General features: G+C 40.6%; 6 protein-coding genes and 1 long non-coding RNA gene across 17 annotated transcripts; 4 read left to right on the top strand and 3 right to left on the bottom strand.

Moving 5' to 3' along the window:
* Window positions 1-45,807: 45,807 nt before the first annotated feature.
* On the bottom strand, window positions 45,808-49,613 carry SAT2 (spermidine/spermine N1-acetyltransferase family member 2). The gene is made up of 6 exons (XM_001369536.4): window positions 49,313-49,613; window positions 48,141-48,192; window positions 47,907-47,990; window positions 46,401-46,502; window positions 46,248-46,288; window positions 45,808-46,152 (listed from the first exon to the last, which is right to left on the bottom strand). Exons 1-6 carry the CDS (start codon window positions 49,376-49,378, stop codon window positions 45,985-45,987), a joined length of 513 nt encoding a protein of 170 aa, XP_001369573.2. The 5' UTR covers window positions 49,379-49,613; the 3' UTR covers window positions 45,808-45,984.
* Window positions 49,614-51,544: 1,931 nt separating this feature from the next.
* Window positions 51,545-54,614, top strand: SHBG (sex hormone binding globulin). The gene is made up of 8 exons (XM_001369508.5): window positions 51,545-51,713; window positions 51,999-52,090; window positions 52,269-52,458; window positions 52,613-52,774; window positions 53,034-53,193; window positions 53,475-53,611; window positions 53,967-54,189; window positions 54,450-54,614. Exons 1-8 carry the CDS (start codon window positions 51,615-51,617, stop codon window positions 54,596-54,598), a joined length of 1,212 nt encoding a protein of 403 aa, XP_001369545.2. The 5' UTR covers window positions 51,545-51,614; the 3' UTR covers window positions 54,599-54,614.
* Window positions 54,615-66,229: 11,615 nt separating this feature from the next.
* On the top strand, window positions 66,230-73,283 carry ATP1B2 (ATPase Na+/K+ transporting subunit beta 2). The gene is made up of 7 exons (XM_001369452.3): window positions 66,230-67,115; window positions 69,035-69,163; window positions 69,500-69,604; window positions 69,716-69,921; window positions 70,146-70,202; window positions 71,101-71,199; window positions 71,384-73,283. Exons 1-7 carry the CDS (start codon window positions 67,004-67,006, stop codon window positions 71,546-71,548), a joined length of 873 nt encoding a protein of 290 aa, XP_001369489.1. The 5' UTR covers window positions 66,230-67,003; the 3' UTR covers window positions 71,549-73,283.
* A 1,916-nt stretch (window positions 73,284-75,199) lies between these two features.
* Window positions 75,200-91,626, bottom strand: TP53 (tumor protein p53). Of its 8 annotated transcripts, none has more exons than XM_056817586.1 (14): window positions 91,511-91,580; window positions 90,624-90,689; window positions 90,340-90,493; window positions 82,142-82,245; window positions 81,414-81,479; window positions 80,974-81,004; window positions 80,665-80,868; window positions 79,986-80,172; window positions 79,771-79,883; window positions 79,559-79,668; window positions 78,606-78,742; window positions 78,442-78,515; window positions 76,681-76,787; window positions 75,200-76,204 (listed from the first exon to the last, which is right to left on the bottom strand). In XM_056817586.1, the coding sequence occupies exons 5-14, from the start codon at window positions 81,449-81,451 to the stop codon at window positions 76,120-76,122; spliced, it is 1,086 nt and encodes a 361-aa protein (XP_056673564.1). In that variant the 5' UTR covers window positions 81,452-81,479; window positions 82,142-82,245; window positions 90,340-90,493; window positions 90,624-90,689; window positions 91,511-91,580; the 3' UTR covers window positions 75,200-76,119. The 8 variants fall into 8 exon arrangements, with proteins under 8 accessions (XP_056673564.1, XP_056673570.1, XP_056673566.1 ...); XM_056817592.1 differs by having other exon boundaries at window positions 90,421-90,493; XM_056817588.1 differs by lacking the exon at window positions 90,624-90,689 and having other exon boundaries at window positions 91,556-91,616.
* Window positions 91,627-91,629: 3 nt separating this feature from the next.
* Window positions 91,630-126,283, top strand: WRAP53 (WD repeat containing antisense to TP53). Of its 4 annotated transcripts, none has more exons than XM_056817583.1 (11): window positions 91,630-91,739; window positions 118,691-119,031; window positions 119,217-119,315; window positions 119,567-119,678; window positions 122,023-122,111; window positions 122,338-122,428; window positions 122,583-122,715; window positions 124,425-124,633; window positions 124,782-124,885; window positions 125,047-125,178; window positions 126,026-126,283. In XM_056817583.1, the coding sequence occupies exons 2-11, from the start codon at window positions 119,000-119,002 to the stop codon at window positions 126,267-126,269; spliced, it is 1,245 nt and encodes a 414-aa protein (XP_056673561.1). In that variant the 5' UTR covers window positions 91,630-91,739; window positions 118,691-118,999; the 3' UTR covers window positions 126,270-126,283. The 4 variants fall into 4 exon arrangements, with proteins under 4 accessions (XP_056673561.1, XP_056673560.1, XP_056673563.1 ...); XM_056817582.1 differs by lacking the exon at window positions 91,630-91,739 and adding an exon at window positions 118,171-118,451; XM_056817585.1 differs by lacking the exons at window positions 91,630-91,739; window positions 118,691-119,031 and having other exon boundaries at window positions 119,530-119,678.
* LOC130457290 (uncharacterized) lies at window positions 122,551-133,418 on the bottom strand. Its single transcript, XR_008916479.1, has 3 exons — window positions 133,291-133,418; window positions 131,366-131,488; window positions 122,551-122,682 (listed from the first exon to the last, which is right to left on the bottom strand). It is a non-coding gene; the product is annotated as an uncharacterized LOC130457290 (long non-coding RNA).
* On the top strand, window positions 128,339-134,884 carry EFNB3 (ephrin B3). The gene is made up of 5 exons (XM_003340324.3): window positions 128,339-129,019; window positions 131,242-131,534; window positions 131,765-131,857; window positions 132,001-132,105; window positions 132,543-134,884. Exons 1-5 carry the CDS (start codon window positions 128,901-128,903, stop codon window positions 132,956-132,958), a joined length of 1,026 nt encoding a protein of 341 aa, XP_003340372.2. The 5' UTR covers window positions 128,339-128,900; the 3' UTR covers window positions 132,959-134,884.
* Window positions 134,885-142,454: the final 7,570 nt, after the last annotated feature.

The raw sequence follows: 142,454 nt of genomic DNA, 5'->3' as shown, positions 1-142,454 counted from the left end.
TATCCTACACTATTCACTAAGATAAGATCAAAATGAAATTAGACATAAAAGGAGATATCAGAAACAAATTAGAAAATCAGGAAACAGATTTATTTATGAATAGGAGAGGAATTTATAAGTAAGGAAGAGATAAAAATCATCATGAGACATAAAATGGATAATTTTGAGTATATTAAATTGTAAAGTTTTTTACAAATAAAACAAATGTTACCAAGATTAGAAGGGAAGAAGAAAATTGGGGGGTAATATTCCTAGATAGTTTCTCAGATAAAATTTTGTCAAATTTATAAGAATAAGAGCCAGCCCCTAATTGATAAATGGGCAAAAAACATAAATCAACTGTTTTTGGATGAAGAAATCAAAGCCATATGTAGATATATGAAAAATGCTCTAAATCATTACAGATTACAGAAATGCAAACAAAAATTCATCTCATAGTCCTCAGATTGACTAAAATTGACTAAAAAGGGCAAAATGACAATTTTTGGAGAGGATGTATAAATGTGTGGACACTAATACACTTGGTGGAGCTCTGAACTGATTCAAACATTTTGGAGAACAGTTTAGAATTACATCCAAAGAATTATAAAATCATATACCCCTAGACCCAGTAATATTGGCGGGTCTGTTTCCCAATAAGATAAGGGGGAAATGAAAAGAACCTTGTTCTAAAATACTTATAGAAGCTCTCTTTGTGGTGGTAAAGAACTTAAAATTGAGGGGATACCCATCAATTGGGGAATGACTAAACAAATTGTGGTATATGATTGTGATGGAATACTAGTGTGCTGTAAAAGAATGATGAGCAGCTTAATTTTTTTAAAACTTGGAAAGAACTATATGAGATGATAAAGAATGAAATGAATAAAACCAAGAGAATGTTTTATGCAGCTAGATATTTAAATATTTGAAGAAAAACTTGTAAACGTTCACTTCTAGAGATTGAACTGGAAAATGGAAACATAAAAGACTTAAGTCTATATATATATGTACCTGTTTGTTGAATGATTCTTTCTCTGGCATAGGAAGGGGAGAGAAGGGCTGAGATACCCGGAAATAAGTTCTATTAATAAGAGAAGAAAATAAAATAAAATAGGGAAGGTATGAGTAGGAAAGAGAACTTTCTACCATTTAAATGCTTTCAGGGTTTTTACTTGATAATTCTTCTGACACAGAAAATTATAAGGGGAAAGGGGAAAATATATATATAATCCCCCCCCCCCCCAGTAAAGGATTTTTATCATAAAGAAAGAAGAAAAAAATGTGAAGAAAAACAAAAGCCAGAAATCCTGGGCTTTTCCTCCCCAAATGAAAAAGGTGAATCTCAAAACTCAATGATCTACTTGATATGGTAGTAGTGATGCAAAAATCTTCAGCATTCACAATGTGTCTCCTAATGCAACATGGTGGTGAGAAGGAGGAGTAGCACCAGGAATATGGTGCACACAGTGAAAATGATGACACTTCAATAATAGTCAACAATTCCAAGCTCTGATGGAACTCAAAAAGGAGTTCAAGAACTAAGTAAAACAGATAGAAGAAAAATGGGAAAGTGGGGAAAAGAAATGAAAGTAATGCAAAAAGAAAATAACAGCTTTAAAGGCAAAATTAGTCAAATGGAATGAGAGACACAGAAATCAAATAATATGTAGATTAAAAACCAGAAATGACCTGCTAGAAAAACAGGCAAAGAAGTTCAGTGATAAAAACAGTACCATGAAAAGCAGAATAGACCAAATGGGAAAGGAGGATCAAAAGATCATGAATGAAAATCAGTCTTTAAAGACTAGAATTGGGCAAGTAGAAGCTAATGATTTCATGAGACATCAAGAAATTATAAAACAGAATCAAAAGAATGAAAAAATAGAAGAAAACATAAAATTTCTCACTGGAAAAATAACTGACCTGGAAAATAGATCCAGGAGAGACAATTTGAAAATTTTTGGATTACCTGAAAATCATGATAAAAAAAAAAAAGTCTACATATCCTATTACAAGAAATCATTCAAGAACACTGCCCTGATATTCTTGAACAAGAGGGAAAAATAGATATTTAAAGAATTCACAGATCATCTTCTGCAATAAATCCCCAAATTACAACTCTCAGGAATGTTATAGCCAAATCCAAGAGCTTCCTGGCTAAGGAGAAAATACCACAAGGGACTAGAAAGAAATAATTCAGATAACATAGAGGCCCAGGATACAGGATCTAGCAGCTTCCATACTGAAGGACTGCAAGGCTTAGAATATGATATTCCAGAAGGCAAGAGAACTGGGTCAACAACCAAGAATCACCTATCCATCAAAACTAACTATATACTTTCTGGGGAAAGTATGGGAATTTAATAAAAGAGAAGGTTTCCAAGCATACCTAAGGAAAAGACCAGAATTAAACAGAAATTTTTGATGTCCAAATACAAAATTCAAGAGAACCATAAAAAGGCAAATAAGAAAGAGAAAAAATTTAAGGATTTTGATAAGGTCAAATTGATTATATTCCTATATGGAAAAATGATATCTATAAATCTAAAAATTGTTATAATTATCATAGTAGATAGAAATATACATAGGTAGAGGGTTGGGTATTAAGTTGTTTAGGATAATATGTAAAAAAATAGAGGAAAAAGAAGATTGTACTAAGAGAAATACAAAGGAAGAGGTAAAATGGGGTAAATTATATCACATAAAGAGGTGTATAGGATGGAGGAAGAATCCTATTACAAGAAAGGAAGGGTAAGGGTAGTGACAGGTAACACTTAACCCTTACTCTCAGTGGAATTGGTTCAGAGAGGGAAGAACAGCTAGATTTATTGGGGCATAGAATCCTATTTAACCCTATAGAGGAGAAGAAGGGAAATAAGGAAGGGGGTGTGGGGAAGGAAGGGAAGGGAGGGAAAAGTTGGGAGGAGTGATTAAAAGACCCTAACAAGAAGTAGGAGGGGAACAAGAAGGGAGGTGGTGGGAAGGGTAGTAAAATAAATAAGGGGGGAAAGGTAACTGATTAAAAGCAAAACACTGGCATAGAGGGAAAGAATGAAAGGAGAAAGGACAGTATTAAAAGAGGAAATCAAAATTATGGGGAATACACAGATGATAATCATACTTGTAAATGTGAATGGGATGAACTCATCCATAAAATGAAAGTGGACCAAAAACCAAAATCCCACCACATATTGTTTACAAGAAACACACATGAGGCAGCTAGACAAACACAGGGTAAAGGTAAGAGGCTGTAGCAGAATTTATTTGGCATCCACTGAGAAAAAGAAGACAAGAATAGCAATCAGGATCTCTTACAAAACTAAATCAAAAACAGATCTGATTAAAAGTCATAAGGAAAGTAATTACATCCTGATAAAAGACAGTATAGATAATGAAAAAATAGCAGTACTCAACCCGTATGTACCAAATGATATAGCATCCAGATTTTTTAAAAGAGAAACTATTGAAGCTTAAGGAGAAAATAGATAGTAAAACTATACTAATGGGGGACCTCAACCTTTTCCATCAGATCTAGATAAATCAAACCAAAAAAAAAAAAAGAAAGAAGTAAGAGAAGTGAATGAAATTTTAGAAAAATTAGAGTTAATAGATATCTGGAGAAAAGTGAATAGGGATAAAAAGGAATATACTTTCTTTTCAGCAGCACATGGTACATATACACGGATTGACCATATACTAGGGCATAAAAACATTGCAAACAAATGTAGAAAAAGTAAATGCAACTTTTTCAGATCATAATATGATAAAAATTATAATTAGTAAGAATTCATGGAGAGGCAAATTAAAAATTAATTGGAAATTAAATAATCAAATTCCCTAAAACTGGTGGGTTAAAGAACAAATCATAAAAACAATTACTCATTTCATTGAAGAGAATGGCAACAAGGAGACAGCATATCAAAATTTATGGGATACAGCCAAAGCAGTACTCAGGGGAAAATTTATATCCCTGAGTGCCTATCTCAATAAAAAAGAAAAAGAAGAGAGCAACAAATTAAGCATGCAAATTTTTGCAAATGATATAATGGTATACTTAGAGAATATGAGAAAAATCAACTAAAAAGCTAGTGGAAATAATTATCAACTTTAGCAAAGTTGCACATAAATCATCAGTATTTCTATATATTTCTAACAAAACTGAGCAGCAAGAGTTAGAAAGAGAAACTCCATTTAAAATCACTCTAGACAATATAAAATATTTGAGCATCTATTTGCCAAGATAAACTCAGGAATTATATGAATACAACTACAAAATATTTTTCACACAAATAAAACTAGATCTAAACAATTGGGAAAACATTAATTGCTCATGGGTAGGATGAGCTGATATAATAAAAATGACAATCCTACCTAAATTAATTTACTTATCAGTGCCATACCTATAAAAGTACCAAAACCATTTTTTAAATTAGAAATAATTATAACAAAGTTCATCTGGAAAAACAAATGATCAAGAATATCAAGGTAACTAATGGAAAAAAAATGTGAAGGACGATGGCCTAGCAGCAGCAGATCTTAAACTGTACTATACTTATAACTGTACATAAACTATACTATAATGCAGCAATCATCAAAACAATATGATACTGGCTAAGAGATAGAAGGGTAGATCAGTGGAGTAGATTTGGGGTAAATTACCTCAGCACCTAGTGTTTAGTAAACCCAAAGATCCCAGCTCTTGGGATAAAACCCCACTATTTGACAAAAACTGCTGGGAAAATTGGAAAACAGTATGGGAAAAATTAGATTTAGAACAACATCTCACACTCTATACCAAGATAAATTCAAAATGGGTAAATGACTTAAATATAAAAAGGGAAATTATAAGTAAATTAGGTGAACATAGAATAGAATACCTGTCAGATCGATGGGAAAGGAAAGAATTTAAGACCAAGCAAGAGGCAGAGAAAATTACAAGATGTAAAATAATTTTGATTATAACAAAACCAATGCAACCAAAATTAGAAGGGAAGCAACAAACTAGGGGAAAAATTTTATAACAAAAATCTCTGACAAAGGTCTAATTTCTTAAATTTATAAGGAACTAAATCAAACATACAAGAAATCAAACCATTCCCCAATTGACAAATGGTCAAGGGATATGAATAAGCAGTTTTCAGATGAAAAAATCAAAATGATCAATAATCACATGAAAAAGTGTTCTAAATCCCTCCTGATTAGAGAAATTCAAATCAAAACACCTCTGAGGTATCACCTCATACCTAGTAGATTGGTTAATATGACAGTAAAGGAAAATAGGCTGGAGGGGATGTGGAAAAATGTGGACACTAATGCATTGCTGGTAAAGTTGTGACTTGATTCCACCATTCTGGAAGGCAATTTGGAATTATTCCCAAAGGGCTTTAAAAGAATGCATGCCCTTTGATCCAGCAATATCACTCCTAGGTTTGTATCCCAAAAAGATAATAAAAAAGGATCGTACAAAACTATTCAGAGCCACAATCTTTGTGGTGGCAAAAAATTGGGAAATAAGGGGATGTATCTTGTTTGGGGAATGGCTGAACAAATTGTGGTATATGATGGTGAAGGAATAATATAGTGCTATAAGGAAAGATGAACTGTTTGATTTCTATAAAAACCAGGAAGATCTCCATGAACTGATGTGGAGTGAAATTAGCAGAACCAGAAGAACATTGTACACAGAAACTGAAACATTGTGGAATGATCAAATGTAATTAACTTTGCTACTATAGCAGTGTAATGATGCAGGGATTTATGAAAAAGAAAGCTATCCACATTCAGAGGAAGATCTGTGGGAGTAGAAACACAAAAGAAAAACAATGGCTTGATCATATGAGTCAATGGGATATGATTGGGGTTATAAACCCTAGATGATCACCCTAGTGCAAATTTCAATAATATGGAAATAGGTCTTAACCAATGACACATGTAAAACCCAGTGGAATTGTGCATCGGCTATGGGAGGCAGTTGGGGAGAGGGGAGGAAAAGAACATGATTTTTGTAATCCTGGAAAAATACTCTAAATTAATCAATTAAATAAAATTTAAACAAATCAGAAACTTATCTTCTTTTTTTTTTTTTAAACCCTTACCTTCCGTCTTGGAGTCAATACTGAGTATTGGCTCCAAGGCAGAAGAGCGGTAAGGGCTAGGCAATGGGGGTCAAGTGACTTGCCCAGGGTCACACAGCTAGGAAGTGGCTGAGGCCAGATTTGCACCTAGGACCTCCCGTCTCTAGGACTGGCTCTTAATCCACTGAGCTACCCAGCTGCCCCCAACAAATAAGAAGAAATAAGAAAAAAAAGAATGCTACCCACATCGAAAGAACTGTAGAAGTAGAAACGCAGAAGAAAAACATATGATTAATCACTTTTTTAATATGGATAAGTGATTTGGGCTTTTGTTTTAAAAAGATTACTCTATTACAAAAATGTATAATATGGAAATAAGTACATGTATACATATATAGGTTTGGTAAAGACTACATTATCTTGGCATAAATGGCTCATATTTTGGTGCAATGTTTGATGTTCAAAACAAAATGTTCTGATAATAAACAAAGGCAAACTTTAAAAAAAATGTATACATGCATAACCCAGAGGAATTGCTTGTCAGTTCTTGAAGTGAAGAAGGGAGGAAGAGAACATGAATCATGTAACCATGGGAAAATATTTTTAAATAAATAAATGAAAATTTTAAAAATAGTTGACAATTCCTCATCAGGCATCAGGGTCATCTGTAGTTAAGTGGCTAAAAAGAAATCAGAAGCCTCTTGTATGCAACCTTCCTAAGATAAATTGATACTGAGATTTTCTCCATACTTTTGCCCATTCAGCATTCCCTGGCTCATCTATCACATCGTCCTCCCTAACAGCCATGGCAGGGGAATGCTAGGAAATTTTTGTCTGTTTAGAGTCCTCTGCAGAAAGTCTAACCCCTTCTCTTCTCCCAGGTCTAAATAAGAACTCTCCTTCACCTCCATTCAGGGTTTCCAAGTAAGCTCTGGGATTTCCTTTTATATAAGTAAATAAACAGTCACCATAGTTATATTGTGTCAGTTTCACTTCCCCTAGGCTAGTGATGATGAACCTATGGCATGGGTGCCAAAGATGGCACCCAGAGCACTCTCTGTGGGCATGTGGCAAACAATCCCCCTCCCCAGTTTATTACTGGGCAGAGGAGACTTGGGCAGAACTGCTCCCCTTTCCCTCCCCATCTTGTCTGAAGACATTTTTTCACATCCCCCACCCCTCTGCCCAGCAGGCCAATGGGAATCCTTTCTTCCTTCCCTGTGTGGAGTAAAGGGAGGGCAGGGTGTGTCCAGCAGTCAGTGAGGGAGGGGGGCACATGGTCTGAGGAGTGGGGTGGTGGTGGGGCCTGGCATACCATCTCCTAAAGGTTCACCATCACTGCCTTAGGCAATTAGAAAGCAATGAATTTTTCAACAATACCAAGCCTGGGAAGGAGTTGTCCAAACCACCCCCTGAGAAAAAGGAAGCCTATCCATTGAGGGGCACCTGAGTTATTTCTCCTATACACATGGCACTCTGTGAGGACTTTGAGACTAAGGCATCTCTGCATTGGGGAAGGAATAAAAAAGGACCAGAGTGGACTAGCTGGAACTACATCCAAAAAACAATCCATCTTATCAAGTCAGTCTTCCTGAAGACTAGATTTCAGAAACCTCTATCTTTGAGGGTACTTCCCTTCTTAGGATGTCATTAATTTATCACAGACATAGATTTTGAAAGGCTGGTTGTTAGTTAGGCTCATGATGATGCAACTTTTGATTAGAAAAGGTACACCGTTTGCCCTGAGATGAGAGAGTGCCATTTTGCCATCTGGATATGTGTTGAAGGCCACTTGGTACATGCCCTGACTGAAACTCAGTTGGTCAGATAAAGTTGCCTTAGCCTTAATTAAGGGGATCATATGGTTCTATGACCAACACAACATGGCATTGCTACTCCAATGTCCATAGTGGCAATGGATTACTCCTTTCTTATAATGACTCTAACCTGTTTGTTTAGCATATCAGTGAATTAATCAATATTTATTGTCACCTACAAAGGGGTTAGGGGGAGTCTATCCCTGCCCTCAAGGAGCTTATAAAGCTGAACATTTCAGCCAGAGTGGGAGTAGTGGCAGAATGTCCCATTCTGCCATTAGATGGAGTACCAAAGCTGATCTTATAGGATGTTATTATCCCAGTAATGAGATTCTTGGGACAGGGTTGAGAAGTCAGTGAAAAAAATCTCAAAACAGTAAAAGAATGTCCCCCTCCCACAATGAGAGAAGTCCCAAAGTAGTATTCCCTAACAGCAAAATTTGTCCAAGGCCTAGTTATCATGATTCCTTTTCAAATTTCATCAATTGATGATCCCAGGTTGTTTGATTGTGGAGGGATTTGTATTTTGGAATATAGGGGTCCTATTACTTTTTCTTTAGTTTCTTTTTGATATTAGCCTACTATATTTGATATAACAAGGTCACAGAGTATACAGAGTTTAGTAATTTGGAAGGCACAATTACAAATTGCTTTCCAGAACTGCTATAATTCCAGAATTGCAGGGTTTTATCAACAATGCATTAATACACATTTCCATGAGTCCTTTTACCATTTGTCATTTTCCTATTTTGTAATTTTTTCCAATATAGAGAGAAAGAGGTGGAAATCTAGAGTTAATTTGTATTTCTCTAATTCCTAGTGATTCAGAGCATTTTTTCATATGATTGTTGATGGTTTGGATTTTTTCCTTTGAAAACCACCTGTTTAGGGGCAGCTAGATGTCTTGACGGACAGAGAGCCTGGCCTGAATATGGTAGGGGGAAGTTTCTGGGTTCAAATCTGGGCTCAGACACTTCTTAGCTATGTGATCCTGAACAAGTCACTTAACTCCAAATACCTAGTCCTCACCTCTCTTCTGCTTTAGAGCTAATACTTAGTATTAATTCTAAGACAGAAGGAAAAGGTTTAAAAAAAACCCACTTGTTGATATCTTTTTACTATTTATTAATTGGGGAATAGTTCATTCTTATGAATTTGTATCAGTTTCTTACACATTTTGGATATAAGACTCTTAGAAGAGAAAAATGCTGCAATGATTTTTTTTCCTTAGCTACCTGTTTCCTTTCTAATTTTAGCTGTTTTGTTTGTGCAAGGTTTTTAATTTTATATAATCAAAGTTATTTACTTCATCAACTATATATTTTTTATTCCTTAACTCTTTACCTATCTATAGAAATGAAAGCTATTTCCCCCCTACCTCTCTCATTTGTTTATTATGTCACCCTTTATATCTGTCATGTATCCATTTGAAAATTTTCCTGGAGTATAATGTGAGATATTAGTCTATATCTAGTTTTCACAAGATTGCTTTCTAATTTTCTCAGCAGTTTTTGTTGAATAAGTGAATTCTGAGGTGAATAATGAATAGCTGATTTTTATCAAATACAAAGAAAAAAAGTGTTAATATTGTATTCCATGTTTTAGGCACAAAGATGACAAAACCAATTTTACTTAAACTTAGCATTAATCTAATATCCAGGTCTTTTCTAGTTTAAGAGAGATATATGTCCAAACAAATATAGTGCCCATAGCCCTCAGATATTTTCCTCCACCCTAAAACCAAAGATTTGAGGTAACATAAGAATCTTGAACAAGGAAAATATAATATGTTATCCTACAGATTTAGGTTAACATTCCAGAACAATAGCCTTCATTTACTTCCTTCCTTAAACACTTTCTTCACAGATTAAAAAAGTTTCCTCCTTTAGAGAAGGGCCCGAGACAGAACCTTGGAGGATACCTACAATTAATGGATATGTCACCTATAAAGATCCAGCAAAGGAGACAGAGAAGGAGTGGTCAAAATTTTTAGAGAGAAGAGAATATCAGGGAGAAGAGCATGATCTGTGCCAAAAGCTTCGGACAAGTCAAGAAGCCTGAGGATTAAGGAAAGACCATTAGATTTGACAATTAAGAAAACATTAACAACTTTGGAGACAACAGTATCAGTTGAAACATGAGATCAGATTGAAGAGTTGAGAGTAGAACCAGAAGAAAGGAAGTGGTAGCATGGATTATAGAGAGCTTTTGTAAGGAGTTTAGTCACAAAAGAGAAGAGAGATATAGGATATGATAGCTAGAGAGAGTGGGAATAATAGAGAAAGCAATCTGCTGGAGAAAACAAACCTTGAGGGACTGCTATGGTTAGCAAGTGTGGTCGGAATGAAAGCAAAAGAATAAGAAGGTGCAGTCAGAAAAGCAGGAAGGAGGAGAGAGCAACATCACAAAAATCTAGAGAAAAGAAAATATCAAGGAGAAGAGGGTGATCAATAATGTCAAAAGCTGCAGAGATCACGAAGTTTGAGGACTTTAATATGCAATTCTCTAATTATTAGGGATTGGGAATATTTTTTCATATGATTGTTGATGGTTTGAATTTCTTCTTTTGAAAGTGGTCTGTTCATATTTTTTGACCATTTATCTATTGGAGACTTGACTTTTAGTCTTATAAATTTGAATTAATACCTTATATATCTTGGATCGTGGCTATTTATCAGAGAAACCTGCTACAAAGATTCTTATTCCCAATTATTCTTTCTCTTCTAATTTTAATTGCATTAGATTAGTTTGTGCTAAAACATTTAAATTTATATAACAAAAATTTTAAATTTAAGAAATTTAAATTAAAAAAATTTTTAAATATATCTTCTTTGATACTCTCTATCCTTTGGTCATGGACTCATCCCCAACTGTTAATCTACTAGATAATTTCTTCCTTGCAACTCTAATTTGCTTATGATATCATCTTTTTTTTTAACTTACTTTTTTTTTTTAACTTACTATGTATTGGTTCCAAGGCAGAAGAGCATTAAATGCTAGACAATGGGGATTAAGTGATTTACCCAGGGTCATACAGGAAGTATCTGAGACCATATTTGAATCCAGGTCCTCCCAACTCCAAACCTGATGCTCTATTTAGCTGCCCCTGTACAAATAGTTTTCTGGAAAAAAATTTTTTTTTTAACCCTTGCCTCCCATCTTAGAATAAGTACTATTTATTGGTTCTAAGGCAGAAGAACAGTAAAGGCTAGGCAACTGGGGTTGTGATACCCAGGGTCACACAGCTAGGAAGTGTCTGAGGTTAGATTTGAACCCTGGACTTCTCATGAAGCCTCTCACTGCACCTCCTATCTGCCCCAATGTCACCTTTCATATTTAAGTGATGTATACATTTAGAGTTGATATTGGCATGCAGTGGGAGAATCGTTGTTCCTTGTGAATATCATATTGGATTCTGTTTTCAAATCCATTCTGCTCTCCTTTTTCAATTTATGGATGAGTTCTTACTATTTACATTCACAGTTATGATTGTTAATTATATATTTACTTCCATCCTGACCTCTTGTATTCTCTTTGTTTCCACCATAATTTTTATAAATAAAAAGAATGTGGAAAAATATACTTTGCCTAGTGTGATCTACAAATTAAGTGGCCTGTTTTCATTCTGTTGTCTCTTCTTTTCTCCATGTTTTTCTTCTGATTCCAAGGTTTTATTTTCTTCCTTGCCTCTCTATGCATCCTACTTACCCACATCTTTTTTTTTCCTTTAAAAATCCTTCCCTTCCCTCTTGGAATCAATACTATATATTGGTTAAGTGACTTGCCTAGGGTCACACAGTTAGGAGATATTTGAGATCAGATCTGAACCCAGGATCTCCTCTTTTTCTAGGCCACCTGATTATACCCCCCCACATTACTTTTTAAATCTTATTTCCCCCTTCCCTTGTCTCTGCCCCTTCCTATTTACTTTTTTGAGTTGAATGTATTTCTATTCTATGATCTTCATTTGTATATTTATTTTGTATTTATTCTTCCTTTTTCCAGCTCAGATGAAAGTAGGGTTCCTCTCACTCATTCATCCATATATAAATTTTATTAAATTATTTACCTGTATTATTTGTTTTGATTTTCCCCTCCTTCATCTACCTTTCTACTCCAATATAGTCCTGTTGGCCTTTAATTTTTATGTTTTCCTTAGGCTATCAAAACAGAACTAAACCATCACTTCACTTCTTTTTACCTCAATTTCCTCATCTGTAAAATGGGGGTAATAATAGTACCTATCTCCCAGACTTGTGAGTATATAATGAAATAATATTTATAAAGTATTTTGCCTGTCTTAAAGTGCTCTATAAATGCTAGCTAGGATGCTAGTATTATATAATACTATAATCTGTCAGCTGTACCTTTCTCTATGACCCTTAAAGACATTAAGTTTCTGAGAAGACATTTGTTTCTTAGCATGTAATCAGCTTTATTTACCATTAGCTGCTCTGCTTGGTTTTGATTCCACAAACATTAAGCCTTCACCCCAGGCACACTCTGGCGATCCACTTTTCGTTTATCCCAGTTTATATCTACTTTAGGGTTTCTGCAGGATTCCACCTTCTTCTTCTGCATCTTCTGGGCTGGGTAGAAGAGTCCATGGGTTCACTTTAAGGCTTCAGGTGCAGCTGGAGCATCTCTGATCTCTGCTTCCAGCCTATTTAAATGGGTCACACTGGCTTTTCCAGAGGGGGCCCTTTCCCAGGGCTTACATGTATGCGTCTGGCTACTTTGTTATACTGTCAATCCTGGGATGGCTCAAGCAGCCACTGTAGTTTCTTTTTGGATTTCTTTAGTGTCCTTTGTTCGCCATTCTTTTTAGACCTTTACTGCCATACATACGAGAAAGCTGGGCTCTTCGGTGACCTTTCACGCCTTGACTGGAAGTCTTCCTTCAGTGACTTTTGTGAGGGTTTAAACATTTTCTTTTTCTCCATGTTCCGCTATAGGTAGCCAGGCACCAAACCGTACCATTTTCTCCCTTTAATGTATCACGTTGCAATGTGAGCCTTATTGTTTCCACTGCCGTCACCCCAGCTAGGCTCTCCATCATCCAACACCTAGATTATTGAATTAGCCTCCTGGCCGGTCTCCTTATCTTCAGTCTCTCTCAGCTGCTCTACACTGCTGCCAGATCAATCAGTCATTCAACAGGTATTAATCGAGCAAGTCTTTGGATCATAGATTTAGAGTTGCAAGGAATGTTAGAGGTCACCTAAACCAAATCCCTCATTTTATAGATTAGGAAACCAAGGTTGGGAGAAGTTAAGTGACTTACTCAAGGTTACCAAGATGGTAAATGATAGCCTTGCAATTTGAACCCAGAGCCCAGTCCGACTACAAATCCTTTTCTTTCCATTGTACAATGCTTGTGTTCAGAAATGTATTCAAGTCCTTGCAGAATAAGGGAAGATAACTATATAAAATAGTTCCTACTTTAAACAAGTTTCTAATCTTTATGTAATAACATATTATAATAGAATAACAATACATTATATTAATAGCTAAAATTGCTCAAGAATAATACTGGATTTTATAAAGTAGATGAAAATTTGTCTAAAATAAACTAATGCACTGTGTGTTTAAGGAAAGGAGACTCTGGTTGGTCTAGAGACTTGAGACAGCTTCATGGATATGGTCACACAGGGATTTAAAGTCATTTGGGGGTGTAGACTTTTTTTTTTAACTCTTACCTTCTGTCAGTATCAATTCTAAGAAGAGTAGCAAGAATCAGGCAATTGGGCTTAAGTGACTTACCCAGGGCCACACAGTTAGGAAGTGTCTGAGGTCAGTTTGAACAAAGGTCTTCCCAACTCCAGACCTGATACTCTATGAGGAATAAAGCCACAATAAACGTTTTTCTGAGAATTCTTTTTCTTTTTCTTTTTTAAACCCTTGCCTCCCAATACAGTGTATTGGTTCTAAAGCAGAAGAGCAGTAAGGGCTAGGCAATTGGGCTTAAATGACTTGCCTGGGGTCACATAGTTAGGAAGTACCAGAGATCAAATTTGAACCCAGGACTTCCTGTCTCTAGGTTTGGCTCTCAATCCACTGAGCCACCTAGCTGCCCTCTGGGAATTCTTTAAAAAGCCATATACATCTGAATTTTTACTTTGGTAGTATACTGCCTTTTGTTGGGCAGGTAGGTAGTACAGTGGTTAGAGCATCAGACCTGAAGTCCGGAAGACTCATCTTTCTGGATTCCGATCTGACCTAAGGCACTTACTAGCTGTGTGACCCTAGGCAAGTGATTTAACCCTGTTTGCCTCAGTTCCTCATTTGTAAAATGAGAGGGAGAAAGAAACAACAAAAGAACCTAGCATCTTTGCCCCAAAAAACTCAAATGGGATCACTTCTCAAACAGAAAACCATCACCAACAACATGTTACCACCATATTGTTAGGTAGTCTTTACAAGTATAGAATCATAAAATGTTGTTACTTTGAAGGGAATTTTAGAGATCACTTAGACTAAACTCCTTCATATTCCAGATGAGGAGAAAATGAGGTTCAAAGGAGAAGATGACCACATGGCAAAGCAATGTAAGAGTAATATCTAGGTCTCTTGAGCCCTAGGCTACTGCTTGCCCTTGCCTTGAAACTGAACTTGAGTTCCACCTCTTGAGGGGAGATTTTGGCTTTTAGTTACTAGACTTATTGTCTTTTACTGATGTCTAAATTTTTCACAATCACTCAAGGCAAGAGGTTTCTTGGATATCCTAACCTTGTTTTGGTAAAACTGAGTTCAGGGATCCCAGTACCCTTAATTCTGATTATTTCTCTAATTTCTGGCCACCATCACTGGGATTATTTCTTCTTTCTCTTTTTATTTCTGTTACAACATGCTGTAGACAAGGGTTATTCATAAGGGAAAAGAGTTCTATCTTAAAAAAAAAAAAAAGAAAACAAGAGCTCCATGTTAAACTTAATCAGACCAGAGTCTATCTTTATGGCACTAACATGCTTAAGTCAATCAAGAGAAGGCTCACACTTCACCCAGAGCAACTTAAAAAAATTTTTTTTAATTGCTTAAATTAAAAAAAAAAATCTATCTTCCCAGCTGTGTGACCCTGGGCAAGTCACTTGATCCCCATTGCCTAGCCCTTACCACTCTTCTGCCTTGGAGCCAATACACAGTTTTGACTCCAAGACTGAAGGTAAGGGTTTAAAAAAAAAAAATCTTTTGAGTTCCGAATTCTCTTCTTTCTTCCTGTGTCTCCCACACTCATTGAGAAAACAAGCAATATGGCACCCATTATACATATGAAATCATGCAAAATATTTTATTCATTTTGAAAAAAAAAGCAAGAAAAATAAAGAAGGCTAAGAAAAATTATGCTTCAATTTATACTCAGAGTTCACCAGTTCTTTCTCTGGAAGTGGATTAATTGCATTTTTTTATCACAGGTCCTTTGAAAATGTCTAGAAGGGGTAGCTGGGTGGCTCAGTGGATTGAGAGCCAGGCCTAGAGACGGGAGGTCCTAGGTTCAAATCCGACCTTAGACACTTCCCAGTTGTATGACCCTGGGCAAGTCATTTGACCCCCATTGCCTACCCCTTACCACTCTTCTGCCTTAGAGTCAATACACAGATTCCAAGATGGAAGGTAAGGGTTTAAGAAAAGAAAATGCCTAGAATCATTTTATTGATCAGAATAGCTAAGTCTTATAGTTGATCATTATAACATCATTACTGTTAATCTGCACAATGATCCCCTGGTTCTTCTCACTTTACTTTGCATCAGGTCCTGCCATGTTTTTTCTGAAATGCCCTCCCTTATCATTTCTCATAGCACAATAGTAAACACTATCACAATTACATGCAATAACTTGTTTAGTCATTCCCCAATTGTTCACTATTACCTCAATTTTCAATTCTTTGCCAACACAATAATAGCTGTTCTAAATATTTTTTTACATATAGGTCATTTTCCTTTTTCTTTGATCTCTTTGGGTATAGATCTAGTAGTGTATGCACAGTTTTATAGCCTTTTAAGCATAGTTCCAGATTGTTCTCCAGAATGGTTGAACCAGTTCGCTATACTTTGAACAGTTCATTAACACCTATTTTCCCTCATATCCTCTAGCATTTGTTATTTCTGATCCATAGGTTGCCATGAGGTGCCATAAAAGGGGTACCGATTACTGTAAAATTTCTACATTCAGCATTTGTCATTTCTGAGTTTTTAAATTTATTTTTTTCATTTAAAAAAAATTAATAGAATGTATATATGTCAGGCCCTCCCTCCTCTTCCAACATAATAGAAGGTACCACCCAGAATTCATATATGCACTTATAAATTCTGTCTGTCATGCTCTTATTTTTCAGTTCATTCTCTGGAGGTACAAGTTATTTTTCAAATATTAAATCTTTTGTTGTGTATAATCTCTTGGTTCTACTCTTTTCACTGTTCATTATCCAATGTAGTTTTTTCCAAGTTTTCAAAGAATTAGCCTGTTCATCTTTTCTTTTAGTGTAGCATTATTCCATCACAATCATATACCACAATTTGTTTAGCCATTCCCCAATTGATGGGCATCGCATCAATTTCTATTTTTTTTTCCACCACAAAGAGAATCGATATAAATACTTTGGAACATATAGGTTCCTTTCCTTTTTTCTCTACTGTCTTTAGGAAATAGAATAAGCAATGGGTATTAGTAGGCCCAAGGGTATATATAGTTTTATATCTCTCTGGGTGCTCAGAGTTATTTTAGTTTGCCTTTCTCTAATCGATAGTGATTTAGAGCATGTTTTATATGACTATAGATAGCATTGATTTCTTCTTCTGAAAATTGCCTTTTCATATCCTTTGAATGAACTCACTTTTTAAATTTGTATTTATTTGATTATTTAACATTTCTTTTTTTCCTTCCCACTGAGAAAAACAAAACTCTTATAAAGAATATGTAGTCAAGCAAAACAAATTCCTTTATTGGCCATGTCCAGAAATATTAATTCTGTATATTATGTAATATGTAATGTTATACCTCTATGTGTGAGTGGGATACCTCCTATGCCCTTTTATGATTATGATAGTATTAATCATTATTATTATCTTAATAACATAATCATTAGTTTTAAATGAATAGTCAGAGTGATACAGTTTGCTTTATAAAATTATAGGGATTAGCTAAGAAAGTTACAGTTTAGGATGGTATCAAATCTTGTTTATATATTTTGGCCTTAAGTCTATAACCAAAAGTTACTACCAAGCCCACCATGTCCTGCTTTGGGTGCAAGCTCAAGACCGTCACACAGGAGGAAGGCCACACTTGTTTCTACAAACTACTGACTCCTAATATTGTCAGTAAAAGACACCAATAGTACAAAGGCCTTTAAAAGGTCAGAAATAATGATAGACTTAAGTTATTACCAAAAGTGATCTTCTTTTGCATTCACTAGCTTAATCAGCACGTGGTCACTAATTAAGAATTACCTCTGTGAAAGATATGAGCATCTTTTTCTTATTTTGTATCACTGTCACTGTCATAAGATTTCTCTCTATAAAAAAAGACCATCAGACTTAAACCAACCATTATCAAATTTAGATAAATCAAATCAAAAAATAAATAAGAAAGAGGTAAAAGAAGTGAATGAAATCTTAGAAAAATTAGAATTAATAGACATATGGAGAAAAATAAATAGGGATAAAAAGGAATACACCTTCTTCTCAGCACCACATGGCACATTCACAAAAATTGACCATACATTAGGTCACAGAAACATAGCACACAAATGCAAAAAAGCAGAAATAATGAATGCAGCCTTCTCAGATCACAAGGCAATAAAAATAATGATTAGTAATGGTACATGGAAAACCAAATCTAAAACCAATTGGAAATTAAACAATATGATACTCCAAAACCGTTTAGCTAAAGAAGAAATCATAGAAACAATTAATAATTTCATCAAGGAAAATGACAATGGCGAAACATCCTTTCAAACCTTTTGGGATGCAGCCAAAGCGGTAATCAGAGGCAAATTCATATCCCTGAAAGCTCATATTAACAAACAAGGGAGAGCAGAGATCAATCAATTGGAAATGCAATTGAAAAAACTCGAAAGCGATCAAATTAAAAACCCCCAGCAGAAAACCAAATTAGAAATCCTAAAAATTAAGGGAGAAATTAATAAAATTGAAAGTGATAGAACTATTGATTTAATAAATAAGACAAGAAGCTGGTACTTTGAAAAAACAAACAAAATAGACAAAGTACTGGTCAATCTAATTAAAAAAAGGAAGGAAGAAAAGCAAATTCACAGCATTAAAGATGAAAAGGGGGACAGCACCTCCAATGAGGAGGAAATTAAGGCAATCATTAGAAATTACTTTGCCCAATTATATGGCAATAAATACACCAATTTAGGAGAAATGGATGAATATATACAAAAATACAAACTGCCTAGACTAACAGAAGAGGAAATAGAATTCTTAAATAATCCCATATCAGAAATTGAAATCCATCAAGCCATCAAAGAACTTCCTAAGAAAAAATCCCCAGGGCCTGATGGATTCACCTGTGAATTCTATCAAACATTCAGAGAACAATTAACCCCAATACTATACAAACTATTTGACATAATAAGCAAAGAGGGAGTTCTACCAAACTCCTTTTACGACACAAACATGGTACTGATTCCAAAACCAGGCAGGTCAAAAACAGAGAAAGAAAACTATAGACCAATCTCCCTAATGAATATAGATGCAAAAATTTTAAATAGGATACTAGCAAAAAGACTCCAGCAAGTGATCAGAAGGATCATTCACCATGATCAAGTAGGATTCATACCAGGGATGCAGGGCTGGTTCAACATTAGGAAAACCATCCACATAATTGACCACATCAACAAGCAAACTAGCAAGAACCACATGATTATCTCAATAGATGCAGAAAAAGCCTTTGATAAAATACAACACCCATTCCTATTAAAAACACTAGAAAGCATAGGAATAGAAGGGTCATTCCTAAAAATAATAAACAGTATATATCTAAAACCAACAGCTAATATCATCTGCAATGGGGATAAACTAGATGCATTCCCAATAAGATCAGGAGTGAAACAAGGATGCCCATTATCACCTCTACTATTTGACATTGTACTAGAAACACTAGCAGTAGCAATTAGAGAAGATAAAGAAATTGAAGGCATCAGAATAGGCAAGGAGGAGACCAAGTTATCACTCTTTGCGGATGACATGATGGTCTACTTAAAGAATCCTAGAGATTCAACCAAAAAGCTAATTGAAATAATCAACAACTTTAGCAAAGTTGCAGGATACAAAATAAACCCACATAAATCATCAGCTTTTCTATATATCTCCAACACAGCTCAGCAGCAAGAACTAGAAAGAGAAATCCCATTCAAAATCACCTTAGACAAAATAAAATACCTAGGAATCTATCTCCCAAGACAAACACAGGAACTATATGAACACAACTACAAAACACTCGCCACACAACTAAAACTAGACTTGAACAATTGGAAAAACATTAACTGCTCATGGATAGGACGAGCCAATATAATAAAAATGACCATCCTACCCAAACTTATTTATCTATTTAGTGCCATACCCATTGAACTACCAAAATACTTCTTCACTGATTTAGAAAAAACCATAACAAAGTTCATTTGGAAGAACAAAAGATCAAGGATATCCAGGGAAATAATGAAAAAAAACACATATGATGGGGGCCTTGCAGTCCCAGACCTCAAACTATATTACAAAGCAGCAGTCATCAAAACAATTTGGTACTGGCTAAGAAACAGAAAGGAAGATCAGTGGAATAGACTGGGGGAAAACGACCTCAGCAAGACAGTATACGATAAACCCAAAGATCCCAGCTTTTGGGACAAAAATCCACTATTCGATAAAAACTGCTGGGAAAATTGGAAGACAGTGTGGGAGAGACTAGGAATAGATCAACACCTCACACCCTACACCAAGATAAATTCAAAATGGGTGAGTGACTTAAACATAAAGAAGGAAACCATAAGTAAATTGGGTAAACACAGAATAGTATACATGTCAGACCTTTGGGAGGGGAAAGGCTTTAAAACCAAGCAAGATATAGAAAGAATCACAAAATGTAAAATAAATAATTTTGACTACATCAAACTAAAAAGCTTTTGTACAAACAAAACCAATATAACTAAAATCAGAAGGGAAACAACAAATTGGGAAAAAATCTTCATAGAAACCTCTGACAAAGGTTTAATTACTCATATTTATAATGAGCTAAATCAATTGTACAAAAAATCAAGCCATTCTCCAATTGATAAATGGGCAAGGGAAATGGATAGGCAGTTCTCAGATAAAGAAATCAAAACTATTAACAAGCACATGAAGAAGTGTTCCACATCTCTTATAATCAGAGAGATGCAAATCAAAACAACTCTGAGGTATCACCTCACACCTAGCAGATTGGCTAACATAACAGCAGAGGAAAGTAATGAATGCTGGAGGGGATGTGGCAAAGTAGGGACATTAATTCATTGCTGGTGGAGTTGTGAACTGATCCAACCATTCTGGAGGGCAATTTGGAACTATGCCCAAAGGGCGACAAAAGAATATCTACCCTTTGACCCAGCCATAGCACTGCTGGGTCTGTATCCCAAAGAGATAATGGACACAAAGACTTGTACAAAAATATTCATAGCTGCGCTCTTTGTGGTGGCCCAAAACTGGAAAACGAGGGGATGCCCATCAATTGGGGAATGGCTGAACAAACTGTGGTATATGTTGGTGATGGAATACTATTGTGCTCAAAGGAATAATAAAGTGGAGAAGTTCCATGGAGACTGGAACAACCTCCAGGAAGTGATGCAGAGCGAGAGGAGCAGAACCAGGAGAACATTGTACACAGAGACTAATACACTGTGGTATAATCGAACGTAATGGACTTCTCCATTAAGGGCGGTGTAATGTCCCTGAACAACTTTCAGGGATCCAGGAGAAAAAAAAAACACCATTCATAAGCAAAGGATAAACTATGGGAGTGGAAACACCGAGAAAAAGCAACTGCCTGAATACAGAGGTTGAGGGGACATGACAGAGGATAGACTTTAAATGAACACTCTAATGCAAATACTATCAACAAAGCAATGGGTTCAAATCAAGAAAACATCTAATGCCCAGTGGACTTACGCATCGGCTTTGGGGGGTGGGGGGGAGGAAAAGAAAATGATCTATGTCTTTAACGAATAATGCTTGGAAATGATCAAATAAAATATATTTAAAAAAAAAAAAAAAGACCATCTTCTAAGACTCAGGGTCTCTGGTTCTGATGGGACCAGGATCTGGTTTTATTGTGAGGTGGGCCTCTTCTCAATAAACCTATTATTTAGGGGGCAGCTGGGTGGCTGAGTGGACTGAGAGCCAGGCCTAGAGACAGGAGGTCTCAAATCTGGCCTCAGACACTACCCAGCTGTGTGACCCTGGGCAAGTCACTTAACCCCCATTGCCTAACCCTATTGCTCTTCTGCCTTGGAGCCAGTACACAGTATTGATTCCAATATGGAAGGTAAGAGGGTTTTAAAAAAATAAACCTATTATTTAGCTTGTAGTTCTGAATTGGTGTGATAACTTTTCGCCACAATATAATAAGGTGGGTAACATTCTTCATCGTCAATTCTCTGGAATCAGTCACATTGCCTTGGTCAGAGTTTTTCAATACTGATGTCATGGAAAAAATTGTTCTTCTGGTTCTCTTCAATCTACTCTTCTGCTTTGGAACCAATACACAGTCTTGATTCCAAGACAGAAGGTAAGGGTTTAAAACAAACAAACATTAAAAAATCATTTCCCTACCCATTTTATTTGACTCTCTCCCTGACCCTTGATGACATTAGAGTTCTGAACAGACAAGCGTATTATAAATACACATTTAGTTCCTTTATATCTACCTTTTAATGTTTTCTTTGATTTTCATTTTGTATTTCAAAGTTTCTACTCAATCCTCATATTTTCATCAGACATTATAGAGGGCAATGCCAGTTTTTCACCTTGGCAACATCTCTCTAGTACACTACCTTCCCTTCTCTGATACTGTCAGCACCTCAAATTTTGATTACTGAAAGAGCCTGCTGGTAGGTCTTGTCTTCCTCAAGTCTCTCCCCTCTCCAATCCATCTTCCATTCCACCATTAAGTTTTTCATAAGTGATTTTTTGTAAGTGAAGATTTGATTGTGGTGCTCCCATACTCAATAAATTCCAGTGTTTTCTTATTGCCTCCAGGAGCAAGTTACAAGTTGCCCTGTTTCATGTTTAAAGCACTTTATAACTTAGTCTCTTCCTATCTTTTGAGGTTCTTATATCTTACTTCTTTTTTATTAAAAGATATTTTATTTCCCCAATTACGTGTAAGAATAATTTTCAACATGAGTTTTCCAAAATTATAAGATTGAAATTGTCTTCTTCCCTCCTTTCCCTCCCCACTCTGGAAGATGGTGAGCACTTTGATCTGGGTTATACATGTTATACCTTCCTTCTCAGCTATACTCTTTCATCCAATAACACTGGCCTCCTGGCTATTCCACAAACAAAACACTCTGTCTTTAAGCCCTGAGTATTCATTCTGGCCATCCCTTATGCTTGGAATGCTCTTCCTTTTCCACTGATTACTGACTTCCCTAGCTTCTAAAATTCCATCTCCTCCAGGAAGCCTTCCCCAATCTTTCTTATTTCCAGGGCCTTCCCTCGGCTAATTATTTCCTACTTATCCTGTATATAGCTTTTGTATATATTTGTTGGCAAGTTGTCTCCCTATTAAGTTGTAAGCTTCCTAAGAAAGGGCCGGGAGTGACTTTTTTGCCATTTTAAATTTCCTAATCCTTGGCATATAGTTAATGGTTAATAAATATTTATTGAATTGAATGCTTAGAAGTACTCTGTTTCATTAAAGATCTATTTTTTCCCCTCTAGGATTATAGTCAGTTTTGCTAAATTGTAGACTTTTCTCTTTTGCATTTTGAAATATATTATTCTTTGCTTTCCGCTTCTTTATAGAAGAATATTTAGAGACTGCAAATCTCAAGTGAACCTGACTGTAGTTCATTGGTACTTGAATAATTTCTTTTTGGCCACTTGCATTTTTTCTTTGACTTAGAAGATTTGTATTTTGGCTATGATTTTTCTGGAGGTTTTCATTTTGGGATTGCTTTTAGGATTTTTGGATTGATGGATTCTATTGTCACTTTGCCCCCTTGTTCTAATATATTTTAGCAAATTTCAAATTTCTTCAATGATTGCTTGAAATATGATATCCAGGATCGATTTTTAGTCATGACTTTCAGGTATTCTAATGATTCTTTTTTTAGTTTTTTAAAAAAATTTAAGTTTTAGTTACAATTTTTCTCTTTCCCTCTACTCCCTCCCCCCATCCATCAAAAGGGCAAGAAATATGACACTCATTAATAGTCCAGGTATTCTGAAATGATCTTCTTTTGATTCCAAGTAATTTGTTTTTTATATGAAAATATTTGAGTTCTACACACTTCTGGTAGGACTGTTGTGGTCTTATATGATCTTGTTCTGTTTTATCTGAATCAGAGAAATGACCTTGTTTTTTTCTCTTGGCTCCTAGTTTCAAGATTCACTCTCTTTGGTTAGAGAGACAAAGCCACAGACTCTTCTGCTCCAAAAATGTGGCTCTGAGATCCCCTTTCCATTTAGAGTGATGCTACTACAGCTTTTAAGCTCAGGAATTGAGTCTTAGATCCTCCTTCTGGGAATCTGTCCTGAGGTCTTGCAACTTTTCCAAAATATTGCTTCCACCGTTCTTGCCATAGAGTTGTAACCCTGGCACTTGGGGCTCAGTCTGAGACCCTAAACCCCATGTTCTGTTCAGGGAATGTGACTTCTTAATCCCAACCCACTCCTGTTCCACATTTCCTGCCTTGATCACTTGTCGATTATGGGTCAGATTTGTGATTTTGTGCTGCAAAACTGACCCACTGTGGGTTCTTAGAGTTCTGATCACTATTCAGTCTGGTACTCATCTGAAATCTTTGTGTAGTTGTCAGGGGAGGCTGAACTGCTTCCTCTTGCTCTGCCGTCTTGGCTGGTCTCCTATTCAAGGTCCTTTGTGAGAGACACTGTTTCCTTTTGTAAACCCCCCAGCCCAGGGAATGTGGGTCACCCTCTCCCACGAAGAGTCACTAGCTCTGGACTCATAAGGACCAGGTTTGGTCCTAAAAAAGTTTAGACCCAAAGTGGGGAGTCAGTCTCTTACAAAAAAAATTTTTTTTTCATTATGAACTTAGGCAGAACAAAAAACCTTTTATATACACATGGAAAAACACAAAAAAGGATTCTGTATGAAACCATGAATCTCAATTTCATACTCCTTGAGTTTTTAAAAGTATAAAATAAATTCTACACATTATTTTGAAAGTTCTTCTGCTTTATATGTTTCTTTCTGTTTTCTTTCTGTTTATATTTTAAAATGTTAAAATGGTCATCTTATTTTCTTAGTATTACTAATGCTAATCCTCCTTCTAGCCCATCCTCCAATACTTAAAGGAGGAAAGGGGAGGAAAGAAATATTTGTAAAAAATAAACACAGTCAATACCAATGTAAAATTTTTAAATAACATATCGGGGGCAGCTAGGTAGCTCAATGGATAGCGAGTTAGGCCTCCAGCTGGGAGAACCTGAGTTCAGATTTAGCCTCAGATACTTCCTAGCTTTGTGACCCTGGATAAGTTACTTAACTCCAATTGTCTAGCCCTTATAGCTTTTCTGTCTTGAAACTGATGCTTAGTATTGATTCCAAGATAGAAGGTAAGCATTTTATTTAAAAAATAATAATTATAAAATAAAATAGGAAAGAGTCTGTAGCTAGAGCAATACATCACAAAGATCATACAATATGACTGGACTGGATTTATACCATGAATGCTGGGTTGGTTCAATATTAGGGAAACTATCAATAAAATAAAACATATTCATAATTTTTAAAAGATGCAGAAAAAAATAGGCTTGGCAAGATATAACTTTCATTCCTGTTAGAAACACTAGAAAACTAGCAATATACAGGCCTTTCCTTTGCATATTAAGTAGTATCTATCTAAAATCCAGAGTTAACATTATATGTAATAGGGATAAACTAGAGGTCTTTCCATTAAGATTAGGGGTAATGCAAGGATGTACAGTGTCATGACTTCCATTTTATAAAGTGTTAGAAATGCTAGCTGAAGCATCAAGAGAAGAAAAAGAAATTGAGGGGGAAAGCATGGGAAAAAAGAAACTAAAATAATCACTTTTTGGTGGTGACATATATGATGGTGTACTTAAAGTCAACTAAAAATTAATTTAAAATAAATCATTTAAATAAAGGATTGAAGGATTTAAAATAATTCCATATCATTACTCCTGTATATTACCATCAAAATTCAGTAGGAAGTTACAGAAAGAGAAATTCCATTCAAAACAAATGCAAAAAATATGAAGTAATACTGAGTTTACATAGTTACATCTTGGAACTATAAAGCTACAAATACAAAATATTCTTTGCAAAAATAAAAAGAAATAATAATTGCTAATGGGTAGGCTGAGCCAATATAATATAAATAGCAGTTATCATAATTGAATTATTTATTCAGGGCCACATCAGTGAAATTACCAGGGGATGAGTTTATAGAACTAGAAAAAAAATCATGAAATTCAGGGAAGAAGGGAGCTTAGTAGTAATAGATCTCAAACTATATTAAAAAGCAGTCATTGGGACAGCTATATGGCTCAGTGGATAGTCAGACCCAAAGATGAAAGATTGTGGGGACAAATTTGGTCTCAGACACTTACTAGCCACTTAACTCAATTGCCTAGTCCTTATTGCCCTTCTGTCTTGGATACCAATAGTATCAATTCTAAGATAAAAAGTAAGGGTTTTTGGTTTGTTTTTAAAGCAGTTGTCATCAGAAAGGATTTGGTACTCATTAAGAAATAAAGTCAAGGGGACAGCTGGGTGGCTCAGTGGCTTGAGAGTCAGGCCCAGAGATGGGAGGTCCTGGGTTCAAATTGGCCTCAGACACTTTCTAGCTGTGTGACCCTGGGCAAGTCACTTAACCCCTATTGCCTAGCCCTTACCAGTCTTCTGCCTTGGAATCAATATATAATATTGATTCTTAGACAGAAGGCAAGGTTTAAAAAAAGAAAGAAAGAAAGAACCAGTGGAACTGATTAGGAAAAGAATATGCAGAAGCAATTAAACACAGAATTGTGGAAGAATACTAAAAATACCTTTTTTAGTTCGACTAGAAATATTGGGAAATAAATATTTCTCTTGTCTAAAAAACCATTCCAGACTTGGCCATTTAGGAAGGTGGGAAACAAAAAGTCAACACAAGCTTCTGTGAATATAGCAGCATGCTAGTACCTAGAGAAGCTCAGATCCCCTGCAAACATCCCAGTAAAACTTTTTTTTCATTTGAATTAGTTTATTTAGTTAATTTAGAACATTATTCCTTAGTTACAATAATCACATTGTCTCCCTCCCTCCCCTCCACCCACCCTTCCCACAGCCAATGCACAATTTCATTGGGTATTACTTGTGTCCTTGATCAGAACCTATTTCCATGTTGTTGTTTGCACTAGGATGCTCATTTAGAGTCTACATCCTCATCCACATCCCTTCTACCCATGTGTTCAAGCAGTTGTTTTTCTTTGGTGTTTTTACTCCCACAGTGTTTCTTCTGGATGTGGATAGTGGTTTTTCTCATAGATTCCTCCAGGTTGTTCAGGGTCATTGCCTTGCCACTAATGGAGCAGTCCATTACATTCGATTGTACCACAGTGTATCAGTCTCTGTGTACAATGTTTTCCTGATTCTGCTCCTCTCACTCTGCATCAATTCCTGGAGGTCCCAGTAAAACTTTTTTTTTTTTAATTGGCTACAAGGCAGAAGAGTGGTAAGGACTAGGCAATGGGGGTCAAGTGACTTGCCCAGGGTCATACAGCTGGGAAGTGTCTGAGGCCAGATTTGAACCTAGGACCTCCCATCTCTAGACCTGGCTCTCAATCCACTGAGCTACCCAGCTGCCCCCTAAAACTTTTAAAGAATATGGAGAACAACTGTGGAGTCTTCCATCTTGCCCAGAGCTGAAAGGAGCAACTAGAATTTTGCAGAAACCCTTAAAGGAAATAAACTGTAATAGGCAAAAAGCTCATCACACAGCAGTCTTATAGCAATTGGAATGGTTCAACAAAGACAAATCCTATAGTGGCCCAAAATGGAGATGGGGGACCTGTCAACTAGAGGGAAAACTTCAGGCAGAGTCTAATACTGGGGTTGGTGAGAGAACCCTGAGGCCAGAGGACCCAAGTGGAGCCCAGTTTGAGAACAATACCTAACCCTGGCAGCAGCAAAGTTTAAAACCTTATAGCTCTGAGGTAAAAGGAAGACTGTAAGAAGAACTCTTGAAGTGGTACCTGTATAATTGAAAATATGTTACCCTAAAAAAAAGAACTACATTTCCCGGGAGCCCACTGACTCCCTGTCCTTACGTACTTCCTATAAACAGGGGATATTAGGCAAGGACATGAAGGGTCCCACCTCTTTACTTCCTGTCCTGAGCTTGGTGGTGGTAAGGCGGGTGTTTGAACTGGCTGATCAGTCATGGGCATGTGGTTTTTATTTTGTATCCTCTTTATTCCTTGATTTCTAATTATCTTTAATAAACCTCCTAAACTATATTATTTTGTTATTTGAGATATAAATTTAATTTGTGCATACCATCATACTTAGGACCAGGCCATTCAGGAGTACAAGCAAGAAGAGTCACCCCTCCCAATCCAAGGAAAACATCAAATATCTAGGACTGAAAGATACCTAAAGAATAAGACAATATGATCTCAAGTATAAATTTGGAGAAAAAAAAGTGCTGTAGCTATAGAGATCTCAAGTAGAAGAAATGAGGCAGCTTAGGTGGCACAGACTGCCAGGCCTGGAGTCCATGATGGACAGAGGAAGACTCATCTTTCTGAGTTCAAATCTGGCCTCAGACACTTACTAGCTGGATGACCTTGGGCAAGTCACTTAATTCTGTTTGCTTCAGTTCCTCATCTATAAAATGAGCTGAAGGACATGGCAAACCACTCTGGCATCTCTGCCAAGAAAATCCCAAATGGAATCACAAATTGTCAGACATGACTGGACAAGAACAGCAAAAAAGAAATGAAGCAAGAGATACAAAATGTAATAGGTAGGTGGAAAAAAAAAGTCAAGGAAAATTAATACCTTGGAATAGAAGATGGGAAACCTTATCTAAGAACTGATTGCCCTGAAAATTGTAATGGGCCAGAAAGAAAGAAAAAAGAAGGAAGGAAGGAAGAAACAAAGAAAGAAGTGGTCCAATGAAACAAATAACATAAAAATTCAAAGATTGAAAAAGAAAATAAAATATAACAAATGTAATATTTTTAAATGACTTGGAAAACAGGTCAAGGAGAAATAATGAATAAATTACAACTACCTGAAAATTGTGCCAAATTTTTTTCAAGAAATTATAAATGAAAACTGTCCAGAACTAGAACCAAGAAGAACACAATAGTTCGTTCACTTGCTGAAAGAAACCTCAAAACTAAAACTTCCAAGAATTCCATGGGCAAAATCTAAACCTTTCAGGTCAAAGGAAAAATCCAAAAAGAAAGAATTCAAGTACCAAGAAGCCACAGTGGGGAATCACATAAATTTTGTCAACTGCCACCATAAAGGAGAAGAAAGGCAACAGATTAAGGTGCACAACTAAAAATAACCTATACAGAAATAGAGGCTTTCCAAGGATTCCAATCACAAGGCCAGAACTGGGTAGACATTTTGAAATGGAGACACTGGAGCCAAAGAAAGACAGAATAGAGTATATATTTGCTTAATTAAAAGGTAATATACATGAAAATTCATTATTTATACATAGTAATAGGAAATTAAGGAGCAAAAGCCTTCTCAGAATTCTAATATCTTCTTTTTTTAATTTAAAAAAAAATCCTTACCTTCTACCTTAGAATCTTTACTATTTATTCATTCCAAGGCAGAAGAGAGATAAGGGCTAAGCAATGGGGGTTAAGTGACTTGCCCAGGGTCACACAGCTAGGAAATGTCTACGGTCATATTTGAACACAGGCCCTCCCAACAGCAGGCCTGGAGCTCTATCCATTGTGCTACCGAGCTTCTCCTGAACCCTAATATCTTTAAGGGTCATAGATAAAGACAATTTTTTTCATTATTAATGTTTATTATTTCTTTTTTCTTCCCCCCCCCCAACCTCCCCGTGGTTATATGATTCATATTGTCCCTCCCCACTCCTAAAGTTGACAAGCTATTCCATTGAGTTATACATGTATTATCACTATTTTCATATTATTCTTTTTGTTATAGAGTAATTAAAGACTAGAGGGCCTGGGGGTGATTTAATTATTCAATAATTGTTAATAGTCATTTATTTCATGCTTACTGTCAGGCTAAGTGAAAAAAAAAAAGACCCCACCACCAAGGAGCTTACAATCTAAGGAAGAAAGACAGTATACAAAAAGGAAACTGAAAAGCAAGGAGAAATGAAGATATCTGAGCTGAGTGCTCTGTTTAAATGGAGCTCTGGAGTTTATGACCCAATCCTTCAATTAGAAAGGCAGAACAAGGCTGATGAGATCTTACAGGATGATGAGATTTCCCCAATAATGAGCTTACCGAGGCATGGAGGGAACTGAGCTGGCATCCCAAGAATCTCACTTTTATCTGAACTGAATCAAGGAAGATCAAACATAATTAAACATAACCCCACCACCATGGACAGGCACTGGCACACAAACACACACACATATATCATACACTAAACGTAAAAAGAAAATAGGAAGGGACAAGGACAAAAGAGGGGGAGATTGAGGTTTAAGAGGGAGAATAGAATATGTAAGAGAATAATCATAAGGAAAACACATTGCAGTGTAGACAGAGGAACATTAAAGCACAGATTAAAAGGAAAGGAAGATGGGGGCTCAGTGGATTGAGAGCTTGATCTAGAGATGGAAGGTCCTGGGTTCAAATTTGACCTTAGACACTTCCTAGCTGTGTGATTAGAATCAGTATTGATTCTAATATGGAAGGTAAGAGTTTTTTTTTTTTTAAGGAAAAGAAGAATAAAATCTTGGGATAAGGAATGGGACAAGGGAGAGACAAAAGGGACAACAGAGTACAAAACTTGAAGAACAACAAATTAATCCCCCTCAATTATGTAAGAAATTAAAAATTCTGAAAATGAAAGGAATAATGAAATTGAAAGTGTGTGTGTGAAACATCATTGAATTTCTATATAAAAAATCAGATTAGAATTTTTTTGGGAGAAAGGGAAGCTAATTAGCTAAAAAAGTTAGCTAATCTAATTTTTTAAAAGAGATGAAATCCAAATTCTCTTAAGCATAAAAAGAATTCATAACAATGAGGAAACAAAGTAAATTATCCAATTATATGCTAACAAAACTAACAATTTACGGGAAATGAATTAACATTTACAAAAATATAAAATACTCAAATTAACAAAAGAAACAGACTTAAAATAATCCAATATCAGATAAAGAAACTAAACAAGCAGAACCAGATGAATTTACAAATGAATTATATCAGTCATTTCAAAGACAACTAGTTCTAGTAATACATCAACTTTGCAAGTATATCAATTTTGCAATAATAAGAAAGATAGCACTCTTCCAATATTTTTCTATAATACATAGCCTTGACACCTAACCCAGGAAGAGACAAAGAAGAAAAAGAAATTCATGAACCAAGGTCCCTAATGAATTGATGCAGAAATTTTAGATAAAATACTAGGAACTATATTGCAGTGATATATTAGAAAGACTATATACTATGACCAGATTGGGTTTATACCAGGAACTCAGGCCTGATTCAACATTCATGTCAATAATATAAATAGTAAAAACTCTCTGATTATATTAATAGATGCCTTTGATAAAATCTAACATTCTTTTCTGATAAGAACACCAGAAAATATAGTAATAGATGCATACTTCTTTAATTTGATGAATACTATTTAATAAAACATATATAATGGAAAACATTTCAAACCTTTTAAATAAGTTCAGAAACAAGGATGTCCACTACAAAGTACCTATACCACTACTAATTACTTACTACTAACACTACAACATAATCCTAGAAATGCTAGCAATCACAATAAGACACAAAAAAGAGAAATAGAGGCAAGATGCATGGGCAGAAGAGGCAAAATTGTTGCCTGTTGCAAACCATGTGACAATATAATTTGAAAATCTTAGAGTCAGCCAAGAATTAATTGAAACAATAAATTCAGTAAAATTGTAAGAAATTAATAAATCCACAAAAAATATCAGCATTTTTGTATGGTATTGACAAAACCTAGAAGAGACAAAAAGAAATTCCATTTGCAAAAACTACAGAAAGTATAAAGTATTTGGAATATCTCCCTGGACACAACAGGAACAAATGAATCCAACTATTAAGCACTCTGCAGAAATAAAGACAGACTGTGTTTTTATGAATATCATGCTTTCTTTCTAGCTCTATGAAATATCCCTTTGGGGAATTTGATTGATACAGTTCTGAATAAATAAATTAATTTAGGTTTTCAGCATGAAACTTACAACTAAGACTTTTGGAACACCTTTAACTTGACCTGCCCATGAGCAATTAATGTTTCTCCAGTTACTTATGTCTGTCTTTATTTCTTTTTCTTGTTCTTTTTTTTTTTAAACCCTTACCTTCCATCTTGGAATCAATACTGTGTATTGGTTCCAAGGCAGAAGAGTGGTAAGGACTAGGCAATGGGGGTTAAGTGACTTGCCCAGGGTCACACAGCTGGGAAGTATCTGAGGCCAGATATGAACCTAGGATCTCATGTCTCTAGGCCTGCTCTCAATCCACTGAGATACCCAGCTGCCCACATTTAAAAATTACATTTTAAAATGAACCTGGCCTTTCTCCCCTCACCCTGCTTGCAAGCAAATTTTTGAAAAAACAAAAACCAAAATAGTCAATAATCAGTGGATAGAGAGCCAGGTCTAGAGATGGGAGGTCCTACCCTCTGACACTGATCACACAGCTAGGAAGTGTCTGAAGTCAAATTTGAACCTAGGACCTCCTGTCTCTAGGCCTGACTCTCAGTCCACTCAGCCACCCAGCTGCCCCCATGTCTGTCTTTATATCTGCAAAATGTATTTTTATTGTTGGATTCATGTAGCCACTGAGTGAATCTTAGTAGATTCATTCCAAAATATTGTATAGCTTCTGTAGTTGTTTTTAATAGAATTTTTCCCTCTGGCTATTCCTGTTGAAAATTTTGGTTATATATAGGAATATTGGTTATTTATGTAAATGAAATTTACATCCTAAAACTTTGATAAATTTATTAATTATTTCAATTAATTATATTGACTCTCTAAGGTTCTTAATAAATATGCCATCATATTGTCTGCAAAAGGTTATTACTTTAATTTTTCTTTGCCTCTATACTGCTTTTTTCTTTAAAAATCACAGTATTGATTCCAAGATGTAAGGTAAGGGTTTATTTAAATAAACAACAACAAACAAAACCCTGACTTTCAGTCTTAAAGTCAATCTTAAATATCAGTTCCAAGGCAGTAGAGTGGTAAGGGCCAGGCAATGGGTGTCAAGTGACTTGCCTACAGTTACATAACTAGGAAGTGTCTGAGGTCAAATTTGAATCCAGGACATTCTAACTCCATCTCTATCCACTGAGCCTCTTACCTACCCTTTTTCTTCCCTTGATTTTTTTCTTGCCTTATTGCTATAATGAGCATTTCTAGGATTATATTAAATAATATTAATGATGAGGAATATCCTTTCTTTGCCTTTGATCTTATTGGCAAAATCTCTAATTTTTATGAGTTATATATGTTGCTTTCAGCACTAAATAAATATTATTTACTATGTTATGGGATTTTAGCCATAAGCCTTTTTAGGATATATTGACATACAAAATTCAGATGAAAGCATACTATTTTTCACTTTAGTTTATTTGTGTTTTTATTTTGGTTTTATATGAGTATTCTCTTATGACAATAAATAATATGAAAATATGTTTTGCATGAAAATACATGTATATCTCAGATCAAATTGCTTACCATCAAGGGAGGAGGAAAGGGAGGGAGGAAGACAATTTGGATATTATAACTTCAAAAAAATATGTGGAAAATTATTATTACATGTAACCAGGAAAATAAAAATCAACTTTAAAAATAAGGACATATTGGCATAGGCCTAGCTGTTTTTTTAAACATTTTATTAGTTATATTAACTTGATTTATTACATTTATACACACACACACATATATATATTATATATATATATATATATATATTTTTTTTTTTTTTTATGGAGTAGGTAGGTAGAACAGTTGCTAGTGCACCAGGCCTTGAGTCAGAAAACTTTGGTTTATATTCAGCCTTAGACATTTACTAGCTGGGTGACCCTGGGCAAGTTACAATTCAGATAATAATAACGCTTACCTTCCAGGGTTGTGATGAAGATCAAATGAGATAATAATTGTAAAGCACCTAGTATAGTACCTGGCACATAGTAAGCAAGCACTATATAAATGTTAGCTATTATCATTGTTATTGCTGTTGAACCAATCCTGCATTCTTGGTAAACTCAACCTTATCATAGTGTGTAATCTTTCTAATTTACTTACAAAATGTTATTTATAATTTTTATATCAATGTTCATTAGAAATATTAGTTCATAATTTTCTTTCTCAGCCTTGTCTCTTTTTGTTTAGGTATTACATATGAATATTAAATATTAATTAATTAATAAAAATATAGGTAATATATATTAAATATTAGGTATTTGTTTAGGTATTAAAACTATCTGTATCACAGAAAGACATTGGAAAAGTGCTGTCTTTACTATTATTTTGAATGATTAGCATAATATTATAACTAATTCTTCTCCAAATGTCTGATTCCCTTGTAAAGCCATCTGATTCTAGAGTTTGTCCTTGGAAGTTCATTTATGATTCATTTGAAATTTTTATCAAATAATGATACTAGGTTTACTGTTGACCTGGGTGTTTTATATTTTCTATATATTCATAAATTTCCTTAAATTAGCTATTTTCTTAGCATACAATTCCACAAAAGTTTCTGATAGCTTCCCATATTTATTCTGTAAATTTAAATTTTCACTTTCAGTTTTATTAGTATTTAATTTTTAGAAATTTCACTTTTCCTATGTTTTATTTTGTTGTTCAAGGTTTTTTTGTTGTTGTTTTTTTAGTGGAATGCCCAACTCAGTGACTTATTTTCCTTTTCTAATGATGAGAACATTTGGAAATAAATATTTTTACCTCAGAACTGCTTCAATTACATTCCCTAAGCATTATACTTATTTCATTACTGTCATTTTCTTGTTGAAATTTTGTTTCTCAAATTCTTTGACTCACTAGTTTTTTAGCATTATTCTATTTAATCTCTAATTACTTTTAAATTATTTTCTTAAAGGGCCTTTATTGATATAATTTTTTAGCATATTGTGATCAGAATAAGATATGTTTAGTGTTTCTGCTTTTCAACATTTTTTTTAGTGAGGTCTTTATGCCCCAGTACAGTTTTTGTAAAGATGCCAAGTAGAGCTGAAAAAAATATGCCATTTCTTTTCATTCCCATTTAGTAACCACCAGAGATTTATCATCCCTAGATTTTCTAAACATCTATTCAAGCCCTTAACTTCCTATTTGCTTTTTAGGTTATATTTGCTCAGGTCTAAAAGACGCACATTGAGGCCCCCTACTATCCTTGTTTTGTTATCTATTCCCTCCACATTGATTAACTATTTCTTTGAATATTTAGATACTATGTTATTTATTGTGTGTTTTAAGTATTGATTGATTTTGATTACTTATTTATGGGACTTTCAACCATAATATAATTTCTTGTTTATCTTTTATCATATTTCTTTTTCTGTAACCTTATTTGAAATCTTAATTATTACATCTGCTTTTTTTGAGTATGTAAAAAATAGACTCGAACTCTGGACTTCAATCCCCAGAAGTCCTTGCTCCACTTCCCCAGAATGCTTCGAATTCTCACGTGGGCCAAGATCGAGAAGGTATTTAACCTGATTGCAAAGGTTTTTGAGCTCTCTTTTGGACTTCCGTTTTGGGGCAGATGTGGCTCTTTCTATAATGTAGGTGAGGTCTTGTCTAGGCCTCTCTGGCCTAGGCACGTTTTTCTTATCCTGTATTTTCTTTAATCCTTAATCGTCAATAAACCTCTAAAAATATAATACTCCTTGCAGAGAGAAACTAATTTCTACCTGCCTCAGTCTTTCCTAAATTTTAATCTTTACAGTTGGCGTAACCACTTCAGGAAAACAAAATATCTCAATCTTCTGATTCTTTTCTGATCTTTAGTTAATCTTTAATAGCTAGTGCCTAGAATTTTTTTTTTGATCCATGTTTCTCTGGCCGAAGTTTTTTGTTTTTTTTTAACCTTGCATAGATAACTCCCCCACCCAGCTCAAAGCCACTTCTGCCTTCCGAATTCAGCCTCCGAACCAGGCATGCTTGCAGATTGCAGCTCACCTGCCCACCCCAGCTGTCCACTCCGGCTCCCGGCCGCTTCCTGCCTGCAGCCCCCAATCTTGACCTTTCTCCGTCCTCACCTGGTCCCAGCTCTGGCTCCTGCTCCTGGCCTCTCACCTGGTGCCTGATCTCCTGGCCCTGCCTGCCTGTTTCTGCGCCCCAGACCCATGAGCACGATCCCAGCCGGCTCATCACCTAGATCCTTGGAGCAGACCGCTCAGGACTCATTTCTACCAGCTGGTAACTATTGGCCATGTGAGCGGATGGTAGCAGGGGAGAGGAGAAGAAACAGATTTTTCAAGCAGGAACTTAAAAAGCAATGGGCTATTTAAAAGGATACCTTATGACTGTTCTGGTAATAGCATTGATTTCACCTGTGTGAAACTTTGAAGGGGCAAATGGGTAGCTCAGGAAACTGAGAGCCAGGCCTAAAGACATGGGGTCCTGGGTTAAAATCTGGCCTCAGATACTTCCCAGCTGTGGGGCCCTGGATGAGTCCCTTAACCCCCATTGCCTAGCCCTTACCACTCTGCCTTCGCACAATAGACATTTATATATATATATATTAGTCTCTCGGTGATCGAGAATGACTATTGTCTTTGTGCAGTTTCATCTACAGTGTACCCTCATGTGGCTTTGGAGTCCAAAGGCTGAGGCGCAGAGTTTGTGGCACATGGGGCATGGGACGCCAGTTGTTACGGGAGGTGCGGTTGTGGCCTGGTGTCGGCGTTCACGCACAGTGGCAAGATGTCGACATCGCTCATCTTCAAAGGTGGTGGCGGCATGGTTAATGTGGGTTCGCCAGCTGCTTCTGTCAGAGGCAGCGAGTTCTAGTTGCTTTGGTGTAATGCCAGCCCACTTCAAGTTGGACTTTAGCTGATCCTTGAATCTTTTCTTTGGTCGGCCTTGTTTCCTGAGTCCAGCTGAGAGTTCACTGTAGAATACCTGTCTTGGTATTCGCTGTGGGTCCATGCGGATGATGTGTCCAGACCATCGTAGCTGGGTTTTGAGGACCATGACTTCAATGCTGGTGGAGTTGGTTCTCTCGAGGACTTCCTGATTGGTGATTTGGTCCTGCCATCGGATCCTCATGATTAACCAGAGAGAGCGTTGGTGGAATTGCTCCAGCTGTTTCATGTGCTTCCGGTACAGTGTCCATGTCTCACAACCGTACAGGAGCGAGCTGAGGACCACTGCGTTATACACTTTGAGCTTCGTTGCAGTGCTTACACCTCTGTGTTGGAGGACTTTGCAGCACAGCCGCCCAAGTGCCTGGCTGGCCTTTTGGATCCTGGCATTAATCTCGTGGTCTAGGGACCCGTCGTTGGCAATGGTGCTGCTCAGGTACTTGAAAGTGTTGATGTTAGAAAGCTGCGTGCTGTTGATTGTAATGCATGGCTAGTTAGTTGGCCTCCCTGGTGCAGGTTATAACAGCACCTCTGTTTTGCTGAGGCTGATAGTCAGACCAAACAGTTTTGTTGCGGTGGAGAACCTGTCCACAATAGTTTGGAGATGACTTTCTTGGTGGGCCATGAGAGCACAGTCATCTGCAAAGAAAGCTTCCAGGATGAGTCTCTCTGTTGTCTTTGTTTTTGCAGTCAGGCGGCGAAGGTCAGATAGTGAGCCATCCAGTTGGTATTTGATGTAGACGCCCAGGTCTAGATCCATCACAGCATGTCGTAATACTTGGGTGAAAAATAGGTTGAATAGTACTGGAGCAAGGACACAGCCTTGTATCACGCCATTGGAGATGTTGAAGTGATCAGAAGTCTCTCCACCATTGTGAATTGATCCAACCATTCTGGAGGGCAATTTGGAACTATGCCCAAAGGGCGACAAAAGAATATCTACCCTTTGACCCAGCCATAGCACTGCTGGGTCTGTATCCCAAAGAGATAATGGACACAAAGACTTGTACAAAAATATTCATAGCTGCGCTCTTTGTGGTGGCCCAAAACTGGAAAACGAGGGGATGCCCATCAATTGGGGAATGGCTGAACAAACTGTGGTATATGTTGGTGATGGAATACTATTGTGCTCAAAGGAATAATAAAGTGGAGAAGTTCCATGGAGACTGGAACAACCTCCAGGAAGTGATGCAGAGCGAGAGGAGCAGAACCAGGAGAACATTGTACACAGAGACTAATACACTGTGGTATAATCGAACGTAATGGACTTCTCCATTAGTGGCGGTGTAATGTCCCTGAACAACTTGCAGGGATCCAGGAGAAAAAAACACCATTCATAAGCAAAGGATAAACTATGGGAGTGGAAACACCGAGGAAAAGCAACTGCCTGAATACAGAGGTTGAGGGGACATGACAGAGGACAGACTCTAAATGAACACTCTAGTGCAAATGCTATCAACAAGGCAATGGGTTCAAATCAAGAAAACATCTAATGCCCAGTGGACTTACACGTCGGCTATGGGGGGTGGGGGGGAGGAAAAGAAAATGATCTTTAACGAATAATGCTTGGAAATGATCAAATAAAATATATTTAAAAAAAAAAAAGAAGTCTCTCCACCAGATAGGACTTCCCCTGTCATGTCTACATGAAAGAGCTGGATCAGTTTGACGAATTTTGCCGGGCAACCGAGCTTGCTGAGGATCACCCACAATGTGTCCCTGTTCACTGTGTCGAACGCCTTTGTCAGGTCTATGAAGACAATGTAGAGACTCAGGTTCTGCTCAAGGCATTTTTCCTTCATTTGCCTCACCATGAAGACCATGTCGATGGTGCTGTGATCTGGTCAGAAGTCACATTGTGATTCAGGCAGGTTCTGCTCTGAAACAGATGACAGAAGTCTGTTGAGTATAACACGGGCCAGGATCTTTCCGGCAGTGGAGAGTAGTGAGATGCCCCTGTAGTTGTCACAGGCTGCTCGTGAGCCTTTGTTCTTGTATAGGGCTACAATGGAGGCATCTCTGAGTTCTGGGGGCATGTCTTCCTCTTCCCATATGCTGGTCAGCACTATGTGGAATGCCTGGAGCGCCTTTCCATTTAAGGCCTTGTACACCTTGGTTGGGATCCTGTCTTTACCAGGTCGACTGAAGAGGGTCGGTTGAGAAGCTGACTGAAGTGTTCTTTCCACCTGTTGCTGATGCCTTTTTTATCTTTTATGAGAGTGTCACCGTCAGAGGATAGCAAGGGAGTGGTGGTGGGTTTTGATGGCCCATAGACAGTCTTGAGGGCACTGAAAAATTGTTTGTAGTTTTTCATATCAGCAAACCGCTGGATTTCTTCTGCCTTTTTTCCCCACCATTGGTCTTGCATCTTCCTGATCTCATGCTGCGCCGTGGCTTGGAGAGACTTGCATCTGTCCTTTTTAGGAGCAGAGTTTGGGTTATTTTGCCACTCCATAAAGGCTTTGTTCTTCTTGCTCAATAGGTCTTCAATAGCAGTGTTGTTCTCATCGAACCAGTCCTGGTGGTTGCGTTGTTTTGGGCCTAGGACTGCTTTTGATGTTTCCTTCACTGCGTCTCTGAACTGGTTCCATTTCTCGGTTGAGCTTCCAGTGAGTGGTCCCTTGGCAGACAGCTTGTTGTCCAGGCAGGACTGGAATGTTTGCAAATAAGATGGATCTCTAAGACGACTCATGTTGTAAAATGCGCGAACTGTCTGGGCGCGTTTTGGATGGCGAGGTGCAATGCACATTTGAAGAGTCACTCTAACCAATTGGTGGTCTGTCCAGCATTCAGCTCCTCTCATGGCTCTGGTGATCTTTACATCCTGGATGTCTCGCTGGCGTACAATGATGTAGTCAATGAGATGCCACTGTTTTGATCTTGGGTGCATCCACGTTGTTTTATATTTGTTTGCCAATCTGAACACAGTATTCGTGATGGTGAGTTCGAACTCTGAGCATTTGCTGAGTAGCAGTAGGCCGTTGTTGTTCATTTTGCCCACGCCGTGTTTGCCGAGCACTCCTTTCCATCTTTCATGGTCCTGGCCAACGCAGGCGTTGAAGTCTCCCAGTAGTATCAGCTTGTCATTTGTGGGCACTGAGTGCAGGATGGCACTCAGGTCAGAGTAGAACTGCTCGATGGTCTCCTCTGTGCTGGTCAGTGTTGGGGCATATGCGCTGATGATTGTGGCATACTGGCTTTGCTGAGAGGTAAACAGATCTTCATGAGCCTCTCGCTGATGCCCACAGGCAAGTCTGGCAGCTGTTTGAGCAAACTGGTCTTGATGGCCAGGCCAACACTATGGATTCTGTCTTCATTTGAGGCTCTACCTTTCCAGAAGAAGGTGTATCCAGTGGTGGGTTCGCCGAGTGATCCCTCTTTTGGTAAGCGTGTTTCGCTTAAGGCTGAGATGTCGATGTTATATCGCGCCAGTTCTTTACCGAGTAGAGCTGTTCTTCTCTCAGGTCTTGGGGTATTCTCTCTATCAAGTAATGTCCTGATGTTCCATGCTCCTAATAGGAGTTTCTTTGTATTTTTTCTTTTATTTTGACCGCTTAAAGGGGATGACCTGGCATCCGCGGTGTGCTGACCAGGTGTTTGTAGGGCAGGCAATGTTTGGGACACCCTTTCTAGTCCCCTCCCTTGATTAGGGTGAGCAGTGCTGTCCTAAAGAGGGCTACTCAGTTGCCCAGGATGCTGCCCACAGGGCCGAGTGACCACTGGTCCGTGGGCTGCCTACATTCAGGATTGTGACTACAACTGCCAGTGGTCACCTCCACCTGTTGCGTCATCACTCCCCCATCGCTGCAGGTATTGAAGAGGGTGGACTGGGTTAGGATAGATGAGTGTGCACAAAGATACTTGTGCGTGAAAGAGATTTAAGTGGAAAAGCCGATGCACAGAGACAGTCCCACTCTCTTGGCTTTGGAAGCCTGGTGCTGCTAGCATGTGGCAGCGGCCACACCCCGGGAAACGGCTTCGACAGGCCAGCTAAACCTTGTGAGGGTAGCCATCAGGTCATCATCCCATGGTGAACCAGGGCTTTGCTCACCCAGCATGTGAAGACTGCTTCGGCTGAACAGACGGAAGAAACCAATAAGAAGGTTCAACGGCTGAGAGGGCAACGCAGCGAAGCACTGTGGAGTGCTTAGGGCGTGTTGGAACACAAAGGACAACACGGCCATCCAATGCAGCTGAGGAAGTCTCCAGATGTAACAAAGACATTTAAATGGATAATTAAAAACAACAACAACAAAAAAAAAGCAAGGAACTTTAAAGACTGGAGGTTATGATTTTAAGGCATTTCAGACTCCAATGGTTTATAAAAATCTCTGTATTGTATTACATTTTTCCTGATTTTTTGTTTAAGGTTTAACTTTGTGATTTTAAATTCCAATATTATTTTGTTGTACTGTTCATTTAATGTACTGAGTTTTAAAATTCTGTTGTTTTTCCCCTATAACTGTGCTGAACAAATATTAATAATTAAGCCCATATAAGGAAAAAAAACAGCTTTTTTCTATTTTGCTTTTGTAAATTGTCACATAGAGGCAGAACTGGTTACAATTACTATAACAACCTTTGGAAAATTAATGTGCTAATTATCTCAACTGATTTTAAGGGTTTTTTTGAATATGATTTTTGAAAATTTTTAACAATCTCTGGTCATTTTTGCCTGCCCCTACCACGAGGTAAGGCCCATAGCTGAAGTGAAATATATTTTATAAACCCCAACCTTCCCACATGTGAATGGAAGTTGGGAAGTTAATCTCAGGGCATTTGTATCCCTAAAAAGCCTCTAAAAAAGGAGCATCCCTTTATTTATACTCTTCAGCTCATTACTTTACTTGCACCAGAATGATATATAGATTTTTTGATTATGTTCTTAACCCAAGATGAGTTTTACTTTGTTTAAAAAATATGTTTATTACCAAGGTTGAAAAATTGCTATGATTGTAAAAACATGTGACAAATATCCACCAATTCATAGGTTTTTTAAAATGCCATGCAGCAACTTGTGTGAAATATGATAGTGTGTTTGCTATTATAATTATTTGGGCTATTGAGAATTTTGGGGATATTGATAACCACATATTTATAATACTGTTCAATTCATTTGTCATACTCACAGTGGAGCATGGCCAGATATTAAGAGGAAATGGATCTCATTTTTGGTGAGAAAGCCTTGTATTTTATATTTTCTTAGCTGACACAGTGTGTCAATGATTATAAGCTATGTTTTTGAAATTTTAAAAGACTTTTATTATATTTTTCTTGCATGTGCAATATACTATTTGTTTTTTTTATTTTTTCTCTCCTTTTATATTTGAAGTACATGTCACCAGCATTAAGATTTTCTTTAACCTTTTGATTTTTCAGTACTATAAGTTTGAAATACATTTGTCAGAGAATGCCCAAAAAGGCTTGTGACTATAAAAATGATGCCACTGATTATTTAAAAAATTATGGGACTTTGCTTAATGATTCTGTCTGATTCTAGGACAAGATATACACAACAAGAGCCATTTCACAGAGCCAAAGAAAAGCCAATCCAGGATGGATTGATGCACTTCTAGGCCAATACAAAGGTCTTGAACCTAGTGTGAAAACTCAAGGTTACTGTGTTTAACATGTTGTTAAGACATAGGCTTTCCTTGTGTCCACACTCACTCTGAAGATACTCACAGATGATTTTTGTTTCAGCTCCTCATTTTATGTTATGTGATGTTTTTATCTTGTGTTGTATTATGTTATATTAATAAGTGAGATGAAAACATTTATTACACATCCACTATGAGCCAGCTCTGTGTTGGGAGTATAAAGAAAGGCCAAAGACAGCTCTTGTCTTCAAGGAACTCATAATCTAATAGGGAAGACAACATGCAAACAACTATGATAGGAAACAGGAAATAATTCATAGAGAAAAGATATTAGAAGTAAGAGAGATTGATAAAAGCTTCATAAAGTATATAGGATTTTATCTGGGACTCTAAAGGAAGCCAGAAGATGCAGAGGAGGGAGAACATTCTATATGCATGGGGGACATCCAGTGAAAACAGCTGAACCTAAGAGATTTTAGTATCTTCTAATGCATTACTGGTGGAATTGCAAATTGATCCAACCATTCTGGAAGGCAATTTGGAATTATGCCCAAAGGGGTTTAAAAGAACACATTGCTTTTTGATCCAGCAATACCACTACTAGGCTTGTATCCCAAAGAGATTTTTTAAAATGGGGATGGATCTGTTTATACAAAAATATTCATTATTGTGCTTTTTTGTGGTGGCAAAAAATTGGAAACTGAAGGGATGTCCTTCAACAGGGTAAAGGCTGAACAAATTATGGTATATGATGGTGATGGAATATTATCGTGCTATAATGAATGATGAAACAGTTGATTTCTATAAAAACTGGAAGAACCTACATAAACTGATGTGGAGTGAAATAAGCAAAACCAGGAGAACATTATACAGTAACTGAAACATTGTAGGATGATCAAATGTAATAGATTTTGCTACTAATAGCAAAGCAATGATCAAGAACAATTCTGAGAGTCTTATGAGAGAGAATGCTATCCACATTTGGAGAAAGAACTGTTGGAGTAGAAATGCAGAAGAAAACATGATTTATCTCTTGTTTATTTGGGTGTGTGATTTAGGGTTTTGGTTTTTAAAAATTACCTTATTTAAAAAATGAACAATATAGAAATAGGTTTTGAGTGATAATACATGTAAAACCCAGTGGAATTGCTTGTCAGTTCTGGGAGAGGGAAGGGAAACAACATGAATCATGTAACCTTGGAAAGCTTATATGTAGATTTGTTACTGGAATAAAATAAAGAAAAAAATTTTTTAAAAAGTTGTGTCTTGTTAGAGGAAAGATGAGGAGGTCAATGTCTTTGTGTGGGGTGTGAGTGTATGTGTGTATGTGTGTGTGTGTGTGTGTTTAGGTGTAAGAAGACTGGAAAGATTAGGGAGAGAAGAGTTTTGAATGGCACAAAAGAGGATTTATATTTGGTTCTGCAATGTTAGGGTCACAGAAACTTGAGTAGGAGAGTGACATTGTAGGACCTGTGTCCATAGTAGGACAGTTAGATTACTTTGACAGCTGAATAAAGTATGAACTGGAGTGGGAAGAAACTTGTGCCAGGCAAACCAACCAATAAGCTCTTACAATAGTATAGATATGAAGAGGTGAAGGCCTGCAGTGCCAGAGAGAGAGGGGCATATTTGAGAAGTGGCACAAAGGCAAAATCAATAGGCCTTGGCAGCAGATTGACAAAGGGGTGGAGTGAAAGATAGTGAGGGGCCAAGACTAACCCCTAAATTCTAAACCTGAGGGACAGGAAGGATGGTTTCAGGTATGTTTCTTGTAAACAACACAACATTGAATTGTTTTCTAATCCTTTCTGCTATCTTCCATTTGAAGAGTTCTTCCCATTCATGGCAACAGTATAATTGTTAATTTCCCTCCATTCTCTCCTGTATTTTTTCTTCTTTTTACTCCTTGCTTCCTGCCTTTCCAAATTAGGTGATAAAAGCTTGCCAAATGATCTAGGGGGGGAAAGTGGCCCATCTCCATTCTGTTGCCCTTCTTCTCTTCCCCTATTCCAAAATTTTACTTTTTCTTCCCTTCCTTTTAATCCCCCCATTTGTTCTCTCCAATACTGGAGTTTGTCTTGCTTATGATTATTCTTTTACCCACTCTATCCTTGCTTGAACCCTGATCTCTCCCTACCTTGTCCCTGCCCTCCTTTTCTTTTTTTTTTAAATTAAACTTTTTTTAACCAATTACATGTAATGACAAATTTCCACACAAGTTTTCCAGAAGTTATATGATCCAAACTGTCTCACTCCCTCTTTCCCTCCCCCCCACCTCTCCCAGACTGGCAAACAATTCATTCTGGGTAATATACATGTATTATCACCCTGCTCTCTTTTTCAAGTTTAATGTATTTCTTTTATCACATCTTTAAATGTAAATTTGATTTTGTCTGATGTGCCATTGTTCAGTTCTGTTGAAAGTGAGATTAATGGGAGACCAGTTCCCTCCACCCCTTCCTACATGGTTAAATTCTCTTCATCTTCATCTGTTATGTGATAATAATTTCCTGCCCCTTCCTCCTCCTGTCTTCCCCCATATAGTCTGTTCTGTGTCATTAACATCTGTCTTCTTGAGACCATCAAAATAGAACTAAATCCTCTCCTCTATCAGATTTACCTTGATCTATGACTGTTAAAGATATTAGGATTTTGAGGCCTTTATTTCTTATCTCTGTATTAGCATGTATAAACAATTCATCCTCATTTTCCCTTCTAATTAAACAAATATATGAACTTTTCTGTTTCTCTTGGCTCCTGCATCTCCATTTCAAAATGTCTATTCTGGTCTTTTTATTTGGAATGCTTAGAAATTTGCTGTTTAATAAAGGTCTATTTTTTCCTCTTAGTTTTTCTGGATGGATTATTTAGTTGTATGCTTTTTGGAAAATTGGATCCCATACTCCCCTCTCCTTTATGATTTTAGTTGGAAAATTTTGTGTGATCCTCCAAGTTTCTTTGGTACTAGAATTCTTTCTTTTTGGATTAAGTATTTTTCTTATGACATAGAAACTTTGGCTTATGACTATGACATTTCTTAGTGATTTAATTTTGGGGTTTCATTTAGGGGGATGACTAGTACATTCTTCTTAGTTTGACAGCCCTCTATTTATAAGACTTTGGGGCAATTTTCATTTTTAATTTCTTGAAATTCTGTATCCAGCCCTTTTTTGGTTATGATTTTTTTTATAGATAATTCCTATGTTAAAGGAGCTTACATTCAAAGAGGGGTAGAGGGTGGATGAAGATATATTTTAGGGATTATTTTGTACATGTATATCTTACTGTCCTGCCTACAATTGAAGGACAGAGGCTCTTTCATTTTTTGTCTTTGTAGCCTTAGCCCTTGCCTAGGACTTGGCACATAAAAAGGTCCTAATAAATGCTTTTTTTGATTGTTTCCTTCCTTCCAACCCCTTTTAGGTAGGTACCTCCCTCTATACTTATTTTAAACTTTTAAATAATAAATTCTTATTTAATTGGAATTTGTGGGCCATAGTCTTCTGGGGTCTCAGTTCCTTTTTTTTTGCTAAATTTTGCACATTTTTCTTTTCCCCTAAAACTTCATTAGAAAAGATTTTTTTCTTGGACTTCTTCACTGCAAGCAAACCAAACATCCTCACAGACTAATGTTAGTTGGTCCAAGCAGGTCTCTGTCTAACTTAACTCATACTTCCTCCCACCCCTCTTCTATCCCATACCCTTTCATTTCTCATGCTATATATTAGAAGAGCCTTCCTCTTTAGCAATTTTTGTTATAAAAAATGTTACAGATATATCCGGGAACTATCAAGTATTGTTATCTCTGAATAGAAGAGGAGAAACATTTTCTTTTGTGATATTGGCATTTTTTAATTACTTTAAAACATTTAGATTCCCAACCCTTTCCCCCTCCCTTGAAATAGGTACCCACAGAAACAGGACTTCATTGTACCTGAATAAGAACTGAGGACAAAAGAAGTTCTAAAGGAAATAATCTGGATTCTAAAGGTTACATCCCATCTCACATCCTCACCAGCTCTCTCATTGCCTCATTGTCAAATCTAAAGAAACGCCAGCCTTCTGCTACAGTGAGATCTTTGGCCCCTCTAGCCTTGTAGAAGTCCATGGCACTTTCATTCCAGTCAAGGACAGCTAGCCGGAACTGGGAGCAGCCTTTCTCTAGGGCAACCTGCAGGAAGAAATCTAGTTCTCTGACCTCCTCCCACCCCCAGTGCCTCCTTGACTTCCATCCCACCAAAACCATGCACAAAGAGACCTCCTCACCTCAGCCACTTTCTTGATAATCTTGGAACCAATCCCCTGACCTATTGGAAGTAAAAAATAATTAATGGGAGGATTGACATCAAGCTAGAATAACAATAATAACAAAAGGGGAAAGGTTATAGGTAGCAGAATGCCTGTTATCCAAGTCAGTACCCCGGTATTTTGGCATCACATAAATATCCTCCAGGTACACATTCCGTCCTGTCCACGTGCTGTAGGTGAAATAGTAGAGGCCATAACCCACCACGGTGGAACCTGAGAGGGAGAGAGGAGAGATCATTGGGAGGCTGGGAGAGCCATAGGCCTTTCTATTTCTCTGGACATAGAGCTGGATAAGAGGCCAGAAAGAAGGAAAGTGATGTGTGTGTGCTGTGGAGTAAAGAGGAGGCAGGGGAACACTTAACACACCAAAAGCTGTGTGTGGAGGAATGAATGGAGTGATAATTTTGAATTTGGAAAACTTTAGTGTGAATCCTGACACTTGTCCTTTGTACTTTATATTATGAGAATCAAATGGAATTCCTTTCCTAAATGCATTGTAAACCATAAGCATTACATAAGTAATAGCTATTATCTTTTTCTGGGGAGAGAGGAGTAGAACTTGTTTAGGCAACTCCCAGATGAGGAAACTCTTTTTCTTTCTTTTTTTTTATTTTAACCCTTACATTCTGTCTTGGAGTCAATACTGTGTATTGGCTCCAAGGCAGAAGAGTGGTAAGGGCTAGGCAATGGGGGTCAAGTGACTTGCCCAGGGTCACACAGCTGGGAAGTATCTGAGGCCAGATTTGAACCTAGGACCTCCCGTCTCTAGGCCTGGCTCTCAATCCACTGAGCTACCCAGCTGCCCCGAAACTCTTTTTCTTAATACAAACTGGCTACTATTTTGAAACTTATAGTCTCAGAGTACTAAGAACTAAAGTGAGGGGCAGCTAGGTAATTTAGGGGATTGAGAGTCAGGCCTAGAGATGAGAGATCCTGGGTTCAAATATGATCTCAGTTACTTCCTAGCTCTGTGAACAAGTCATTTAACCCCCACTACCTAGCTTTAGAAACAATTCACAGTATTTATTTTAAGATGGAAAGTAAGGGTTTAAAAGAGAGAGACAAAGAGAGACAGAGGGAAAGAAAAAAGAGAAGAGGGAGAGAGACAGAGAAAGAAAAAGAGGGAGAGAGGAGAGACAGAAACAGAAGAGAGAAAAGAGATGAAGAGAAAAAAAGAGGAGGGAGAGAGACAGGAAAAAGACAGAGACAGAAGAGAGAAAGATGCAGAAAGAAAAGTAAGAGAGAGACAGAGAAAAAAGAGGGAGACAGAGAGGAGATACAAAAGAGAGAGAAACAGAGAGAAAGAGAAGACAACAAGAGAGAGACAGAGAGAGAAGAAAGAGAAGAGAGAGAGACAGACAGAGAGTTGGGACCCTATGGATTGTTCATTACTTCATCTGTCCTCAGAAAGCCTGGAGGGACAGTGTCCCTGCCTCCTACCCTCCTCTCTTCTCAGGGCAACTTTTAATGTCTCTTCTGCCTTGGAACCAATACACAGTATTGATTCTAAAATGGAAGGTAAGGGTTTAAAAAAAAAAAGGACTTAAGTGAACTTGGTCAGTGGCAGGACTTTGGGACTCCACTTCTCCAAGGATCTGTTATCATAAGAGCTCTTACCCTGGGGTTCCCTGGACTCTGGAGGAATCTCAGCCACCAGACAGTGATAAAAAGGATTTTCACCAAAGCCATCAGTTTTCAGGGCTGCAGAGATAAGAGGTATCATTATAGAGAGGGGAAAAAAATCAATTCAATAGGGTGACTAGGGAAAAGGAAAGGAGGGGCAAAGAGTTCCTTGTCTTGGGTCTCTCACCTCCCTCCACCCCATCAGGGTCTCAAGCCTCAGAGCCCCACCTCCTTCGCTGATCTTGACTTGATCTAAGAGCTTCTCAAACTCCGCTAATTCCTGTGAATACATAGAAGGAGGAGGACAATATAGAAAACAACAGAATAAGGAGATCTGAAATAATCAATGGCTAAAGTACAAAGTTAGTCTCAGGTCAGGAACTATTGCTTCTCATGTCTTTGTGGTATCAGCATTTATGTATATTGCCCGTAGCATGCGCCTGTTGAAGAAGGATACTTTTTTTGGACACAGACAATGCAATGATTTGTTTGCTAGACTTTGCACGTTTGTTACAAAGGTTTTGTTTTTCTTTGGAGAGAGAGAGAGAGAGAGAGTGAGTGTGTGTGAGTGTGAGTGTGTGTGTGTGTGTGTGTGTGTGTGGTGGGAGGGAAAGAGGGAGAATGAAAATAACCCTGGTGCCAGGTCTGAAGTGAGAAAGACCCAAATTCAAATCAATCTGAGACACTTAGTAGCTGTTTTGACCCTTGGGCCTTTCACCTCTGTTTGCCAGTTTCCTCACCCGTAAAATGGGTATAATAATGGCACCTACTTCCAGGTTTGCTGTGAGGATAGAATGAGATAGTGTTTGTCACATAGTAAGAGCCATACAAATGTCAGCTATTATTAATACTTAACATTCATCGGTTTTATTGAAAAATAAATTAAGATAAAAATATATTAGGAACTTGAAGCATAAGATAATATTTGCAAAACACCTGGCACACAGTAAGAGCCATATAAATGTTAGCTATTATTAATATTTTGTATTAGTTGATTTTATTGAAAAGTAAATTAAAATGAAAAATACATTAGGGGGTTGAAATATGAGATATTTGTAAAGGACCTGGCACTTAATAGGCTCTCTATAAATGTTAGCTATTATTTATTATTAATAACTAATACTTAATATTAACTGGTTTTATTTTAAAATAAATTAAAATAAAAATATATTAGGGCCTTTGAAACATTGGAAATGAATGGCCCTGGCTAGCGTTTTTATTTTTTTTTTTAAAGTGCTTGCTTCATTGTCTTGACTTGAGGGGGCCACAGAAAGTGTTAGCAATCTAGGCTGCTCCCACTCCCCTTGTTCCCCTTCAGGACCCCAGAAATCTGCGTTTCCCCATTTCCCCGCCCCTTACTTCCTCCCCCTAGCCCCAACCCCGCTCCCCGCAGCTTTCACCCGAATCATCTTCATGATATCCCCACAGTCTCCCTCCGTGGCCTCCCGGATGAGCACCGCCGCCATCGCTGCCCAGCCCCAGGCCACGAGTTTCGTGGCTCCTCCTCCCGGCAGGAAGGACAAAGTCCGAGCCCCGGCCTTGCGGGGGGGCCTCGCGGGGACCGTGGGACCGCTGTAAGCAGGGCTTCTCGCCTTTTTCTGGGTCCTGGCCCCTGGTCCTCTCGGGCAGCCTAGCCGAGCCCCGGACCCCTTCACACAACTGCGTTTGCAAATGAACAAAATGACGGACTGAATTACACTGATGATACTGATCTGCGGTTATCAAACCATTCAGAATTCATGGTGTGAGACCCTGGGCAAGTCATTTTACCCCCATTGTTGAGCCCTTACTTCTCCTCGCCTTTGGAACCAATACTTAGTATTGATTCTAAGACAGAAGGTACAGGTTTAAAAAAAATATCCATAGATCCCATTCTCCACCCCAAAGTCTCATTTTTCTGCAGAAGGAAGATGTAAATTCAAATCTAGCCTCAGACACTAGCTGGGTGACCGTGGGCAAGTTAATTAATCCTAATTGCCTCCGTTTTTTAATCTGTAAAATGAACTGGAGAAGAGAATAACAAAACCGGTCTAATAGCTTTGCCAAGAAAATCTCAAATGGGGTCACAAATCGTCAGACACAACTAAACAATAACTGTGTAGACTTAGTTTCTTGAAATGTGGTAGCTAGACAAGATAATCTCAAAGGTCCCTTCTAATTCTAAATCTAGAATTTAATGATCCTGTCCATTCTCCTGGCTCATCATCCTTGCCTTCCCCAGAGACAAACCTGAAAGATAAAGAAATTCACATTAAAATGTTAGTGATTTCATTCAATTAATTGACCTCAGAGTATTTAAATTTATTTATGTATTTATTTTTATGTATTTTTTCATGGTTCCATGTTTCATGTTTTTTCCCTTCCCTTTTAGAGTATTTAAAATTTAAAAGTCCATTCTTAATTTAAAAAACTTTTTAAAAAAGTGTTAAACTAAAGCCTTTTTTTTTCTTCTTTAAAGTTCATTCCTTGACAATACCAAGAAGCAGTGATTGAAGGAGACATTGGTGGGGGCAGGTCCTCATTAGATACTATGGGAAGATACAGAGGAAGGAGTATGTCATGGTGGCAAGAGTACTAGTGTTAGAGGTAGATAACCTGGATTTGAATCTAGACACTATTATCAGTGATCCTGGCAAGTTACTTTCCCTCTCTAGGCCTCAGTTTGCTAATCTATAAAATATTGAAGAAAAGTCACCATTTGAATTTGAACTACATAATCTCTGAAGTTCCTTTTTTTAAAAATTTATATTAAAAAAAAAAACACCTTGCCTTCCATCTTGGAATCCATATTGGGTATTGGAATCAGTACTGTTGGTTCTGCTGCAGAAGAGTAGCAAGGGCTAGGCAATGGGGGGAGTCACAGCTAGGATGTATTTGAAGTTAAATTTGAATCTAGGACTTCCCGTCTCTAGACCTGACTCTCTATCCATTGAGTCACTCAGCTTCCACCCCTGAAGGTCCTTTATGAAGGTTACAGAGGAATAATTCCAGCTCAACCACGGAATAGGCACAATCTGATGGAGATGAAAGGTGGGGTTAAGAAAGGTAGAAACAGAAAACAAGGGGTTAATTCAAAGGCAAATTTCCTTCTTAGTTTGGAAAGGGAGGTTAACTAGTGTAGTGGGCAGAGCTCCAAATAGGACTTGATAAAGGGATTAGGCGACCTGTTTTTTTATTTTTTGCTTATCTTGGGATCCTCATCAATTAGCACATTATTATTATTATGCACATAGTAGGCACTTCATAAAGCCTTGTTGAATTGGAATGGACTAGAATCTAAGAGAGATTGGGGCCCTTAGGGGGCAGCTAGGGGATTCAGTGGATTAAGAGTGTCCAGAGAAGGGAGGTCCTGAGTTCAGAACTGTGTGACCTTGGGCAAGTCACTTAACCTCCATTGTCTAGTCTTTACTACTCTTCTGCCTTGGGACCAATACACAGTATTGATTCTAAGACAAAAGGGTAAGAGTTTAAAAAAAAATAAAAAACAACACAAAAACAGAGAAAGATGGGGCCTCATGGACTGTGCCTCACCTCTTAGGTCCTCAGAGGGGCCGGAGGGTCAGTGCCCCTGTCTCCTACCCTCCCTCCTTCCCCCAGGGCAACCTTTAACCCACCACCACCCATGCCCAGCAGGGGTGCCCGCCCCTCAGCTGATTCCCCAGTCGGTAGTCGGAATCCTGGAGCAGAGGGAGCTGCCCCACAATGGAGGGTCTGCGCTCACTAACTCTGCTGCTGCTGTTGTTGCTGTGGCCTCCAGAGACCTGGGAGGAACTGGCTCCTGACCTGTCTCTCCCCACCAAGGTGCATGTTTGGAGTGAGGGTGGGGGTTGGCTGGAGAGAGAGAGAAAATCAGGGTCCGGTGGGGGAGGGGTAGGAGGAATTGGGCGGGAGGACAAGAATTCTGGAGCCCGAGGTGCTTTTGTTTGTGTCCCGTTTCAGTCTCTCTCTCTCCTTATCTCGATCCTTATCAAGCAATCTACAAACTTTGGCAGTAAAGTACTTGCTCCGTATGGGCTGGGCTAGGCCTTAGGGATACCAAGACAAAATGGAGACAGCTCCGGCCCCTTCCTGCCTCTTCCCCCGCAGATCTCCAGGGACCCTGCTGTTCTTCACCTTGGCAGTGGGCTTGGGCAGAAACCCGTCACCGTCATGGCTTTTAACCTCAGCCAGGTCACTAGGTAAAGGAGGAACCTGGCCCTCCCACCTCCCTCCTCTTCCTACGTGGAAATCAGACCTCTTCTCTCCTTTGTCCCCACTTTTCCAGATGTTGACCCGCCCATCTGTCCCTCACCCCCCCCCCCCCAAGCATTTCTACACCTACACAAACGTCGCTCCTCGACTCCCAATTCCCTCCAGAGCCATCTCCTCCTTTGAACTTCGCACCTGGGACCCAGAAGGAGTGATTTTTTATGGAGATACAAATCCCAAAGATGACTGGTTTGTGCTAGGACTCCGGGGTGGCCGGCTGGAGGTACAGATGTACAACTTGTGGGCCCGGCTCACTGTGGGAGCCGGGCCCCGACTGGATGATGGCCACTGGCACCAGGTGAATGTTTTTATGAATGAATGAAGGGTCTGGTAAACCAAGGAATGAAGGGAAGCTGGGCGGATGCAGGTACCTGGGGGAGGGAGAGAATACTTGCCTCCGTGTAAAGGAGTGGTGAATAGCTCTGATGTCCCCCTCTGTCTTCTCTGTGCAGCTGGAGATCAAGAATCAGAGGGATTCTGTGTTCCTGGAGGTGGATGGGGATGAGGTCCTGAGGTTAAGCCAAGTCTCTAGGCCCCTGGCAGGGACTGCTCTTCCTATAATGAGGATTGCTCTGGGGGGCTTGCTCTTTCCTCCCACTGACCTCCATCTCCCGGTAATAGAGGGCCTCCTGCTTCAAGGGTTTGGAAGAGGGTTGATTAGGAAGGGGGGAATACCAGAGTTCTTAGAGGGAGAAAGTAGGAGGGAGGAATGGAGAAATGGAACTGGGGACATTGAGGGAACTTCATCCCATCACAGATAATGTACTTGTCTATGAGGGGATGAAAACCTGAGGAACTGGGAAAACTGTAGCCTGGAGGGGCAACACATGCCTATTTCTAGGACCCTATGGTGAATCTACCTCCACCTCTCAGCTGAACCCTGCCCTGGATGGTTGTCTTCGACGACACATCTGGCTGAATCAGCCTGGCAGTGCTGTACCCTTCAGCCACCCACCCCAGGGGGCTTGCAGTCTCAAGGCCCAGCCAGGAACCTTCTTTCCCCCACGTGCCCACACAGTGTTTAGCCTCAAAGGTAAATTTATCTCATAAAATCTCTGGATCTATCTCTCCATAGTTTTCTGTATGCCTCATTTCACTTATCTTTTCCTCCCTTCTGGCTTTTGCTCTCTCACTCATTTACCAGACTCCTTTATTCTACCACCTCCCCTCATCTCTCTCTCTCTCTCTCTCTCTCTCTCTCTCTCTCTCTCTCTCTCTCTCTCTCTCTCTCTCTCTCTCTCTCTCTCTTTTCTCTGTTAGCATATTCCCATGCCCATGTTCTTATAATCTCAGACTCTCTCTGTTTTTCCCCAGATCTCCCCCAGCCAAGTGTGGACCCCTGGACCTTCTCCTTGGAGCTCAGACTTCAATTTTTTGGTGGCTCAGGAGGCCTTCTTTCCCTGGGCATACTGGGCAATCATTCTCTGCTAAGCCTTGACCTCCAAGACCAAGTGAGAGAGTTAAGACCTCAGAGTAGGGCCTAAGGAGTGGGTCAAGAGACAGAAATGGCAAATAATTTTCCTTTTCTGAACCTGCTTTTCCTGTTCCATAATATTAGGGTTTTGACTAGATAATTTCTATGGTCCCTTTCACTTCTGAAATTTTATAATTCTATGATTAGGAAACTTCAGGACACATCTTTCTAGGTTGTACCCCATGGAGTAGATAGATGTAGCTTCGATGGAGGGGAAGGAACTAGGGAGAACAGAAAGGGTAGACAGTGGATGTGGCCTGCTGAAAAGATGTGAGTGACTCTGTGTTTCTCTTTCCCTCGTCTTTCTTTCTCTCTCCCTCTCCCTCTCTCAGATTTTGGTGCTTTCTGCCAAGTTACCACAGCAGATAGAGATGGACTCTAAATCATTGCCTCTGAGCCCAGGGACTGTGATTCAACTTGAGCTGAGTCTGACCAGGGTAGCAGTGAGCCAGGGGCCACATGAAGTGGCATTTATTTTGCCCCCTCTACTCCTAGTCTCCCTTCTAGACCTCTGGACCCAACCTAAGGGGAGCCTTTTGCTGGGAGTGGCACCAGGTATGGGGGGACTTCTATTTTCCTTTTACTCTTTTTTGTCCCTCTATGCACATCTCTGGGCGCTGAAAGGGATGTGTATCTGGAAGAGAAGGGAATTCTAAGGGGTGGGGTACCTCTGTGGAGAAAAGGGACTGTTTAGGTACTTACATGGTAAGTATGGATTGCAAGGAGAAGGTGGAGAAAACATCTGGGGGGAAAATGGGGAAGGGAGTAGAAGGTTCCATTCTCAGATTTGACATCCCACCTCCACCCTTATCCAGGAGAGACCTCTTCTGCCTTCTTCTGTCTGGATGGGCTTCGGGTACAGGGCAGGGAGCTGGACGTAGATGAAGCTCTGAGCCGAAGCAAGAACATCTGGAGTCACAGCTGTCCAGGGAGTCTGAACAACAGTACTAACACACCTCATTAAACTTCCTTCAAAAGAGTCCCTTAGACTTGTCTCCTCTGCTTGTAGCCTATTAGACACCAACCATCTCTTCTTTCCCATGCTCCAGCCCAAATCCCCCTTTCCCTCAACATGAATGGTGAAGAGAACATAGAATTTTGAGTGAGAGATCCTGGAATTGAATCCTAGCTCTTATGTTAGTTACCTGTATGACCTCAGGAAAGTCATCTCTTTTGGAGATGAGTTTCCTTATTAAAAAAAGAAAGAAAACCAAGTGACTTCTAAAGTTTCTCCTAGCCCTAAAATTCTATGATCCTTTAACCCTTCCCTCCTTACAACCCTACCCAAACTAGCAGCAGGAGTCCTCTAGCCTTCTGGGATTCAGGCTCCATTTTCCAACAGTTTATGATGGGAAAGGAGGCAAAGAGCTTAGAATCCAAGATAAGACCAAATTCTCAAGATGGGTAGGGAATTTCCTATCATCAGAAGTCTTCCAATTGAGGCTGGTTTTCCATTTGTCAGAGAAGTAGTACAATGAATTCCTGTTCAGGCATGGTCCGAAAAGTCCCCTTCAACTCCTAAATTTTGTCAATGTAAGCAGTTTCTCCTTACTTAAAAAAAAAAAAATTATATAAAGCTGAAATGGGAGTGGACAGCAGGCCTTATAAAAGGGTGATGGAGAACTAGAGGGGAGAAAAAAGACAAAGCAACTATCATTTCTGTTCCCTCCTCCTTGGTCCCCTGGTTTTCCCGTCTCCACTCCTTTGATCAGGAAACTGTTCAAAGTTCTGTTCTGTGCTGGTCCAGAGCAGAAACAATATGCAGACTCAGGTATCCCAGGATCCTCTGCCCTAAGGGGACCTGGTGTCCCTGCCCCCACTCCTTTAGATAATCTGGGTGTTCCAACCTTCTAGTTTTCAACCCTGAGGGGACTCTGTTTTAGCAGCCTCTTCCTTTCCTTAGCAGACTAGGAATAAGATGGTGACAGGGCAGAAGAGAAATTTGCAGAATTGGGCAGAAATGTGTCCTCTTGGGAAAAGGCTCTAGGCAACAGGTAATTAAGGAGGCTGGAGGAAGGGAAAGATGAGATGAGTTCCTGAAGTCCCAAAGAACTTCTATGGTAAATACAGAAATCTATGGTACTTTTGATCCTCCCTACTTTGTGGAAGTAGTTGACAGCATTTCTTTTTTTGGGGTGGGGGGTGAGGGGTAAGGGGAGTTGGGGAGAGCCAGCCCAAGATCCTGGATGAAGGACAAGACTACAAAGGGTGGTTCTACCTCTGCACCCCACCCCCACTGGAACCAAGGGATTTACCTAGGCACCTGGATTCCTGAACTTTGGAGGCCTCTCTCATAGTCCCGCCCACAACCTAGACCAGTTTAATTCCTAGATTTCTGCTTATCTCCCTGTGCTGTCCACACCCTCTCATTGAAGCAGCTTTTGTCTGCATGTGGTTCACCTATCCTCCAGCAAGGACACCCATAGATAACTCCCTCCCCTTCTCCCCCACCGAAACCTGCCTAGAGTGAGCTTCTGTAAGACCTCAGTCCTCCTCTCACTACAAACCCTCCGGGCTCTGCTCTCTCTCTGTTCCTTCCCTGCCCCTACTTTTCTCCTTAGGGATCCCTTCTTTTCCCTCCAGCTTCACTGTGCTCAGACACCCAGAGAGCCACTTCTGGATAGGCTGAGGCAGATAATTAGAAAAGGAAATAGGGTGAAGAGAAGTGGGATCATAGGGTTTGAAAGTCTTTCCATTTCCCTTTGTCCCCCATCTTCAGCCCCACTACCATTAGGGGGCTGCCTACATATAGAGGGATTGGGCAGCAATCCATCTTGTTCCCTACCTTCCCTAAACAATGTTACCTGAGTAGAATCTGCATTTTGTTCAACCCTCACCCTTATCTCTTATGCCTCCTTCCATCAATCCTTTCTTAGATCCTTGTTTAAGTTGTTTTTCAGTCCTGTCTAACTCTCAGTAAATCCATTTGGAATTTTCTTGGCAAAGATACTGGAATGGTTTGCCGTTTCCTTCTCCAGTTCATTTTACAGATGAGAAACTGAGGCAAACAGAGTTAAGTGACTAATACTTGATAAATTTTAACTCAAGAATTTACTCCAAATCTCACTCTTTATCCACTGTGCCATCTCAAATTGTTTTCATCTAAACTATAATCCTGAATTTGATTAGAGCTTTTAAAAATAAATAAAAGTGCATTTTCTCTTCTTCCAACCTCTGTCCAGCCATTGGGAAGGTAAAAAAACCATAAAATTTGTAACAAAAAATGATAGTCAAACAGATGCCTGGGTTGCCCCTGACCCAAAGGATAGGTCTTCTTTTTTTTTTTTTTTAATATATTTTATTTGATCATTTCCAAGCATTATTCGTTAAAGACATAGATCATTTTCTTTTCCTCCCCCCCACCCCCCATAGCCGACGCGTAAGTCCACTGGGCATTAGATGTTTTCTTGATTTGAACCCATTGCTTTGTTGATAGTATTTGCATTAGAGTGTTCATTTAAAGTCTATCCTCTGTCATGTCCCCTCAACCTCTGTATTCAGGCAGTTGCTTTTTCTCGGTGTTTCCACTCCCATAGTTTATCCTTTGCTTATGAATGGTGTTTTTTTTCTCCTGGATCCCTGAAAGTTGTTCAGGGACATTACACCGCCCCTAATGGAGAAGTCCATTACGTTCGATTATACCACAGTGTATTAGTCTCTGTGTACAATGTTCTCCTGGTTCTGCTCCTCTCGCTCTGCATCACTTCCTGGAGGTTGTTCCAGTCTCCATGGAACTTCTCCACTTTATTATTCCTTTGAGCACAATAATATTCCATCACCAACATATACCACAGTTTGTTCAGCCATTCCCCAATTGATGGGCATCCCCTCGTTTTCCAGTTTTGGGCCACCACAAAGAGCGCAGCTATGAATATTTTTGTACAAGTCTTTGTGTCCATTATCTCTTTGGGATACAGACCCAGCAGTGCTATGGCTGGGCCAAAGGATAGGTCTTCTACCCCTTATTAGTTTAAACTTTTAGCCTTAGTCATGAAAAAAGCATAAGATCATAGAATTGAAGATTTAGAGATGGATTGGACCTATAAAGTATCATCTATTGAGAGTCTTCATTTTATTTATCTATTTATTTTGATTTTGTTTTGACCCCAAGTTTTTCTATCTAGCCTAGGCTGGAAGTCCAGGGGTCACTTACAGGCCCAGGCCTACCACTAATTGACACAGAAGCTTTAACTTCAGAAATGGAAAGGCTTGCCTCTCCTCAAGACAGTTTAGAGGTCTTTCCCTCCTGAGGGTTCTTTATATTAGTGCTGGGTATTAGTCCACTGTGACTTAGAATTAGAACTCAAGTAGTCACCCAGCTTTAGCCTCCCCAGAAGCAGAAACTGGGTGTGTGCCAGCATGCCTAGTTATGATTCATCATTTTTTTAAAAAATTATTCTTTTTTTTCCCAAATGTTTAACTTCCACTAATATTTTTTGTTTTCACATCACCTTTGTTTAAAAATATGCATATTTCCCTCTCTGATCCCCTGTAAGCCAACTCTCATAACAAAGAATAAAGTAGGAGGGGAAAAGCAGCTAAAAAAAGCTAAAGGCCACTTCAACCTAATCCAACAGTGCATTAAATGTTTCCATTGTACTTCAACTCTGCAAGTAAGTGAGGAAGGTTCATTTTCTCATTTCCTCAGAACCAAGCTTGGTCATTATAATTACACACTGTTCAAAAATTTTTGGAGGGGGGATGTTCCTGTTTGTTTATTTCCCCCCCACACCATTTATGTGGTAACTTGATAAACATTTGTTAAGTGTCTACTATATGTTAGGCACTGTGCTAAATGTTGGAGATACAAAAAAGAAGGGAGGAAAAAGTTCCAGCAATCAGTCTGTTTATCTGTTCCTCTCTCAATGGGTATCTGCCCTGTAGCTAGTTCCTTGGTACTACAAAAAGTGTCTCTGAATATTTTGGCATATATGTGATCGTTCCTTCTGCCATAGAGAAAGCATCAGGGAAACAACATGTCATCTTGAGGGAAGAGACAGAAGGTACCATGTGCCAGGCAAAGTAAACCATTGCCACCATCTTGATCACCATCTCTCTTTAGACCCTGATGGGGACAGCTCCAGGGCTCTGGAACCCCCAAACTTTGGAAATACCAGTGCTTCTAACCCAGAGTCCTTAGAAATCATCCTGTGAAGCAATTCTTATACAGATGCAGCCAGATTATCACTCCTGCATATGCTGTGGGCACAACTACTAAGGACCAAGAAAAGAAAGGTATCCCCATCAAAGTTCTTGAAAATGTCAAGTGGTTCAACATCAGATACTGGTATGATTTGGTCAATGGAAATGACATTAAAGCAGAGGCTTTGCCCTCTCCCAGTCAACCACTAAAGTGCAGATCTGGTCCTGAAACTTCCCTACTCACAAATTCCAGCAGTTGTCTCCAGGAGCAAAGCTAAAATGCTTTGGCATTCAGAGCCCTTCATAACATAGCCCCCTCTTACCTTTCCCAGTCTTCTTACATCTTGTTCCCCAATATGCACTCCAGTGACACTGGCATCTTGTTTCCTCTAGGAGCTAGACATTCCTTCCATCTTTCAGCCCTGGACATTTTCTCTGGCTATCTTCCATGTTTAAAATGTTCTATCCACCTCCACTCCAACTACTGAATTCCCTGGCTTCCTTTAAATCACAACTAAAATCCTACCTCCAGGAAACCTTCCTTAACCCCTCAATTCCATTGCTTTCCCACTGTTAATTATTCCCTATTTATCTTGTATATGGCTTGCTTTGTATATATTTGTTTCCATGTTGTCTCCCCCATTTGATTGTAAGCTCCTTGAGAGCAGGGACAATTTTGCCTTTTTTTTTTTTAATCTCCAAGTGCTTAGAATAGTACCTAGAACATAGTAGTCTCTTGAAAAACAAAACAAAACAAAGCGAACCCTTTCTTTTTGTCTCAGTATCAACTCTTTCTTTCTTTTTTTAAAGCCTTGGAATAGAAACTGAATATTGGTTCCAAGGAAGAAGAGTGGTAAGGACTAGGCAATTGGTGTTAAGTGACTTGTCCAAGGCCAGATTTGACCAAGACCTCCTGTCTCCAAGCTTAACTCACTATCCACTAAACCACCTATCTGATCCCATAGTCAACTCTTAATTAATATTTATTGAATTGCATCGAAGGCCATGGAACTTTTCCATCTGCCTTGCAGCTGAAATCTATTTTATATATTGGCTGTTCCCCTTCTCCCCCCCCCCAAATGTGAGCACCTTAAGAGCATGCTTTTTTATTTTCATCCCCAATGCTTTTTACATACTAAACCCTTAAGAAGTATTTAATTTATTCATTGATCTCTTTGGGGCTACAGATTTAGAAGTGGAATCTCAAAGGACAATTTAGTTAAAATTTTTTAGCTTAATTCCAAATTTCATGCCAGCTTGACAATCCCCTTATTTTACAGAGGAGATTTTTGGTGAAGTGTAATTAGTTCAATCAGTCATTTGTGGGAGATGACATCCAAAAGGCATAAGTATTACCTTAGTTCAAGATAGCTGAACAATGTATTTGTATCCCAATTTTCCTACATCCCCTTCAACAGCAATCTGATAGGTGTGATATGATATCTCAAAGTTGCTTTAATTTTAATTTCTCTAATCCCTACATTCAAGAAGGTCAAGATGGGGAGCATCAGAGGTGTGTGACCTATATAGGGAGGGACCCTGAGATCATCCCACATAATAACCAGTTCAAGGAATTGAGAGTGATCTGAAAAAGAGTTATATATCTTCACATACTTGAAAGGCTGAGGAAGACTTGAGGAAGGATTAGATTCATGCAGCTTGACTTCAGAAGACAGAACTAGGACAACCAGTTGTAAATTAAAGAGATGATGCTGATTTTAGTTCAGTTAAGAAATCACTTCCTGGGGGCAGCTGGGTAGCTCAGTGGATTGAGAACCAGGCCTAGAGAGGGAGGTCCTAGGTTCAAATCCGACCTCAGCCACTTCCTAGCTGTGTGACCCTGGGCAAGTCACTTGACCCCCCTTGCCTAGCCCTTACCACTCTTCTGCCTTGGAGCCAATACACAGTATTGGTAAGGGTTAAAAAAGAAAGAAAGAAATCACTTCCTAACAATTCCAATTCAAAAGTGGAATGAACTGTTTTAGGAGATTATAAGCTTATCCTTTTTGGATATTTTCTTTCTTTTTTTTTTAAATTAATTTTTTTTCAATTACAGGTAGAAAAAAATTTTAACATTTGTTAGTTTGACATTTTGTGATTAACATTCTCTCCCTCTGTCCTTCCCCACTCCCCAAATCTATAAATAGAGTCTGATAAAAAGTTTGTATCAGTGCTCTCATTCCATGAAAGAAGACATGTATCAAACATACAGGAAAAAACTCATAAAGGAAATAAAATGAAAAATTGAATGCTTTGATCTGTAATCTGACTCCAATAGTTCCTTCTTTGACTGTAGACAGCATTTTTCATTTCAAGTCCCTTGGGGTTTTCTTGGAACCTTTCTTTGCTAATAATAGTTTAGTCTTTCATGGTTGATCATCAGATAATATTTTGGTTACTGTATATATTGTTCTCTTGTTTCTGTTTACTTCACTTTGCATTTGTTCACAAAAAGTCCAGGTTTTTCTAAACTCATCCTGTTTGCTATTTCCTACTGTGCAACATTATTCCATTATAACCATATATTACAACTTGTTCAGCCATATCCCAATTGATGAACATCCCCTCAGTTTCCAATTCTTTGCCACTTTATAGCTGCTACAAATATATTTGTACAAATAATTCCTTTTCTCCTATTTGTGATCTCTTTGGGATATAGACCCAGTAGTGGTATTTCTGGGTCAAATGGCCCTTTAGGCACTATTCCAGATTGCTCTCTGGAATGGTTGTATCAGTTCATAGTTCTACCAACAATGTATCAGTGGCTCAACATTTACCATTTTCCTTTTTGTTCATATTTCCTAATCTGATAGTGTGAGATGGTATCTCAAGAGTTGTTTTAATTTTTATTTCTCTAATCAAAAGTGATTTGGGACATTTTTTCCATATGACTATAGATGGTTTTAATTTCCTTGACTGAGAACTGCCTGTTCATATTTGTCATTTGTCAAATTGGAGAACTTCCTGGATATTTTCAAGTGGACCATTTGTCAAGAATAATGTAGAGACGATTGGCCAGAGAACCTCAAAAAGGAAATAGATATCCCTTCCAAATCTGAAATTCTGTAGTTCTGTGACACTTGAGGTCCTAGACTTCCCCCAAAGTCACACAGATGTTAATTGCCAGAATTTGAACTAAAATTAACCCAGGACCTCTGACTCTATGTCAGACCTTCTTTATATATCACAAATGTTGTCTCAATTGGGGGCAAAGACATCTAGGCCTTAGTAACTTCTCTTTTGTATGATGTGTTCTATTTTTAATTATAGTTATCTGTAAAAAGGCTCTATCCCCTAACTAAACTGAAAACTCTTTGGGCAGATAGTGTAAGGCCTTGAATGATAAGCTTAAGTCTTTGATATTTACAGAATCACAGAATTTAGAAGTTGGAAGGAACTTCATAGTCCAATTCATATCTGAAAAAGAATTCCATCTACCCTATCCCACTAAAGGGGCCATCCTATATCTGCTTTAAAAAACTGCAGTGAAAGTAAATCCAATAACTCTTAAAGAAAGTCCATTTTTTACTTCTGGATAGCACTTATTTAAAAATATTTTTAAAATAATTTGATCTAAAGATATTTTATTTTCCCAATTATATGTAATAAGATAGATATTATTTTTAAAGAAAATTTTCCTTATAGGAACAGGCAAAGGATCTGTGTCCATAAAGGGAACTCCTGGTGTGGGAGTCAATATAGACTTGACCTGTTTATGACTTCATGGATAAATCTGGTGATGTTGCTTGAGGCCCAGAGTCTTCCCAGCCAGCAGATATCAAAGGTGAAATTAGGACCTCTTTTTTCCAAGCCCAGCATTCTATGCCTACCTTCTGTCTTGGAATCTCTACTAAGTATAGGCTCCAAGGCTGAGGAGTGGTAAAGGCTAGGCAATTGGGGCTAAGTGACTTACCCAGGATTTCACACAGCTAGTTAGTGTCTGGGGTCATATTTGAATACAGGACCTCCAATTTCTAGGTCTGGCTCTCTCTCTTCACTGAGCCATCACCTAGCTATCCCTCTATTCTATGCTTCCTCTTTCCCAGTCTATTATATGCAACCTGTATTTTCCACTTTATAACTTCCAGTCACTACTACTATTTCTGCTATCTGAGGTCAACAGAAAATGTGAAATTCCTGTTCTAATAAATGATAACCCTTCAAATAAACTCCATGAAGGTAGGAACTGCTTTTCATTTTTGTGTTTGAATCTCCAATACTAAGCCCTGTACTTAGTACATAGTAGATGTTTAATTAATGATTTTTCATTCATTTATTAATTGATTATGGCACCCTTATATTTTCTCCTCTTCTACCTTATATTCTTCTCTTCTGTTTCCTTTTGTGGCATAATTTAGAGGACCTTTACCATCCTGGTAGCCCTTCTTTAGACACTTTCCAGCTAATTTATATGGTTCCTAAAATGAGGGACCCCTGAACAGAACAGAGGACTTCTGATGTGGTCTGACCAGGGTAGAGTATTGTTATGTTCCTTAGTCCTAGATCCTCTGCCTTTTAGAATGGCCCAAGATCACATGAACTCTTTCATCAGTTTCTCTTTCACAGTGTTGATTCCTATTGAAATTTCAGTTAAGTAAAACCTTAAGGTCTCTATCAGAGGACTTCTAGCCATACCTCCCCCACCTGGAACTTGTGATATTGATTTTTTGAACCAGAGTAGACAATATTACATTTATCTCTATTAAATTTCATCATCTTAGATTTAGCCAACATTCTTTCCTGTCAAAATCTTTTCAGATCCTGATTCTTTCATTCAATGTGTTATCTGACTGCTTTTGTTTATTTCATTTGTAAATTCAATAAGGCATCCATGTTATCTATTCCTGTTTCTAAGTCACTGACTTAAAAAAAAAAAGAAGCTATATCACCCCAAGCAAAATATAGATTCTCTGGACATTTCCACTAGAGATAATTTAATATCAATGAGGCTGTCAATGTGGAATCTAGAAGCTCCCAAATTGGGGGTCATCAAATCTTACTATGACCCCCAGTTTGGGGGCTTCTAGATTCCAGGTTGAGAAGGTTCAAGCCATGTTTTCTGATTTGTTGATAACCAACTCATTTGACCAGTCTGGAATCTGCCTGACTATGCTATTATCTAGTTCATATTTCTAAGTTGTGTTTCACCAGAATAGTTTTAATGATTTTATCAAGTACTTTGTTAAAATTTAAGTTGACATCTATAGAATTTCCCTGCTCTACCAGTAGTGTCTCTCTGTCTTAGGGGATGTTTCTGTAGCACATTTAATTTCTGTGTATAACTTAGAAGGTTCTGGAAATTCTTACAGGGAAACAGTTGTGAGATACCTGGAAGTAATGACGTCTACATTTTGGCTCACAGGTCTTGGGTTTTCTTTTCCTCTTATTGGCCCTGAGAAACTTTTTATTTCACTATGGTGAGCTTAATGCTGCTATAGTAATTGGATTGAGATTTGGAGATTGTTACCTTTGGGCTAAAACAGTCATAATTTGCTATATCCCAAGACTTTATCTGCTGATGGAGGAACCAAATCTGGAATGCCCCACACCCAGCGGCAAGTCTAATTCTGGAGCAGCACCTGGAGGTGAGAAAGACTATGAAACATTGCACAGAAGACTAGGGAGGCCTGATGAGATGGAAATCAAGGAAGATGTTGACTCTTCACATTTCTGCAGCTTCCGAAGCACTAGTAACCATCCAAAAATTTGAACCTGCCTCTCTCAAAGTCCTCCAATCTCCAAAAGTTCCTTTCTCTATTCAGGGGCACTACCTAGTGCCACTGACCACTTTTTGTCAATAAGTAGTCTAGTCTCCTTATACAATTGACAGAACCTTGCAACATTCTCTGAGGGTCATTCAGTACACCAGTCAAGTCAAAAAGCATTTATTAAGCACTTTAGTGCCATATTATAAGGATACAAATAAAAACAAAAACAATTCCTGCCCTCAAGGAGTTTACAATCTAATGATGGGAAGAGAGAAAACATGTCAAAGGGTATGTGCAGATAAGATAAATATTTACAGTAGAAATGGGAAATAATAATGTGAATAAAGTGCAAAGTCTGGAGATGGGAGATTTTAGGTTCAAATCTGACCTCAGATTCTTTTCCTAGCTATGTGACTATGGGCAAGTCACTTAACCCCAATTTCCTAATCCCTACTGCTCTTTTACTTTGGAATGGAGTATTGATTTTAAGACAGAAGGTAAGGGTATTTTTGTTTTTTTTAAAAGACCAATGGAAAGGAAGAAAATGGAAGCAGAGTGATCTGGCAGGGGACTAGTGCATTAGTCTGGTTGTGAAAAATTCAGAAAACTTAATACGTTTTAATAATCCTTATAAGATACTGTATTAGTCACTGGACATACAAAGATGAAAAACAGCACAGATCTATCCTTATTGACCTTATCATCTCATAGATGGAATACATGTGAATTTCAGCTGAAGGAGAAGTTTTCATGAACTTGGAATAGAGTGGTGACAATAAGAAAAAGAAGGAAATAGATACTGAAAACATTTTATAACAAATATCAATAGGATTTGATGACTGTTTTGGGATTAGAGGGATCCATCTTTGCTGATAGGGAAAGGGAAATTCTATTGATAGACAGGGAGAAGTCTGGAGGGGGAAGGGATTTAGGAGAGAGGATGAATTTGTTTTTGAATATGTTGAATTTGAAGTTACCTAGGGACATCTGAATGAAGACATTCAGCTGGCTTTTGGAGAATCAGGACTGGAGTTCAGAAGAGAGGCTGGGGCTGGAACTACAAATATAAATGACCATGAAGTCCTCTATTTGCAGTTTTAAATTGGAGTTAGCTGAGATGTAAGGAGAAAGACTTGTCAGAGTCCAAAAGAGAACAGAGTTCCAAGGAGACAGAAAGCTCTCATTCCATTCACTTTCTCCTCGTGTCTGACTTTCTCAAGGTATTTTCTTTCTTCCACTGAATACCTGTTTGACACTTTATGTGCCAAATCTCTGATTTTCTCTGCCTAAATCTTTGTGTTTTTTCCTCCTCCACTCATTGTCTTTTTGTTTCTCCTTTTTTCCATCTGTTTCAGTCTCTATATCTTTCTGCTTTCTCATTTTGATTATTTCTGCAGCTTTGTTCTTTTCCTGAGAATGGTCTTTTCACCTAACCTTTTCCCTGTTTCCCTGCTTCCCTTCAATAGTTTAGCAGGGTCCCATGAGGGACTTTTATACTAATGGGCACCCACAAAGGAGTTTCAGAAGGGATAAACATAAATTGGTAGTTATGATGTCCTCAAGTGGGATCCTCTTCTCCCTGACTCCATTCATTTCTTCTATATTCCAGTGTATCTATACCTGGGGGGAAGGACCCGAGGAGTGATGGTGAGGATGATATTAACATTAATATTCAGAACAGAAGTCTTGCCCCCTGTACAAGCCTGAAGGGGGCGTGGCCAACCTGGCCTCAGCTTCTCCCCTCCATATTTGCATATGCATGAAGCTGGCCTGGCCATAGCCTAGGAGGTGGAGCCTCTGGGGGTGGGAATAGGGCGGACCTCTCCCCCCTCCCACAAGCTGGCTGGTATATACAGCAGCAGGCTCTGCCCTTGCTCCCGCACTGCTGAGAAGCTGAGCCTTCCTTCTGCGACCCCTGTCCCCCCAGTCCTTTGCTGCTCTCCGCACAGCTGCGCCCTTCTTTGCAGCCCCCCTAAACCCCCTGCATCCAGCCGACGCCGCCACCTTTGCCTGCCTCTTCCTTCCACCAGGGGCTCTGTGCATCGTCGCCCCTGCTGCCTTTGCCTTCCACAGCTCTTACTCCAGATTTCGGGGGACTCCCCCCGCTTCCCTACTCCTCGCTGCTTCAACCCCAGCTCTCCTTACATCCTCGTCGAGCCACTTATTTTTACACCCACTGTTGCTTCTTCTCTGGGCTGTTTTGGGGGGCCGTTGCAATCCCCCCTTTGGGCTTTGCTTCTTCCCACTCTGCGTTGACTGTACCCCCTTTTCGTTGCCTTTAGTCCTGTGCCTAGCGCCTTTTCCCTTCATCTCTGCTATAGCTACTGGTGCTCCCGCTTCCTCTTGGGCATCGCACCCGAGAATCCAAGGCAGAGAGCCTCCCGCCCGCCGGGCTCGACTCCCTTGGGGGTCTTCCCAGCCCGTTGCGCCTAGGCTTTCTTGAAGCCCCCCCGCCCCCCTCGTGGCCTCTCATCCACCTTCTCCAGGCCTGCTTCGCCCCCAGCCCCAGAGTCGAAGAGATGGTCACTGAAAAGGAGAAGAAGACCCGTGGACAGGTGCTGGAGGAATGGAAAGAGTTCGTGTGGAACCCGCGGACTCGCGAGTTTATGGGCCGTACCGGGACCAGCTGGGGTACGAAGTTGGGGGTCATGGGGTCTCTGAAGGCAAAACGAGAGAGGGAGGGGGAAAACTGGATGCCTGGGCCCTTGAGGACAGCGGGATCTGGAAGAGATAAGACGAATCGACCGCCTTCCTGGCCCAGTGGGGAAAAGGGGATTAGGTTGGGGGCTGCAGAGAGATCCCCTATTAGTCGGACCAACCTGCTCCCCATTCGGGACCCTAACGTCCAGCTTTTCCCCGGATGGCGCTCTGGGCTTTGGGAGCAGTATTCGTCGGGTCTAATCTTCCTGGCTGCTGCGGAGGTGGAGAAAGTAGGTCACGGCAGCCTTCCCACCCCCCATGGAGCCCCCACAAGCTGGGGTCCCCAGCATTCACATGTTCTCTCCCTTCTCACTGGATTTCTTCCTTCTAAAACGTTTTTCTCTTTTTCTTCCTGCCCCCGCCCCATAGCACTTATTTCTATCCATGCATGAGGGAGCCCACCACCAAACCTTGTCTATTTTTAGATCGAGCCCCACTCCTTAATTCCCAAGTATTCGCGAGTGGGCAGGTCCTGGATCACATGCTGGTTCCTTTTGGGTCCAGAGAGTTTGTTGTCAGGGTTTGGTAGTGAGGATGATGTTTCTTTACAGTTTGTATCTTCTAGCCCAGATTATTTTAAACATCTAAGGTATTGTGTGGACAGAGGGTGCTGGAAAGTAGGGCTTTAAGGTTTGAGGTGAAATGCCTGTGATCCTGTGACATTTGAGGCTTTTGAAGTGGAAGTGGCCATTTGAGTTTGGCTTGTGGGATTTGGCTGCTTGTGTTGTAGTATGGAGTTGTGGTGGCTAGTATGGTCAGGTGGTGAGATATGCACAACCTTTGCTTGGGGACGGGGTGGGTACGACTTGGGAGACTTGAGGGACTGAAGCAATTTCAAGGTATTTTTCTTGGGGTTAAGCTTCTTGAAATCATTAGGTGAGAAGAGTTTGGGATCTAGACCTGAGGAACTGAACAAGGAAATTGAGTTGAAAAAGTCTTGTGAGTTGGGTAATTGTGAAGTTATTTGACTCAGAATAAGATCCTGGGATTTGGAGAGGCTTGGAAGCCTAGAATTGTTACCTCTGTAATTTTCAATAGAGGAAATTGATTGGTTTTGGGGGTTAGGAGAAGAGTCATCCCATTTTGTGAGGTTATGTAGTAGTAACAAAATGTCCAAGTACTGTTAGTGGTTTGTTTTTGGGTATGTGTGGAATTGCATGTGTGAGACTAAAGAGTGAGAGGGAACAAGAAGAGAATGGTGTAGTTTGTATTTTTGTGGTATGAGTACATGTGTTGAGGGAGTTCTGTAGGGCTGTAGACTGGGTGTTTTTTACAGCTGTGGCCTGGAGTGATAGTTCTGGAAAAGTTGCAAGTTAGGGTTGTTAGGACTGTTGTCACACAAACTTGTTCATACCTTCTTTAGAATTATATACATGACCCTGCTATACTCTTCTTGAGGCTGTAGTTCTGAGACTGTTGAAAGATGGCTGTGCCTTTTCCAGGGGGTTGTAGCAGCAGTGAAGGTGTTGGTTAGGCAACAAGTATTTTCAACATTTACTACGTGCCAGGATCTGGTCTAATTGCTTGGCCCATGGGTCTTATGTGTCTTTCCTCCACACAGTTGCTATTGTGGGGGCTTGATGTGTGTCACTGGGGCTCTCTGGGAGATCATCCAGGTTGTCCACCATAACCCAATACATAATATATGAGCTTGTGCTTCATGATATGAAGCTGGTGGGGTTGTGTGTGTGTGGGTGATTTTGTTGCTGATCTGTAAGCCAGCAGGGAAGGAGGAAGAGCAGAGCTGAATACAGCAGGGAGTCAAGGGCTGGGGCCAGATGCTTATGTCTTGGGTGACCTTTGAGGTCTCTTCCAACATCAGTCTCTTAACCCTTCCTTCCCCTTTATAGCCTTCATCCTCCTCTTCTACCTCGTCTTCTATGCGTTTTTAACTGCTTTGTTCACCCTCACCATGTGGGTCATGCTGCAGACTCTCTCAGACCACATCCCCACATACCAGGACCAGCTTGCAACACCAGGTAAGCAAATTTTTCTTTTCTCACCTCAGGTTAGTCCTATCCATTTGAGCACCTCTCCCAGGAATCCCCTGCAGGCCATTAATTAAACTTCCAAGTTAGGAACTTAGCCTGGCCTCACTTATCCACAGCCTCTCCTAAGGTCCTGATCTTCCTCCCTCCAACTCCTTGTCATTGAAAATTGTGTGTACTATGGGAAGTGATGCTGGTTCCATGGAGATGCCAATTTTCAGGGTCCCCTCCTTCCCCCACTGGAACTTGAATTTCCCTTAGTTGCTAAGTTCCTCTCAATCTGTCTTGATTCTTCTGAGTTCCTTGAACCTCTCATCCCTCTTTTAGGCCTGATGATTCGTCCCAAGACTGAAAACCTTGAGGTTTTGGTCAACCTCAGTGACTCCCAAAGCTGGAAGAAGCATGTAGAGATACTTGATAAATTCCTGGAGCGTGAGTATGGGGTTTGGGTGCTCCAAGTTCCTGAGGAAAGGGATGGGCAGGTAGAGAAGAGAACTGAGAAGACAGGCGACATCTGGTCCACAGCTTTTTCTACTCCTACAGCTTACAATGACTCAATCCAGGCCCAGAAGAATGATGTCTGCCGCCCAGGGCACTATTATGAACAACCGGACAACGGGGTTCTCAACTATCCCAAGCGGGCTTGTCAGTTCAACAGGACACAACTGGGTGACTGTTCAGGGCTTAGCGACCCTACCCACTATGGCTACAGCACTGGTCAGCCCTGCGTCTTTATCAAGATGAACCGGGTACTATAGGCAGTTGGGTTTCCTGGAAAAATCTGAGGCTTGGGTGGAGGTGGGGTGGGAGAGAATAACTCTCCTCTGAAAATTCCTTCTTTGCCCAGGCACTAAGGGGAACCATGCTTCTCTTGGTTGTTTGTCTCCCAAGGGAAAATAAGGGGTTGGGGGAAGGAGGAATGGGGGGGGGGGGCTAGCAAATACCTGACATTACCCCTCCTTGCTCTTTCCAGGTCATCAACTTCTATGCAGGAGCCAATCAGACCATGAATGTTACTTGTGTTGGGAAGGTGAGATTGGGTAACTTCCAAGTTGTCTCAGTCCTTATTGCTGTGTTCTTAGCATTCATTTTTCTCTTTTCCTTTCTCTCAGAGGGCCCGAAACCAAAGGGACAAGGGGGTAAGAGAAGCTAGTGAAGACTCTGAAGGGGAGTCTTAGATCCTTTTCAAGTTCATACCTACCTCAAGCTTCCACACATACTTAGTCTTTGATTAGGATAGCTCCTGTTGCATTAGAAGCTCTCTATTGAGTAGAGTCAGCCCCTTTCCTAGGCTTTACTAAGCTTTATTAACTTCACTAACTTTTCTCCCTCTTCTTGATTTTTTTTTCTACTCCCACCCACTTTCTCAAGTTTTCTTTAGCTACTGAGTAGATAATGGATGCTTATTCTCTATCTACACTCATTTACTTTAGGAATTGCTACCTTACCCTACCCTCCACCCCCTTCCTTGCTTTTGCTTGTTATCCTTTCACATCTTTATTCTTTCTTGGTTCTGCTCCAGAAACCGGTCCCTGAGGAAGGGGTAAGAGTCCCAGGAGTGGGTGGGAAGGGTAGGAATTGTTAGTTCCATCTCCATTGGAATGGAAGCCATCTCATTCAGTGGTGATAGATGATCTCCCCATCTGTTGGAAGTGACTACTAGGTTCCCTCATTTAGGGTTTCTGATAGAGGAGACAGGATTTGACACAGGGCACAGACAAAGAGAAAAAAGAGCAGGTTACAGTAAAATGGGAAGAGATATGAGACAGACCTCAGTTGATTTTTTTCATGACTTTGATTTCATCTTCTGAAAACTTCATGAGGCAAAGATTTGTTTTGCTGGTAGAGATTCTGAGTCTTGTAAGCTCATTCCTGTGTGTTACTTGGGTCTTCCATCTCTAACAATACCATCCCCTTTCATTTTCCAGAGGAATGAGGATGCTCAAAATCTTGGTGACTTTGCTATGTTCCCTGCCAATGGCAATATTGACTTGATGTATTATCCCTACTATGGCAAGAAGTTCCATGTAAGTCCAGTTTGTGGGGTTGGAGTAGGTTCTGGGATTCTCTCTTCAAGGGATGGGGTAGGTGGTGCCCAGTTTCCTGAAGGGAACAGGATTTTACTAGGTGGCTGGGGAAAACCCTAAAAGCAAGGGTTGTGGTTAGATGTTCTTGTTCCTTCACTTATTTCCCCTCTATACATCTCCACAGGTGAATTACACGCAGCCCTTGGTGGCTGTAAAGTTCATGAATGTGACCCCCAATGTGGAAGTAAATGTTGAGTGCCGCATTAATGCAGTCAACATTGCCACTGATGATGAGCGGGATAAATTTGCTGGCCGAGTAGCCTTCAAGCTTCGAATAGTAAAGATCTGAGCCTAATCACTTGCAACCCTCCCTCCTCATCTTCCTGTCTCCCCCAGGGCTTTATGGAATGTGCTTTCTGGATGCCTCCTTCCCTGCCTGATCTCCTTTCCCCCTCCTTCCCCAACCCCCTCCTTGCCCCAAAGCTATTTTTTAAAACCTAGAACTGTAATTCCACACCCTTTCTCAACTCCCATCCCTGTTGGGTGGTAGCCACTTTGATTGCCTAGAAGAATACCTTCTCTCACAGTAGCTATGCCAGATGTTTAAGAGCAGGGTGGCCATCTTTGCCCCTTTATTGCCCAATTCTATTCCTAATGCTGTCCTGGTTCTTTGGCTACAGTGGAATACTCTTGCAATCACCCCTTCTCCCCTTTCTCATTTATATGGAGCCAACACACAATCCCTCTTCTCAGTCTTCATGGCTTCCTTGGTAGTGGTAGTGAGAGTGGGTCTTGGTGGTGGTGGGGGTCATTCTTCTACCCTTCACCTACCCTTTCAAAGCTACAGATGGATTACAGTGTTCTGGGAATAAGATGGGAAACTGTCTTGGCTCCCCCTATCCCCCATTTACTAATCCTTTCCCTCTCCACCAAAAATTTTTTTGGTGTCCCATTTTTGAGTGAAGGATGGGATCTGTCCACTTCCCGCCCCCCCTCATTTTCTACACTCCATTTCCTACTGAAGCCATTTAATTTTGCCATTTCTAGGTCTCCTATTTCCAGTTTCCTACCCCCCCTCCCCATATGGTGGATGTCTGAGCTGAAAAAATGGGGTGCCCTCTCCCCTTCCCTGGAAGGGGTATTTAGAACAGGGATTCCATTTTGTTTCTTGACTGGAAATTCAGAAATTCCCATCCTTCCTATAACCTTGTGATTGCTGCTCCAAAAGGCTATTGAGATATGTAGTCAATTTTATCTCTGCAAGATTTCCTTATAAACATTTCCCTGGAGCATTTTCTTCCCACCCAGCTCCATTTTCCAGAGCTTTGGGTGGCCATCTTTGAACTGGCTTTGTCCCCAGTAGCCACCTTGGAAACCTCATCTGACCATGGTAATATGCCATCTCCTTTCTCTGTGCTCCCTAGTTTAGCTTTTCTTGGCAAATCATTGGCTAATTACTAACACTCTTTCCACTTTAATATCAACTTGAAAGTTTTAAATATTCTCAATTTTGAAAATGGCTCCTCTTCCAAACCCCCTCTGCCTTTTTAGCTCTATAATTCCCATAAAATGTTTAAAGAGGCCCCTGCTCAGAGGTATTTTTTTAATCACAGAGGTTTTTTAATACTTCTCCTTTCCCATCCCAATCCAGTCTCCCCTATTAATGCTGCACTTTTCTTCCTTGGGTCTGTCCCTTTTCTCTTAATCAGGCACGGCCTGGGTTCAAATCCTGCCTTTGATACTTATTACCTGTGTGACCATGGGCAAATTTTTTAATCTTTGAGACTCAGTTTCCTCATCTGTAAAATGGGGAATAATACCTATAGTTCCTATCTCACATGGTTGTTGTGAGGTAAAGTGAGATTAATGTATGTAAAACATGTTTCAAAACGTAGATATATAAATGTCAGCTATTATTTTGTCTCACCCCCACCTCTATTCCCATTTCCCCATATCTCTCCGGACCCCCCAGAAGCCTGTCTCTCTACAGTTATTTAATGCCTGTGTCAGATCTACTGTAAAAGATAAAGTACAATACAATGAGAGATTATATACATATATACATATATATATCACACACCCAACTTGTTTTGTGTCTTGTATTTTCTTTTTCTGTGGTTTTAAGGGAGAAATGGAAAAGGTAAGGGGAGTTAGGTGAACTAAGGCCAGGTGTTAGGGACCAGCTTGTTCAGATTATCTAGGCCACTGGTTCCTGACTTCCCTGCTTTGTGGCACATTTCCTCTTCTGAAGCCCTTATAATTTGTCCTTCTGAAGAAGTCCCTCAATTCAGATAGCATAAACGGAGTATTTACTCTGTATGGTACCTATATTTACACCAAGGTCTGAAGAGATCATTCCTTACAGTTCAAAAGAAGGGCAGGCACTCTTTCACTGTGGTTCCTGGACTTAAGCTCTATCTGGGGAGCCAAAGCACACTCTTAAAAGGCCTGGAGAACAGGGATAGATAATGGACTCTTAAGCAATACCCGAAGTGGGAAAGAGAAAAGAATATCATCCTTGGAGATGCTTGGGTTTGGATGCCACTTGTTATTGCTCTTTTGGTCAGACAAGGCTAGGGCATCATCCTTATGGGATGGAATATTGGTAAATTCTGAGTAATCCACTCTTTAGGAGGTGAGAGAACCAAAGAGTGAATGGAGCCTGGGAAAGGGATCTTGGGGAGATGATGTGGTGATCTTGCCCCAAAGACTGCAAAAAGTGATTCCCAGATTCAACAAAAGAACATGTGCCAGGCCTTTGGAAGTTTGGGCCTCTTTGGGTTATTAGCATTTTATTTTTCCTGGCAGGATCTCAGAAAATATGGCTTTTGAGACTTAAGGGGGAATAGCAGAATCCAAAGTAGACCCCTTTATTAGGATTTTGGTGCTAAGGTAGCTAGGTAGGACAGCGTGGATAGAGCACCAAGGCCTGGAGTTAGGACCTGGGTTCAAATATGATTTCACAGTCCTAGCTGTGTGATCTTGGACAAGTCACTTCACCCCAAAGACTTCCTAGCCATAACAGATACAGATCTATCTTGAAATCAACACTTGGTATCAATTCTAAGGAAGGTAAGGGTTAAAAAAATCTTGGTGTTGTGTATGGGTATTTGGTTATGGGTTCTGAGGTGGTAGAGATTTGACCCTGAGCCTGGTCACTCTTGGGGCCTCTAGGTCCAGAGATCTCCACATCTCTAGGATGCAGGGAGGATTCTAGTAGCTAGATAACTGGTGGGAGGCAGTCAGGAGCCTTACTCCTGTCAAAAGTTGAAAACAGAATGGGGAAACACTGAGCCTCCCCTAAACCAACCCTGCCCTCCCATCCCCAAAAGTCTTTTCAAAGGTTTTCCTGGCAGAGTTTAAAGCTTCAATTCATCTAATCGTCTGGCACTTAGCCCAGCCTGAAGAGATGCCAGATTCTCTCCCCACCCCCATCCTAGCTCCCAGCTCTCACCTCAGCTGCCTCTACTCTTTCTGGGTACATTGGGACAGAAGCGCCCCCCCCCCAGCCCCCCTTCTCAATAGTTCCCACTCTGCTCCAGGACCTAGGAATCTTGCTTCTCCATTGTTCCCATCCCCCACCCCCCTGGGAAGCAGATGGCCACCCTAGCTGCCTAGATTTGCTAAATTGGACCCTTAAATCCCATAATCCTTGAGGAAAGGCAGATGAAGGGACAGTAGTTCCATCCCTGGGGAAACAGAAAGGGCAGAAGCCGGGAGTCCCTCCCCCTCTGGTCTTGCCCTCCTGGGGAAGGGGACAGTGGAGAGGATCTAGAGTTATGAATAGGGCTGGGGGGGAAGGGTGTGAATAAGACAGCCCCCCTCATTGTCATGCAGCCTGCAGACTGACCCAGTCCCCATGCTTTGTTTCTCTCCTGGAACTAGGAGCCTGGCTCCATCCTCTTCGCCCCCAACCCCCTTGGTTCCTTCCCTCTTCTCTAGTAATAGCACCTGCTCCCCCCAGAGGCCCCTAGTATTTTAGCGTCATCACATGGACAAGTAGTATTAACTCTTTATTTGAAAATAAGAAATTCTATAAAAATAGCAAAAAGATACAAAAAAGGGTAAGAATTTGTGAGAGAATGAGGAAGGAGTCTGTGGAAAGGGAAATTACAGTTCACCTCACATTACTATTATTTTTTTTTTTACTATTCCTGAGAGCTAGAGCTAGAGCTGGGGTTCTTGATCATTTTTATGTCAAGCCCCTTTGGCAGTAAAAGTTAGAGATCCTTTCTCAAAATGTTTGTTGCCTACATTCATGATGGAAGAAGATGCTAAACTTCAATTAGAGGTGAGTGAAAATAAAAATATAATTTCACTGACCCACAAGGCCTGTGGATTCCCCAGGCTATAAAACACTTTGGTTGTACATTATTAAATCCTAGGCTGGGTAGGGTAGAAGACAATTACAACTAAATAGCAACCCCCCCCCCCCCCCCCCCCCACACACACATCCTATCACAGAAGTCAGTCAATCTAGTTCTCCTTCTGGATCTCTCGCCCACCTGACTCACACACACACAGACACTGACAGTTTTAAGAAGCCATCATAGCTCTAAGCAAGGACTCTAAGCAGTTGTGGCAGAACATATCCATTACCTTGGAGTTCTGGGTTTAAATCCATTTACTCTCAGTGACTATGGCCAAGTTTCCTCACCTATAAAACAAGGGGGTCTTTGAGGTCCCTTCTCCCTATTCAGATATGACTGATAAAGTGAGGGAACCCAGCCTACTGGAGAAAGGGCTGAATAGAGTTAAGTAAGCCCCACTCATCCTTAATTTTTCTGTTTTATCAAGGAACACTTTAATATTTGAGGCTTGGAAACTGGAAGAAGAGGGAGGATTGGGAATCTCAAGGTGAGGCTTCAAAAGAGAAGATGAATGTGGTACATAAGAAACATAAGAATATTTAGGGTGATATCAGTCTGAGTCAGGAACTTCATTTTTCACCAAAAGTCTTTTGCCTTGACAGGGGGTGGAATCTCCTCTCTTGGACTTCAATTGGCTGCAGAAAAGACAGAATTGAGAGGAGATAAAAACTGGGAAAACAGTCACAGAAAAAAAAAAAACACTTATTAGGCACCACCTGTATACAGAGTTTCTGTCTTCAACTAAATTTGCAAAATGCTCACATGAAAGAGAGCCACTTCCTAGGGAAGTATGCAAACCAGGGCATTCAAATGTTTGGGATATATCCCAAAAGTTGAGGGAGCCTGGGACAAGGGCAGATCCTTACAGGATGGGAGTTATCAGGAAAGGGCTTTATCAAGGCTATTTTCATCTTTGTCCTGACTGCCATGACTGACAGACCCATGAATTGTAGCAGAAGGGATGTTAGGTGGATTCAAATGATTCTCCTCTGGGGAAAAGAAACTCCTGCTGGGGTGGAAAATGTGGGATATCTCTGAGAGCCAGGGCAGACCTCCTGCATGGAGGCAGAGACTTAACTTGGAAGCCAGCAGGAGCTGGTGGGATGCTCACCTGCGGTGGGGGCGGCTCCCCTCAGGTTCTTTCCTGCTGTGAGCTTCTTTCAGCTCCAAGGCTTCATTTATCTCCCGGAGCAGCTCATAGCGCTGTCGACCTCGGATCTAGGGTTGTGTGTGTGTATATGTGTGTGTGTGTGTGTGTGTGTGTGTGTGTGTGTGTGTGTAAAGAAGTGAAGAAGATAATGACGAAAGGCACATGAAGAAAATACATACATTAAATCCTCTGAAAACCTGTTTGATCACTATTCTATGTACAAACCTCCAGTAAAAGGTAGATTTTGTAACTATTAAATTCTACAGAAGGAGGCAATCTTGTTCCTCTAGTTAAATTCCACCTGGCAAAAGAATGTCTAAAAATGCCTGTTAAAAGGGGCAAAATTTCTCACTTCTTTGAGTAGAAAGTTATTTCCTTCTGATTAGAAAAAAAGTGCCTTGCATAGAAAAATATCTCCACATGACTATAATGCTAGTTTTTTGGGGTTTTATTTTTGAGCTAGTCCAGGGCACCTGTTGGAAAGGTCTTTTCCTCTCAAAGAGTCAGGAGCAGACTGGAAATTCATTCCACACACACTGAGGAGTAAGGCCTATCAAAAGATCTCAGCCATGGATGTGTTTGATGTAACTGTATTTGTCTTTGAGATTAAGTCAAGATGTCAAGCATTGTCCTGCTATGGAAGGTTTTGGAACAAGGTTAGCAGAAAGGAAGGTAACAGGATGTATATCCCCAATAATGGGGCAGCTAGATGGTGAAGGGGATGGAGTACCGGGCCTGGAGTCAGTAAGACCCGAGTTCAAATTTGAATACTATCTGGGCAAGTCATTTAACCTTATGTGCCTAATAAATAATTTATTAAGGCCTGTGAAAACATAAAGGTTAGAACTGAATGAGAAGAACCATTTTTAATGTAAGCACTGCACACCTCAAAAACTAATGCTTAACTATATAGCTATTTGAATGGAGGTCCATCTTCAAGGCCCAGTCAATGCTGCCAGCTCATGCTTAGACTTCATCTCTTGATATTCTGCTATCTGTCTGGTGTCTGAAAAGATGGTAGCAGCTATTTAAGCACAGTCTGGACTCTAACTCTGAAAGAAATCGGCTCCCAAAATGCACTTTCTAAGAGGAGATTACCTCAGAAGAGCTCTCTATTTTATGGAAAAAGGAAAAGCACCTGACCTGCTGCCTACTGTTAGCCAGGATGGTGGCACAAGCACCACCTAGTGGTCTCACACTCCAACTGCAGGCAAAATGCCAAGTTAGGAAAAGGGAGAACCAACCATACTTATCATACTGTGTGGCCTTCATAAACAACCTAAAACTTAAGAATGACATCATTAGGTTTACAAAGCCTGACCACCCACATAGGACAACTATTATTACCTCTATTTCATAGATGAAGGGACAGCAGGAAAGAGAAATTAAGTGACTTGCCCATGACTGCAAAAGTAATACTTGTGTACTAGTTACTGCTAGGAAAGCATGGCTAATTAGTATAATAATTGAGCTGGGTAACTCAGATGATTTTCCTGACCCCAAATTGAACATTTTAAATCATATCACATGAACTCTTGTTGATGGGGATCAAAATCAAAAAGAGAAAGGGGGCAAAATCCTGAAAGACCAAGATCACTGTGTGGGTGGTTTATTTAGATCACCCACTATTCTGACCTGGAAAGGGACTTGCTGGGGGAAAGGGGCTCAAAGGACCATGGGTGTGAGGTGAAGGCAGGTGAACATTTGTCTAATTAATCATACCTGAAGAGTGAAATATTCTCCTTCCACTAGCTTCTTTTTAGCCTTGGGAGTGCTGCCAGGCGTTGTGGGTAATGCTGGAAGGCATAGGTGAAGGTGAGTCAACAAGTGGATTCCCATTTTAACCAGCCCACAGGACCTCCCAACCCGATCTTCTCCACCCATACCACGCTTATTGCTCTCAGATGATGGCTGTGGGCTGGGACCTCCCTTCTTGTGGAAATTTTCCTCCTCAGTCCGCCGGTCTCTTCCAGGGCAGGCACATATACGAACTTCAAAGCTTCGACGTCCAAGAAGTTGACCCCTAAGGAAGGGACAGGTAGAAGGATGGAATAAACGTCCAACCTTCTAATGCCCTTCAAAATGGAAATCTAGGCATGGACAGCAGCAGAGTCATAGGTCAAAATGTATCCTAAACCAGAGAAATTGGAGCTGGGATGGGAGAGAAATGTGAAGGGGAAATCTATGTGGGCGATTGGGAGTCTGGTAAGTCAGGGACTTAAAAAAGTCATTAATGGTTTTTTAATGGTGCAACTCTGCTATAAAATCCTTATGAAAAAGTTCAAATATAAGGTATACTAAAGGACCCCAAAGCTACTAAGGCTTAAAATTGCACTAAGGCTTTTGGGATTTCCTTTAGTGTTGCTGAAATGGACATTGCCTTATGTTCAAAAGGGAATTAGTAAATATGATAAGATTTTTTTTTCAATTCAGTTCAACAAACATTAAGTAAAGATTTATACAAGGTACTATGCTAGGCAATGGGGATACAAAATGAAACAAGACAGTTCTTGCAGATAGGAAACTTGCGACTTAATTGGGGGTGGAAACAGATTAGAAATGCATACGAACAACTAGTATAAGTGCTTATGTGAGCTGTCTGTAAAGAGCTATGAGGAATTTATGGGAGAATTATTCCCAACTGGAAGATGAGGAAAGGAGGCATAGACAGGGGGAAAGCTGAGGTAGGTCAGAAGGAGGGCTAAGGACATAAGGAGTAACAGGGAAAATGGAGTGGGTAACTAGACTCTGAAAACTGATGGACCCACAAAGAACAAGAGAGAAGGGACAGACAGAGAGATATGTGGGACTGAGGAGACCTTATGGGGGCAGACATCACCTAGAATCTTCTAGGGTTATGATAGTCAGGATTGGGCGCCGGTTCATGCCCCCCATGCAGGAACTGTTGCACATATAGTTGTAATGAATTGTGGTGTATTCACAGCCGACCTGTAAGGGAGAAAACCCAATGTATATTCCATAACTTCTCCCCCAATGGTCACCACTGTTGAGCACCACCATTCCCTAGAGACCCAGGTCCCTGAACTATACCTGTGGGCACTCATAAGGCACGGACACGCTCTGTCGCTTGGTGGTGGCATCGATGAGGTATTCAGCCTGCAGGTTTCCTTCCACCCAGATCAGATGCTGCGGGGGTGCGAGGGCTATGGGGCAAGAGGAAAGAAATATGAAGAGGGTTCAGGATGCATGCAGCTGGTCCTCCCTCCCTGCCCACCCCTCCTCTACATGGGGGTCTCCAGGCTCACTATCTTTGTGCTGGGTGCATTGTTCGTGGTGGGGACAGCGCTTAACCACCTCAGTCATGTGTTCTGATTTCTTATAAATAGCCATAGCACGGACTCGGGAACCAGCGGGTGGCGGTGAGTTGACCCAGAGCTGGACGGGACAGGTCTTGGCCAGCTGGCAAAACAGCTTGTTCAGATCAGGGGAGTACTGCGGGGAAAGCCAGAGGAAAGCGGAGTAAGGCCAGGAGGATTTGCTATCTGAGTGATTGCTATTTGCAAGAGCCTGTCCTTATGGGGTTTACAGTTTGACAAGACACAAATCATCTCCTCCAAAGTGGAGGGTGGTAAGGCATAAGAGATGTGTGGAAGGGAAGGGGGTTTCAGAGTGATCACTTCCACTTGAGGAATCAAGGATTGGCTCCAAAGAAAAGATGGCATTGTCATTTGGGTCACAGAGTTGTTTTTTTTTAAACTCTCACCTTCTGTCTTAGAATGGGATACTAGGCATCAGTTCTAAGGCAGAAAAAGATAGGCACACAGCCAGGAAGTGTCTGTTGTTTTGAGATTCGAACCCAGGACCTCTCATCTCCAGGTCTGGCTCTCTATCCATTGAGCCACCTGGCTGCCCTCCTTTTTCTTTTCCTCTCTTAGCTCTCTCATTCTTCTCTTCACACAACCTTTTCCCTTATTCCCCACTGACCGTGCAGGTGACAGACTTGGCTGTCCCAGACTGTAGAAAACCGAGCCTGAAGCCATATTCCCCAGGATAGTCCTTCTGGGACGGAACAGTGGATGACGTGGGCAAGTTAACTGGGGGGACAGACATCTGGGGTTCAGGCCTTTCTTCCTCACTTTCCAGCCAGTTCATATCCTCCGGTGAGGCAAACTGTATATTATCTATGTTCTAGGGGTGAATGGAGAGGGGGCAGAGGTCAGAAAGTGAATCAGAGAAATTGAGGTTTTGCCTCAACCCTGGTTCCCCTTGTTCTGTTTCCCACCAAGATCATACCGATAAATCATCTGGAAGACTGTTCCATTGTCTGAAAGACAAGAAGAAAGAAATCTCTGAAACTGTTCTCACCATTTGTCATTTATGTGGATGTGTGAGGTGGGGAAGGGGGGGACAAAAGTGATATACAGCCTACTGGTAAAAGGACAGAGGCTAGAGAGGAGAGAATTGGTGCTGCTATGTGACCCTGGGCAAGTCACAAATCTCTCTGAGACTTAGTTCACACAGCTACAAAAAAGCTGTCATCAACCTATGATCAGGGGGAGAGGCAGGGAGACTGAGAAAGAGACAGAGAGAGAAATGAAGAGAAACAGAGAGGGAGGGAGGGAGAAAGAACTTCAAGGGTAAGGCTGCTGGTTCTCTGAGGGAAGTGATATTTATTAGAAAGATTTAGGATTTATAGGTAATATTGGGGATTTTATATCCCATCCCTCACTCACAAACTCCAAAGGTCCGAGAAGGACAATGAATCATCCATGGTGGGTCTCAGGAAGGCAGTTTTGTGGCTAGAAGGGAAAGTAGGGAAGGGAGAAGAGAAAACATAATATTAGGTTCAACTTTGCCCCTTTCCAAATAAAGGCATATCTCCCCCTTCCCTCCATCATACTGAATTTTTAGGGGTTTGACATAGATGAAGAAAGTGTTAATATATAGCTGGGGTTCCTATCTGAATTACAGTTAAGAGGTACATTTAGGCAAACAATAATCAACAGGTTAGGGATTCCTGGACTCTGGTATACAAAGTATGTGGGATTGCCAAGAAAACTCCCAAGTTCCTGACTAATTTGATTGTGTTAGAAGCTGTTTTATTTCTGATCTTTCTCCGTATAAAACAAAGTTGTTAAGATATCTTTGTTAGGAAACATCCTGGGTTTATGCCTACATGATGAAATTTCTCTTATTAAATATACCTATTATCATATATCCTTAAATTTGGGTTCAGAACCCCTGGGGGCTAAGTATTGGTTGCATTGATTACTTGCCATGTGACCTTAAGAGAAAATCAAGTAAGTGTAGAAAGGATAGGAAGTTGTCAGGAACTCCATCTTGTAACTTACATCCTGAACAACTGAGAGAAGACAGGGGAAAGTCTATGGTACTGCAGGAGCCATTATAATAAAGGAGGAGATATTCCAAGAGGGCAATGAGAATCACTCCATACACATACCTTGGAAGGGGTGGGGGGCGGAGAGAATGCTTGGATTGCTGGCCAAAAATTCACCAGAAGAAAACAAGGAACACTATTAGAAGCTGTGAATTGGTCCACTTAATCTGTAAAACAATGAAAGTATCTATGAAATTGCTAAATTTGACCCACTGATCTTACTCCTCCCAAGGGGTCAAAGACAGAAAGGTCCCATACACATCAAAATATCTACAGTAGTACTTTTTTGTAGTAACCAGAAACTGGAAACAAAGTAAGCATCCATTAATTGGGCAATAGTGAAATAAACTATGGCAAATGGCTATCACTGTACCATAAAGATGAATTGAGCAGTTCTTATGGCACAGTTAACACAAGTAACTCAGAGTTGTGGGAAGATTTGTTTAGATTAATAGTAAGGAAATAAAAATGAAAGAATGATAAAGCATTTATGAAATGCTTATTCTATCTCAAACACTATGATATGGGCCACAAAAATCCAATTAGCAACAAAAGACAAACAAGGCAGAGCTCGAAAGTGTTACCCTAAGCAATTGGATCCAAGACCTTTAAGGAGCTATCTGCCCTGCTTTTCTGGACTGTGGGAAGACTCCAAGGAGGTATTATAATTCATTACTGGTCAGCTTCAAAAGTGGGGAACACCTATGATGGGCTAAGGGCCAAATCCATCGACTATTATTATATTTTCAACGATATTTTGGGGTCTTTCACAGGCCTGTTCAGAACATTTATGCCAAGAGAACAAGGAAGGGAGCTGGAGTTTTTCAAGCATAATTCTCTCAAAGTTCCCTCACAGAATTGAATTGGGGGTGAAGAATGGTGCAAATATCAAATTCCTAACCTAAGTAAACATATAAGCCTAACAAATAAAGCATAAATCTCTCCTATAAATCAAAGTAATATTTTATCACTATATGGTAGTTTAGGAGGCAGCTGGGTAGCTCAGTGATTGAGAGCCAGGACTAGAGATAGGAGGTCCTAGGTTCAAATCTAGCCTCAGACACTTCCCAGCTGGGTGACCCTGGGCAAGTCACTTGACCTCCACTGCCTAGCCCTTACCACTCTTCTGCCTTGGAACCAATACATAGTATTGATTCCAAGATGAAAGGTAAGGGTTTTAAAAAAAAAAGACAGTCTTTACTCTCAAGAAGCTTACACTTTCTAATTGGGGGAGAAAACATTTAAAGGGAAGTTGGTTAGCAGGATGGTTCTGTCTTCATTACAGTGTACCTCAGAGTATAGTGGGGGTGTTAGGTGGTTCAGTGGATAGAATGCCAGCAGCTCCTAAAATCAAGAGAGTCTAAGTTCAAATCCATCTGGGGACACTTACTAGCTGTGTGACTCAGTAAGTCACTTAACCTTGTTGGCTTCAGTTTCCTCTTCTCAAAAATGAGGATGGTGAACCACTCCAGTATCTTTTGCCAAGAAAATCTCATATGGAGTCACATAGTTGGATGTGACTATAGGACAAAATGACAAGAGTAGAAGGAATGGCAGGACAGACTATGAAGTTCAGGAATTTTTAGGATACTCTTGAGAGGTCAGATGGTAACACACAGGTTGTCTAGGGAGGGGGCCATAAGAACAATATACAAATTGACCAATATAATGTAAATAGGAACACTAAAATACATCAAAATTTTATAATAAATGGAATGCCCAGTCTTGATTCCACAGAACCAGTGATAAAAAATCCTTCTTCTTGGTTAAAAGATGGTGAACTAGGGGGCAGCTGGGTAGCTCAGTGGATTGAGAGCTAGGCCTAGAGATGGAAAGTCCTAGGTTCAAATCTGGCCTCAGATACTTCCCAGCTGTGTGACCCTGGGCAAGTCACTTGACCCCCATTGCCTAGCCCTTACCATTCTTCTGCCTTGGAACCAATAGATGGTATTCATTCCAAGATGGAAGGTAAGTGTTTAAAAAAAAAAAAAGATGGTGAAAAGATGAGAAGTAGGGAAGCATGTATAAATGGAAAGTACAACAAGACCAGGAATTCTAGAGTTGAGTCTCATTGTTATATTCATTTCAGCAAACATTTAATAAATTTTTAACTGTATATGATGCTGGGGGATACAAAGAAAAATAAATGAAATAGTCCCTGCCCTTTAGGTTTTAACATTTGAATGGAGGGAAAATACACAGATAACAATGCAATTCAAGGAAGGAGAAACCAAGAATTTCAGAATGGGATACAAGTGTCAACTACTTCTCTTGATTATATTATACATGAGTCTATAAATATATTGAGTCCCTAAAATGTGCAAAGGGTAGGGTTATGGCACTAGACAGTACTTAAATGACTTTCCCTTGGGGAGAATATTAATAAATGTTGTAAAGAAAGAAACTGGAGAGCAAAACTTCTGAGTATATGGGTTTTAATGAGGCATTCAAGTCATTCTGTAAATCTTGAAATTTCTCAGACTTGGGAATGTTAAAAAATTTCCACATTGAGGGATCCTCCATTGGAACAAATTCCCTACTGGAAACATTCCCCATTTTGATGTGAGAACTCGCCAGGATCAGAAATGGGAGGACCTCTACTCCACCAGTACTTAAGACTGCTTTAGGGGAGAAAACTCCTTGCTATGGGAGGACCTCTATTCCACCCTACTTAAGACTGCTTTAGGGGAGAAAACTTGCTAAACAATGAAAGTACTTGGACCCATGCTTATAATAAGGCAAGGAGTTCTTTGAGCCATGCCTGTTTTTTAGAATTGATACAATGGGGTGCTAGGTACCTAAAAGGGTTGGGCAAGTTTTCTCTTAATGAGATTAGTCAACGCAGCTGTTTTTTCTCTGGTTCAGACATACTGAGGGGATTAGTTGACTTAGCAGGAATTCATATGGGCTGTCCTTTTAGAAAACATCTACGGTGATTGGTAGATGGAAGAACTTAGGGGAGGTGACATAGGAAAAAAACCCCTATATAAGAAAAGGAATCTCTTGAGCAAGGGATCCTTGGAGATAGATCCTTTTGGAGGAGGCTTTTGAAGGAGATTCTTTTAGAGATGGCTTAAGAAGGAGCTCTTGGAGGAATTCTCTAAGGAGGTCTCTCAAGGGAGGCTGACTCTGGCTGGAACTCCCTCTGGGGAGACTGTCCCTCTGAATCCCTTACTTGGACAATCTTATGGTGAGTGATAACTGATTGGTTTCTCTCTTAAGGCTTAGGCCTGGGTTGGCCAGGCCTGCCCAGGGCCGACCTATTCTTTTCTCTCTCCTCCTTTTCTTTAATTCCTCATTGTATTATTAATTAAATTCTCTATAAAACCCAGTTGACTTGGGCATATTGAATAATTGGGAATATTTCCCTGGTGACCACCTTATATTTGATTTAAAAATCAAGACACTGTAGTGAAACATTTTCTGTGGTCACAATTTACTCACCCTCTCTTATATCTAGCATGATTTGTATCTTCCACCATTTTAACTCACTACAGTTTACAACATCAACCATTTTAATCATAACAGTTTATACCCTTAACTCTTTTAACTACTTACAATTTATGACCCACAACTATTTTAATTATTACAGTTTAAGCCATATACTATTTTAAATCTCACAATACGAAGTCAGTGATCTACTGACTGGTTTGAGATGCTCATCAACATGTTTTTTTAATAATAGGGAAAAAAAGCTGAGGATTTCAAGAAAACAATTAACATGGGAAAAGGTAAAAACAAATGGAATGTAGAAGTGTCCTTAAAAAGAATCTGTCCTCTTAACTAGTTTTAAGTTGGTCTGTAACAGATTTCAAAAGGGCAAAGGAGGGAAATTTTTGAAAATAAAGCAATTCTTTAAAATATAGAACTTCCTATAGGAGTATATAACACCTAAATGATTAGCTTACTACTAATCCTAAATTCTAAAATTGACTTAACTCAGCTATTAAATCTATCAATAGCTGGGACTCTTTCTCATTATTAAAACACATTTATCAGTAACAGTGGCTAATCTATAGCTCATATTAATCTGATCTTATCAATGTTAAAAGTTAAGACTCAAGCCTAGTCCTTGACTCCTAACTCTGGCATCAGGCTCCCTTTTATTTTTGGATACAATAAAATGAATGCTCTGGGAAGTTCATCAGGGAAGGTAGGGTGAATGAGTCAATTTCTTGGAAAAAGTAGTTCATCCTAAGATTTTCTACATCAGGTGTATTCTCAAATTCCCTAATATCAACCCACATAATACTCTCATTATCTTAGTGTAGTAATGGCAAACCAAAGGGGCATGGGTACTAAAGATGGCACCCAGTCCTCTCTGTGGGCACATGCCTCCCTCCCCCTCAAAAGTTCATTACTAGAAAGACAGAAGGACTCACATGAAACTGTTCCCTTCCTCCTCTCTACCAAGCCTGATGACATTTTTTCACATTCCCTGCCCCTCTGCCCAATGGGAGCACACAGTGTGTGTGTGTGTGTGTGTATGTGAGGTGGGCAGCAGCTCACAGGTGGCAGAGCTGGAGGGGAAGCAGAGTGCCCCCACCACTCCCCATCCCTTCCACAAGTATATTGTGGAGGACATTCCTCACTTTACCCACTTCTCCACCAAGCAGCCTAATAGGAGTGCTTTCTCCCTCTCCTGGGTGGGGAAATGTTGGGGCAGGGCATACCTAGCACTGGTCTGGGGTTGAGGCCCAGCACTCCCATCTTTAAAAGGTTCACCATCACTGTCTTAGTGAATGGTTTAATGAGTTGCTCTGGTGTTTGCCACTTGTTTTCAGCTTGACAAGACCTGCCTGAGCTTGTATTCTTCTGTCAAAGCTTCTGAGAATCCAAGGTTTTCGTGACATTATAAAAGAGATATCATGCAGGACTCCAGTAGAATCGGATGTCAACACCAGCAACAAATCCTTGTCTGCTAAGTGTTTTGTTTCCCCCACAGAAATGAATGCAGGTATGGCTGGATCCAGCAGAAACCCATCCTAATTGTAAGGATTATTTTACTGCTGATGGTATCAGTTTGGTGGTGGCAGTGATTTTTTTTGGGGGGGGGGGAAGAGGGGGGAGAGACGGACAGTACAAGTCTCAAAAGCCTTATTATATATCATTTTCCTCTAGTCTTTCTCCAATGTTACTTCCTATGCTTGGGGTAGGCAGTCCTATCAATCTAGGAAGTCTTCATCTACTTGCTTAAGGATCAGATCAGCCTAGTTAAAATTTAGGGAGATTCTCACCAGAATGGTAGACAGGTCACTTAACTTCCCAGTTTCCTTATTTGTAAAACGAGTGATGGACTAGATGATTTCTAAGATCCCTGTCAGCTCTGGAATTTTCCTAAATCTGCAAAGGTCCCCTGTAGAAGGTGACATAAGGTAGGAGGACATTCCAGATATGAAATCCAGCCTGGGCAAAGGTTGACTGGACTGGAAAGTGTCTGCAGGGGGAATAGCAATAGAAAAGCCTTGAAAGAGAGAAGAGAGAAATGGGAGGGGACTTTGGAGAAATGCCTATTTTATTTGAGACAATAGGAAGCTACTTTTTTTTTTTTAAACCAAGGGAATGACATGGTCAAACCTGTGTTTAGAGAATATCAATTTGGCAGCTTGTATGGGGAAAAAAACTTAAGATAAACTTTGAGGTTGGGAGACAAAATAAGAGGTTACTGAAACAGTCCAGGTAAGATAAGGACCTGAAATAGGATGGAGCCTGATTGAATAGAATGAAAGGGACTGATGTGACAAAGAATTGGAAGGCGTAGCAATTAATGGGATATGGAGGGTAAGAGGAAGACCTGGGGTGCCTTGGACACCAGTAAGGGAAGTACTGGGGGAAATAAAATGAGTCCCCTATTTTGGACATGTTGAGTTTACGATGCCTATGGGATCCTCAAGTAGATATTTCTAGCAGGCAGCTGGTAATTCCAAACTGGAGTTTGGGAAAGAGAAAATTAACAACCAATCAAGAATTATTCACGAAGCACCTACTAATATGCTAGAAACTGGAAGTATAAGTACAAAGTATAAAACAATCCCTACTTGTACATGAGATCTGAAGTGACAACAAAGGGTGACTCAAATGTTTTAGAGCAGCTCTGATTAAAGATGAAATTCTATATTTTCAGAATAAAGATAAAGGTGAAATAATAGTGCCTGGGGGGGGGGGGTAGCTAGTGGCTCAGTAGATAGCAAGTTCAAATCTAGCCTCAGGCATTTCCTAGGTGTGTGATCCTGGGCAAGTCACTTTCAATAGCTTAGCCCTTACCTCTCTTCTACCTTGGATACTTAATATCAATTCTAAGACTGAAAGAAGGGAGAGGAAAGAAAGAAAAGGGGTAAGGGAGGGAGTAATGAAGAAAAGAAGGAAGAAAAGAAAAAAGGGAAGAGAACGTAGTACTTGAACTGTGACTTATCAAGGAAGGGCTCTTTGAAGCAGAGATGAAGAGAAAGTACATCCAGGCATCAAAGTTCGACTTGTGGGAAGTGGAATGTTGTGTATGAAGAACAGAAAGAAGACCAATGTGGCTGGATCACTGAGTTCAGAAAGAAAAGTCTTATATAGAAAGGCTTGAAAGTCAGGTTGGGGTCAGATGGTTTAGGAATTACAGTAAGGTCACATTTATTGAGGTTTCTGTCACTGGAGGTCCACTCCTTGAAGCACCGGAAGTCTATCCACGAAGTGCTGGAAGTCCACCTGTGGAGGTCTCTGTTTCCACTTTCACATTTTTCTTTAGGGGTTTCCCTTGGGGAGGGAGCAAGACAAGGAACACCCCAGAGCTAAGGAGAGCACATACATTTGTGGGTCAGTAGGTGCTTGTTTATCTAAGGTTTTAGCTATTTCATTTAGATCTTGGGGGACCTACTTACTATATAAGCCAAACAGAAAAGCAGGAGTTTACTGAGTAGGAGAATCATACAGTAGCTTGTGCATAAGGAAAATCTCATTAGCAGTTGTGGAAAGGATGGATTAGAACAGAGAAGAGACTTAAAAGCATGGAGAACAATTCTGTGGCAACAATTTAAAGTGTGGGGTGATGGAGGGCTTAGGAAGTGCCTTTGGGATTCAGCAAAGACTGAAAATGAATAGTAAGACAAATAGGAGCAGAACAAAGAGAGAACATGGCAGAGGGGGGAAAATATCAAGGTGAAGGGGGGTATTTTAATGTCAAAATGTCAAAAACTGTATCAGATAGAGGGGATGAGAAAAAGTGATTGGATTTAGCAGCAGTTAAAATATCGGTGGATCAGATGCTCAAAAAATATTAAAAGGCAGTTCTGAAAAGAAAGGCAAACCATGAATCAGGAAACAAATATTTCAAATCACTATGGACAAACAAAAAGGGAAGCTTTTTCTAGGAATCTTAGCTAAAGTCAAGCTTTCTGCAACAAGTCTTTCCTGATTCTCCTTAATCTCAGTGTCTTGTTTTCAGATGGGTGTTTGCATGTAAATAACTCATTTTTGTTACTGTGTTTGTGTATATACACTTTTTCTTTGTATTTTCAGCACTTATCATTGAAGTATATATATTAAAATCTTATAAATGTTTGTTGACTTGACTACAAAGGTATTTCTATTTCAAACACAAAGAGTCTAAACCTCTAAAAGTTCTTTACTGTTCTAGGTTAATGATCCCACCAAGTTTTCCCCACTTCGGAATGAGCAACCTTAAACAGAATCCAGAACATCAGTTTCAGAGGTTGTCCCAAGTGCAGTATGAGAAGCAATAGACTATACATAGTTTGGGAGGACAGTAAACTTTATGAGGTGTAGAAGACTCATCTCCTTAGGAGCTGAAGAGCATGGCTTAAAAAAAATTTTTTTTAAATGTACCCCCCCCTCAATAAAATAGCATTTATTTTTTCTCCCTTCTACTTTCCCTGTTCCTTCTGTGGAAAAAAAGTGAAAAACAAAATCCTGATTATGCTCAACTAACTCTCAAAACAATTCATACAAGTCTTCCCAGGTTTCTCTGAAACTTTTCATGTCTTAAGGCATTCAAAATAATCATTACATTCATGTGCCATAATTTGCTCAGTCATCCTCCAAAACCCACTTAAGTTTCCAATTCTTTTAAACCACAAAAAGCACTGCTACGTTTTCATATGGATGAATCCCTCTCCTCTTTCTCTGCTGTCTTTAGAGTACAGGCCTAGACATGAACTGAACTCGGGTTCAGCCATGCACTTCTTAGGCCCGCCCCTTTCCACGGCTGAACGCTTTTTCCCATCTCCAGACCAGGAAGCCCAGAATATACCACCCACCTCCAGGGGGAGAGGATTGTCCCCTCCCACTGGCAAAGGTCGCGTCCACTCCTGGCGGAGTCCGAAGAGAGCGGCACATACCATTCAACGAGGGGTGGAAAGGTATTTTAAAATAAGAAAACCTTCCTCTTTCTTTCCAAACTGAGTGCTTCCCCTAAAAACAAACAAACAAAAACAAAAACAAAAACCCAACATCCCAATATCTAATGACCGAAAAAGTAAAGACTTTGTCATTATTGCGAATTCAATAATAGGCCACCCTCCACAAGCAAAGTTGAGCTCACCCGGGTTAATCCAAAACAGGAAATGCAAGATGGGGGGAGGAGGGAGGAAGAAACACAATACTGGACCTCAAAGACAACAGATATGGAAAACTCTGGGCACAAATATACCAGGTTCTGAGGAAATGGGTGGGTTGGATACTCGTGACCCACGGTGGTTGGCCTTATTTGAACTTACTGCCCTCCCCCGCCCGCAAGTGCATTCGTCCATCCCGCTCACTTCGCTCCCCCCCCCCCAGCTCCATTTTCTAAAGGCAAAGGTTCCCCGGGAAGCGAGAACATCTTTCCCCATTTCCCAGGACAAAGGATCCAGCAGAAATTTGGTCTTTGTTTCCTATAGCACCAGGGGCTTTCCCCGCAGGATCTGGGAATACTAGCCTAATGGCTTTCCTCCTCCTTCAGGGAGGGGACCGCCGCTGCCTGCAACGTGGCAAGATCTTGCTGCCTTGAAATGCCCCTGTTGGGTAGCTCCAGCAGTCGACACTCTTACGATTCTACTACAGGCAAATTGGCTTTTCAGAAGTCCTCCGGGTCATCGCGCAGGCCATTTCCAAAATCCACCCCACCCCCGCCCCCGAGGTTTAGCAAGGTTAGAGAAGTGAATACACGAACCCCTGGGGAGAGTAGGCAGCATGGAGGAAAGGGGACGCTTCCAATCGGGCACAGCCGCTCCTCGAAGTCGTGAAACTGCTTTTCTCTCCCCCCCGCCCCCCTTAAATTATTTCAACCTCCAAAACCCGCAACGCCCCGGGCCAGTATTACATCCATGTACCCCCCTCCCCCCATCACCCTGGACTCATAGACTTACAAGAGGCAACTCTTCCCACCTCCTCCAACCCCAGCAAACGGCTGTCCGGAGAAGAGCCCCGGGGAGCCCAGGGATACCCTACCTGCTATCTCGACCGCGGGTACAAACTTTGAGTGTCCAAACTTACCGCCAGCCTGTGCACATGCTACTGGAAATCCCCAATCCCAGCAGCCCCCGCGAGGTTGCTGGCAGGAGGCCTGACAGGCACCATGTCAAGTGAGGGCAGGCGGCCGATTATTCATTAGTTAGTTTCCGGGAATTGCAAAAGCCCTCAACCGTTCTGGGTCCAGTTCCAGTCCTTCATTTTCCAGGTGAGGAGGTGGGGCACATCCAGAACTCTATTCAGTTTTAACTTCGATTCCCATGTATTTTACTCTGTATTTTGGATTATAATTCTCTCTACAACTACTACTACTAATAATAGCAACTAACATTTATGTGGCACATGCTATGTGCCAGGTACTGGCACACATCATCTCATTTGATCTAAACAACAACCTTGGGAGGAAGGGGCTCTTATTATCCCTAGGAGGCCTAGGGAACCGATTTGAGCTCAGTTTTTATATCTGCAGCTTTAGCTTTCTTCCCTAGCCTTTCCTTTATTCTATGTAGATATATAATATGTGTGTGTATGTGTGTGTGTGTATATATATATATATATGATTTAAAAAAAATAAATCCTTACTTCCCATCTTGGAATCAATATTGTGTGTTGGTTCCAAGGCAGAAGAGTGGTAAAGGCTAGGCAATGGGGGTTAAGTGACTTGATCAGGGTCACACAGCTAGGAAGTATCTGAGGCCAGACCTCCCTTCTGTTGGCCTGGCTCTCAATCCACTGAGCCACCCAGCTGCTCCCCTGTATATATTTTTAAATCTAGTTTTTGTGTGTGCTCTGTTATCTCTCCTTTTAGTAGAATGTAAGCTCCTTGAAGGCAAGATTTTACCATTTTTCTTTCTGATCCCCAGAGTTTGGTACATAGAAGGTATAGATACATTTTATACAGTTGAATTGGAACAATATTGTTCCCCATGCACCACACCACTTTCAAACTTGTTTTGCTCTGCTTGGGAAGGGAAAACCATAAGCAATGACTTAGAGAAAGGTTTCAGCCCAATGTAAGAAAAGTAAGTTGTATAAGGTCCCTTCCAGAGAGATTCCGTGACTGAAACATTTTATGCCAAACTAAGTGCTGAATTCTAGTGGACACCGGGGATATGAAAAAAGACAAGGTCCCTACCCTTTGGTCTCTCTTAGTTTAATCTTCTCTGGGGAAAGAGAGGGAGAGGTTCTTGGAGGCTTGGGCCAATGTTTTAACTAGTTGGGACTCACTGTAGATTCTAGGAAGAGACCACTAGGTGTAGCTGTAGAGTGCTATAAGAAGTAATGCTCATTAGAAAGGAGGCAGAATTCATATCCTCACAGAGTCCTATCTTCTACTGTGCCAGGCTTGCTCAGAGACTGGACTTTCTCTTCTATTACTCTAGTTTCTGGGAGAAAGAGGAGGCTTAACCCTAACTCAAGACACCAAGTTCTCAGCCACATTGGGGTTCCAACTCAAATCAAAGTAAACACCTGAATTAAGCTCCTAAATTTTGCTTGGAAGAGACATAGAATCATAAAATTAAAAATGAGCTAAGTAAACTCACAGTGATTAAATAGGCCCCTCCCAATTTCAGAGCTACAGCATACAAATGCATTTCTTGATTGACCAAACATTGAGAGGAAAAGCAAAATCACTATTCATAATCAGAAAGCAAATCAAAATACTTGTTGATGTACAAGCAATAGGAATGAGAAGGAAAGTTTTGTACTAACAGTTCAGTTTCTTACTATGAGCTCCTTGAGAGTAAGGAGTGGTTCCCGACCCCCTTTTCCTTTATATTGTAAAAATGGAGATTTGAACCCCAGACTTCAATCCCCAGAAGTCCTTGCTAGTTCCCAGATTGCCCTATAATCTCACCCTGAGTTCGAGAACACAATTTGTATTTAAACTGACTCTGCCTTATAGGCTCACTCTTTCGGCTTCTGCTTCTAGGGACACGTGTCTCCCAGGATGTAGTGAGTGAAATTGAATGGGCCTTTCGGCCCTCCTAGCCACATGCTTTCTATATTTGTATTCTCTTTATTTCTTAATCTTTAACAAACCTCATAAAATATAATTACTTTTATTATTAGAAACAAAATTTTAATCTTAATAGATGGCGACCACGAAGAGACTGCCCTCTAATTGGCTTTTGTCAATGCGCCAAGCAAAACATTGGTTTTGCTGTCTCTCCCTTTCCTCTATTTCCCCTTATCTACAACTATTGTAGTTTTCCTCTTAGAGGGTAAACTTTTGTATACACCTGCAGTTAGAATTTTTTTTGGGGTGCAGGATGCTTATGTTTAGTGACCAATTGGGGAGACTAGTCCCCCAATCATCATCAGGGGGGATTGTGAATTTTTAAATTTCCTCCATCTTGTTTGGTCTAGCACCCAAAATTGTGTACACCCACACTACATGGGCATGTGCTAGTTAATGACAAATCAGAAATAATTCCTGGGCAGTCCTAAGCCAAGCTTGAGCCTCCATTGGCATGTATAAGGCACAGGAAGTGAGGTAGAGAACAGCCTCTGGAGTTCACTCACTTCCTGTGGACAGAGCTAGGCACTAGTTCGTGCTAGGAGCTCGAGCAGGGAGGAGGCCCGCAGGCAGCTTTCCTTCAGATCGGTCACGTGAGTGAAAGGACTGATTCCCTTCCCTGCCTTGGCCTTCCAAGGCCTAAACTCCCTCTGGCTCTGCCAGGAGGTTGAGTTAACCTCTTTCCTTCTCCCCTTCTTTCCTTCTCTCCCTCTCCTTCTTTCTTACTCCCGTTGTAATTAAACTACTATAAAATTCCATTCTGACTTGAGTGTTTCATTTAGGAATTTCATAAGTGAATTCCTTGGTGACCTTAAATTAATATATATCAGTCTTTTAAAGTGATTTCAGTATCACAGTATCCCCAACATTTAACTTGGTACCTAGCACACACAGAGGATGCTAAATAAATGCCTTTTATTTTTAACCTTTACCATCTGTCTTAGTATCAGTTCTAAGATAGAGGAGTACCAAGGAATAGGTTGTCTCTTGCCCAAGATAAGATAGCTAGGAAGTATCTGAGGCTAGATCTGAATTCAGTTCCTCCTGATTCCAGACCTGTTTCTATCCACTGTGCTTGCCCCTCAATAAATGCTTGTTTATTTTACCATTCTCTGTGACTGCAACCTGTCCAAACCTCAGCCACCTAGGTGATGTACCATTGTAGAGAACAGTTACAATATCTCTCTAATAACCATCATCAACTCCCTATCTATTTTCTCTGAGCCAGGGCCAAAGGATCTATTCTATCCCTACTGACTTTTCTCTGAAATCTTAACCACTGATTCTGCTCCTGTTGTTAATGCAGCTGGAGCTAGGAAAAGCAAGCCTAGTCACCTCCAGCTCCCTCATGGATTCCCCTTCTCTTCTTTCATTTTTCATTTTTCATAGAATGAAGGGGAACGTCCTCCACAATGGACAGCTTATTATTTTTTAACAAAAGAGTTGGTTACTTTTAATGACATGTTTCACATATCTCACATTGCTCAAATATGACAGAAAAATGAGTGCCTTCCCTCTCATATATTTCCCTCATGAAACATAAACCTATTCTTCATTCTCATGGAAGCCTTTAGTTACTTCTCGCCCCTTCTTATACTTCAAGTCCACCTATGCTCTAGCTTCATTTTCCTCCCCCTTTAGTTTAGACTATAAAATTGATTGTTCAGAAGACTCTTTAGCCCCTTGTTATCTTTTCCAGTCAATGCACCGCTTGTTACATTGATGATGGCCTTCTTGGCTTCTATTCCCTGTGGCTAAAAGCCAGCAGCGGATGTTAGAAGACCACAGAGTTTACTACATATTTTTAGCCAATCTGAAGCCTTTATTGCTATTGGACAATTCTTTTCTTTTTCCATGCTGGATGTACCTGTTATAGCCATGGTTTTAAATTCTCTCTCCTCACTTTCCTTATAACACACCTTTTTCCTTCCCTCTTAGCAGAAAAACTTCCCTTGATTGAGAAAATAGAGCAGGGTTCCCCAAACTATAGCCTGTGGGCCACATGCGGCCCCCTGACGCCATTTATCTGGCCCCCACCACACTTCCAGAAGGGACACCTTTTTCATTGGTGGTCAGTGAGAGGAGCACTGTATGTGGCGGCGCCACAAAGCGCAGCATCACTCATGTACAGTACTACTTCTGTTGATATCATCCTTTGTGTGGCACTTTGTTCTGAGAGTAACTGAACGAGGTACCTCTCAAAGGATTATGTGTCTGCACAATGGAAGACATCAGCCAGGTGAGTGGTGATCTAGGGGAGGAGATTCTTCACTGTGTATACTGCTGCCTGGTATAGTGGTGGCAGTGATGGGCCTGTGCAAGGTGTGACAGGCCCATCACAGCCAGCGCTGCAGCCTCCGCTATCCCAGACAGCGGTATACAGATTTGTTAATAGTTTTTTTTTATAGTCTGGCCCTTCAATGGTCTAAGGGACAGTGAACTGGCCCCCTGTGTAAAAAGTTTGGGGACCCCTGAAATAGAGGTTACAGGCTAGTCTACTTCACCTGTGTTCTTAGTTTAAACCCCATCTCAATATAATCCCATTTCAATTCAGTCTGCATTTACTCAGTTCTAGGTAGTATATACTAGGCAGTAGTAATAGAAAGTCAAACAAAAGAAAGTCCCTACCTTCAAGGAGTTTACATGTTGTTGGAGAAAATACAACATATAGGTAGATAAGTAAACAGTGATATATTCAAAATAATTGCAAAGCAGTTGGGGGGGGGCACTAAAAACTGGAAGGATCAGATAAGGCTTCTTATAGGAAGTAGCATTTGAGTTAGGCCTTTAAGGGGTTAGGGATTTGAAGAGGCAGAAATGAGGAGAGAACAAGGCATGGGGGAATACATAAAAATGTCTGGAGGTGGGAAGTGGAATGCCATATATTGGGAAGCAGGAGTAGGGAAGGGAATAAGCATTTATAGAATACCTACTATGTGCCAGGCATTGTGCCAAGTGCTTTTTTACAAATATTATCGTACTTGAGATTTACAACAACCCTGAGGTAGGTGCTATTATTATCCTCAGTTTAAAACTGAGAAAACAGAGGCAAGCAGAGGTTAAGTGACTTACTCAGGCATCTGAGATCATATTTGAATTTAGGTCTTTCTGACTCCAGGGCTGGCATTCTATTCACTGCTCACAAGCTAGTAGGCCAACTTGTCTGGAACATAAAGCCCACAAGAGGAAGTAATTTGTAGTCAGCTTAGTTAACTTAGGATGTGAGAAGATGGTGGTGTTAGGATGTTGAGGAACCTAGATCCCTGACAAAAGTCCTATTGGAGTTTTGAAAATGCAGCAGATAAAAAAATGAAAGGGGCATTGAATACTGACTTCCACCAGGGCCACACAGAAATATTGCCAGAATGCTATAGAAACCCTTGATGTAAATAAGTGAGGGTAATCAGAAGGTGTTCTGTATAAAGCACAATGGGAGAAAGACCCTAAACAGAGCCTGGCAAGAGATGGGGAGACCTTGGAGTCTCCCAGCAATGGAAGAGATAGAAAGTTCCAGGCAGAGTCTAGAGAGGAGGCAGCTTCAAATTCTATGGAAAGGAAAAACTCCAAGGCAGATTCCAATGAAGGAGACAGCCCTAAATTTTGCTGTATTCAAGAAAGTTGCTGAGCAGAGTTCAGTGAGGGAGCAATCTGGAGCCCTGTGGCAGGAAGAATGGGGAGAAGAACAGGTTCCAACCCAGACATTGAAGCTGTAGATATATATGAGTTACAACAAAGAAAACAACAAATACTTTAAAGAAATATCACAGCCAGAGAGAGAATGCTAGAAGGGAAAATCTTTTTTTTTTTTTGAAAAATTTATTTAGTCAATTTAGAACATTATTCCTCGGTTACAAGAATCATATTCTTTCCTTCCCTCCCCTCCCCCCCTTTCCCTTCCCGTAGCCGACGTGCAATTCCACTGGGTTTTACATGTGTCCTTGATCAGAACCTATTCCCATGTTGTTGATGTTTGCACTAGGATGATCATTTAGAGTCTACATCCTGTAAAAAATAGACTCGAATACAGGACTACAATCCCCACGAGCCTTTGCTCCACTTCCCCAGAATGCCTTGTAATCTCACCTGGGCCGAGATCGAGAAGATATTTAAGCAAAGGCTTTTGAAGGCTCTTGGTCTTTTGGACTTCTGTTTTGGAGCAGAGGCGTCTCTTCCATGATGTGAGGTTATTTTGTCTAGGCCTCTGGCCTAGGCACATGTTTCTTACTTGTATATTCTTAATCTTTAACCTTTAATAAACCTCTAAAAAATATAATACTCCTTGCAGAGAGAAACTAATTTCTGCCTCAGATACCTCAGTCTCCCCATGTTCCCTAAATTTTAAATGTTACAGTTGGCGACCTAATGGAAAAAAGAACTTTCAGTCTTCTGATTTCTTTTCTGATCTTAAATTCAGTTTTAATATCTAGTACCTAGGAAAAAAAAAATTTTTTTTTTGAGCCATATCTCTCTGGCCAAGGTTTTCTACCCTCGCAAAGCTGCTACAGGCTCCGGACCTGCCCTGCCGCTTCCTGCCTGCAACCTGCAGCCCTGATCGTCCTCACCTGGTACCTGGTCCCGGCCTTGCCCACGCCCGCAGCCACTCCTGCTCCTGGCCTCTCACCAGCCGCTGCCTGCCTATTTCAGCGCCCCAGACCCACAAGCGTGACCCCAGCCGGCTCATCACCCAGATCCTTGGAGCAGATCGCTCAGGACTCATTGCGACCAGCTGGTAACAGTATTGGCCACGTGGGCGGAGGGGAGAGACGAGAGGAAAAGGAGAAAGGGCAATTTTCCCTTAGGCTAAGCCTCCACATGGCTGGGGGTATTGGCCACAGGGGGATCAGAGAGGGGAAAGAGAGAAAAGACTAGAGAGAAGAAACAGACTTTTCAAACAGAAACCTAAAAAGCAATGGGCTGTTTAAAAGGATTTTTGACTCTTCTGGCAATTTCATTGATTTTGCCTGCCTGTCTGGGAGCAGACTCAGCCCAAAGATTCAACTTTAACTTTGGGGAGGAAAATGGGTGGCCCAGCATACTGGAAGCCAGGCCCAGAGACGGGAGGTCTCTAGTTAAAATCTGGCCTCCGATGCTTCCCAGCTATGGGGCCCTGGACGGATCCCTTGAACCCCATAGCCTAGCCTTTACTACTCTACCTTCGGACAATAGACATTTAAATGGATAATTAAAAACAAACAAACAAACAAACAAAAAAACCCCAAGGAACTTTGAAGAGACTAAAGGCTATATTCTAAGGCATTTCAGACTCTAATGGTTTATAAAAAAAATCTCTGTATTCTATTGCATTGTTTTGTTTAAGATATAACTTTGTGATTTTAAGTTCATATATTACTGGATTCAATATTATTCTGCTTGAACTGAAGGTTGATTGAATTTGTTTTGAATGTACTGAGTTTTAAAAATTCTGTTGTTTTTCCCCTATAACTGTGGTGAACAAATATTATTGTGAATAAGCCCATATATGAAAAAAACAGCTTTTTTTCTATTTTGCTGAGGATAGATGGACTTCAGAACTGGTTATAATTGTATTAACAACCTTTGGAATTTTAATGTGCTAAATACCTCAAATGATTTGATTTTAAGGGTTTTTTAAATATGATTTTTGGAATTTTTTTTAACAATCTAGTTATTTTTGCCTGCCTCTACCACGAGGTAAGGCCCATTACAGTAGCTGAAGTGAAATGTATTTTATAACCCCCAATCTTCCCACATGTGAATGGAAGTTGGGCAGTTAATCTCAGGGTATTTGTATCCCTATAAGCCTCCAAGAAAAAGGAGCACCCCTTTGTTTATGCTCTTCAGCTCACTATTTTATTTCTACCAGAATGATATATAGATTTCTTGATTATGTTCTAAACCCAAGATGAGTTTTACTTTGTTTAAAAAAAAATATGTTTAAATACCAAGGTTGAAGGATTGCTACGTTTGTAAAAATTGTGACAAATGTCCATCAATTCATAACTTATGTGAAATGTGAAAGTGTGTTTGTTTGCTATTGTAATTAATTGGGCTATTGAGAATTTTGGGGATTTTGATATCTACATATTTGTACTACTGTATTTTTAAAAATGAAAAATTGTTAACCTTGTTCAATTCATTTGCCTTCTACTCACAGTGATCATGGCCAGATACAAAGAGGAAATGGATCTCATTTTTTGTGAGAAAGCCTTGTATTTTCTGATGTCTTTTTAATATCTCTTGCCAATTGATTCATATACCTCATACCTCAGCCATGCATCACTAAGTGATCCCTTTTTTTTTTTTATATATATCACCCTCTTAACGGGGGGAATGTAAAAAATTATCATTATTTAAATTGCTAAGTTTAAATTCCTTTTGAGAAGAATTTTAGGTAAAGAAGATGCTACTTCCCTGAATTCAGAAACTGAACTGTTGGAGAAGCCATCATGAAGAAGCCTCCAGACCACGAACTGCACAAAATGAACTTTGGGTGTGGTTAATGAACATTTATTTGCATGCATACTTTCATGCCAAAGGGGACTGCCCCCTAACTGGCTTTCTGTCAACGCGTCCAGTAATTATTGGTTTTATTCTTTTCTTTCTCTTATCCTCAATTATTGTAATCTTTAAATTGATTATGTTTTCATGATCCTTTGGAAAAAAATTAATTTTTTTGCAAATGATCAAAGGGGGGAATGTAAAAAATAGACTCGAATACAGGACTACAATCCCCACGAGCCTTTGCTCCACTTCCCCAGAATGCCTTGTAATCTCACCTGGGCCGAGATCGAGAAGATATTTAAGCAAAGGCTTTTGAAGGCTCTTGGTCTTTTGGACTTCTGTTTTGGAGCAGAGGCGTCTCTTCCATGATGTGAGGTTATTTTGTCTAGGCCTCTGGCCTAGGCACATGTTTCTTACTTGTATATTCTTAATCTTTAACCTTTAATAAACCTCTAAAAAATATAATACTCCTTGCAGAGAGAAACTAATTTCTGCCTCAGATACCTCAGTCTCCCCATGTTCCCTAAATTTTAAATGTTACAATCCCCAGTCATATCCCCATTGAGCCATGTGATCAAGCAGTAGTTTTTCTTCCGTGTTTCTACTCCCACAGTTTTTCCTCTAAATGTAGATAATGTTTTTTTCTTGTAGATTCCTCCAAGTTGTTCAGGATCACTGCATTGCCCCTAATAGAGAAGTCCATTACATTCTATTGTATGTGAGTCTTAAAACTTCTCAGACTCTATCTTAGAACATTTGGTTAAGGCTATTCCCCATTTAAACAATGGAGGTACTTGATCAGGAATGTATTTAACATTACTCCACCCCTACTTAGGCATACTTTAGGGGAAGATAAAGTTGTAAAACTCCTTACTGAACAATGAAAAAGTCCCTATCTCATACTTATAGTAAAGCTCGAACCTTAAGCTAGGTCTAATTTTAGATCTAATACAAAAGGGTGGTAAGTACCTATAAAGGTTAAATTAATCACTAAAATGTCAAGCATCTTAAAAAGGGCAAGCTTAGCAAGAGGGGTGAAGTTTTAGTTTATTCAGTAAAGTCTTAACAAAAGAAGATGTGAATTAAGAATGGTCAGTCCTGTGAAAAGCATCTACTGTGATTGGTAGATGTGAAAATTTAGAGGAGGTGACATAGGAGAAAATTCTCTTTAAAAGGAGCTCAGGAGCTCAGAGCTGTGGCCTCTGAACTTAGTTGAGTTTGGAAGCTAAATTGGAGGGTCTCTCTGAATACTAGAGATTGCTTGGAATGATCTTGTGGTGAGTGATTAAGGACTGACTTAGTTTCTCTCTTAAAGAGAAAGGCCTAGGCCATTTGGCCTTGGCCATAGCCTTTTCCTACTATTTCCTCTTATTCTGTCTCTCTCCCTTCCCTTAATTCCTTCATTCGTATTAATTAAAATCTCCATAAAACTCAGCTAACTTGGGTATTTTCATATTTGGGAATTTTTCCCATGGCAACCACTTATTTTTGATTAACATCAAGACAATGAAATTATCTTTACAGTTTTGGCAATTTAAGTCTTCAAACCCACATTTTCGTGGTCACATGTACCACAGTGTATCAATCTCTGTGTACAATGTTCTCCTGGTTCTGTTCTTTTCGCTCTGCATCACTTCCTGGAGGTTGTTTGAGTTCACATGGAATTCCTCCACTTTATTATTCCTTTGAGCACAATAGTATTCCATCACCAAGATATACCACAATTTGTTCAGCCATTCCCCAGTTGAAGGGCATCCCCTCATTTTCCAATTTTTGGCCACCACAAAGAGCACAACTTTTGAATATTCTTGTACAGGTCTTTTTCCTTATTATCTCTTTGTGGTACAAACCCAGCAGTGCTATGGCTGGATCAAAGGGCAGACAGTCTTTTATCGCCCTTTGGGCATAGTTCCAAATTGTCCTCCAGAATGGTTGGATTAATTCCCAACTCCACCAGCAATGCATTAATGTCCCAACTTTGCCACATCCCCTCCAGCATTCATTTCTTTCCTTTGCTGTCATGTTAGCCAATCTGCTAGGTGTGAGGTGATACCTCAGAGTTGTTTTGATTTGCATCTCTCGGATTATAAGACATTTAGACTTTTTCCATGTGCTTATTAATAGTTTTGATTTCTTTGGCTGAGAACTGCCTGGTCATGTCCCTTGCCCATTTATCAATTGGAGAATGGCTTGATTTTTTGTACAATTGATTTAGCTCTTTATAAATTTGAACAATTAGATCTTTGTCAAAGGTTTTTGTTATGAAGAATTTTCCCCAATTGTTGCTCCCCTTCTAATTTTGGTTGCATTGGTTTTATTTGTTCAAAACCTTTTTAATTTAATGTAATCAAAATTATTTATTTTACATTTTGTGATTTTTTTCTAACTCTTGCTTGGTCTTAAATTCTTTCCTTTCCCAAAGACATGTATACTATTCTATGTTCACCTAATTTACTTATAGTTTCCTTCTTTATATTCAAGTCATTCACCCATTCTGAGTTTATTTTGGTGTAGGGTGTGAGATGGTGATCCAATTCTAATTGCTCCCATGCTGACTTCCAGTTTTCCCAGAAGTTTTTATCAAATAGTGGATTTTGGTCCCAAAAGCTGGGATCTTTGGGCTTATTGTAGACTGTCCTGCTGAGATCACTTACCCCAAGTCTATTCCACTGATCCTCCTTTCTGTCTCTTAGCCAGTACCAAATTGTTTTGATGACCATTGCTTTATAGTATAGTTTGACATCTGGTACTGCAAGGTCACCTTCCTTTGCATTTTTTTTTCATTATTTCCCTGGATATCCTTGATCTTTTGTTCTTCCAAATGAACTTTGTTATGGTTTTTTCTAATTCAGTAAAAATGTTTTTTGGAAGTTCGATGGATATGGCAGTAAATAAAAAAATAAGTTTGGGTAGGATGGTCATTTTTATTTTGTTAGCTCGTCCTACCCATTAACAGTTAATTTTTTTCCAATTGCTCAGATGTAGTTTTAGTTGTGTGGAAAGTGTTTTGTAGTTGCCTTCATATAGTTCCTGTGTTTGTCTTGGCAGATAGATTCCTAAGTATTTTATATTGTCTAGGGTGATATTAAATGGAATTTCTCTTTCTAATTCTTGCTGCTGAGATGTGTTGGAGATATATAGAAATGCTGATGACTTATGTGGGTTTATTTTGTATCCTGCAACTTTGCTAAAGTTGTTGATTATTCTACTAGCTTTTTAGTTGATTCTGTAGGATTCTTTAAGTAGACCATCATATTATCTGCAAAGAGTGATAGCCTGGTCTTCTCATTGCCTATTTTAATACCTTCAATTTCTTTTTCTTCTTTAATTGCTACTACTAGTGTTTCTAGTACAATGTTAAATAACAGAGGTGATAATGGGCATCCTTGTTTCACTCCTGATCTTATTGGGAATGCATGTAGTTTATCCCCATTGCAGATGATGTTTGCTGATGGTTTTAGATATATACTGTTTATTATTTTTAGGAAAGGCCCTTATATTCCTATGCTTTTTAGCGTTTTCAATAGGAATGAGTGTTGTATTTTGTCAAAGGTTTTTTCTGCATTTATTGAAATAATCATGTGATTTTTGTTGGTTTGCTTGTTAATATGGTCAATTATGTGGATTTTTTCCCTAATATTGAACCATCCTTGCATTCCTGGTATAAATCCCAGCTGGTCATAATGAATAACCCTCATGATCACTTGCTAGAGTCTTTTTGCTAGTATTATATTTAAGATTTTTGCATCTATGTTCATTAAAGAGATTGGTCTGTAGTTTTCTTTCTCTGATTTTGACCTGCCTGGCTTTGGAATCAGTACCATGTTTGTGTCATAAAATGAATTTGGTAGACCTCCTTCTTTGCTTATTCTGTCAAATAGTTTGTATAATATTGGGATTAGTTGTTCTTTGAATGTTTGATAGATTGACCAGTACTTTTTATTTGTTTTTTTCCCCCAAAGTACCAGCTTCTAGTCTTATTTATTAAATCAATAGTTCTGTGACTTTCAATTTTATTAATTTCTTCCTTAATTTTTAGGATCTCTAATTTAGTCTTCATCTGAGGATTTTTAATTTGTTCATTTTCTAGTTTTTTTAATTTGCATGCCCAATTCATTGACCTCTGCCCTCTCTAGTTTGTTAAAATATGAACTCAAGGATATAAATTTCTCCCTGAGTACTGCTTTGGCTGCATCCCATAGATTTTGAAAGGATGTCTCATCTTGTCCTTTTCTTCAATTAAATTATTAATTGTTTCTATGATTTGTTCTTTAACCAATTTTGGAGAATCATATTGTTTAATTTCCAATTAATATTTGATTTGCCTCTCCATGTACCATTACTAATTAAATATTTTCACTGTATTGTGATCTGAGAAGTTGCATTTATCATTTCTGCTCTTTTGCATTTGTTTGCAATGTTTTTATGCCCTAGTGCATGGTTAATTTTTGTGAATGTACCATGTGCTGCTGAAAAGAAGGTGTATTCCTTTTTGTCCCTATTTATTTTTCTCCACATATCTACTAACTGTAATTTTTCTAAGATTTCATTCACTTCTCTTACCTCTTTCTTATTTATTTTTTGGTTTGATTTATCTAGTTCTGATAGAGGAAGGTTCAGGTCTCCCACTAGTATAGTTTTTTCTATCTATTTCATCCTTGAGCTCCACTAGTTTCTCCTTTAGAAATTTGGATGCTATGCCATTTGGTGCATACATGTCGAGTACTGATATTTCCTCATTGTCTATACTGCCTTTTATCAGGATGTAATTACCTTTTGACTAACTCTATTTTTACTTTGGCTTTGTCATATATCATGATTGTGACTCCTGCTTTCTTTCTTTTCTTTAATTTTTTTAATAAACATTATTTTATTTGGTCATTTCCAAACATTATGCATTGGAAACAAAAATCATTTTCTTTTCCTCCCCCCGCCCCCCATAGCTGATGCATGATTCCACTGGGTATCACATGTGTTCTTGACTCAAATCCATTTCCATGTTGTTGGTATTTGCATTAGAGTGTTCATTTAGAGTCTCTCCTCAGTCATATCCCCTCCACCCCTATAGTCAAGCAGTTGCTTTTCCTCGGTGTTTTTACTCCCACAGTTTATCCTCTGCTTGTGGATAGTGTTTTTTAGATCCCTGCATATTGTTCAGGGACATTGCATTGTCCCTAATGGAGAAGTCCATTACCTTCGATTGTACCACAATGTATCAGTCTCTGTGTATAATGTTTTCCTGGTTCTGCTCCTTTCGCTCTGCATCACTTCCTGGAGGTTGTTCCAGTCTCCATGGAATTCCTCTACTTTATTATTCTTTTGAGCACAATAGTATTCCATCACCGACATATACCACAATTTGTTCAGCCATTCCCCAATTGAAGGGCATCCCCCCATTTTCCAATTTTTGGCCACCACAAAGAGTGCAGCTATGAATATTCTTGTACAGGTCTTTTTCCTTATTATCTCTTTGTGGTACAAACCCAGCAGTGCTATGGCTGGATCAAAGGGCAGACAGTCTTTTATCGCCCTTTGGGCATAGTTCCAAATTGTCCTCCAGAATGGTTGGATTAATTCCCAACTCCACCAGCAATGCATTAATGTCCCAACTTTGCCACATCCCCTCCAGCATTCATTTCTTTCCTTTGCTGTCATGTTAGCCAATCTGCTAGGTGTGAGGTGATACCTCAGAGCTGTTTTGATTTGCATCTCTCAGATTATAAGAGATGTAGAGCACTTTTTCATGTGCTTATTAATAGTTTTGATTTCTTTGGCTGAGAACTGCCTGTTCATGTCCCTTGCCTATTTATCAATTGGAGAATGGCTTGATTTTTTGTACAATTGATTTAGCTCTTTGTAAATTTGAGTAATTAAACCTTTGTCAGAGGTTTTTATGAAGATTGCATCCCAATTTGTTGCTTTCCTTCTGATTTTAGTTACATTGGTTTTGTTTGTACAAAAACTTTTTAATTTGATGTATTCCAAATTATTTATTTTGCATTTTTTGACTCTTTCCAAGTCTTGCTTGGTTTAAAAATCTTTCTCTTCCCAAAGGTCTGACATATATACTATTCTGTGTTCACCTAATTTTCTTATAGTTTCCTTCTTTATGTTCAAGTTATTCACCCATTTTGAATTTATCTTGGTGTAGAGTGTGAGGTGTTGATCTAAACCTAATCTTTCCCACACTGTCCTCCAATTTTCCCAGCAGTTTTTATGAAATAGTGTATTTTTATCCCAAAAGCTGGGTTCTCTGGGTTTGTCGTATACTGTCCTGCTGAGGTCACTTACTCTGAGTCTATTCCACTGATCCTCCTTTCTGTCTCTTAGCCAGTACCAAATTGTTTTGATGACTGCTGCTTTATAATATAGTCTGAGATCTGGGACTGCAAGGCCCCCTTCCTTTGTATTTTTTTTTCATTGTTTCCCTGGATATCCTTGATCCTTTGTTCTTCCAATTGAACTTTGTTATGGTTTTTTCTAAATCAGTAAAAAAATGTTTTTGGAAGTTCAATGGGTATGGCACTAAATAGATAAATGAGTTTGGGTAGGACGGTCATTTTTATTATATTGGCTCGTCCTACCCATGAGCAGTTAATGTTCTTCCAATTTTTCAAGTCTAGTTTTAGTTGTCCTGCTTTCTTTTTATCAGTTGATGCCCAATAGATTTGGCTCCATCCTTTTACTTTTCCTCTATGTGTGTCTACGTTCCTCATGTGTGTTTCTTGTAGATAGCATATGGTAGGATTTTGGTTTCTAATCAACTCTGGTATTTGCTTGAGTTTTATGGGTGAGTTCATTCTATTCACATTCAAAGTTATGATTACTAGCTGTGTATTTCCCAGCATTTTGATTTCCACTCCTAGTCCTGCCCTTTCTTCTTTCACTATTTCCTTCTACACCAGTGTTTTGTTTTTAATCAGCCCCCCTAATTCCCATCCTTATTTTACTTCCCTTTCTACCCCTCCCTTCTTATTCCCCATTTATTTTATTTACAGTCTTTTTAAACTACCCCCACCCTCTCCCTCCCTTGTATTGCTTCCCTCCCCACCAGTTACCCTTCTACTTCTCTATAGGGCGCAAATCAATTCTCTGTCCCAATGGATTTGATTGTTCTTCTCTCTTTGAGTCAATTTCAATACATTTAAGAATTGAGTATTTCCTATCTCCAACTTCTTTACCCTCCCAGTGTATTGGTGTTCTCCTCCACTCCTGCCATGCTCTTCTTTATGACATATAAATTTACCCCATTTGGTTTCTTTTCTCATTTCTTTTAGTATTAACCTCTTTTAAAATTCGTTTTATATATACATATACATATATATTTATGCATACATATATCTTTATACATATTTTGTCTTGGCATTTCGTCCTATACAGTTTGTCACTGTTCCCTCTAAATATAATTCTTCTAGCTACCCAGGTAGTAATAACAATTTTTAAGAGTTACTAATATCATCTTTTCTTATAGGGATACATATCATTTTAACTTATTGGATCTCTTAAAAAAGTTTTTTTTGTTGTTGTTTTCCCCCTTTCTTAATTACCTGTTGATGATTCTCTTGTGTTCTGTGTTTGGTCATCAAATTTTCTGTTCAGGTCTGGTCTTTTCTTTATGAATGCTTAGAAGTCTTCTATTTTATTAAATGGCCATACTTTCTCCTGTAAAAATATAGTCAGTTTTTCTGGGTAGTTGATTATTGGTTGTAGTTCCCTTGCTTTCTGGAATATCATATTCCATGACTTTTGGTCCTTCAGTGTAGATGCAGCCAGATCCTGTGTTATCCTAACTGTAGTTCTATGGTATTTGAATGACTTCTTCTTAATAGCTTGTAATATTTTTTCCTTGGTCTGGTAGTTCTTGAATTTGGCTATAACATTCCTGGGTGTTGTCAGTTGGTGATTAAGTACAGGAGGCAATCTTTGGATTCTTTCAATATTTTCCCTCTTGTTCTAGAATGTTGGGGCAGTTTTCTTGGATAATTTCCTTTAGGATGATATCCAGCCTTTTTCTTTTGTCATGGTCTTTCAGTAGACCAATGATTCTTAAGTTGTCTCTCCTGTACCTGTTTTCTAAATCTTCTGTTTTTGTGGATGAGGTGTTTCATATTTTTCTCAGTTTTTTCATTCTTTTGATTTTGTTTTATAGTTTCCTGTTGCCTTGTGAAGTCATTTGCTTCTAATTGTTGTATTCTAGTTTTTAAAGACTGAATGTCATCTTGGCTTTTTGGTTATCCTTCTCCTTCTAGTCTTATTTTCTTTGGAGGTTATCTTTCATTTTCGTTTGCCTCATCTTTCATCTCCTTTGCCTCATTTTCAAGCTGATTAATTTTGGCTTTCAAGACACTATTTTCTCATTTTAGTTCAAGTGCCTCTGTTTCCAGATGACATATCTTGCTTTTTAAGTTCTTTTCCCAGTTGGTTTCGGCTTCTCTTAATTGTGTTTTGAATTGTACTTTGAGTTCTTCCGAAGGTCGTGTCCAATTCACTGGAATTTCTGTTTTTGCTTGGTGTTCCTTGATCTTCCTCTGTTTCATTTGCTCTTTGTTTCGTTGCCTGGATAGAAGCTGTCGATTGTAATTTCTTTTTTCTTTTTCTGTTGTTTGCTCATATTTGCTCCTTCTTTTCCCCCTCTGTAGTTGCCTGTAGCCTTGCTCCTTTCATTATGTGCTGGATCTGTGGGTTTTGACTTTTCTGTCCTGAAGGGACTTCTCCTCTGCTCTGCTGATTGATCAGGTTGAGTCCTGATGTCAAATCTTCCCCAGCTGTCAGCAGAAGCTATAAAGGAGCTGTGCTTCCCATCTTGTAATTAAGGTGTTCTGTAGTAGTTGTAGCCTTAACTCTTGGAGCTTAATCAGCAAGGCTCTCAGAGCAGTCTATTTGGGAGGGGTGTTGGAGCTTGAGATTCCCTGCCCTCTGAAGGCTTGATAAGATTAAGCCAGGGTGGAGTTGATTTTGCAGAGCTGGATGTATTCTGAGACCAAAACCTCTGTAAAGGGTGGTGGTGGAATATGGAGTGTCTTGGCTGTGATTGGGCTGCCTTCTCTGAGCTTCTCCTCCAGCTGCCTCCCCACTGCCTGTGTTTAAATCCTTGAGCCTGGCACAGTTTTGCCTGCAAGGTATTCCCTCCAGACTAGCACCCTTACCCGCCCAGAGATTCCAGCCACTGCTGGAGACTCAGTACTTGAAGTGGGGAAGGGGTCCTGGGACCTTCCTTCTTCCTTCCCCTTAAACCTGAGTGTTCTTGAATTCAGGCTTTTGGGGGGGGGGCATATCTTTTAAGTTGAGTCCAGCAGGAAGGTTCCTTAGTTCTGTCCTGTTGTTAGATTTGTGCCCTAGATGCATTTTGTTTTTTCAGTCCCCTAGAAGCATTTTGTTTTTAATCAGTGAGGAAGGGTTTTCAGAGATCTGAACTTTTACTGCCTCTGTGGCGCCATCTTGACTCCGCTTCTCAAAGGATTATTTTATAGAGCTAGAATGAATAGATCAATCTAAAGGAACAGGTGAAGAATCTCAAAGGAAATAATGAAGGGAAAAAGTGGGAGAAGGAAAAAGTAAGGATCTAGTAGTACTAAATCTCAAATTCTGCTACAAAGTAATATTCATTAAAACAATTTGGTACTAATTAAAAAATAGAAAATTTGATTAGTGAGAAAAATTTGGTACCAAGCATATAGAAGGAAATGAATACAGTGGCCTAGAGTTCAATAGACCAGTGTTGGGGTATGAAGACTCATTATTTTACAAACTACTTGGAAAACTGGACAGTAATCTGGCAGAAATTAGGTACAGATCTACACCTCTCATGATATACCAAGAGAAACACCAAATGGATCCATAAAAAGTGAGATCTTAGGCAAATTAAAAAAAAAAAGACATTAGCTTTCAGATCTAAGATTAGGGGAAGAGAGAGAAGATTGCAGACCACCATTTTGATATAAAATTAAAAATTTTTTGCACAAACAAAACCAATTCAGTTCAAATTAGAAGGGAAACAATTAACTGTGGAGAATCTTTTGAAGCAAGTTATCTGATCAAGCTCTCATATTTAAGATATGCAAGGAATGTATTAAAATGTATAAGATTAAGAGCCATTTCCCAATACATAAGTGGATATGAATAGGTAGCTTTCAAAAGAAGAAATCTAACATGTCAAATAATTATATGAAAAATGTTATATTTTCTTAATATGGAATGGAGATAGGGAAAAATGTGTAACATATATTGAAAAAAATTTAATATGTGAAAATTTCTCAAAATTACTAATAGTCTATAAGCCTTTATTAAGCATCTACCATTTGGAGATGATCAATAAAGGGAAGGCATTATCATTAAGGGAGGATCAGGAAAGGTGGGACTTTGGAAAGTAGAATTTTAGCTGGGGTAGCTAAGAGGTGAAGTTGAGGAAGGAAAGCATTCTAGGGATGGGGGATAGCTCAGGCAGGGAGATGGAATATCTTGTTAAAGGAACTTCATGGAGGCCAGTGCTCTGGATAACAGAGTATGTAGAAATGAGTAAGCTGTAAGAAGGCTGGAAGGATGTGTGTGAGGGAGGCAGGTTGTTAAGGGCTTAGAATGACAAAGGACCCTCTATATGATTCTGAAGGTGATAGGGAGTCACTAGAATTTATTGAATAGGGAGTAACATTGTTAGATCTTTGCTTTAGGAAAATTAAACTGATAGCTGAGTGGTAGATGGACTAGAATGGAGAGAGAGTTGAGATAGGCAGTCCCCAAACAACAGAATCTTGTAATAAATAGTTCAGGAGTGAGGTGATGGTCTATACCTTAGTGATGGCATGTTAAAAGAGAGGAGAAAAGGATATTAAAATCAACAGGACTTGACAAGATTGGATGGAGTGGAGGTGAAAGAGAATGAAGCCAAACTGTAGAGTTAAAATGTGAGAGGAAAGGAAAAATTAAAAAAAAATATTTAAGCAAAGAAATACATTTCAGAGAAAGTATACATTGGGAGTGAGCTTAGCAGCTCAACCAAGAGAGTCTCAGATGTCAAGCAAGGAGAAATTCCTCAAAGCCTTTTGTGTAGCAAGCTGGGCATGGGAACATGATAGAATCTGTCTGCTTCTCTCATGCCAGTTTCTTCCCAGAATCTTTTCCTTCAGCAACCTGAAGTGGGGTTGGCAACTTCCATCTTCTCTCTTGAAGCTTGAAGCCTTGACTGTAGAACCTGAAGAGATTCAAAGAAACTCAAAGCTCAAAGAGGCTGAAGAGCTTGAAGAGACTTAAGTGCTCTCTTCTCTACTCTTAACTCTGCCCTGGGCCTCATGCAGGTGGGGCTATTGATCACCACCAGATGGAGCTATTGATCTCCATGAAAGAGGAAAAGTCCCATACCAATGGGCTTTGAGAATTAGGTTACATTCTTCCCCTGGGCCAAAACTCTTTGCAGTCTTGCAAAGATCAGCTGAGGCAAGTCCAAAACCTGTAACTGTAGTGTATGAGTACAAACATTAGTTCTTTAAAACAACAAGGATGACTATCCTGGTATCCCAGATAGCCAACCTTCAGGACCATTGAAACTGTAACTCAGTAACATTGAAATGTAAAATGTAAAACACATGCCCATTGGAAAGTACTTACATATCCATATACACATCAATCAATTGAAAACAATAAGCCTGGCTAACTAACGAAGCAAAACTACCTAGCTGCAATAATAACACTACATATAGTATCTACTACATATACATAGTTACTACATACATATTTACTGTATATTACTAATTTTATATATTTATATACAAAGGGTCTATATGTAAAATAGAACCTAACTATAAGTAGTAGCAACAAGGAGCAGATATCACTAGAGCATGTACAAAACACAAGTCAAACCAATTATAACAACCAAATAAAAAACGAGCACACTCAAACATTCAGTAATTCATACATGTATAGCAATAAATACATGCAATTACATGTAAGGCACTTTACAGATGAATAGTCTAGTATTATCACTTAAATACATGTGTAACTCTTTGTCCAGGTTTCCTATAACACCCTAACTTAGCCTAGTGACTGGTCTCATAGGCCTAGTTCCCTTGCCACTGACTGATCCTCTCAGCTCCTTTGCAAGAGCTAGAAGTTAGCTGGGCTGAACATTGGGTTCTGAATAGATTTGTGTATCTCCGCCTGTGCTGGTTTTGGCTCTGTGGGTAGAATCTATATCCTAAGAGTCTCTGTAGCAGTTTTAGGCAGGAAAGAAGATGCCACTGGGTTGTTAGCCTGCCTTGGAATAATATAAAGAATTCCCTTTGCTGGATGCATTACTTTCAGGCCTATATCTGGATCAGAAAGTCTTTGTGCAGTTGGTAAATGATTTCTTTTCCTCAGCCCTTTTCCTAGGTGAGTGACCATCGCTTTTCTCTACTTGCTCTTTGGCAAGTCTAACTAAATATTCTATGGGCACTGATAGGACCCTCTCCCATTCTTTGGAGCTGTTTTATAAACAAGCAAGTTGCTGCATCTTTCAATAACTATATGGTTTAGTTTTTTATCTGTTACCTAGTTTATATCCCTTAATTGCCAAGATTTCCCAACAGAACGTGGTCTCCTTGTTGAAGGTCTTAACACCTTACTCTTGTCATCCTAGCACTTTTGTTTCTGTCACAGACCTTCTGAGTTGAAGCTATGTCTAGTTGGTAGGCATCTCAGCTTCTCCTTTAATCAAGAGGTATATTACTATTGCATGACTACCGTGTGAGTAGTTGCATCGCCTTTTCAACTGAGGTACAAAACACAAGTCAATAGGCAAGCATGATTCTTGCCCAAACATGAGCAAGTATGGTGTAAAGCCTATAACATTACTCCTGGTGGAATTGTATGCATATACTAGAAATGAGACACAACTCTACTGAGCCTTTTGATCTGGTTTTAAAGATCCCAACATGTTCAACAGTTTATGGTTAAAATGTTCTGTCTGTGTGTCTACTTGAGATTGGTAAAGAATAGTTAGTCTTAAAGGGGGCAGCTAAGTGGCTCACTGGACTGAGAGCCAAGTCTAGAAACAGGAGGTCCAGGGTCCAAATCTGCCCCCAGACCTTTCCTAGCTGTGTGATCCTGGGCAAGTTACTTAACCCTAATTGCTTAGCCCTTACCATTCTTCTGCTTTGGAAGTGAATAAACACTGTTGATTCCAAGATAAAAGCTAGGTGTTTAATTAAAAAAAATAATAGTCCTAGACTTTTTGATATCGTCTAAGGCCAAAATTTTCATGCATGGCTTGCCCTCAAAGTGATCAGAGTGAATCCAGAGAATCCATAAACTTAAAAATGCTTATCCCACAACCCTTTCAGTAACGGTGGATACTATTTTATACAACCTACAACTAAACAGAAATCCTCTCTACATTTCTGACAAGAGGGTCATCCAGTTTTTGCCTGAAGGCTTCTAGTGCCACAGGACTTGGTTTCAAATCCTAGCTGGTGAAATGGCCAATCACTACTAAGATTTGACTCATCTTTTTACCATCTCCCTCCAGGGATAGAAAATTAATACAGAAAAGGGCTTGCTGGTCTTTATTGAATGAATTGGTAATGTTTCCCTTTGTATATATCTGGCATAAGTTTCAAACTCTTGGTAATATCTGCATCCATCATTGGCCAGTAAAACTAGTTTCTTGCCAGCTCTAAGGTCCTTTTTTGATCCCTATGTCCAAAGTCATCAAAGTAAGGCATTGACTACTGAGTGGTATTCTTTAGGTAGTACCAACTGCTCCCTGATTTCATGTAGGAAATCAGTCCAAGTTGACAGCACACAATTGAGTGTGCTGTCCAGCTCTGCATTGCCTTGGCATTAAGGTACCTTCTGCTTTCTGAAACTTTGCACAGGTAGGATTATTACACTGATTTCTGGCCTGTATTACTTCTCTTAGCCTTGTTCTTACCTTCAACCATCTACAGATAACTGTGGCAAGGAAGATTGGTTCAGTGTCACAAGATTTACTTATGAACTTCGCTTGCTGACTAGCAGAAATAAATTCAAAAACATGTTAAAGTATATAAAAACAATAAATATCCAGTATCTAACTTGGTACTGATCAAGATATAAGTCAATGGACTGTTATCAGTTCATACTTGGAGTTTTACTCTGTATACATAGTTTTTGAACTTTTAAGTAACAACCCACTTGAAGGCCAAGAACTCAAGCTTATGGATAGGGTAGAAAGAGTTACTGTCAGTCAAATCTCTCTGCTGGTGAATATAATTGACCTTTAGTGACCATTATTCTCTTGGCATAAAATAACTTCCAGACCTTCCAGGCTGGTATTTGTGTGAAGAATAAAGTTTCCTTGTGAGGGGCCTGAAGGTTTTCTCACATTTGTCTGACCATTTATAGTAAGTGGGATAGTGAATCAATTAAGGAAGTTACTGTAAAAGGAATACCTTGCCTTAGTGAAAGCCCAGTTTAAATGTAACATAAATCTGTGGTGGATCTGGTCAGCATGGTTTTATGATTTTCTCTAGCATTGTTAAGAAGCACATGTGTGTAGGAACAAAGGCAGTGGATGGTAGAAGTTATGTATGGGACATACTTTTTTGGACATGGCCAATATGAGAATTTGTTTTGCTTAATTATTGAGCAGTTAGGTGGTGAAGGGATAGATTGCTGGGCCTGAAGTCAGAAAGACATCTTCCTGACTTCAAATACAGCCTCAACTGTGTGACCCTGGGCAAGCCACTTAAAACTGTTTGCCTTAGAACAAGGAGAACATTGTACATAGAAAATAAAACATTGTAGAACAATCCAATGTAATGAATTTAGCTACTAGTAGCAATGCAACAAACCAGGACACTCCTGGAGCACTTATTAAAATTTTTTTTTAATTTGGAAATTTTCATTTAATTAACTAATTTAGAATTTTTTTTCACTGTTGCTTGATTCATGTTCTTTCCCTCCCCTCCTGTTAGCCCCTCCCCTAGATGACGTGCAATTCCATTGGGTTTTACATGTGTCCATTGATCAAGACCTATTTCCATAGTATTGATATTTGTGCTACGGTGATTGTTTAGAGTCTACATCCCCAAACATATCCCCATCAACTCATGTGATCAAGCAGGTGTTTTTCTTCTCTGTTTCTACTCCCACAGTTCTTTCTCTGGATGTGGATATCGTTCTTCCTCATAAATCCCTCAGAATTGTTGTGGATTATTGCATTGTTGCTAGTAGAGAAGTCCACTACATTTGATTGTACCACAGTGTATCAATCTCTGTGCATAATGTTCTCCTGGTTCTTCACCTTTCACTCTGCATCAATTCCCAGAGGTTGTTCCAGTTCACATGGAATTCCTTCCTGGAGGACTTATGGGAAAGAATGCTAACCACATTGAGAGAAAGGAATAATATGGAAATAGGTATCAAGGGATAACATTTGCACAATCCAGTAGAATTGCTTGTCGGCTCTGGAAGTGGGGGAGGGAAGAGGGGAGGGAAAGAAAATGAATCATGCAAACATGGAAAAATATTTTTTTAAAAATCTGTTTGCCATTTCCTTCTCCAACTCATTTTACAGATGAATATGAGACAGAGTAGGGTTAGGATTGACCAAATTTGTGGGGGATGAGTGAGAGTGCACAGTCAAGGATGAATCCCAAGATGTAAACCTGGTGGTGCCCACAAAAAAAAAATTTAGGAGGAGTGAAGGGTTTAAAGGAAAAAATATAATGAATTCAGTTTTTAGTGTTCTGCTTGAAATGCTTATAGGACCTTTAGGTAGAGAAGTAAGATGCAGGAGTAGGATTTAGGAGACAGGTGAAGCTTGAATATGTAGATTTGGTAATTATTTGCTAGACCAATCAAGACCAAGAGAGAGTATAGAAAAAGAGAAGTTAGAGTAGAGCCCAGAAGTCCACACATAAGGGTTGAAGCATGGAGGTTGATCATTTAAAGGAAACTGAGGAGGGGGGCAGGTAGGTAGCACAATGGATAGAGCCAGGCCTAGAGACTTAGGGTCCTGGGTTCAAATGTACACTCCAAACTCTTCCTAGCTATGTGACCCTGGCCAAGTCACTTAACCCCATTGGTCTAGCCCTTGCCCTTCTGTTTTAGAGTTGTTAGTAAAACAGAAAGTTAAGGGTTAAAAAAAAAAAAGAAAACTGAGCAAGGAGAGAATATCTAAAAGGAAGGGCTGTTCAATAGTGTCAAATATTGCAGAGATGTCAAGGACTGAGAAAAAGTAGATTTAGTGATACAGTAATCATTAGTGAGCTTGGAGAAAGCATTTCCAGATGAGTTCAGAAGTCAGATCATAAGAGTTGAGAAGTGAATGAATGGGGAGGCGACAAAATGGAGGCAATAGATAACTTTTTTAGGGCAGTGTTCTTAACCTTTTTTATGTCATGACTATCTCAAAATGGTGTTTTTAAATGCATAAAATGAAATATATAGGATTATAAAGAAAACCAATTATATTGAAATAGTCATCATAATACTACCAAATAAATACCCAATACATGAACCCACTCCCACTCAGGTTAAGAACCTTTGTTTAGGAGTTTCATATCTAAGGAGAGGAAATATATAGGATTATAGTCTGAAGGGATTGAGTAGGATCAACTAAATGCCTTTAAAGATAGGGGAGATATGTTTCTTACTGCTCATTGCATATAAATAAGCCCAGGTGTCTCCTTCATCATTAACAATTACTTGACCCTGCTGTATTCTTCCTATGTCTCTCTTCTTCCTTTCACAGAAGTCCTGGAAAAAGTTGTCTATACTTGCTTTGCCCACTTCCTTTTCTCCTATTCACTTTTTTAAACCCTTACCTTCTGTCTTAGTATCAGTTGGTAATCAATTAAGGGTCACACAGCTAGGAAGTGTCTGAGGCTAGCTTTGAACCCAGGTCTGCCAAACATCAAGCCTGGTACTCTATGCTATTTTTTTAGCTGCCCCTCCTATTTACTTTTCATCCACTTTTCAATCTGATTTTTGATCGAATTACTCAATTAAAATTTCTCTCTCCAAGGCAAATGACTGCTACATCTTATAGAATCCATGCCCCTTTTTTTCAGCCTTCATCCTACTGGCTCTTTCTATAGCTTCTGACACTATGTATCACAATACTGTCCTGGGTGTTAAAATTTCTCCAACTCTTCGCCTCTCCTGGGCCTTTTCTTACCTCTGATTGCTTTTTCTGTCCCCTCCTTTGCCGGATCATCATTAAAAGAAAGGCCTTAGGAAGTTACTATACCATCTTGTAATTTGCTGAGAACTAGTTGAATTTTTTATTGATGGGAAGCACAGTGGTTGGGGTTTGTGAGCTGTAATATAAGGAAGACTTTAAACTTTGGGATTAGGAAAAGCAATTGAGCAGGCCTTGAAAGAAGCTGAGGAAAGAGTGAAAGTGTAACTTCAGCCCTGGAAGATTCTGGGTGGAGTGTTTACAGGTTCTAAAAAGGAATAATATGAAATAAGATTGTAAAGTTAATTTAGAGCTAGATTATGGAAGACTTAAAATTTGCATTCTATCCTACAAGTCAGTCTGTGAATGGGTGCTCACTAAGTATGGGTACTCTTCAAATCTCCATCCTCCATCCCTCTTCTTTCTACCTATATCCTTGGTGATTGAGTTAGCTCTTGTGGTCCAGTGATCATTTCTAGGTTCCCAAATCTACCTGCTTTTGTATGGGTTTGTGTGTATCTTTATATACACACTAGTGCACACACACATATATACATCACATTCTCTAGCCTAAATGTTTTTATTTCTTTCAGGGGTACCACTGTAATTAAACTCACTCAGTTTCAAAATCATTCTTAGCAATTCCATTTTCATTGCTCCCGTTCCATATTCAACAAATTGCTAAATCTTGACATTTCTATTTGTACATCCCTCCCATCTGTTCTACTTTATCCACTCATTCTTAACCATCTTAGTTATTGCCTCCACTCACTTCTCAGGGAGAGGAAGGAGGCTGTTGAAGGACCAGCGCAGTCCTTGTCTAATGCAGTCAGGAACTACAACTCCCAGCAGGAGTTGGTTAACGGAGGCGGGAAAGGGGGAAGGAAATTCTCAAGGATTTATGGGGATTGTAGTTTGAGTATATTTAATTTCCACACCCCTTCCCCCTCGCCACCTTCAACATTAAGGACCAATCGGAAGGCCGGGGCGAAATCTCGCGAGAAAGAGACGGCGTGTCTAGCCTGATTCTCCAGCGGGTCCCGGGGAACTGACTGGCGGCGTTTTGGGATTAGATGTGCCCGTGAGCCGCAATCTCTTTACCACTTTCCTTACAAGGGAGGAAGACTCCCCTCACTTTCGCCCCCCTAGGTCCCGCGCTTGTCTCTCGAGTCTCACTGAAGTGTGCACCGCGCCGTGGGCTCCGAGACCAGTGTGGTGCCAAGGAGCCCAGAGAAGACCCCAGCTCAGCCTCTGCCGTGCCGCCGTTACCTGTGTGACTTTAGGCAAGTCACTTGCTTCCTCTGGGCCTCGCCTCTGAGCTCCATTCCGGCCTATCTGCTGCTCATCGTGCATCTCTTCTTCCCCCTCCGTGGGGGTGGGGTGGGTCGGAGGCGCAAATAAACATTTAAGACCTTGCCTCCTTGCCTCCACCCCAACCCCTACCCCTAGTGTCCGAGCAGGAGACCTTGAGGCTGCTCCCTCCTCTGTGCCCCCAGCCTACTTCGCCCCTGTTTTTACCTAGGTTTCCTGGGGCCGTGTAACCACGGAGCCAGCACTTGCGCCCTGCTGCAGCGATGAGCCCCCCCAGGCTGCCCCTGAGCCAGCGGATCCTCCGACCCCTTCTGTGGAGTTGGGGGAAGAAAAGGGCCTTGGAACCCCTGCTTCTCCAGAACAGTTCGGAGAAGCCCCTGTGGAGGAGGTGGTTATTGGTGAAGAAGAGCAGGAACCCACCCCAATTGAGAGCTTCCTCGACATAGATGGGGAAGCTCCCGCATTTGTAGCTGGAGAAGTTCCCGAATTGGGTCCTGAATATCCAGTGGAGGAAGTCTTGATGGAGCCCATCCCAGAATGTGAAGGATACTAGTAAGTAACTTGGAGCGGCTGCTTCTTTTGGGGAAGAAATTTGAAGGGTCGGTTTTCTCCTCTCAATCCCACTTCCTTAAAGTACCTGTCTGCTCCCAAATCCCTGACCAGTCCCTCTCCCCAATCCTTCCAAAGTCCCTTTTCCTCTCAGGGTCCCAAGCATCTAGACGCTCTCTCTTTTCCAGTTCCTGGAACTACAATTTCTCCCAGCCCCCTCGCCTTCTTAGTGGGTCCTGGTCAGAGTTTAGCTTTCAACCGGAGAACTTCTTAAAAGGCTGTAAATGGTAAGAATTTGGGTAAATAAGATGAAGGGCATGGGGATTAGAAAGAACAATATTGTATTGGCAGGGAGGTGTTGTATCTGGGTGAAGAGGGTTAATTAGTATTCTTCATTCAATTGAGTTGAACTGGGTCTTTATTACTCAGTTCTCTCCCAGGACCCAGTGCCCACCATTTCCTTCAGGGACTCAGGAATTCCTATCTTCCCCACTCACTCAGCTACCAGGCATCCAGCCTAAATCTCCTCTGCCTCCAGGGCCCCAGATGGCTCCTGCCTCTTGACCAACAGTGCTGACAACACCCTTCGTATTTATAACCTACCTCCAGAGCTGTATAATGAGGAGGAAGAGCTCAAGAATGCAGAAATGGTGAGTGTGGGTATCTGAACCCTTCCTTCTATGTCAAATTACAGAAGGTATTCCAGGGATCTTTTTCTCCTGTTGCAAATATAAATTTGATCCACATTATATCCTTGTGCAGAAATATTCACCAGACTCCCTATTGCTTCTTCGTAAAATGCAAATTTAGAATTCCACTACCTAGCTCTAACCTATCTTTATAGCCTTGTTTCATATTATTCCCTTTTTACAACCCACACACATTCTAGCCAGACTCTGTACATTTTTTCCAGGGCTGAAATGTGCTCCCACATTTTCCTTAGCTTCTCTCAAGCTCTATTCAGGAACTCTTAAGCCTTTTCTGATCCTACAGTTAAAATTTTACATATTATTCAATATAATTTTCCTGCATCTGTGTCATTCTCTTCTAGTAAAGTAGAATCTCCTAGAGAGACTTTTCCCCCCCTCTTCATATTCATTTGTTTGGCACACGCAGTGTCAGGCAGGGTGCCAGGGACTGATGGTAGAACAAGAAAAACAAAACTGTTTCTATTCTTCCCAAGGACCTGGCATTTCTCTTAGAGGAAGTAACATGTATATAGAAAATTAAATACACACATACATTAACTTCTGCAGGTATTGAGGGTCAAGATAGGCTTCCTTTGAAGGAGATGGCTTTTGAGCTAAGCTTTGAAAGAAGCCATAGATTTCCGTTGATGTCACCACCATTCTTCTTGTCTCAAAACCTCAAAATTTTTTAAGCTCCCCTGAACATAGTGTTGCTTTTGATAGGGATGCTTATTTGTGTTCCCAGAATCTGTTCCCTTCCAAAGCTGGAACTCAGTTCTAGATTACTAGGGCTAGCTCTTGGTTAGTTTATTTCTTTTACATCAAGACCTGGGTCAGCCATGGTTTATGAAGTTACTTCTGGTCTTCATTGACGACCAACTTTCTGAAATAGTGTCTGTTTAGAGTCTCTTTTTCCTTCAATTCTGCCTCAGGCTCTCTTGAACTGACTTTCCATCTCTCTGGATGAATAGTTCCAGTGCCATGACCTGTTGATCATCATGGGAACATCCTCCAAAGTCTCCATGATCCTGTGTTTTGGCCACATTAGGCTTCCTTAATGTACGTGTCTTATACTAATCTTTGAAAACTGCAGTGACTCCTTGTTACTGGTGTCCTACCATCTAGTTCCTACCAACATTTCCCATCTTGTTTCGTACCCTTTCCCTTAACATTTTGCCCTGGATGAACTACTGGTTCTTTTCTTGTTTTCATTCTATCTTTTTCACTCTTTAGTTTATGCACACGGTCCCTTATGTGTAGAGCCAACCCTCCACATCTCCACCTAAAGGGAAAATGTGGTAAAGGGCCAGGGATCAGTGGCTTTGCCTTATCTTCCTTAATCTGTCAGCTAAAAGTGACTTCTCACATTTCTTTTTTTTAATTATTTTTTAAAATATTATTTTTTTGTTACAATAATCACTTAATTTCCCTCCCTCCCCTCCACCCACCCTTTCTGCAGCCAACGTGCAATTTCATTGGGTATTACTTGTGTCCTTGATCAGAACCTATTTCCATGTTGTTGTTTGCACTAGGATGTTCATTTAGAGTCTATATCCCCAACCATATCCCTTCGATCTGTGTATTCAAGCAGTTGTTTTCCTTCAGTGTTTTTACTCCCACAGTGTTTCCTCTGAATGTGGATAGTGGTTTTTCTTGTAGATTCCTCCAGGTTGTTCAGGGTCACTGCGTTGCTACTAATGGAGGACTTCTCACATTTCTTAAAACTTTTTGCCTTGCTTTCTGTTTTTCCTATATCATAGTCTGCCCTTGTCAATAACCTATTAAGGAGTTCCTTTTCTCTTCTGCTAGGAGAAAATAAACTCCTAAGGAACTGGAACTATATTATAGCTTTTCATCTTAGTGCTCTTGTAGCATGGTGCTTTTGCATGTTTTTAGGTACTTAATGTTTATGGAGTTTGGGTAAGATTTCTTTAATGGAGTATATGGAAGAGAGGCTATTTAGGTGACACCTTGAAGAATGAGATTATCTGGGTTTAGCAGCTGAAGGAGTAGGAAGGATTGGATAAGAACAAAAAATAGAATCAAAGTTGAAGATGTGGTTTTCAAACCAGACTGACTAGGAAAACATATTTTTTCATTATTCTCCACAATTTTATTGTGTTAGTACATTTTAATTCCATCTTCCTTATCATACCCGAGAAGAGACACTTCTTCCCTGGTTGGTTTCTGTGACTATTATACACCCTTTGGCCCAAGGGAATGGTCTTGTCACCCATAGAGAAATCCTATAAGATAAAGGTGTGTAGTCCTCAAGATCCAAGTATTCCCATTCTCTCTTGTCTAGGTCCCAGTTCTGCGTATGGCGGAAGGTGACACTATCTATGATTACTGTTGGTATTCTCTGATGAATTCAGGCCAGCCAGACACATGCTTGTAAGTTATGATATTTGATCATCTTTTCATATGATAGAGACATTCATATCTTGGTATTTCTAGAGACTATTTTGGGGGAGAGGGAGGGAGTGGAGTGCTGTCAAGGAGGGCATGGAGAAGAGAAAGTCCTATACATCTTTCATAGGGGAGCTGAGAGGCCCAGTTTGTTCCCTTCATGTACTTTTCATATAGTAACTGCTCCTCAGTGACTCTGTTTTCCTAACAGTGTGGCCAGTAGCAGTCGTGAGAACCCTATCCACATCTGGGATGCCTTCACTGGGCAGCTCCGGGCCTCTTTTCGTGCCTACAATCACCTGGTATGAACACCTCTTCTTCTTCTCCCCCTGGGACCTTTCCAGTGCCCAAGCTGCCAGCTTTTTCCCTGCCCAATTCTCATTGCATTGGGGATCTAGGTGTCTGGTATTTCAATTTCCAGTGACCATCTTTCTTTCTCTCCCATCTCTACCTCAGGATGAGTTGACTGCAGCCCATTCTCTTTGTTTCTCCCCTGATGGCTCAAAGCTCTTTTGTGGCTTCAATAGAACTGTACGGATCTTCTCTACATCCCGACCTGGTAGACAATTTGAAACACGACCCACATTTGGTGAGGATCAAAGCAGCTTAGTTATCAATTCTTAGCAATGTTCCCAAACCCTCCTCCCAAACAGGATTTTAATGGGACTTTCTCAGGGCTCTTCCTCAGAAAGCTTGAGTCTCTTTCTTATGAACCCTCTCAGCTCTGTATCCTGGGTAGGGGGGAGGCTACAGGTTGAAAGGAAGGATGGAACTGATGATTATACACCTGGGTCCTTCAGGAGGTCGAAGGAACTGGGAAAAACAGAGCAGACAGACTTGTATTGACTGGGTCCACTATAAATTTGTTATCTAGTCTTAGCTGTGTCCTTACTGCACAAGGTAGTAATTCATATCCTCCCTAATTGATCCTCTATTCACTCACCATATCTGCTATTCCAAATCTCTTCTCAAGTCTCCCTGTCTTTCCCTTCTGTGATGTGAGCTCATACCTTACTGAGGAAATTCAGGCTCTTTGCTGTGAGCTCTCTCTTATCCTGGTGTCATCCCCTACTATCTCCTTTAGTTCAGGCTCTGATGAATAGCTGGCCTCTCCCATTGCCAAGATAAAGAATATTCTTGACCCCATCCCATCCTGTCTTTTTTAGTAGATTGCCCTCATTGTCATCCCCACTTCCCCCAGTCTTTTCCTACCTTTTCATTCTTTTCCCTGTTTACAAACACACATCTCCCCTGTCACTAGAGGGTATCACCGGACACTACCACAGATAAGTATCATATATGTCTCCTTCTGTACTTGGTGCCACTGCTTCTCTTCATCTAAACCTTCTTCAGGCTGCTCATTCATCATTATTAGATAGCTGTGGATATAGTGCTAGACCTGGAGTCAGAACACACCTGCATTTGAATCCTTCCTCAGAGACTTACTGTGTGACACTGAGCAAGCCTCTTAACCTCAGCCTCAGTTTCCTCATCTACAAAATGGGAATAATAGCACCTATCTCATAGGGTTGTAGGTGCTTTGCAGATCTTAAAGTAAACATTGTGTAAACATTGGCTTGACTGAGAGAGTGCTCTCCAAATATCAGTAGTCTTTTATTGCCAAATCTAATGGCCTTTTCTCAGTTCTCCAGGTTCAAATAGAAACTCCTCTGTCTGGCATTCAAAGCTCTTCACAACCTGCCTGACCCCTTTCCAGTCTTCTCCCATATTTCCCTACATTTGCTCTTTTGGTTCAGCCGGATTGGCCTAGATGCTGTTCCTCACCCATGATGCTCCATTTCCCATCTCTGTGCCTTTAAAGGTATTCTCTGTCCTCCGTGCCTGAAATGCTTTCCTCCCTCCTGCTTTCTGGAATCCTTGGTTTCCTTTAGGACTCGACTGTAATGCCACCTTCTGCAGGAAGCTTTCCTTCTCCTCCTTACCCTCCTTCCTTCCCTCCCTCCTTTCCAACTGCTAGTATTTTCCCTCTAAGGATACCTTTATTATCTTACTTTTTACATATCTTTTTAAAATGTCATATACATGTTTTATCATCTATTAGAATATAAAGTTCTTGAGGGCAGGGGACTGTTTTGCTCTCTAATTTGTATCCTCAATACCCAGCTAGCATAATGCCACTGAATGATTACTTGGTGATTTTAATAGATGGATATTTGGGCTCCCTGTAGAGAAATGGGGTGGGGGAGAAACCCAGTTCCTGAGATACTTAGGAGTTAGAAGAGTTTGAAAAGATGCTTATGTTTTCATCTTACCCTCTTTCACTCTTTCCAACATTAGCCAAAAAACAGGGCCAGAGTGGGATCATTTCATGCATCGCATTCAGCCCAACCCAACCTCTCTATGCCTGTGGCTCCTATGGCTGCTCCCTTGGTCTGTATTCCCAGGATGATGGTTCTGCTCTTGCTCTGTTTTCGGGGCATCATGGGGGCATCACCCACCTTTGCTTCCATCCTGATGGCAACCGTCTCTTCTCAGGGGCCCGAAAGGTGGGAGTTAGATGCATGGGGGTAGGGTGGGTGGGTTTTACATAAATGAGTCATCCCATTTTTACTGGGAGGGAAGGGAGTGAGGGGGCTGGAGGTGGGGAGTAGATTTGGAGATTTGAATTCACTAAATGGCTTAGCTTCACCCTAGGACACTGAGCTCCTGTGTTGGGATCTCCGGCAGCCAGGCCACCTTCTTTTGTCCTTGACCCGAGAAATCTCTACTAATCAGCGTATCTACTTTGACCTGGACCCGTGAGTAGCCCCTCCCTTTCTAAGCATCTAAGGGGCCCTTTTCCCCCATCTCCTGAAGGAAACTATGTGGGTCTCCATGGATGGGTGGTGCCTGGGAGGAACCTAGCCAGCTGGGTAACGAGAACTTGTGAAGTTTGATGTGATTCTATCCTTTTCCACAGGACAGGACAGTTTCTAGCAAGTGGCAGCACTGATGGCATTGTGTCTGTATGGGACATCAATAGGGCTGGGGAAACACAGCTGGAGCCACTGATGAGTTTTCTGCCTCAGAAGGACTGCACAAATGGCATTAGGTAGGAGACCTAGATTCCTTGGGGAGTTGTGGGGAATTTGGAGTTAGTCAATAAACATTAAGCACCTGTTAGGAATCTGGCACTGTTCTGAGTGCTCTCAAGATGCTTATAGTCTAGTGGGAGATAGAACATGAAAACAATTATGTACAAATTATATGCAGAGTAGATGGAAATTATCAATAAATAGAAGGCCCTAGCATTAAGGGGGATTGAAAAAGACTTTAGAAGGTAGGTTTTTAGCTAGGACTTGAAGCCAGGAGGGCAGAATTAATGAGAGATGTCAGAAAAATGGACTGTATCATGCAAAGAACAGCAAGGAAGTCAGTGTCACTGAATTGCAGAGTATGTATTAGGGGAGTGTTAAGACTGGAAAGGTAAGAGGAAGCTAGGTTGTAAAATCCTCTGGCTTTGAATGATCCAGAAGGTAATAGGGAATGGGTAGGGGTGACATGGTTATATTGGTTACATTTATGCTTTAGGAAAATGAATTTGACAGATGAGAGCAGTTTAGGTTAGATTGAGGAGAGGCTTGAGGTAGGCAGATCAACCGGACTGCAACAAGTTGGTGGTAGGGTCAGGAGAAGGGGACTTACTGGAGAGATGTTACAGTGATAAAATCAACAAGACTTGAAAACAGATTGGATAATATTGAGGAAGATTCCTAGGTTGTGAGCCTGGGTAAGTGCATGGTGGTATGTCAATAGTAATAGGGAAATTAAGGAGGAACATTATGAGGAGAGGCTAATGAGTCAAAGGCAGCTACTTTGGGAGAGGAGCAGCCAGGGTAGAACAGGGAGAACCCAGGACCTGGGGCTCTAACATCCCTCTTTCCCTCCTTCCCCAACAGTCTCCACCCAAGCATGCCTCTGCTGGCCACATCCTCTGGCCAGCGTGTTTTCCCTGAGCCGACAAACAGTGAGGATGAAGAAGGGCAGGCGAAGGGGGTTCCCCTGCTCTCTCTGAGCCATGCCCATCCTGACTTTCGCCTCCAGCTGTGGTGGTGTGGGGGTGCTTCAGATCTAGAAACTCCTGACTGCAAAGAAATGGGGAAAGAAGATGGTCCAGGGGAGGGAGAATGTGGGGTTGTATAAAAGGTTTTCCTAGACACCCTGAGTGCTGTGTTTTTTTTGGGAGGAGGGTGCCTAGTTTTACCCCTAAGCTTAGTGGGCTCTGTCAAGTTGTGCCTGGATCTGGGAGGGATAAGGGATGGGAGCCAATCCAAAGCAGAGCTCAGGGGAGGTCACTCTTAAGTGTGGGTGGGGTTTCCAGTCATTGTTCCCACAGTTGCCTGGCAACCTGGTAAACTGAAGGGGGTGTGTCTTCAGGTTTTGCTCCCTAGCATTGTCTGTCCGAGGTAGAGCTCTGCTATGTAGCCCCACAGGGGTCTGTGCCAGTGTGACTGAATTGATGAGGCAGGTCTCTGTGATTGTGTATGTGATTGTCTTGATGCTGGGGGGAGGGAGGCATGTGTGTCTCTGGATGTAAGTGAGATTATGATGAGACAAACAAGCGCTCCTATGTACTGATGACCATTAATTCTTTCAAGCACTGAGCTGGGCTTCGATCCCAGTCTTAAGTTGGGGAAGGGGGGTGAGTTTTGAAATTGTTTCCTCTCTCTCTCTCTCTCTCTCTCTCTCTCTCTCTCTCTCTCTCTCTCTCTCTCTCTCTCTCTCTCTCTCTCTCTCGGCCATGGAAAAATAAAGATGATGGACAAATATTAAAAGAGGATCAATATTCACACTGTATACAGGGCTCATGCAAATACCTAATTCATTAACCCAATAATTGGGTCCTATCCTGGTTTTTCAAGTTCAGGCAGTCAGTCTTGGGATTCACATTCTTCCACACACTAGGAAGAAGGGTTGGAGAGGTTTCCATCTCTCTGCACTGGAATATGTTCCCCACCCCCTTTATTTCCCTTCTCCATAAACTCCTAAATTGAAGACTCAAGTCAGATCTTATTCTTCATTCGTTGCTTGGGGAGAGAGAGGAAGACATGTTTCTTTCCCTCTAGGATTTACCAATCTAATGGGAGATAGCAACTGAAACTGGATAGACTAGAGTGAACTAAGACCACTGGTGATAAAGAGGGAGGAGGAGGACCCCTATCCTTGCTATTCCTATTCTCTTTCTTCCATCTCCCCCCTCTCTTTTCCTCCCATTAGATCTGTTCGATTTTTATCCTCTCAAGTTAGCTGCAGTCTAATTCCAGGTTTCACTTTAGCTGATTGGGCTCTTGAAGTCATTTTAGTCCCATTCCTCTCCCTCCTCCCTAAGTCTTTGTTAAAGGTCTTGGAGGAAATGTTTTGGGCTTTCTCATATTTTATACATAGAAATGAAAGTTTCTTCTCCCCACCTTATCCTAGCCACACAGAACTTCAGCTCCTATTGTGGTTTTCTATACATAGTTTCATTTACTCCTTATGACAACCCTGGGAGGTAGGTAGGGCTGGTATAGTTCTACTTTATAGGTGAGGAAAAGAAATCAAGTTAAATGACCTGACCAAGATCCCGTTGCTAATAAGTGGCTGTTGTAAAAGCTGTTGCAACTTGCAGGGTAAAATTTTCTGCAGCAGAATTAGAACCCAGATCTTGTTCTTCCCTACCACATTGGGTCTCCCTTCCCTGGAAAGCTGTAATTGGCAGTGGTTCTCCCTACTCTAAATTCATTTCCTTTTGCTACCTTCCCTAGCTACAGGTTTCTGGGTCTCTGATTCTTCCTCTTCTCCCATAATTTGTCCACTAGATGATGATTAAAAACAAACAAAAATTAACTAGGCACTGCTTACATGCTAGTGAAACTGATTGTGGGGTTTGGGGGATTGTGGGGAGGATGCTTAAAGACTGAAGCAAGCTCAGTTGGGGGGCTAGGATGGGAGGGGGGGAGTGTTAAGGAGGGCTAGGTTCCAGCTAGGAGCTAGGTTCTTTTCAAACCAGCTGGAGGAGGCAGCAAGGTTCAAGTTGTTGAGAGTAAGAGGAGAAGGACAGAGACCAGAGAAGGAAAAAGAAAGTCGCCTAAGAGAGACAAAGAGAGAGCAAGAAAGAGTTGGGCGGGGTTGAAGCCAGCTCTGGTGGGAGGTGTGGGTGTTGTGTCGGGGAGTGGGGTGTGGGATCCTGCCTCCTCTAACTCCAGATCCAGTTTTTCCCTTCATCCCTCCCTCTCTCCGCCTCTCCTTTAACTCCCCCCTCCTGGGCTCTGGACTCTAGTCTCCTCCCCTAGCCTGCTGCCCTCAGTCCCCAGCTAGGCTAGGGCTCCTGCTCCATTCCCAGCTTTGGCTCTCCCTCTCTCCGGCACCCCCATGCCTTCTCTGCCTGGCCCCCCACTCCCTCAGCCTCCCCCAGCCCCTCACTAGGCCCCCTCGAAAATCCCGGGTTGCTGAAGTGTGGGCAGGGGTGTGTGTGTGTGTGTGTGTGTGTGTGCGCGCGTGTGTCTGTATGTGTCTGTATGTGTCTGTTTGTCTATGTGTGCGTGCATGTGTGTATAGAATCTGCAGGCGGATTGGGGGGGGCCTGGAATCTTGTGGGGTTAAGCATTGTAAGGAAGGGGGTTGGAGAAGAGTAGGATAGGGGGAAATCGGAGGTGGGGCAAGCAATCTAAGGGGAAACGGGGAAGCCTGAGCAGTATAGGTCAGAGACTGAGACCCCTGTGGGATAGCCCAGGCTGTGTGTGGCTTTGGGGGAAGTTGGTGCCTCCACCCCCCCAGGCCTTGGCAGGGGGGGTAATGGGGGCCCACCATCCTGGGCTGGGGGGCGTGAGAGTCGGGGGGCTGCTGCTGGGCCTCTTGGGGCTGGTGTCGGGTCTTAGCCTGGAACCTGTCTACTGGAACTCGGCGAATAAGAGGTGAGCTGGGTGGGTGGGGAGGTTTGGGGGGTTAGGGAGCCACCACCACCACCACTACCACAGCAGAGAAGTGTTCATTCAGAGGATTATGGACTTTGGGAGAACTGGACATCTGGGTGAAGAGATCTTGGGCAAGATAGAGTTCTGTGGTCCCCAGTGCAATTAGAAAGATGCCATTTGAAAGCTGAGAAACTAGATGTTTGAGCCCCAGACAAGAGATCTGGGTGTTGGTGATCTGAGATAAGAGAGTTAGGGAGAGGGGAGAGGAAGCAGCAGTAGGATGTTCAAAGTTTGTAAGACCCCATAGAGGAAAGGGATAAAAAGTTCAGGGGGAGGAGAGATGGACTGGGTTTAGGTAGGAGCAAGTTGGGGTGTCTGGATTTGTGACTGACTTGTTTGAGAGGACTGGGCTGGACTAAGGAGTATCTGGTCCATTCAGTTGTCAGACATAATCAGATATACTGGGTGCCTTTTCTCTGTAGGCAGCATGGTTGGATAAAATGTAGTGTTGAAGGAGCTCTGACTAGTGGGTCAGCTTCCATTGGTTATTCTGTGTTTCCTTTCAACATGTGGCTTTACCCCTCTGCAGGCCTCTCTACCTTATGGATCTCTTCATGGTGGGAAGCCCCACCCCACCCTGAGGTCTTTCTCCTACCCTCTTTGGGTAGGCTTAGCCATACCCCTCTTGGATCATTGCCTCTCCCTGTTTTATCAAGAGAAGAGGGCTAAGCGTAAGAGGGTCTCTCAAGCAAAACAGGACAGACAGGTCATTTATCCCTTTGCCTCAGTTTAGGACTACCCCTTCCCTAGCCAAGGATTGTTTTGAAAACTATATCCTTCCCCAGATGGCAAATCAAGGAGATGTCAGAGCCTCTTTTACTGTACTCCCTTCTCTCACCTTTCCTGTGGGCTTAATAGTATCCCATCCTCATTACACTCCTTTGGGTAGAATTTCAGAGCTTCCCTGCTCAGCTCTACTCCCTCCATCACTGGTAGAGCTAAATAAGGGGGAGGGGGATAGTTAGAATCTTTTTATAGGGACATAGGAACTTCTTCAGCTCTTCTCCTGTTCCTGTTTCCAATGTATAGAGGAGGTTGAGCCACATAGTTAACTTCCTGGAAAGTAGTTCCTAACCTACACACTAGCTATAGCATACAGCAGTAAGTATGTAGATCAGACTTACAGGGCTTTCTGATAGGAGTAAGGGAGTAAGGGAGTCCTGTAGGTCTACCTCCTGAGTTGGCCAGTAAAGAAAAGGAAGAGGAAAACACAGAACAAGTTCCTTGATCCTGTTTCTGTCATTGATGCAGAGAATACGGATGGGTATAGATGGTTTGTTTTAGGGAATGGAGGATCATATGCCTGGGTACATGAGGACCAGGATTGAAGTCAGTCATGAATCTCATTCTAGGGCCAGTATTATTCCCCCCAGCAGGGAGGTGGCTATTAAAGCTTTAGAGTTATTTTTTTCAAGGAAATTAAAGTCTGGGATGAGAGGGGACAGAAGCTAGGGAATGGACTTAGGCATTCAATTCCCTAGCTCTGGTTCTCATTAGGGGCCCAGATCTCTGGCCCCAAACTGGTCCCATCTCCAGTGCTAGCTTTATTTCCCTCTGATCACATTGCCATGGCAACCACTATGATATCATTGGGCTGGCATTGATGGGAAGAAATCCCCCCTTCCATGCCCATCTCTTTCCATGCTCTGATGTTGCTGGAGTTACCTTGAGAATGTGTGAGGTCACCTTGGAAGGCAATGATGTCACTGTGAATGTCTTATGGCATTAGGGTTTGGGGTGGATGCTGTGACCTCACGCTTGGTTGCCATGGACTACAATGATTAAGTCACCAGTGAGGGGTGGGCCCCATGACTCCAGAGAGGCCAGCTCCTTGGCAACTGGCATCCTGTTACTATGACAACAGGCCAGGTGATGGAGCTTGGAAGGCAGAGTGTGTATAGTTTGGTGGGGGGAAGAGTATTGAGTAAAATACATCTGGACATATTGAGGGGTAATGAATCCAACTGTTCATCCACTCCTTTCTCCCCAGCTTTTCTTTTTAGTCCCTATTCCCATTAGGGGCCAGTATATTAGATCTATTAGTATATAATTTTTGGCTTAGCAGTCAGGAAGCAAGAACTGACACCTGGGAAGGTTGGGTTTTTGAGGGAAGTTGGAGCAGTCTGAGGACTTAGCTCCTGGACCCTCTTTTTTCTGTTCAGGTTCCAAGCAGAAGGTGGCTATGTGCTCTACCCCCAGATTGGGGACCGACTGGACCTGTTATGTCCTCGGGCCAGGCCCCCTGGCCCACACTCATCCCCAGACTATGAGTTCTACAAGTTGTACCTGGTTGGAGGAGCCCAGGGCCGGCGCTGTGAGGCCCCTCCCTCTCCTAACCTGCTCCTGACCTGTGACAGACCTGACGTTGATCTCCGATTCACCATCAAGTTCCAGGAGTACAGCCCCAACCTGTGGGGACATGAGTTCCGTTCACACCATGACTACTACATCATTGGTACTGGGGTTGGGGAAATGGGGAGGAGATAACTTGAGCAAGGGTGCATTTGGGGAAGGGAATGGGCTGATGGGCATGAGTTGGTTGCAGGTAGGTCCTGAGGCAGGATAGAGATGTATTTCTCTACTAACTACTGCCAAATGGAAGGAATTTAAGATGGAATGGATTTGATTGGCTGATTTAGGATCCAGGCCATTGGGTAACAACCTTTTCCCTGTTTTCTCTTGTAGCCACATCAGATGGGACCCGAGAAGGCCTGGAGAGTCTTCAGGGTGGTGTCTGCCTGACCAGGGGGATGAGGGTACTTCTCCGTGTGGGACAGAGTAAGTGGAGGCTGACTGGGGTGGGCTGGACAAGTAAGAAAGAGGCTAAGACATTTGGAGTTCTGAGAAGATCAGAAGGCCAGCAAAGGATTCCCAAGTGGAATAGGGTTTGAATGCTCAGACATTTTTGGCCTCTTTGCCAGGTCCACGAGGAGGGACAGCTCCTCGAAAACCTGTCTCTCAAATGCCAATAGAGAAGGACCGAGGCGCAGCACACCGCCTAGACCCCAGCAAAGAGAATATGTCAGGTATGACTCTGGGTCATACTCCACTCCCCCACATTCTTTCCCCTAAAGGCAATACTATTCTTACTCTCCCTTAATTTCTCTCTGTGGAGATAGAGACAGCTTTTGAAGGAGGGGAGGGAAGGGGAGGGACTGAAGGTAGGAGGGGGAAGGAAGCTAAATGAGGAAAAGGCTTAATTAGGGCTAATTAGCCAAGTCATGGCTTTAATTAGTGCTGTCAGACAAGGGGGGAGGACCTATGGCAGAGAACTGAGCGGTTGGACACCTGGGTTCTGAGTGGAAGCAAAGGGGGTGGGAAGCATGAGATTGAAAAATCAAGATACCGGAGTCCCACAGGGGATTGAAGACTGGCAGGGAAATCTCTTTTGGAAGTCCCTGTGCTTGGGTGGCCAGGTATCTCAGTTCTTCCCTCAGAGCCTCCTATTCTTCCTTTCTCTCAGGTGATTCCTCCAGTAATGCAACTTCCCGGGGTACAGAGGGCCCTCTTCCTCCCCCTAGCATACCAGCAGTGGCTGGGGCAGCTGGGGGACTAGCCCTGCTCCTCCTGGGTGTGGCAGGGGCAGGGGGAGCCATGTGTTGGCGAAGACGGCGGGCCAAGCCTTCAGAGAGCCGACATCCTGGGCCAGGCTCTTTGGGGAGGGGAGGATCTGTGGGGCTTGGGGGTGGGGGAGCAGGAGGAGTAGGTCACCGAGATACTGAGCCTGGAGAGTTGGGGATCCCTCTGAGGGGTAGTGGGGCTACAGATCCCCCCTTCTGTCCCCACTATGAGAAGGTGAGTGGTGACTATGGACACCCTGTATACATCGTGCAAGATGGGCCACCTCAGAGCCCTCCAAACATCTACTACAAGGTGTGAGAGCCCCCATACACACTCACACAACCTGGGTTTCCCAGAGACATCCCAGGGATGCCCTGCAGTCTCAATTGTGGTTTGAGGGAATTCCTTCTTCCCCAGTACTTTCTCTTGGAATCCTGATCTGCTGCCCCTTCATTCTTCCGACCATCTCCCCAAGTTTCCAGGACCCCTTAAAAGACCATCCTATCAAATTTCTCCCCCCCCAACCCCCACTCCCAATAAGCCATTTCCTACTCTCCAGTTTGTGGTCCTGCCTTCTGCCTGGCTGCAGTGAGGAGAGAGGTAGAGACAATAGGCTTCTCTGCCTTGGTATCAATTCTGTTGGTGCTCACCTTGCCCTCTTGGTGGGGGCAGAATCTCAAGTCTCTGGCATTGGATGTCTTTGTCTCCTCTGTTGTATAGTTTCTTTTCCTGTTAGTCTTTTCTCAATCTCTTTGTGCCTGTCTCTGCTATCCCTCACTTCTCTCCCTTTCTAATCCCCTTCTATCCCTATTCTTTCTACCCTTTCAAGTCCTTTTCCCCCCTCTCCTGCGGGTGGGGAAAGTCTTTAATCTTGCTCCTTCTCTATCCTTTAACCTCTCACACTGAGAACTCCCCCTACAGCCCTCCAAAGATTTGGGGCCTTAAGGAGAAGGACCCAGTCTCCAGCCCAGTTTAGGGGCAGACAGCAGAGTCTTCTCCCCTCCCCCAATGCCTACTCCCTCAAATCCTCTATTCCCTTCAGCCAGTGAGGACAACTGGGCAAAATGGTGACTCTGCCTTTGGAGGAAGTGACCCATTTTGCCTTTGAAGTGGCTAGGGCTGGGTGGGAAATGATTGTTGCCAGGGCAAGAAAGGAACTGTCTTGGAAAGGAAGCATCAAAGCCTGGCACCGCACTGAATGGGCCTCTGCTGGAACAGACAAGAAAGGGACCTGCCTTGATGGGCATTGACAAGGCCTGAACAGAAATGTTCCCTGAATTGGCAGGAAGCAATGCACTTGGAATAGGAAGTGCCTTCAACCAGGATGAGAAGGGACGTTTCCAATGCAGGAAGTGTGGCTAGAACTGGAAGTGACATAAGCTGGGTGGGTGGGAGGTGGACAGTGTTTCCTCTAAGGAGGGAGGTTGGATGGAGCCTCCTAATTCAGGAGGAAGTTGGAGTTAACTAGGAGGAGAAGGGGGTGGGGGAGGCAGGTGGGGAAGGGGACCAGGGGTGTGCTTTAATGAGAGGTGGCAGTGAAGGTGGTGTTGGTACCATTATCCCAGAATCCCCTTCAGCCAAACTCCATCTACTTACTGTTTGTGGCAACTAAAATAATGCCTATCTATTGCTACCACAGACGAGTTTCAGCTTGCCCTCATTCCTCCTTCGAATTACCAACCAACAGGACTGCCCTAACAAGCAAAATGTGCCCTTCCCAGCCCCACACCAACATGGCTGCTTTGGCTCATGGTACCCTCCATTTTCCTACCCATTCCCTTCCCAACCAACACAGTTTCTTCCTTAGTAACAGAAATGGTGTCCTCCCAACTGGTTCAGCCCACAGCAGCCCTTGGCAACTGCAGATGCTGTCATAGTTACTAGCTTAGACCTCATCCTGCTCTCCAGTACAACCATCTCAATTGGGTGCTGCTTCAGTTTCTTCTCAGCCCACTTCCAGAGTGAACCTTGGCTAACAAGATGGTGACTCTTGATAATAATGATTCCCCTAGTCACCAGTCAAGATGGCTGCCTTGGCCGTTGCATTGGAGACTAAGTCACCTCTCTGGTTCTGCAGCTCCCAGTTCCTTCCTGGTTTTTTTTTTAGTCCCTTCCCCCAGGGAACAGGAAGTTGACATTGCCATGGAGGAGGCAGCTGGGTATGGCTGTCACCTCAATAGTTTTACTGTAAAAGGGAAATTTGAACAACAAAAGAAAAAAGAATAAAAAAATACAAAAGCAGAAGAGAAGACTGGAGGATGAATGGAATGGGGCTAATAGAGGAGAAGTTCGTGGTCAGAGTGACTTCTAAACTCGGTCTGGGGTGAAAGCTTCAAGGGGAAATGAAATGGGAAGAAAGGTTTGAAAAGGTGAATTGTGGTGTGCATGAGGAGTGTGACAATGAGATGTTAGACTGATGTGATATAAAAGCAGAACTTGCTCTTCATCTAAAGGTGGGGAAAAGGTCTGAGGTTGCTATGGGAGCCACTATCTGAAACATCTTAAAATGGCTTAGAAGACCAACACGTTGCTTCGTGTGTGAAAGATTTTAAAGTCATATTGGAAAATATAGAGTGAAAGGCACACACCAAAAAAAAAAAAAGGCTGTAGAGTCAAGAGAAAGGCAGATAAAAATGTGGGGTGTATAATCAAGTATGTCCATGTAGGTAAAAGTTCTGTCCTGTCTGGCCTCTTACTAATAGGTGTGTGTGTGTGTGTGTGTGTGTGTGTGTGTGTGTGTGTGTGTGTGTGTGTGTGTGTGTGTGTGTGTTTCTGAGAGGGAATGAAAGTATTAGATCACCCTGGAAGATAAAGTTTTCTAAAGGTATGGGGTGGGACTGGATGACCCCTGAAGGAGCTAGCCAATTGTGAATGCCACTCAAGAGCTGACAGGTCTGACTCCCCAGCTTCTGGCTTTTCTACTCTCTTCTCCCAGACTCTATTCCTCTGAGGACACCAGGCATCAGCCCCTGAAATTCTGGTTCTATTCTCCTGTACAATAGCAGCCATCAGGGGCATCACTAAAGAGGCCTGGCAAGGGTCATGACCTCTACCCTCTCCATCCCTCCCTCAAAACTGAGTTCCCTCTCAGTTTCCCATCTGCCTGGATGTTATAACCCTCTTCCCTCTCCTCTGTGGGACCCTTGCCCCTGACAATTCTTCTCCCCCAATCCCTAACTCAAGAAAGGGCTCTTCTGCTTCCAGGTGTCTGAGGGAGGAGGGCTGTGAGGGCACAATTAGTGCCTGGGTGGGTGGGGGGACCAGATACCTAAGTTTGCATTTTGAATTTACTCTGGACCAAAGCATCCTTTCCTCTAAGCTCTTGCCAATCCTACCCCCACCCCCTTTTTAGCAGCTTGGAGAGAGGGATTCTGAGGGGATGGACCCTGACTCATGGGGGTGGGGGGAGATGTTACCATGGCAACATCCCCTTCTTTATACAATGGGAAGCCTCCTTCCACCTCCCACTCTGATGGAGCCTACCGCCTCAGCCCCAATCGCTGGCTATCAGCCTCAGGGACTTGGCAACTGTCACTACGGCAACCTGGAACCCAGCAACAGGCCTTCGGTGGAGAGGAGGGGTCCAGGACAGGGACTGGGCTGTTTGAGGGGGCCTAGACTGACAAGAAGAAAAGCAAGGGAAAGATGGGATAAATACACACCAGAGACACCACCCCACTAAGAGATGACCAAAGAGAAACACCTAGGGTCAGATAGATGCACAGCACAGTGGCACCGCCCCACTTTTCTCCCCCTTCCCCCTTCACAACATATCCACATGCACACACAGATTTGGGTGGGACTCTGTTGGCCCAGTCCCCCAAAACATTTTATATATTCTGTAAAGCAGACACAGAAACACAAGTGTGCACACACTTATTTTTCCACTAGATACAAAGACACCACAGCCAAAATTGATATAAATACGTGTACCCAGGTGATAAACACACAAATTCCTAAATTTGCTTACTGAGATAACTTCCCCTAGGTAATACTCATAAAGACATACATGGGAAGGCAGAAATACACAGCTAGGGAGTACACACTCACAGGAATTCACAAGTGTAGATTCCTAGATCAGCCCCTTGGGGGGCTTTGCCTCAGAAGTCTGCAGACCACAGGGTAGCAAAACACTTTAGGTGATAAAATTTCTTGAGAGGATACATTTTGTTTTGCCACAACAGACACTTTTCTCCTGCCCCAGTTGCACCTTTCTATTCAAGAGTTAAGCAAAATCTTTTAATATACATAATTGCACAGGCAGGATGTTGTGATTTTTGTAGAAAGGCTGTGTGCTTCGCTTTGATTTTTTTACTTTGGAACCAAGATCATCCATTGTATTTTAGGTGTCTTATTGTCTTATGGAGGTGGTGGCATGGACATTTAGACAATGCTGGGTTTTTTTTTAGGTCAGGAAGACCTGGGTTCAAATGTTGTCTCCTTTTAATTTTTTTTTTTCATTTGAATCTTTGGGTGTTCAGTTGTCTAACTCTTTGTAACCCCATTTTGGTGGTTTCTTGGCAGAGATACTGGAGTGGTTTTTCCATGTCTTTCTCCAGTTAAGTGGCACCCAAGGTCACATAGCTAGTGCCTGAGGTCAAAAAGGAACTCGGGTCTTCCTGACTCCAGGCTCAATATGCTATCCACTATACCATTTAGCTGCCCTTTGTAGATGGGTAATACTATTCTTTTGGTTCTATTTTCTCTACTGCATTAGTTCATTCAAGTCTTCTCATGTTTCTCTGAGGTCTCTATAGTCACCATTCCTTCCAGCACAATTATATTCCATTACCTTTATAACACAATTTGTTTTCCCATATTTGGACATATGCTTCCTCTTTCCCTCTCCTCCCACCCCCCAAATTACAAATAGTGTTGGTAGAAACATTATGGCTCATAAAAGACTTTTTCTCTTGTTGTCTTCCTTGGGGATATATATTCAGTAATGGTCTTACTGAATTACTTGGACTGAACAACTTAGTGGAATTTCTCATATCATTTCGAATTGTTTTCTAGAATGACTGTATCAATCCACAGGTTTATCAGCAGTGAATTAGTGTGCATGTCTCTTCTCAGCTCCTTCAACATTGACTTTTTCCATTTTTTCCCTATCTTTGTCAATTTTATGGATGAGGTGATATCTCAGAATTGTTTAAATTTGCATTTCTCTAATTATTTATGATTCTGAAGACTTTCTCATGTGGTTATTGATAGTTTATATTTCTTCTTTTAAAAACTGTTTACAACCTTTTGACTATTTGTCTATCAGAGAATGGCTCTTATAGATTATAGATTCTATCAATTCCCTCTAGGTTTTGGATGTTTGACTTTTTTTCAGTGATTCTATAATACATTTTTGCATTTGATAAATCATATGGCCTTTTCTTAGTACTCATATTTTTTTATATCTGTGCAGCATTTGACAATGTTGACTAAACCCTCTTCCAGGACACTTTCATCACTTGCTATTTATGCCACTCTTCAAAGTACATGCTGATCTTCCTCCTGAAAGAGGAGACAGCTAGGTGGCGCAGTGGATAGGGCACTGGGTTTGTAATCTGGAAGACTCATCTTCATGAGTTCAAAAGCAGACCTCAGATACTTATTAGCTGTGTGACCCTGGGCAAATTACTTAACCCTAACTGCCTAGCTCTTGCTGCTCTTCTGTCTTAGAATTGATATTAAGATTACTTTGACAACAGTTACTAAAAAACAAACAAACAAATCTACCACCACCACCAAAAAAAAAACAACACAAAAACCCAAGAAGAAAAAGGATCTGAAGAGGCAAGGAAGAATTCTGACCTATATCAGAATGCTGAAGAGGGAAAGAATGTCACACAGATAAAACAGCAGACTGGTGATGGGTCTAGGGAGGCTAAGGCTGCTCTCTCCTGCTAAAGGGCACCAACTGTGGGGAAGATGTGAAAGCTATATTCAGTCCTGGGAGAGCCTAACCTCTAAAATAAGTAATTCTTTTTCTTGTACTCTCTGGCTCTTTATAACCTCAGCCCAGAAATCACTTAAAGTTAAGGGAAAATAATTTTATAGTTGGGGAAAAATCACTCAAAGTTTAGAATTGACTCCTATCTAGGATCAAAAAGGAACAGAAAGACATTTGTTGTACAATATATATCAGGTATAGGACAGCTATTTATTTTCCTGCTAAGAAATGCTTAAAACACAAAAGATTCATAAGTGTACATTCACAAAGAGTCTTTCTCTTTACCTTAAAACCACTTGACACAGCCTTCCGGCCTTTTATTTGCCCCAATTCCTAACAAAGAGGTGACCATGATCAACCTCTCTACATGAGTACTTGTTTCCGTTGCTTCCCATCTTCTATAGAAGATTGAATCTTCAATTATTCCTGTCCTTTTTAGAATCTTTCATCTTTCTCTGTCAACTGGTTTCCTACCTGCTTTGAATATACCCAAGCTCTTTTATCTTTTTGAAAAAAAAAAAAAACCATAACCTAATGAAGGTTACATTAGGCTTTACCATTCCCTCAAGCTATCATCCTGTCTCTCTCCTCTTTTTCTCCATCAAATTCCTTGAAGCATCCTTCACTTCCACTCTTTTAATTTCTCAACCCTTTGCAATCTGGCCTTCCTGAAATTGTCATCAAATCTCTCTCCTTCTCCCTTATAACCCTTATGTTCTATTGTAGAATTAACACTGAGTATTGGTTCCAAGGCAAAAGAATTGTAAGGGGTAGGCTATTGGGATTCAGTGATTTATCCAGGGTCACACAGCTAGAAAATGTCTGAGGCCCTATTTGAACCAAGACTTCTTATCTCCAGGTGTGACGCTATCTCTGTGCCTCCATGATCTCTTAATGCCATGTCTGGTGTTCTTTCCTCAGTCTTCATCCTTCTTGACCTCTCGGCTGCATTTTGACACTGTTGATAAGACCTTTCCACCTGAATGCTTTCTCTTCTCTGTGTTTTTTTATGGCACTACTTTTCCCTGATTTCTGCTGCCAAATGGATTTTCCTTAAATGTAGATGTGACCATGAATTCTCCAATTCAAATCAATTCCAGTGATTTCTATTGCCTCTAGGATAAAATAGAGACTTTGCTATTTAACTTTTAAAGACTGATATATCCTGGCTCCAACCCATCTTTCCAGCTTCATTGGATGTCATTATTCTCTTTTCTCACTTAGCCCTTGAGCCTCACTGGTCTTCTCTCTGTTCCTCTCACAGGGCACTGAATTAAAAAAACAACAACAACAAACCCTTACCTTCTATCTTAGCATCAATTCTAAGACAGAAGAGCAGCAAGGGCTAAGCAATTGAGGTTAAGTGACTTGCTCAGGGTCACATAGCTAGGAAATAGGCACAATTTGAGAACCCAGTTCCTTTCAACTCCAGGCCTGGCACTCTATGCATTGTGCTAACTAGTTACCCCACCAAATATGAAGTGTCTGAGGCCAGATTTGAACTGAGGACCTCCAGTCTTTAGGTTTAGCTCTCTATCCACTGAGCCACCTGGCTATCCCCCTTTCCCCAACTACACACACACACACACACACACACACACACACACACACACACACACGAGTGGTAAGGGCTAGGCAATGGGGGTTAAGTGACTTGCTCCTACCTCATATGATTCTTACAACAACCCTGTGAAGTTGGTGCTATTATTGTCCTCATTTTACAGGTGAGGAAATGGAGCCTAAGAGAGGTTAAGTGGCTTCCACAGGATAATACATCTGGTACAAATCTGGGGCAGAATTTGAACAGATTCCTGACTCCAGGGTTATTTTAACCTAAAGCAAAAATAAATAAAAACTTCCCAACTAAACAAAAAGCATAAGAAATTCTGAGAATTAAAGAGATTAAAACTGAAAGTAAAAAACTTTTAAAATTAATAAGTAAAATTAAGACTTTTTTTAAAATTTGAAGAAAAAACAAATAAATTAGGTAGACAAACAATCTAATTTTTAAAAGGAGAACTCCTATGCCAATCAGTAGAGTACTGGGTCCATGTGTTGCATTTCCAGCCTGCATGAGATAGGGAGACCTAATTTATTTATATATATATCATACACACAGACACACACACCCTACAAGCAAAATGATGTATAAATGGAAATTTTGAACCTTTGAACTTCATCCCTCAGAAGTCCCCTAGTATTTCCCAAAATTCCCTTTAGTCTCTCCACCACATTTGCGTGGTAACCTTTGTATATAGTTCTGTGTCTCCACCCTATTTGTGCTCTTCTTTTGCAACCCCCTCTGAGTTAGGTAGTTCTTTTACTTTAGTTATTATAATAAAACTTTTAAAATGTAATACTTAGTTTTGTATATCAATTTTAATCTTTACACTGATCAATGCAATGACATACCCTGTATTCAGAAGACCAGTAATGAAGCTACCTGCCATCTTGCAGAGAGATGATAGATTTAAAATGTAGAATGAGACATATTTTTGGACATGGCAATATGAGCATATATTTTGCTTTGCAATATATATTTGTTATGTTGGGTTTTTAAAAAAAATGTTCATTTAAGGGTAAGGGAAGTGAGAGATTTTATAAATTGGAAAAAAGAATAAAATTAAATCTAAAAAAATGATACATTTTTGAATGAACTAGGAAGTTGCAAGATGAGACCAGGAGAGGCCACTCATTAAACACTTGGTGAATTGCCTCATCCCCTGGATCATTAAAAAGTACTAGATACACCCAAAGTAGAAAATAGTACCTGAGAACTCTGGGTTCCTCTGGGGGAGGAGTTGATCAGAAAATGTAGTTTTTAATTAGCAAAGGGGTCCTGCCCCTATTGAGACTGAAGGGAGTAATTAAAGTTAAAAAAAAAAAGACAATTTATATTTGAGTTCAGCAGAAGGTAGATCCCTAGAGTGGGGCTGGAAAGTACCACCTGCGGGAGAGCCTGAGTGTAGACTTCTCATTGTAGAGGGATCTCATGGGCCTATCGTAGGGAATTTCCCAGGAATACAGTCATGTCCCCCTGAGGAAGTACCTTAGGAAGCTTGGATCACTGCTGTGACTGACTCATTGCAAAAGTGGCAGGAATCTCACCTAGAGAAGAGGAATATATTGATGGAAAGCCTCAGGGGAGAAGCATATAGACTGGTGCAGAGCCAGAAAGCCCAGGCAGCCTGACTTCACATGGCAAGAATGTGAGCAAAGCTTAGAGAGTCAATTAGGTGATGGTGAGACTCTGCAGGCTATATATGTCACTTTCATCCATTCTCCTATTCAGTGTGAAGGAGAAAAGCCAACTGAGTTCATGATTTGGGTGGATGCCAAGCTTCAGAGTCTGATATGCTGAGGGGCAGCAACACCTGAAGATGAGGGTATACATTCAGACTGCAGCAAGTGAGGAGAGGAATGTTGTACAGCCTGGAAATGCTTGTGGCCTTTGCTCTTCTTGAGACCCAACAAGCAACCCCACATTTCCCCCAATTCATAGGCAGAGGATGTCAGTCACATGAGTAGTGTACAGCCACAAAGAGGGATTGCCACCAAGGAAGCCCAATTTTAATTCTGAAACAGGTGAGGTGGGCTGGGACAAGTCATTTCTTGCTTCTTCCCTAGATTTTCCTCACTAGGGAATAAGCATGGGAAAAGAGGAAACAAAATTATTGTTTTTTGCAATTAATGTGATGATGTACTTAGAGAACTCTAGAAAGTCAACTGAAAATTAATTAAAATAATTAAATAATTAAAAACCAGCAAAATTTCAGGATATAAGATAAATCCACATAAATCAATAAGACCCAGGAAGAAGAGCTGGAATGAAATATTCAAAACAATCACAGAGGCTATAAAAGACTTATG

The sequence above is a fragment of the Monodelphis domestica genome, chromosome 2 (genome assembly GCF_027887165.1).
Source record: "Monodelphis domestica isolate mMonDom1 chromosome 2, mMonDom1.pri, whole genome shotgun sequence".
Taxonomy (NCBI): domain Eukaryota; kingdom Metazoa; phylum Chordata; class Mammalia; order Didelphimorphia; family Didelphidae; genus Monodelphis; species Monodelphis domestica.
Note: the sequence above shows the minus strand (reverse complement) of the source record. Positions and strands in the feature narration are given on the sequence as shown.

Bases quoted from the DNA above. Each gene is read 5' to 3' on its own strand.
- TP53 (XM_056817591.1), bottom strand. From the start codon at position 81,451: ATGGATGATTCATTGTCCTTCTCGGACCTTTGGAGTTT. The intron at 81,005-81,413 runs GTGAGTGAGGGA...CTTGTCTTTCAG, and splicing joins TTCTCGGACCTTTGGAGTTT to ACAATGGAACAGTCTTCCAG. The intron at 78,743-79,558 runs GTGATGTCTGCC...TCCCTTCCTTAG, and splicing joins ATAACCCTAGAAGATTCTAG to GGGTCAACTTCTTGGACGTC.
- SAT2 (XM_001369536.4), bottom strand. From the start codon at position 49,378: ATGGCGGCGGTGCTCATCCGGGAGGCCACGGAGGGAGACTGTGGGGAT. The intron at 46,503-47,906 runs GTAAGAGCTCTT...TCTCCCTCTCAG, and splicing joins AGAGTCCAGGGAACCCCAGG to GTTCCACCGTGGTGGGTTAT. The intron at 46,153-46,247 runs GTGAGGAGGTCT...TTCTTCCTGCAG, and splicing joins TTATCAAGAAAGTGGCTGAG to GTTGCCCTAGAGAAAGGCTG.
- ATP1B2 (XM_001369452.3), top strand. From the start codon at position 67,004: ATGGTCACTGAAAAGGAGAAGAAGACCCGTGGACAGGTGCTGGAGGAA. The intron at 67,116-69,034 runs GTACGAAGTTGG...TCCCCTTTATAG, and splicing joins CCGTACCGGGACCAGCTGGG to CCTTCATCCTCCTCTTCTAC. The intron at 69,922-70,145 runs GTACTATAGGCA...TGCTCTTTCCAG, and splicing joins TCTTTATCAAGATGAACCGG to GTCATCAACTTCTATGCAGG.
- EFNB3 (XM_003340324.3), top strand. From the start codon at position 128,901: ATGGGGGCCCACCATCCTGGGCTGGGGGGCGTGAGAGTCGGGGGGCTG. The intron at 129,020-131,241 runs GTGAGCTGGGTG...TTTTCTGTTCAG, and splicing joins TGGAACTCGGCGAATAAGAG to GTTCCAAGCAGAAGGTGGCT. The intron at 131,858-132,000 runs GTAAGTGGAGGC...CCTCTTTGCCAG, and splicing joins ACTTCTCCGTGTGGGACAGA to GTCCACGAGGAGGGACAGCT.
- WRAP53 (XM_056817583.1), top strand. From the start codon at position 119,000: ATGGAGCCCATCCCAGAATGTGAAGGATACTA. The intron at 119,032-119,216 runs GTAAGTAACTTG...TCTCTTTTCCAG, and splicing joins CCAGAATGTGAAGGATACTA to TTCCTGGAACTACAATTTCT. The intron at 124,634-124,781 runs GTGGGAGTTAGA...GCTTCACCCTAG, and splicing joins TCTTCTCAGGGGCCCGAAAG to GACACTGAGCTCCTGTGTTG.
- SHBG (XM_001369508.5), top strand. From the start codon at position 51,615: ATGGAGGGTCTGCGCTCACTAACTCTGCTGCTGCTGTTGTTGCTGTGG. The intron at 51,714-51,998 runs GTGCATGTTTGG...CTTCCCCCGCAG, and splicing joins ACCTGTCTCTCCCCACCAAG to ATCTCCAGGGACCCTGCTGT. The intron at 53,194-53,474 runs GTAAATTTATCT...GTTTTTCCCCAG, and splicing joins CACAGTGTTTAGCCTCAAAG to ATCTCCCCCAGCCAAGTGTG.